Genomic DNA, 144,179 nt, shown 5'->3' on the forward strand with positions numbered 1-144,179 from the left:
TCTGAGAAAAATGCATTTGCAGAGCACTTAGTGTCAAGAAAGCCCATCTCTTGCTGCCAAAGGGTTAAGAGTCTCTCCAAATCAGAGGATAAACTCATTAAAATGGGCCATTACTGGAGAAAGAAGAAGCCCCAAGACTCCTTCCCCATTTCTGTGCCAGGTTAGCAGGAGGAACCAAAGGGCATAATACAGGTTTGAGTGCACATAAAACAATAGTAAGCTCCATAAGGAATGAGGATTTCAAAGTAAATAGAATAGTGAAAGTCAGCAGAGGCAAAAGTTAACTTAATATAAAATACTTGACTCTCAGGTAAGGCATTAAGATGCTGTTTTGGCAGCCAGAACTAATAGCAGGCTTGCTGAAAGGGTATTGGCTTCAGAAAGAAGACAAATACAATCCTAATCCCTTTTTCCTGCCACACACTGGAGATGAGTGAAACCCAAGGGGGAAATTCTTATTACAGCAAATAGGTGCAAGTCCACAGGAAAAGTTAAGTCAACTTGACAATTTACAAATTTCCTTTCAAGCATGAAAGGTGGATGAAAACAGAAGGTTATTTTTAAAACCAAACAACAGTATTTTGTATCTGTTAATATCATTGCCGAAGAAAAAGGGACATAGGAAAAGAGTCCATAATAAACTCAAGCTTCATTTCACTGGCTCAAAGCCAGGACAAAATAACTTTTGTTAGACAAGCAGTATTAGAAAATCTAATACCAGGAAGAAATATTTTTCTTTCTTCCCGTCAGGGGCAGTGAGACCTGGCAGTTTATCCACAGCTTTCTGGGTGAAGATGCAAACCAAGGTAAAATCTGCTTATCCCTGACTTTGCTGGCTAAGGAATATACAGCACAATGTTCCTCACTTAAAAAAAAAAAAAAAAAAAAAATTCCTTTACTGTGTGCTTCATGTTCCTTCTGATTTATTCCCCTGCAGACAAAAGAGGATTAGGGATAATCAAAGTTTGCCATCAGCATACCTGTACCATTCCACAAATGAAAGACCTTGAGCTTTGTGGAAAATACCCATACTGTTAGGAGGGGATCTGCTTAACTCTTGCGGACCTTTAACATGTGTTTTGAAGTGCTCACGCATGCCAGGACCTAGCAGTATTAAATCTTGCTTTTGTAGGTGGAAAAAATTGCAATCCATGCTCTGTTACAGTGAATTGACCGTACAGATCAAATTACGTCCTACCCACTACATGGAGACAGATACACTCCTGAATCTTGGGCTCAAATGCCCCCAGCTCCCTTCTGGCATCCAGCAAGCTGCACTTCCACTGTTCATTTTGGGGATAGAAAATAAATACCTCCCTCTCCCTCCACAAATGCCTTGTGGTTTGGGTGTACAGCAACACAAGCATGAGAGAGTCAGTGAGAATTGTACCTGGGGCAAAAATAGTTAGTTTGGGGGTGAAATGTTAAATATTAAAATCACAGCTTTCTTCAATGTTCCAAAAAGTGGTGGCTTGGCTTTTTTTCCTTCACTGTAGATCCAGATGTCTCTTCCTGTTGAGTGAGGAAATCAAAGCAGACCACTCTGTCCAAGTTGCTGTATAAGCTCTAAGACCATGTGGCTGCTAAGAAACTATGCTGGACAAGGAGAAAGGATTTGATACTGAGGAGTAGACAGATGCTGGGGAAAAGAAACTGCATCTCAGACACTGGAAGAAAGAATTTTACCCTTATAGACCATAGAGGAATCAAAAGAATGTGGTAGATGAGATGAGAGAATTGGTTTGGAAATTTGCTCTGCTGCTTCTCACAGAGGTCACATGGGTGGAGAAACATGTCCAGTCCTAGGGGCAGTCTGTGAACTTAAGGCCGAAGCTGTGCAGAGATAATTCCTTGGAGGGAAGAACATAATTAAAACTCTGAAATGGAAAACATCACAGAAGTTCATAAACAGACAATATTTAAATGTCTCTCTGTCAGCAGATACTCTGTATTATCATGAGCTGCCTCAGATAGCAAAAAAATTTCCAGCCAATAAATACAACTAAAATGCTCAATCACAACAAAATGCTACAGGAAATTTCCACAACAAGAGAGGAATCTAGCAGCATTTTTTTAAGTGATTTTACTCTTAGGACTTATAACTTAATATAACAGATATGTACCTTAGCTAGCCTTAGACCACATTGGATCTAGTGTGATATAGAATAAGTTAATTGCATAATTGCTACCATGAATAGCCCTGTAATGCTCTTAATATACCAAAAGTGCAGGTTTGGGACCTAAACTGCTATCCCAAGAAACTCACCCCAAATCCCTAGATAATTCTTTTTGTAAAACTGCTCTTCTTTGACAGCACCTAATTAGAGGATTGTTTGGTGAGAGATCTATATGATTATCTGTATGCACATATAAATATTCAGATAAATAAGCAGATAATCAAGTATATAAATATAATATAATAAATATAAATATAATCTGTACATAAATATACAGATAATCAAGTATCTACAGATGAACATATAAATATCTTTACATGGAGGCATTTCAGCCAACATAAAAATTTACCTTCTTTCCAGCAGTGTCAACAAACAAGATGGGGACTTCTGAAAATTTCAGGTTAGGATTTTAAGATTCTTAAGATTCTTCAGATTCACCCTCACTAATTTTATCTAATTTTATCTATTTAGATATTTGCTGTAATTTAGGTCTTGGTCACCCTTGTATTTCTCTATAGTTGAAAGAGAGAAGGAGATGAAGATGTTCTCTGAGAAGGTGACTCTGCTCTTTTTTGGGCTGAATCACCCTCTGGAGGTGCCTATTTCATCTCTGCCTAAGCAGCCAATATAGTATTACTTCTTACTTAGCATGCTGAGTTAAAAAATTGAAGTAGAATTCAGTATCTAGTTCCAAATTCCTTGACCAGCCAAATAAAACAATGTATCCCTTTATTAGGGGCAGATCATTAGAAAGGTGTTTGACAGCAGTGAATTAATCCTGGTTGGTTCAGCGGCTGACCTCATCTTGGAAAAGGCATCTGGAACCAGTGGCATCAATTCTAGAGATGTCAGCCCAACATGACTGACCTCACATGGTTATGTTACAACTTTTTGACAGCAAGAGATTCTCCTCTTGCTCTTCTTTTTATAAATATAAGCATGTTTCCTCTCATCAGGGTGAATCTCAGATCTCTTAAAATTCAAGCACAGCAAGGACGAAATATTGTGGTTTGGGGTTTTTTTTCAATCTCTTACAAGAATGTACCTATCATTTAGGACAGAAAATTATTTAAGTCTGAGCTACACACCTGGGCTCCATCACAGATAATAGAAAGAGGCAAACATGTTCAGAGGACAATTAATGCTCAGGGCCAGTCTTGATTTTGTTAGAGTGAAAGTCATTTTGGGGTGGGTATGAAATGAAGGAATGTCCTTCAACAGTGATAAATAGAAGGAGGGGTGTTATAAGACAAGAAGAATGAAGGCAACAGAACAGCTGCTAAATGTCTGAGCTAGGGGTATACATGCTGGAATTCACCTCATCCAACTTCATCCACTTAAAAGATCATTGTCAGATTCAAGTTAATCGAGGCTCTTTTCTAGTTGATGTAGAGAGCATGACCAGAGGGCCACCTGGTATCTCCACTGTTGGTAGCCAAAACACTCATGGCATGTGCCAGCACTTGTCATCAACTTTAGCAAAACCTTGATAACTAGTTTCTGGGTGGCTTACTTTTAGTCAATTTAAATAACATGAGATAGATTATGTACCAGATATTTCCTGTGGAGGCAAATTCTATTTATTTAAATGTTGAGTTGAGAACAGGACACAGTCCTCCAAAAATTCTTCTGTGTTAATGGGTCAGGAAGTGTAAAGCCTGGAAAAAGAATATTAGCTCACCTAGTATAATCACTTGGATATCATCAGCTGTTTACTGACACACAACTATAACTGCACTAAACCCAGTCAATGCTTTTGCTTAAACTTAATCTGTACTTGGCTGCATTTACTTTTCAGTGTTGGACTGAAGACATCAAAAGCAAGAGAATTTCCCTCATGTCTGTAGTTTGTTCTGAGAGTTAATTCCCTTCTCCACTATAAATGTGCACCTTTTTTCCCCATTTGAATTTGCCTGGCTTCCAGCCACTGACTCTTGTTAAGACTTTATCTTGAAGATTCAAGATCCTTTTACAACCCAGCATATTTCCCTTAGGAGGCAACTTACACATGGTCACAGAGGAAATATATAACAGAGCAAGGAACCAAACCTTACACTCTGAAATCTCAGGATAATGCCGAGATCATCATCTCATCCATGCTGCTGACAGCACTTTGGAGAATGGGGATGGATAATGGTTATTAATGCAGCATGCAGAAAGGGTTTTTACAGGTAAGACTGTGAGAAAGGACAGTGTTACCTCTGTCTTGTCCAGTGATACACACTGCATGTGGCAGCTGGGACACCACAGAAGAGACACGGTTACACAGGACACAAAGGTCTCAGGAAGTCAGCAATGTATGGCTCTGGCCTCTCATGAGACAGACTGTTTCCCACATTTCTGCTTCAACCTGTTTCTAACCTAATAACAAACCTCTGCCTTGACTGTACTCTGACTTTCATGAACCAGACAATGCTCTCTGCAACACTGCAAGTAGCAGCTGCCCCTGAGCCTGACATCCTTCATCCTCTTCCTCCAGCTTCCTCTCCTGGCAACCTGAGGTTATTGTGGCCAAGACACATGAAAGGGCACACAAGTTTTATGAGAATTGGCAAAATTCATATATGAGAAAGCATCTTCTCCCTCCCTGGAGCTTCACCTTGATGTTGTGAGCTGAAGCTCTGCTCTCTGTCTGCTGCAGCCCCATATAAAAAGAAAATTGTTTCTCATAAATTACTTCAGAAATGCACATTGCATGTTAATTGTAAAATAAACAGTTTAAATTCATTTCATTGAGCACAACATCAGAAAGAAAATGAGCCAACTGCAGTAGATTATTTTTGTTGGATAGGTTTCAATCATCTTTACTGATGCCCTTCATTCTTCTCCTGATTACCATCACTAAAAACCCCCAGAGCAAATTTCATCTGAGTATCTAAAAATAGAGATATTTATAACTTTGCTGTTTTTGTGTCACAGTTCTCCTCCCCCTTTCCTCCTTGCATTTCTGATCAGACTTATTTCAGAAATATGTAAAACATCCATGCAACAACTATGTACGGAGAGGAATCTGGAAACATCAGCACCTTCTTTTTTATCTGTACCATAGCTGCCAAAGGGGTAGGTTCAGCTTATTCCCATTTGCTCTGCTCAGGGCTGTCCCTTGAGAATTTTTTCTTTTAGCTGCTTATATGAACAGTGCCTATTGACATTTAGATACAGCCAGGTTAGCAAAGAGTTCCTAATCAGACTGGTCAAACAAACCTAGTTTGCTTTTCACAAAAAAAAAAAAAAAAAAAAAAAAAAAAAAAAAAAAAAAAAAAAAAAAAAAAAAAAAAAAAAAAGAGAGAGTGAAGCAGACAACACAAATAAACACAAACAGTCCATTCCTCAGGCCAGCAGGAGCAAAGAGAATAGATATCTTCCTCATCAAATTGCACTATATCCAGTAGATGAGTGATCAAGGCAATAGTGCAAATTCCCATTCAGAATGAAAGAGCCATAGCTCTACTTAGTTCACACCACGGAGAAGTCAGCTGATAAGCTGGATGCAAAACCAGCAAGTTCCACAAGTCTCAGAGATGGGTGTATGCCACCCCTCTGTGTTTGATCCTTTGTTTGACATCTCAAAAATTAAGCAATTCATATTGAAGTCAGAAGTCTACATGCTGAGCCTACATGATCACTCTGTAGGTTGCAAGTCATACCTTAAGGCACAAGCTAACTTGAAACTTAGCCCAGGCTTGTTTAAAATTCAGCTCAGGTTCACAGAACTACAAACCTCAGTTAACCCTGTGAACTTGGCTCAGTTTTAGGTTTGAACAGTCTAGGTCTAAATACATTTAAAATACTTTTTCTTTTTTTCAAAAGCAGCCTGGGCAACAACTGAAAGCCTTGGGAAAAGTTCCTGTGCATAGGAAAATAGCTAATGCATCAAGTTATGGTTTCTTAATGGCATTCAATTAACACATCACCGTTGTTAGTTGATTAAAAATTAACTGTGAATACACATTTAACATTTAGTACTTACAAATGTTCCTTGATTTATTAAAATTGTCAGGAGTTAAGGAGTCTTGGGATAAGCAGAGAATATTTTCTTTGCCTATTTTGGTAACTCTGTAATGAAGCAAGCAGCTTTTAATAGAGAATTCAGACTTGTTGAAAACTTTTCTGTAAAACACCTTATAAATCATTCTTCAGGTATTAAACACTCACTTTGCTCAATTCATGCTGTTTGTGTGTGTATTGACTAGCTGCTGTTGCACTGGAAAAAACCCTCTACTTTAGAATTGCAAAAGAAGGAGCAGTTTTTGGGAAAAGTGAGGATGAGTTTCCTCTCATCTTGCGTGTGCCAATGAGAAATCTCCATGATGGCTTTTTGGGTTGTAGTATGGGAACAAATGCCACCATGGGCCTTTTGGGGCATGCTATCCCAGTGCCACTGCTACATTAACAAGGCAAGAGGTGACATTCCCAGCCAGGAATGGTGGTTAGGAGCAAGCAGATAGAAAGCCATGCTCAGAAGAAGCACAGGCAATGCTGGACATGATGTGCATCCTCCACACAGAGGGTTTCCAGTGACTGCCAATCCCACCTCACCTCTGATGTGACTTACAGGACCACTTCTGGCAGACCAACAATGCAGCCAGCCTATGTTCCCTGTCATCTCACAGCAGTGTAGCTCCTCTGTGGGATCTCCCTAAATTTGGACCTGTCAGTACTGATAATGTATACTGGGCTGGCTCTGACTGCACGTGCAGTTACTGCAATCACATGTTCAAATAGACATTTAAGCCTCTGAAGAAATATTTGTACTCTCAGATGTGGCTAATGTGTTTATTGAACCAGGTCCAGGCAATGACAGGCATGAGGACACTGCGGAAATAGAAACAGTCCAACCAAGAAGCAGCAACAGTAGTGCAAAGAGTTCAACATTTCAGCTAAAACAATTAGGGAAAGGAGGGCTTTCCTCCTACCTGAGCACTGACATTTCAAGTCTGCCTGCTTTAGTCCATGACCACACCACTGTGATAAAGTGACATATGAATGCAGATCAGGAAAACAAGACCCCTACAACGTCAGCATTTGGTTACCCTCCTAGTGAGATGCTGGCAAAAATCTCTTAAACACAGAAGCTTACTTCAAACACTAATTTTCTGTCTTTGCTCTTCCACATTGATCTACTCTCAGTATAAAACAAATGAGGAAAGAAAAAAAAGAAAATAAGGAAATGAAAAAAATAAAAAAAGCAAGCTTGGGAGCACTTTTTATCACATTCCCCTCTGACTTGCTCCTGGGGAACACAGCAGTGTTTTTCCCTAGTTCTGAACCTAATGAAACTCTTGTCATGATGCAGGGATTAATCTGATTATTTATTATTTGCATTAGGATGATACCATCTGCCCTTCCTTCCCCTCTCTTCTCTTCCTCCCAGAATGATTAGGGATCTGTGGTGTTGAGCAAGATGGGCATTGTGTGAAGAAAAGGCAGTTAAGCGTGTTTCAAGGAAGGGAAGTGCAGTGGGGAGAATTCAGTGATTTAACTGGGGTTTGCTGAAGCACAGTCAAAAGCATCCTATCCATTTCTGTGGGCTGTGTATCAGGCCCTAAGCACAAGCCTGCTCTGCTCAGAACATCACTGTGAGACAGAGATTTAAATTGGCTCCAAAATAGTGGAATGTCTGCACTGCAGCATCACCACCTGAGGAGAGGCCAGTTCTGGCTGCTCATGCAGACTGGTCATCCATCCCAGCTTGGTGCTGGTAAACTGAGGTCCTGCAGCCTCCTCACTCAGAGCTGGCTCCATGTACAGCACTCCAGGCTGTATCAAACACAACACTCGCACAGGAAGCAGTAAAATGAGAAAATAATGTTTTCAATCATATTAAATACTTTACCACCATCCTGTATCAAAGTGCATCTGCCATGCTGACAAAGCAGGGTTCAGGATGAATGGTAAATAAGAAAACTGTTTCCAGATTTTTCTGCTCTCAAGTATTCTGCTCTATTTATTGAGTCTCTTACCAGGTCTAAAATTGTAGTTTATGAGAAACACCTGAGAGGGGACCTCATCAATGTCTTTGAGTGTCTGGAGGGAGGCGTCAGAGGATGGACCAGGCTTTGCTCAGTGGAGTTCAGCAACAGGACAAGGAACAATGGGGACAAACTGATGTTATGTTCAACTGATGTTATGTTGAAGATCTTCCTTATGTTCAACTGAAACTTGAACATAAGGAAGATCTTTAATATAAGCATACTTGAAAATGTGTGCCTTGTGTGGACTTAAAAATGAGGTGTCTGTGCATGTCTGCCACACTTAACTGGTGAAGTTACTTCTTAGGGTATTACTTATAGACAGTGATGCTCCAGAAAAAATTTAGCACTAGTAACAACTCTTTTTGCCCAGTGGGATTACTGACTTTTACATGGTTAGAAATCCAGAAGACTAGACTCCACAGACACACCCTACTCTACTTAGTAGACTAGTCTTGTTTTGCCACTTGCTTACATGAACCGCATTCTGCTGTTACCAGCATTTCCTGCTTAAGTTTGAGCCTGACATTCTTCAAGGAAATGAAGGGAAAGGGCTTACTCACCCCAATGCTCTTTATGTAACAAGTATGACAGAGCTTATATGCCTCAAAGACAAAGAAGGATCTACCCAGGCAACAAGAAAATTCTGTCAGAAAGCAGGTATTTGTCAGTCTGTGAAATAAAAGGCTAATCTCCACACACAGAGAGAAGCCCAAAGCATAATAATGGCAAAGGAGGGGCACCCAGATAACTTCAGGGAAGAAATTAGCCCCTGTCATGTCCATAAGGAGCATCACCCCACCCTGGTGAATCACAGGAGCTGCTCTTTGGAGCACCTCAGGGACAGAGTAAGGTCAGCACCCAAAGCACATCATGAGATGCACCAAAAGAGGGTTTTGGAATAGGATGGAACTCATTGAAAATTTGGGAGAGGTAAAAAAACTAAAACCACGGGGGATCAAAGTGGTTTGGGACAGCCAAATATGGGGAAACTGAAGGAAAAGGGAATAAACCAGTCAGCTGTGTGTAAATAGTTATGTAGCATAACTACAGCTAGTGCTCTTGTCTGGATCCTCTGGGGGGTGGGGGGGTGTTTGTGATGGTTTGTGCAAGGTTTGTACCACCCTGGGCTGCAGCCTCCTATGTCCAGGTGCCAGCAACATCAGGGAGATTGGGATTCACAGGCAGCTACTGGTCAGACTGAGTGTCTGAGCCCAGCTCCTGGTGGATCCACATTTTATCTATGTGTGTATATTTTACACAGACTTTTCACCCTGACTACCAGAGAGGGGACATGGCAGGGTTTGGCTGCTGACTGTTCGTGTGCAGAGGGTCTTTGAGGAGTGTGGATCTGGATGCATTTCTATATAAATACATACATGTTTGCATGCCTGCGTGCCTGCAGGGAATACACACTCTGTCTCTGTACTCATGGGACCTCTGGGGTGGATCTGTAGCAGTCTCAGCTCTCCCAGGCTGCTCCATTTGGTGTTTCCCTAGCAATATTTTCAAGCCACTAGAAATGTAGATGTGCCCTATGTAACAAATTCAGCTATCTCAGTATTCAGAGTCAGACTTTGGAGGTTTGGAGAGGCTACTATATCGTAATGCTCTGTTTGATAAGCTTTGCCAGCCAGATCTGAGGAAAGAAAGGAGAAAAGGAGGTACCTTTGGACAGTCCTGCCAGGCAGATGGACAGGGGAGCTTTTCTTTTCAGCTGAATGATCCCAAGCACAATTGCAGGGAACAGTTTATGGTGCAAAAGGAAAGATAATAAGAATATAATGTGGAGGAAATTTTCAGATTAACAACTGTCTTCTCACTCTCTCCACAGGCTGATATTGCTTGGTGCTTTCATTTTCTGTTACGCTTTACATCCAAGCAGACTGTGATCTCTCTTGATGAAGGCACTGAGACAAAGAGCAGTTGGGTGCCTAAATATCTCTGAATATCTCTGTGGACATAGCTCTGAAGACCCCGAGCATTCAAAATTCAAAATGGGGTTAGATTCCTCCAGCTGCAGAACAATAACTTTTATAGCCCTTTTCCCCAGACAGTCTCAAAGCCTAGAGTTTGAGACTATAATGAGAAGTTTAGAGCAATTGAAGTCTCTTATTTCATATTCATCTGAATGAGGACAGCCTGGAACCTGGGATATCTCACTTTTTCGTTTAAATAGCTAGACCTTTTTTATCTATGAAAGGGGCCTTGAGTAAAGTAAGGCCTTGTGCTGAACTTGAAGACATCAGGGATGGCTCAAGTTATACCTATCAGATTCAGAACCTTAATTTTGTCTAATTCCTGGATCTCACTGGGATTTTGGCAGGAGTTAGCCAACCCACTGTTCAAATTTAGGGGTGCCCAGGGTGTGTTTCCAGGGTAAAAGCATAGAGACCAAGAGATTTCATATTCCCATGCATTAAACAGCTGAAAGGTGGAATGGTTTAGATGACAATTTGAGAGCATCTTTGGCACCAAATTCCTTGTTTAAGAGTATTCCTGAAATGAATTTATGAGCAATGGAGCAATGAGCTCTGCAGGCAATTTTTGCAATTGGAAAACGTTTCATCCCGCCTAGTTTTTCCCATTCCATCAGGTAGTACTGAACCTGGGGTCCTTCCAGTGACATAGGTAAGTAGAAGGGACTTCTTCTGCAAGCTACGCAGCATGAATTACCTTCTTCATGGATCTGTCTCTCCCTTTCTCCTATAATAAGGAAATTGGATATTCATCTTAAAATAAGAACAGGAAAGAAAAGATGGACCTTTCCTGGCATCACACGTTTTCTTCTCAAAGCTCTGTCCTAACTGTCACTGAGTTTAAACCAAAGAAAATTCTGGGAAATGACCACTCATTCCAAAATCTTATCCAATAATTGGAAGTTGTTCACTAGCATGATGCAGCTTGTTAATTATGAAGCATTAAACATACCAGGCCAGATTTTGACATCTTGACAATGACGGCAATCTTGTATACAAATAGTCCTGCTGTAATAAATTGGACCATTTGTGTAATGGGATCTACCCAAGGCTACAAGTGACTCTTTGAATCCAAACCTGACACCTAATATTTATAACAGGGGGTTAGATGACTCAGGGCTTCGTAACAAAACACAGAGTTTTTCAGCCTCCGGCTACCTGCTCTAATCTCACCGCTGTCAACCGTGACAAAAAGTCAGCACCACATGACAGCTGTTCAGAGACATCCTAATGAGCGGGTGATGTTGGAGGTCCCGGCGGACACCACCCCGGGAAGCAGAGCTGCACCCTGGCCCCTGTGCTGGCAGCTGCAGAGGAGGAGCGCCGGCCTCTGGGTCAGGGTCGGAGCATGTTGGGTGGCACAAAGAAACTGGCGCTGCCGCCATCCTGCGGCATCTGCTCCAGGAGAAAGGCATGTCTCGGAACTCCAGGCACCGAGAGGACGCAGCACCCCATCAGTATGCATGACCAAAAATAATCCCCCCCCCCCGACAACTCTGGCTCACCAGTGAGGCCTAAACCATGTATTCTTCAGGGAGTGCAGCAAACCCGGAGACCATAATTAAAATATGTTAATCTACACTGGGCACTTACCCATGGATAAACACTTCCATTTGGCACAGTTTCCTGCAATCTTCTGAGATTTGTGACTGATCTCAGAACCCTACTCCTTTTCTTTTTGGCATTTTTGGTCTTACTTTTTAGCCAAAATTAAAGAAATAAATAAAAATAAATAAAATTTGAAGTGAAAGAGAGAGAGGGGAGAAAATGACACTTTCTTCACCTCATAAGTTTTGTAATTCCAGTTCATTTTTACTGGGGGGGGGGGGGAATGCTGTCGCTAAGCTATGTGTTCATTACAGCCAGGGGGAAAAAATGAGGTTGGCTCCCAGTTTTGCTTATGTTGTTAAAAAGAGCCTCTGAAGCTGCAGTTCTGGAACAGGTCTCCTCTTTCTTTGAAAGCATGCTGTTTGATAGACTGTCATTTGTCCCCTCCTTTCAGAAGAGCCAGCTGGCAGCTAAGTGCTAAAGCCAGTGACTTGCATGTGTTTTTCTGACATTTAACAAATGGGAACAGCTTGCAAATCTGCATTAACTCACTCTGTCTCACAAATAATCATCGGCTACGCGGTGTAGACATTCGAACATTAGCGCAAACACAAAAGGGAGCAGGAGTCTGTGGGAAAAACAAGTTGGCAAATAAAAGATGTTGCACTAAGGGACAGATAAAGCTTTTTGGTTCGGGTATAGCTCCTGGAGATGGGGGGTGGGTGGAGGTATGAGAAGAGCGTGGTGAAAGGAACTAATCCTCTCCCTAGATCCACAGGGTAAGTTATCCGATTTGCACCTGGAATTATAGTGTCTTTCCCCACCATTCATAAGAGTTCATCACTGAAGCATTTTCATTCTGCAGCCTCCACCTAATACAATCTGGGGAAAATACAGAAAGTGTACCCAGCGCCAAGCTGTTTCCTCATCAGTGTTTCTGTGTGGGAGCTCATGGATACCCCCAGTTGTTTCTCTTTGTAAATTAACATAAAAGTCTGCTACTAGCATAAGAAATGCTGTCGGATTGTTCATGTAACACAGGAACAGGATTGTTCATGTAACAGAGGATAAACCCAAAACATGATCAGTTCTGAGGCTAAAATATAACATGCAAAACATTTACTTTCTAGGCTTATGTCAGAGATTTGGACTTTTCGCTTGATAAAGAAATACATACAGGTAATTCCTTTAGCCTCTCTGAAAACTATAGCCTCCACTTTCAGAGAATGAAAGACAAATCCAACTGTTACTTCATCTTAACCTCTCTTTCTTTCCTCCTCCTGGAGGCTGAATAGGCTTCATACCCAAGTAACAAAGTGGGCATTTTCCTCTGGTGTAAGAATACCCTTTTTCTTTGTTGGTAAACACTCTTACAGAGCAACGGGGACAAGTAAAGCTCATGTACAATTATGGGAGAACCTCACATGCGCTCCACATGCGTTTGTGGTGATCATCTTCCTTTGAAATAACACTCAAGCCAGGACTCCAGCATTAAGACCAAATGCCTCTTTTACTTAAGTCCTGTTCCTGGGAGTCATCACAGAACTGTGGCACCTGCAGGTACATCTCTCAAGGCTGTGAGTAGTGAGTTGCACTGCAGAGTTGATTCCCTTCTTGGGAAAAAGAAAACCCCCATAGCAATGGCTCAGTTATGATTCCCAGAAACTACCGAATATTTTTTAATACAATTATAAATTGTTTTCTCAGTGGAGTCAAAATAATTTGCACTACTGGTAGCTGGGAAGGAAACATGCATTGGCTGCCTCATCTAGCACACCAACATTTCAGAAAATGTTGGTGTTCTTTAAAAGGGTGACTGCACCTGTATTTCTGACATAATTTAACCAAGATGATATAAGCTATATACTGTACAACTTTGTCCCTGAATTCTCCTACCTCACCCTAGTTGCAATTTAAAATATGATTTAATCTTTTTATGATCTCACTAATGCCAAGAAAAAGAAGCCCAGGATCAAATCTTGTGCCAGCTTTTCCACTAGGCAAAAGTCAGGCCTGTAAGGCCCTGTGAGGACACAGCCCTTCTGGAATCTGCCTCGTCTGTAGGTAAAGCCTTAGTGCACTCAGGACATTGTAGACAACTGAAACCCTCTTCCACTGGGAGCAACAGCAGTTCCATACTTTCCTAGATGTACAAAGCCTCTACCAGAAAGAGCAGCAGAGTCAAAGGTTCTGGATGGCTATATCTCCCCTCACCTGAACATCTGCAGGCAAGTTTTCTTGCGATTCAGGTTTCGTTAAATCAGCAACCAGATCTAGTGGGCAGCATCCTTGCTTATGGCAGGGAATTGAGACAAGACACTCTCTGAGGTCCTTTCCAACCCAAACCATTTTATGAATCTAGGAAAATAAAGAGTCATTATTTGTGCTTAGCTATGTTCCTCCTTTTCCCCCATCCCCAAAAATATATGGTCTACTAGTAAGATATCATCTGGTCATTCCAATCAGCTACAGGAAATCAAGACTGTGACTGATAAATTATATGCACCATCTCTAATTATTCTGTCATCTGTTTTCTCTCAAGTACTGGGCAATTTCACTGAAGCCTTAAGTAGGGAAATCAAGTCACACACACTTCCTTATCACAGATGCACTGTATTTTGTTTGCCTCTCTGAAATATAACCACCACTATTTTTCCTGTAGCATCCATATTTCTTTTCAGTACTTCCCTCTACATCCTTCTTTCTCTCATTCCTTCTTTCTCTCACAACACTTGGCAAGTTTATTCCTGAAAAAATGTCCATCTGTAAAAAAATAAGCAGAACAATAACACCTTGTAGGCATGATGTAAGTGTTGCTTGGGTTTTATTTTTGTACTGATACTTATATATTTAATTAAAGACAGCCCTGGCAGCTTTGTAATTGCTTAAGAGTATTCTAACAAAAGCTTAACTGCTGAAGTGAGCAGAATTGCATTTTCCTTCATTTTTCTTGCTCTCCTTTAGTGCCTTCTGTGCAGTGCAGCAGTGAGTATATGATTTACTATTGTCCTAGAACAATCTCTGCAAAACCTTACTTCTGATTCCCCTCCCAGCTTCTGCCTGTTCATAGACACATCTACACATTTTCTCTCTAGAGTGGTCCCAAGGGAAGATCTGATTCACCTTGTACAACTACATGAAATCAGTGAAGTTTCACCATCACGGATGAGTTTGGACCCTTCAAGCAAAGCTCTGTAGTGGTTGCAAAATATATATGAAACAACCCAAAAGGTATTCTCTTCCAGATTATGAAGCAGCAGATCAGGCAGACAGATGGAGCAGCAGGCAGACAGGAACAGATAGTATTTTCTCTCAGAAAAAGAAACAGCAAATACTTCCATGGCTGAGCTCAGAGCAGTGTAGCTTTGGAACAAAAATTTGAAAGGCATTTCAGGGGCTTGGAGGCAAGTTTGAACTACAAAAACAGATGTTGCCTACTGCAAGAAATAGGAAAGTGTTCTTAGGCATTCTTGTGCCAGGTTCAGCCCCTTGAACCTTCTGATGCTATAGGGCACAACTAGCCAAAAGATACAACCGCTGTGTGACTTCTAAAGATGCTGGGGTATATCTTTATAAACCACCACAGAACAAAATAAAAACTATCCAGAAGTTTACCTCTGAGCAACCTTCATCCTAGGAAATAATACGATGGACAAAATCAGGAATTGTAGAGTAAAGCTCACGTTCAGAATTTTTACATGTGGGCTCATTACCAAAGTCAAACCTTTTGGTACAAAGCTATTATGAAAGAGCAAATCTCAGTGACGAGATCAATTCTAGAGTTGTTCCCGAAACTTTGTTTTTGTAAAAAATTCTCCTGCTTACAGAAGCTGCCAGGAAACTAATGAATGGACTTTCTCCCCCAGGAGAACTTGTCCTGTGCTCAAGAAGTTTAAGATCAGGCTCAAAGGTGTTGGTTTTCTATGATGAAGCTTGCCATGGAAAAGCAAAGAAATATGAAGCAGCAGAGACTGACCTTTCCTAAGGAAAAGTCAGGCCTAGGTAACAAAGTAATTTCCTACTAAATCTCTGGATCATTTAACACTTTATAACATTTTTAGATGCACATTTCCAACCTTACTGTCATTCACAGCTGTTTGTATAAAGATATCACAGGAGTGTTTGGGCTTGTTTTTGTTGTTGTTGGGATGGGGGTTTTTTGTTTGTTTGGTATGGTTTTTGTTTTTATATAATCAGAGACACCAAACAAATATTTGGAGGGTTTAGAGCTCAATGACACCGAATACTTAGAAACAAATCATTTTAGTTACTTTTAGAAGAAACCTAGTGGAGTTTTTTTTTGGTGGTTTTTTTTTTTTTGTTTCTTTTTTTTGTTTTTGTTTTTGTTTTTTTTTGGTTTGGTTTGGTTTGTTTGTTTGTTTGTTTTTGGTTTTTTTGCTTTTGTGGTTTTTTTTTTTTTAGAGAATAAGAATCAGCCTAACCTTTTCATGTACATTGAGCAACAGTATCGATCCACAAACCTCCAGAGACAGCTTATAGGCAGAAGAGGTCAGGAAGAAATGCTCCCCGTTGCACAGCAGGGTGTTCATCGGGAGGAACCACCGAGAGACATTTGTTATTCACGATTTCCTGGAAAATCTCACTGACCTCTCCTGTGCTACTCTTTGCTGTAAAAAATTTATGTGGGGAATGAAGCCAAACCAAAGCAGGAGATTAAATTACTGAGCCTGGGTCTGAATGGAAGACATTACCCAGAACAAACAGAACAACGGGTTTGAGTTCATGCTAAGAAGTCAGACTGAAAGTCCAAAATCTGCAGCCAAGCACACCCTTAAATTTCCAAGTAGCCCCTGCAATATCATTCTTATAATTGGAAATTCCTCTGCTAGTTACTTTTGGAAATAGACTGTTGTTTCTGGAAACTAGAATGGGGAAAAGAGAGCTGCTGCAATTGAGCTGTTGCTTCTTTAGACCTGCTCCCTATGTCTTCCAGCCTTTCCTCCAGAAAACCTAGAAATTGAAAGAAAAAAAAAAATCAAGAAGTAACATGCAGACACATTTATGGCTGTGCAGGCATGTGTTTGCATGTATGTGAAAGAGACAGATGGGGAGAGGATTCCTGACCCAGAAGTGTGATTAAATCCAAAGCAGGTTGATAAAGGATCTACTGTAGTAGGGTGTATTAAAAAAGAGAGTTATTGTATCTTCTGAACTGATCAAGGTGATAAAGTAACTGATCACAGAGAAGAACTGCTGGAACTGCACCCAATTCTACTCTATGAGTAAACAGAGTCCTGTGGCTCATTCAAGAGGCTATAAATTTAGGCTTAGTATTTCAGGTCTATATCTAAAGAGTGACAGAACCTCATATGTCCTGATTCATCCAGAAAGAATGCATCACCTTTTTGTACCAATCTAATCAGAAACACTTTTGCCATGTCCATTTTTCTTTTTTAAGTCAAAAAAAGGCAGAGAAAAGATTTAGTTCTGGGTTTTTTCCCACCCTCCCCCCCTTCCTCCTGGATATGGAAAAAATAAAACCAACCTCGACTTTGCTAAGCCTCTGACACACATACCCTCACTACACATCTCTCAACAGAGCAACTCATTCCAATCCTGTGCTTTAAGTACCATCTAGTGGTTACAAACATATTTGCATTTCTGTTGTTGGAAGGTCTTTGGATTCAGATTTCCGCATCTTTTAAGGGATTAACCAGCCTTATCATTTTCTGAAATAAAATAAAAAGAAACACTCTTCTATTTATTATTTCCCTTTTTTGCAAGAAAATCTTCATGTCTTTTTACTTACATCATCTCAGTTCTACTGTAATATTTAGCAATTTAGAGAAAAGAGGGCTCAAGAAAAATGTCAATGTGGGATTTTTTCTTTTACAGAGAAAATAAATGTCAACACATGATCCTGCATTATCTTTTTTTTTTTTTTAACGATTTTTCTATTAAGAGTTCAACACATATGTCTCTGAATATGCATTTGAGAACTGGCCTTCAATTTGAGTCATTTATTATTTTTGAAAGTACTGCTCCATCTATCTGCCTATCTTATATTAATATCTCTTTTTGTGTTCTCTCCTTTCCATATTGCCTGCCATCTGTTACATGATCACTAAGAGATAAGCCTGGTTCGCTTGTTTGATTAGTTATCTTGCTTTCTATGTCAGTGGACATTCGTTAAATGTGCCCATTGTGTTGCTCTCCTGATATCAGCAAAGTTACACCATAAACAGGGAGAGGTGACCTCTTCTTTTTCACCAAACCTATGTGATTCTTTTCCAGCACAAGGCTCCAAATGTCAGTTAAGTAATCACATTCAGTCCCCTTTATACAACGGTTTGGAGTAAATTAGATTTTGTCTCATTCCAAAATAGACATTTATGACAGATTAAATGAAAATGTTTAAGACACCTGTCTTCCTCCTGATTACAAAGGCTGCTTATCGATACAGGTCAGGTTCTTTGCTGTTGACCTCTAGTGATAGACAAGCTCCTCAAAACAGAGCCTTCAGGAGACTCCTCTGCCCGACTGGCGGTCCAGGGCAGGAAGGCGCCACAGCAGCTCAAAAGGCCTGAAATCAGGAAGGATGAGCTGAGTCCACATGTGCTTCATCTCTGCTGATGTGCTGTGAGAGCCATCAGTCAGTGCAGCTCGTGGAGTGAGGGGATGATGCTGTTCCAGGCTCCAGCACTGCTCCGATAGCTTCCCAGGAGCCACAGGCAGTGATGCAAGGACAGCCTAAACACCAGCCTGGGCATAAACATCTATAGGTGTCTAAATTCAAGTGTTTTATTTACAGACAATATCTCATTCAATACTTCAGTCAGCTAAAATTTGGCAAGACAAACTCCACCACAGAAGGTTACTAATTTCACCTTGTAAGTCTAACTGGCAAGTGATGTGAGAAAAATAAAGATGATAAAACATTTATCATCCTCACACTGCCTCAGCACGGGTTATTACCCTTTCTGAGTTTGTCCCCTCAAACATTCAATTTGGTGTTTGTCACAAGTGATGGAGCAGGATCCCATAAAGAAGGTCCTGCTGCTGATGGAAAATGTTTCTGCCCCTGGTTCTCAGTCCCAGCTGCTTATGCCCTCTCCCCCACAATGTAGATTTCCAGCCATATTTGCATATAGCCATAGTCTAGCTGGATCTACCATATATGGGCACATATATACCATAAGTGCACAGGGAGAATTCCTATATGACAGTTTAAAAAGTCAGTTAAGTTCCTAACTGAGAAAAGCACCATTTAACTACTTTCCATTTGACAAAATTTAGAGGTCCCCCCTTTTCCTGATAGAATACTGCTCATGCTGCTTGTATCATACATCATAAATTGCTGCCTAATGTTGAGCTGTGAATTTTCATCCTAGAAGTTCTGCTGGAGACATTTTGACATGAACACAAGATTTATTCCTGGGCAGCCAGTAGATCTGACATCTGTGATGACAGATATTCTTTTTTCAAATGAGTATAATGACACCGGAAAGAACAGGATCAAACTTAATGTCCCTGTAGTATTTTTCTGTGAGTTGCAGATGTACCTGCATGCAGATTTCTGAGGAATCACCATCAGAAGCAGGGGCATCACGTAGGGTTATGGGAGCAAGAAGAATGTGCACGTTTGTTCCATCAGACAAATGCATTTTGCTTGCAGGGGTGGGGAGGGCAGGAGGGTGGAATGTGAAGACCTGGACTGCAGCTAGTGGAGAAATCCTGCTTTTACAGGGGAAGATATGGCACATCTGTGGGCTACAGCACATTTCTGTTACATTATCCAGAGCGAATAGTTTATTACGTATCATTACCTCTGAACAACAGATAATCAATTTGGATGTGTCCTTATTTACCTGGACAAACACTGAAAGGCTTTGCAATTTAATGGCCTAACTGTTTGTTAGAACAAATAGACCTATTCAATTCTGAGATCACAGTCAATCTGACGGTTTATAGCTGGTTGGTTTCTGCTTTCGAACTGTGAAACCCTGATTTGTTTTCAAGGTGTAAAATTAGCAGTAACATTTTCACATGCTAACGGATAAGTCCCTTATTGAAACATATGACTGCACTTGCTCGCTGCAGAGTGAAAATAACCTTGCTCAAACACCCAGCAAAAAGCCTGTGGCCTGCCTGAATTTCACACAAGCCCTGAAGTGATACCAGGTGTGAACTAGCCCAGACATCAGCTGTCTACTCAAGAGTAAATTTCAACTATTAATTTACAGGTTGGAACAGGAGGTTTCCCACTCATTATTAAATTATATTATTTGTATATGGTGTTGCAGAGTAGCAGTGGAGTGCTTGAAGCAAGCATGGGCATTTAAAACAGTGGCTCTCTGAGATTATTAGCCTTGGTAAACACCCTGAAAACGGGTGGTAAATCATCTTCCATTGCTTTAGTAATACATTCCACCTTGTAATCACACTAGTGATTACAAAGTAATCAAAGTAAATAAGGACAAAAAAATTTAAAAATACCTGAACTCTAACATCTGCCTGGAGATCTTTGAAGCCAAAGAAGTGAGAACAGCTTACAAGAAAAGGAAAAGCAGCAAGAGGCGAAAATGCATTTTACCATCTTAAAGCATCAGTTATTTTTTTCTGTTTAGTTGGGTAGGGCAAACTAAATTCTCCAAATCAGAGAGCCAATATAAATTTTGATAATACCAAACCAGACTTCAGTGAGAGAGTTGAAGAAAAACTCTGGCAAGTTAAACATCCTGTAAATCTGGCAAATGTGGAATGAGTTGCTGTTTCCAGTACAAACACCATGTTATCCAGCAATATCTCAGCATTAATCTACTTGAGAGGCCTGCTGGAGTTCAGAATTATAAAACAGACATCTATTAGGATGAACTGAAAAATATACATGTATGTGCATGTGATAAAGGAGACACTGTAAATACACAGCGATGCTCAAAAAGGTTGCTTCAAAGTGGCAAGTGGGTGCTCCCAGCACTCTTTGTTCAATGGACAGCTGCACACAGATATACAACTTGTCTGTACCTATCTGCAGTTTTCATTGTTTTTCTTTAACTGGAGTAACATTTGTTCCCATTAGGAAAGGTAATTATACAGTATTAAAAAATATTACTCCCCCACCTTGTTCTTGCCCCTTTTATTTTTAAATCCAATCTCTTTCTAAAGTCTCCATAGAAAATAGGTTCTACATTCCCCATTTTAATACTCCTTCTCTGTAGCCATTCCATCTTGGATTTGTCTTTTTGTAATTATTAGTGCCTGTAAGTTCCTGTTGTATTTTTTTGTACTTGCCTTTCCTCTAGTTGCATCACTGAAATGACTCACAGACATCACACAACCTCTATGAATAATAACTGATTACCTCTGTTTTAAAATCAGAAATGGCTAAGTTACAATTCCTCTTAAGCTCACAAATTATAGCACTGGTATCAACTGGTTCAAAAGGAATCCTATCAGCAACCTGAAGGAAAGTCCACATCTGACATGTTTTTATTTGAAGCCCATTTACATTTTGGCTCTCTCACCCTTGGCCATGCTGAGATGGATTATTTTTTATTTAACAAATATTCCCTTAAATCCCACTTAAATCCTAGAAATTGCATATAAAAATCTTCTGAATTGTGAGTTACTTTATCACCAACCCACAAAGAGGAGGTGCCTTATTGGATATATCACAAGCACCTCAAGGAGGTGAGGTCTGTGAAAAGTGAAACCACGGACAACACACAGAACACAGCTGCCCCAGTAGCTCTAGCTCGTAGGGGGTATCATGGACACAGGGTGCTTCACTGCCATATTAAATTCTCAGTGACACCATTAACATCTCTGTTTAAAGACTAGATCACCTAACAGTAAAGCTAACACAACCATCACTTAGGTTTTCCCATCAAAGAGCTTCTAAAGACTTACTTTTTGGTTTTGTTTCCAACTCTTCATGTAAGTGGCATTTTTTCATATTTTACTGCATTTACAATTGAAGGTTCTCAAATAATGGAAGGAAAAAAGACAGACTGTGAATCCTTTTCCTTATTACCATTAACTCTAATATTATCATTGTCATTATCTTACAAAAAAGTGAGTTCTCTAGCTTTTTACTAAGGCTTCTTGCCTCTGTATGTCTGCAAATGACATAGGACAGGCTTTTACTGGAGGTCCTGAATAAACTTAGAGAAACATTTTTGGACCAAGGTACTAGGAGCATATATTCAGTGATTTCTAGAAATCCATCTTTAAATTAACTGAGCCTTTATGGTACTAAAATTTTGCTTTTTCATTACTGACATTGCTTAATTGCTTTACAATCAGGGGAAAAAATTAGAAATAAGAAGAAAGAAAAAAGAAAAGCAGAAAATACCTGCCTGACTTAACCACATTAAGCAGCATGGTGCAGAATATAACTTAACAGTCCAGTGAACTGTCAGTGGCAGAAGTAATTGGAAATTGGTGGGATAGTTCTCTATGTGATGGGGATAGGAGTTTTTCATGCCTGTTTTTAATGGGCAAATAGCTCTCAGGGCAGATTCATATTCTGTCATTAATTTGTAAAGATCCTTTATAACGTAGAAAAGTTAAGATAGAAAAAAAAATCCAATTACATGTTTAATGACTTGGCATTTGTGGTAATGCTATCTAGCATTAATTCACCTGTTAGAAAACAGTCTATCTTTTAGTCCCTGGGGTTAATAGAGTGCAAAAGCCTAGTCTTATCTGAGGGTGGGAGAAAAGTGAGTAATTTTTTCCTACCAATAAGAAAGAAAGGCAATGACAAAATTGATTATGAATTTTCAACTTGCTTTCTTGAGCTTAGCACTTCTATTTATTATTAAATACTTTTTAAAAGAATATAACAGGTTTCTAATTGCTGGTGTCAGTCTGACCATTCCCCAGGATTTTTCAGAAGCATGTGGGACTTTTTTTCCCTTTGTAGCCAACATGAGCACCCACTGGAGTGAGGCTTATACCCATATCATATCACGGGGCTGCAGAGGCAATGCTGCAGAGCCTGCCCTTGAGATCAAGGCCTGTTTCACTTCCACATAGAAATGGGATCCGTAATAAATATGGTTTGGTCATTCAATAGATGGACGGAAGGATTTATCCTGGCCTCGGCTGCATGCTCATAACTACACTGAAATCAGCAGCGGATGCTTAAATGGGACTAAGAGCAGAATTTGTTCCACAGAAGCAAAGAAATACAGCTTATGCAAACATACATATTCATTTTCATGTCTCCCTTTATCAGTCACTGCTTTATTTGCATCTCACCCTGAATAAAAGGTTAGAGAACGCATTTGTAATGAATGTTCCCATTTTAAAACATTTAAATAGTCTGCAGTGTAAATTGAATATTCTAACTGACTGCTCTGGTGTGAATTTCTGAGTCCACTGAAAGGAAGAGAGGCAGCATTTTCTGTGTTTATGCAACAACTTCTTTGCTTAATACCAGATTTGTCTGTGTCACAGCTAAACCAGGATTAGCAGCAGAAATGCTAAATTATGTTAGAATTCATACACTTTGTCTAGCCCATGTAAAACATGAAAATACTGTAATGTCAAATAAACAAACAAACAAACCAACAAACTAAAACCCCAACTGTCATCAGTCTAGTATCTAAAACTACTTTAAAGATAATTTCTGTCTAATATTGGAACATAAGCCCTGAAATCAAAACTTATCACCCCTGTTCCTAGCTCAGCTTGTGGTTCATCTGGCTGGAGATCGTTAATGAAGGCTGAATACTGAGCACCCAGACTAATGAAAGCCAGTGAATTCTGAAACCTGGGGTTTTCTGAGCAGGGATCCCCACAACCTGTACCTGAACACTTTAGGGTCAATTATGGTTTTGTCGTTAATGTTGGTTGGAGAAGAAAACCTTGAGCTTCATATTCCCAGTTCCTGAGCACCTTTCCTCTGCGGCACAGAAGATACAGAATGCAACACACCCTGAAAAATGTGCACAACTTCCCGTGCTTGTAGAATTAACACTTCCAGTGTGTCCTTTAGTGATGTGGAAGTTACAGAGAAAATACACAAACCTCAGCTGAAGGAGGGGATTCACCCCATTTAATATTAGCTTATATACACTGGGTTTAATACAAGTAGGTCATCTAGGCTCTCTTTACAAACTCTCTGAGAAAAACAGGACTGCAAATAGTGGAACATCCTGACCTCACACAATTACTGAAGGTGAGCGTGACTGTACTGCTCTTGAATATTATTGTCTCCTTCCTTGACTCTAATCCAAGGGGAGACTAGCTCAGACTAGGGAAAGGTATGTATCCCAACATAACAATTTAATTTTAAATAAATAATAATCTTTTGTTTATAGTCTGAATCCTTATTTGGATTTGGATGCTATGAAAATGGGAGTCTTCTGCAACTGGATGGATGGATGGATGGATGGATGGATGGATGGATGGATGGATGGATGGATGGATGGATGGATGGATGGATGGACTCAATTTTTCTTTACTATGTGGTCAAAGCCCGTATTTGTGGGATTCTGTGTTTGGGGTTTTTTTTAAGTTGTTATTATTGTTGCTTCTTATTTGGAACAACCTAAAAGAGATGTTCAGCTACTTTGGGGAAGCATGGGGTGCAGAGTCAAACTTGTTTTCCCTAAGTTAGTTGAAAGTGATGTGCTCTCATTCCCATGGCAAAGAACATTTCCTTTAGCAGCTGACAAGTTTTTCAAGGTGTTTCTGCACATCCTGTAGGGAAAGCAAATTGTCATCAAAATTGAAAATTCAGAAAATGTTTTTTTTTTTTTTTCCCTGAAGGTCCTTAGGGCTCTTGAAATGCTAAGTAGAAAGCTGAGCTCAATGCATATGGAGGGGATTTTCATATTTTAAAAGTCAGACAGAGTGTCAGCCTGCAGATGCAGCAACTCGAAGAATCTTCAAAAAGGCAGAAGCAGAAAAGTTTACTGATTATTTGACGGACCCATTATTTCAGCCTGTGTTCTGCAGATTGAGAGGCAGATTGCCTAGGGTCAGAGGGTGACCCTGCCCTGAAGCATGAGTGCTATTCCTTCTTTTTTTTTAAAAAAAAAGTGCAAATATTTGTCTGCAACCTGCCTCCTTAATGATGGATCAGCCTTTTGTGCAGGTATAAGTTCTGATTGATGGGGCACGGGGATAGGAGAGGAGAATGGAGAAAACAAGTTTATAAATTTGACATAGGATTTGAATCTCAGCAGGAACTCTGCCAGTCTTCTTAGGCATAAAATTGGACTGGCTGGAGATATGTACTGCATGTGAGATGTTTCAGCACTTATTGCTTTCATTATATCTTTACTTACTCAGTTAACAGAACTTGCAAAGTCTAGCAGACTGGGGATTTTTTTAAAATAAATTTTATGATGGGGGCAGGGGAGAAAGAACTGAAAACCCTAAAATTATGTAACTATGTTATAGGACTTGATCTGAGGTAACTGAATACAATTTACTTGATTTCGCTGAACTTAACTTACACTGATTTTCTCTAGCTGATGACCTGAGACAGTATTTTGGTTTGCATTTAGCTTTTTTTTTTTCCCTTTTGAATTGGTGGTGTTGACATTTCATGTTTCCTATTATTATTATTATTATTATTATTATTATTATTATTATTATTATTATTATTATTATTATTATTATTATTATTATTATTATTATTATTATTCCCCCTTCCTTCTTTTGGGAATTAAATGGCTTATTGACTAAACAGCATTATAAAACTAAAGTTAATGGGCCAAACTCTTCCCTAATGCCACTTAATATACTGAGTTCAAGTTTTATAGATATGAACGAGTTCAGGGACTCCTCCAAAGAGAGTTATTTCAGAGACATATTCTATAACAAAAGGGAAGTCTAGAGGTTTGTTATCATTTCAATGGAAATTAAATACTTAAAGAAGTCCAGCGCTTCATATTCAGCTGATGTAATGAAACCTGAGGGTACTGAGAACAAAAAGGTAAAATCATACCTTATTTTAATCTATTAGAACAAATACTTCACTATTATCAAAAATTCATTTAATAATACTCTAGTTTATGTCTACCTATTCCCTGGAGAACTCAAATTGTAAGTGTAACTCACATGTCCATCTTCTCCATCATTTCATCATTTCATCATTTGTGGAGAGATTTTAAACATGGAAATGCGGTACATGGGGACATAGATTAGGAGAAAGTTTGGCAGTGCTGGGTTCATGGTTGGATTTGATGATATCAGAGATCTTTTCCAACCTGAATGATTCTATGAGTATTAAATTCCATCAATGGCAACTGAGGACAGGGCTGACTTAGCAGTATGTCAAATATCTCAGGAAGACTGTGAGGATTGGGCTCCTAAAATAACCTAGAATGCACTAATCTGGATTGGGCTCAGAGAAAACAGACCCCTATGGCTGTATCAAAATTAAAAAGACTGTTTTTTACCAGGACTTAGCACACCCATCTCATGGTCTTAGTGGAGCTTGTAAAGTGGAGCTTGCTGAGACAGACTGAACAGCTGGTGCTGGTAACAGGAAAGGGTGGGACTCAGTGGGTGAAGAGCTAAGAGATGCTGGCCAGTTCTGGGTTCATTTAAGCACACTAAATGATTTTGGACAGAAGGCTGGGGAAACAAGAGAGTTTGTTTACTCATAGGGTCACTTAATGAAAATAGGCTGGGCATATAACTAGATAGTACTACTTAGCCATGGAATAATAAAAAAATATAAAATCAGGTGGAAAGGGAAACTTACTAGGTAAAATTTCAAAAATCAAGGGAAGGCAAGAGGTGCTCTTTTCTAAAACTCCATTCTTATCCATTTTTTAAAGGAAATACAATGTGCTAACCATCCCTCTACTGTGGTTCTGAAAACCTGTTCACCGCTGTGGAATTTGAATAGCAGAAACTCTCTCTGCTGTACATCCAGCATGTAAAGTCTTTCTCAGGATATTACTAGAGGGAAAAAGGCAGTTGCCAAGTCAGTTTTGTTCCAGTTCATTAGTGAGGGAAAGTGATTATCGTCTGACAGATGCACTAAGGGTTATGTATAGTTCCTAGATGCCTCAGTCCAGTTTTTAGCGGACAGATGTCCACATTCAGGAAAGATAAAACAAGTCTGACAACACAGCTATTTTCAACAACTTTGCTGAAAATCTTTACAAGCAATGTGGGGCATGGCTGGACATCTGATCAGTCCTCTTCTGTATTGTGGTAGTCCCACCAGCAGAAAATAGATGGTGTATGAGGAATCAGTGCTGTCCTCTGGAAGATGGCATATATTTCTTGGTGGGATTGAAAGGTTACGTATTTCTCTGTGGCTATCAGTCGAATGTGAACTGCAAGTGACACTTCTGCTTCAAAACAAGAAAAATAGCTCCATTCCCTCCAAAGAGAATTGTGTCAGCAGCAGACCTCTCTATTGCTCTCACTGTTTTCTCAATGTTTCACCTCATCAGACTTCTGGGAACTGACAAACTATCAGACTGAAAAAGAGAACGGGGTAGGGGAGATTCTAATGCATGAGCAGAGCAATGAAGAGTGTCAATCGCATGCTTGCTATATTTTTTCCAATGACAAGAATGGGATAATATCAGCAAGAAACTAAATCTAGGCATAGCTAGCCAGTTACTTACAGTTTTCATGAGAAAAAAATAGATTTCTCTTGGTGTACTTTTTTCTAAAGAAATTTTAAACACTTATATAGGCTGAGTTAAACTGGTGTTTCAAGACCAAACACTCAGGTATACGTTAGAGCACTACAGGAATATGTTTCTGGGGTGTCCCAGAAAGCCAGGGGCTTTCCCACTGCATCCACCAGAAAGAAGGAAAGCCTTGCAGTGCTGCAGAGCAGGTTCAGACTGGGGCCATCTCTGTGGGGATGGGATATTAGTCTAAGAGTGGGAATTGGCTCAGTGAAGTCCATGGCTGGGACAAGCAGGGCAGTGGAAGAGCAAGAGAATGATTTCTATGGCATTGCTTGGACACAGAACACCCTGAAATGGGGTTGTGGGCCGTAAGAAGGACGGACTGGCTAGCAGTAACTCCCAACAGTCCCTCATGTCATTCTCAGCTTCACCCCGGGCTAGAACCCAGTCTAGAAGGGACAGATGCTCCTTTTTCTGTTGGTACAATGAAGGTCAGACTTTGCTTCACAATGCATTTGGAGCATCAGGAATCTTGACACTGGTTTGCTTCCAGAACGTGTTCCTGCTATCAACAGATATTTAGTTGCATACTAGTTCACTCCTGGACTCCGTTGTGGCATATATTTATTAGTCTCCTTAAGGAAGAAACCCAAGCAGAGTTGCCAGGAGGGTTTGCTCATAGGTGTGCTGCAGATCAGCAACAGGAGAAAAGATGTGCTTCATCTGAAATGCAACACTTGGAATAATCCTGCCCTACTTCAAGAGGTCAAAACCAGAAACATGCAACCAGAAACAGGCAACCACAAAGTGCTCTCATTATGTGCTCTAGGTGTCACACCACAAAACTTTCCCACAGGCAGTAAAACAATCCTTATATTGTATGATCAAAGAACCACAGAATGGTTTGGATTGGAGGGGATCTTGACGATCCTCTAGTTCCAACCTCCTCCTCTGTCATGGGCAGGGACACCTTCCACTACACCACGTTGCTTCAAGCTCCATCCAACCTCGCCTTGAACATTTCCAGGATAGGGCAAACAAGACTTCTCTGGGAAACCTGAGCCAGCACAGTCTGCTACTAAATCCAGCACCTAGAGCTGGAAAACACACACAAAAATAATCATACCTTTTGGCCACAGGAGTGGTCACTGAAGCTTAAAAGACAGAAGAGATTGAAAAGTTGGGATATGGATAGACCACTCTGCAGGGGCCAGATCAAGAAAGGGTAGCTGTGAGTCATATGAACTACTTGACTCAGGGCAACAGCCCATGGTGGATGCTTTCATCATTTAGTAGAGATGTTGCCACAAATGGCAAGTGAAGGACCTGCAGAAGTGGCAGCAGAGAGTAAAACAGGAAAATGTCCTTATCCAGCTCTGCATCTGCTCCATAGTGAAAGACCCCACTCAGCTTTACTGGCTGCAGGTGTGTGGCAGTACAGATGCCCATCACCTCCAGCCAGAACTGTGTCAGAGCACAAGCAATGGCCCAGGATATTCATCACTGCCTCTTCCGAGCGCTTTGGGACCCTTCAAGGTGAAAAATACTCTTCCTATCTGCTCTGTGGTGGTATATGAGAACCTGGAAATGGAAGGTTATTAATATAAGAAAGTGGTATAAAGTGACATTTCTGATTGAAATAGCATCTTTCTTCAATTTTATTGTCAAAAATGTCTCTCCTAAACATTTTTCTCTTCTTTTGACTTACCTAATTTAGTTATCTAGTTAGACATACTGGAATCTGAAAAAAAACTTTACTAATGCATTTTTCAGAGGCTTTCTGTAATTTTTTCCCTTAGCTTTTTCTTTTTCTTTTTTCTCTTTAAACAAATCTTCAATAATTATCTGAAAATGCCTATAGTGGTGCAATAGAGTGTGGGATTATTAAACTGATACCACTAATTTCATTAATTGAAAAAAATCTAATTTTTTCCTGACAAAAAATTGTATCAAAACAGGTACACACATATGAATGCACTTATTGCTTGTGCACAGAGACATACATTGCTTTGTTTTAAAACAGTGAGATTTATTTGTCTTTTAATTTTTTGCAGGTTTATGTTTTACTTTTTCTTCATACCCAAGGAGAAAAATATGTTTGTTTATTCCTGTTATGGAAAGCAGAGATTTTACATAAAAAACCAGGGAAAAAACCAAAGTAACAAACAAACAGAAGTCATCAAAAATTATGAGGCAGGCAACAAATGAACAGCAGCTGCCAGGACTGCTGAAACCGTAAATGCAACCAGAAAGTGAAGAATTAAGATAGAAAAGATAGATTAAAAAAATAATCTTTTCTGTGCAGAGAAATTTGTTAATTTAATTTTATTATATTATGCACTCATGATACATGTCATGGAGGTGTTGGAAAGCTAAGACAATTTTAGCGGTACAGGTTCTGGGTTATGGACTTCTCTAGTTTCCTATTTGGTGTAGAGAAACAGGAATGAAAGACCTTCTGGTCACAGTATCTGAGGGAGGAAAAAAGTGTTGAGGTGAAAAAGTCCTTCACTTAAAAGAAGCATTGTTCCTCTGCTTTGGCCTTTTCCCTCATAGCTGCTGACTTGCAGAAGCGGACTAGCTGAGACGTCCTTCTACATCCACCTGTAAACACTGTCCTGCTGTGAAAATGGAAAACACTGTTTCCAGGTGACAATTATATATATATATATTTATTTTTTTTTTAACTCTGAGCTGTGCTGTGAGAGAGCACCTGTCAGGATTCTTCCTCAGGATCAAAAGTGTTTTAACTACAGTGAGCTAGAGCAAAATAGCACTTTTTGTACTTTTGTTCAGCGGTCCTGAAAAGTTCAGCAGTTGTGGTGTATCCTAAAACACAAAACCTTGGTTTTTCAGTGCTGGCTGCTTTACCTACATAGAGAGAAGTGAAGCATAATAATGACTATATGCATAGTATCTGTATTTGTCACTTAAAGGCACACACAATCTGTATTGATTCTCAAAACACAAAACATTTTCTTTTAACTCATATATTAATTTATAATATTTTAGTTGTAGTCTCTGTAGTTTTTTTGTAGGTAGTTTCTGACTGCCTGTGCCAGATGTAGAACCATTGTGTGACCCCAGCCCTGGTGAAGACCCTTTCCTTGAGCTGAAATTAAACTTGTATGAAAACTACTTAATTAATCATAATAGAGGGGCTTTGCTGGGAAAGTTATTAGCTCTGAACTTCTATGTATAATAACGGCATAGTTGGATGGAGCTCTCTGCTCTGGGGGGAGCCCTGGCCTAGGGGATGGAGCCCTGGTCTGGAGGAAGTGTCCCTGCCCATGGCAGGAGGTTGGAAATAAAGGAGCTTTAAGCTCCCTTCCAAGCAAAACATAAGGGTCAAAAGGAGGCCAGGAGGATGGTGAAAGGTCTAGAAGTGAAGCCTTAAGAGCTCACTTGGTTGTTAGACCTGGAGGAGACTGAGGGGACACCTCATTGTGTTTTTCGAGATCCTCCTGAGGTTCGGAAGAGGAGGGGCGGGTGCCGATCTCTTCATTCTTGCCACAGCAATGGGATCTGAAGAAGCGGTCTGAGGCTGACTCAGGGAAGTTTAGGTTAGATTTCAGGAAAAGGTTTTTCTCCCAGAGGGTGGCTGGGCACTGGAACAGGCTGCCCAGGGATGTGGTCACAACACCAAGCCTGTCTGAGTTTAAGAAGCATTTGGGCAATGCTCTCAGACACATCTCCTACCACGTAGTTGGGGCATTCTGTGCAGGGCCGGGAACTAGACTCGATAATCCTTCCGGGTCCCTTCAAACTCAGGACACTCTGTGATGCTCTTGCGAGGCTCCATCCCTCTCCGCCCTCAGGCGGCACAGAAGCCACCCCGCAGCCAGCCGGGCCCGGAGCCATCTCGCCGCGGCGCTGCTACCGCCATGTCGCGCGCCGCGCACCAGGCGCTGAAGGGAGGTGGGGGGAGAGCTGGGGGGGGAGCAGTGGGCGGCCGCGAGCCGGCGGCCATTTTGGTCGAGGGCCGCCACCGCTCCTTCCTCCCTTACTCAAGATGGCGGCGGCGGCGCATGCTCGGAGCGTGGCCGGCGAGGCCGGCGCTGCTGCCCGCGGGCGCTGAGTGGGCGGGCAGGGAGCAGCAGCGGCGGCGGCCATGGGCGAGACCGAGAGGCTTTATTATGTGTACAGCTGCGACCTGGACATCAACGTGCAGCTGAAGATGTGAGTGAGCGGCGTCGGGGCTCAGAGGGGAGCGGTCGCTGCCGCCCTGGGAGGGGGTACCGGGCCGCCCGCCCCTCGGCGGGGCGCGCTGGTGCCGCAGCCCGGCGGTGCCCGGAGACCGGCGGTGCTGGCTCAGTTCCGGAGCCGCGTCCCTGCCAGCGTCCCGGCCCGCGGGAGGCAGCGGGGGCCGGGCTGGAGCTGTGCTGCGAACGCATGTCAGGTGTGCTGTGTCCTCAGGTGCTCCAAGGCAGCGATTGTCAGTTCAGGCTCCCATAGCCTCTCACCTGTCATAGAATCACAGATTGGTTTGCGTTACAAAGACCTTTAAAGCCCATCCTGTTGCACCCTCTGCCATAATCAGGGTCACGTTCCACTATTGCTGGCTAGTCCCAGCCTCGTCCAGCCTGGCCTTTAACGCTCTCAGGGATGGGGCAGCCACAGCTTCTCTGAGCAGCCTGTGCCAGGGCATCACCACCCTCACCTTAAAGAATTCTTTCCTAATTAATCTAAGCCTACTCTGTCTGAAGCCATCCTCCCCCTGCCCTGTCACTACCTGTTTATGTAAATAGTCTTGCCTGTTCTTTCCTGTAAGTTCCCTTCGGGAATTGGAGGGCCACCACTGTGTCACAGCTCACTCCTGAGTGTTAAGGGAAGGAGATAAACTGGTGACACTCTTGCTGCTTGTTTCCATGCTCCTGTGAAAGCATGGTTGTCTTAGTGGGGTGTTTTACTGTAGCAAGATCCAGGAGCTGCAGCATGTAAATATATTCCTACCTGAGCCTGTGGAAGCATTTTGTTGAAGCTGATTACAATGATGTAATTTTTGTTTTGTTCTTCAAGTTACTTTACTTCATCACAGTAATGAGAAGTTTGAGAAGTAGGAGGGATGTAGTTGACTCTCTAATGTCGTGTACACACCCAAATGCTGCTACATTAAGTATCTTGCACTCTTCTGGGAAACTAACTTGGAGAAACTTGTTAAGGGTTGTTTAATTTCTTAACAGGTGATAGTGTTGGAAGGTGGTCCTGCTTATGACAAGGGTTAGAACTGGATGTTCTTTAAGGTCCCTGCCAGCCCATACTGTTCTGTGCCATCAGAAGTCAGATTCATGTGACCTCTTTGATCGTTCATTCCACCAAACAAAATTAAAACTATCCTTTTTTGTTTGTTTGTTTTAGCACATAGAAGCGTGTGTCATCCTTAGAGTGTACAGTGTCAGTTCCATGCAAGTAACTTGTTAATTTACTCTGAAATGGTTTTATGGAAACAAATAGATTTTTGTTAGGTGGAGGATTATCCTACATGTTTTTCCATCACCATCACCTCAAGTTTTGTTTTGTTTTGATTTGATTTGTTTTGTTTTGTTTTAACTTGGGCATCCACAGACAGGTATCTAATGTGCATGTCTGTTTTCATTATAGTATAGCTGAAGCCTGAGAAATTCGTTTAGCTCCTCTTAACAGTAACATTGTGCAAAGTGCTGCAAGGCTTTAACCAAATTTTATTCGAACAATCGGCTTAAGTGAACTTTATTTTGTTGTGGATTTGAGAGATGATTGACTTCCAAAACCTGTCATACATTTCATGGATCTTAAAAATTAACTTACTATAGTTGTTTTGGTTTTTATTTTTCCAAATAGTATTTGGAGCACATGTAGTCTGATGTTTGTTTTGTCTATTTTAATAATAGCAGCCTATGTCTTCTAATTAATTGTTGCCCTACTTAAGGTCTGTCTGAGAATCCACAGGTTGTACTAGAAAAAGTTACCTCCATTTAAAAGACAAGTAATTCTTGCCCCCCCTGCTCTTCCCCTCACCCCTGCCTAAATCAGTTCAGCAATACATTCCACGTTTGCTCGGCATTTCACATCCTGAGTTCCTCTCTGGTGTTTGGATTTCACTACAAGCAGTAGTGCAAAGTGAGAATAGCCTGATTTCTGGCTACTCTTAAGTATAAACTATGGAAATGCAGAAGGATTTCTACTGTGGATAGAATAAATTCTGGCTTACTTAGAATAAATTCTGGCTTACTTATGTTTTCTTCTTTTCCCCCTGCCCTCTCCCCCATAGAGGAAGTCTGGAAGGAAAAAGAGAACAGAAAAGCTACAAAGCTCTCTTAGAAGATCCGATGCTGAAGTTCTCGGGACTGTACCAAGAGACTTGCTCTGACCTGTATGTAACTTGTCAGGTGTTTGCAGAGGGGAAGCCGCTTGCTCTTCCAGTTAGAACTTCCTACAAGGCTTTTAGCACTAGATGGAAGTAAGTGGCTTGCCTTTTATTTCATATTCCTCATAGTTAGTGGGGCACCAAGTATTTGTTTCGGCCAGAAAGATTTGTTTTCTGTTGTCTTCTGTAAAATGGCTTATGCTTCTTCAAGTGTCCGTATGGTTAGTGTTATCCAGCCAGCACAAAAACAATCTTATTGTGTGAAGGGTAAGTGACAAGATCGCTACTCGTGTGCTTGGGCAAGTGGTGCTTCTTTAAGTAACTTCTGGGGCCAGGGGTGATACATTTTCATGCTGTCGATGACAGCCTGATCCTTGCTACTGAGTCATCAAGCCAGAATATTTTTCTTTTTGTGTGTTGCCTTTAGTCATGGTGTTTGAATGGTTAAAACCCACAGGAAAATAGTCCATTTGCCCTGAGAAATTTTTATTCTGAGGAGAATCTGTGTTGTATAAACTAATAGAGAGTAACTTGAATTGTAAAGCTTTATGACTAATAAATAGTGTTTCTCTGCAGCTGGAACGAATGGCTGAAGCTACCTGTGAAGTATCCAGACTTGCCTCGAAATGCTCAGGTGGCTCTGACCATCTGGGATGTGTATGGACCTGGTAAAGCTGTTCCTGTGGGAGGAACAACGGTCTCGCTCTTTGGAAAATATGGGTATAGTGCTTTTTCTTCTCTGGTGCACGTGTAAAGGTCATCTGCGAATAGTAATGTAGCATGGGTTATGAGAGATAAGTTTTTAAATATTTTCTAAACTAGGTTAATAGTTCCATGTTTGAAAAAAATCAGATGCCTAGGTGATTTGCTCCTTATTATTCCTGAGTGTAATTTCACACTTGCTGCAGTGTTGTATAAAAGAACACTGTGTTTTTTCTTTTCTTTTTGATGATCTACAAGCTTGGATTTTAAGATGGCGAGTCCTGAAATCGCTTCACATCTACACCCTTGTACTGCATAGATGCCAGTACTGATAACTTTTTAAAAATTGTTTAATTGGCTTGCAATTAGGCTGTGAATGCACTGTTATTTATAGGGGGTAAAATGTCTCTCAGTAAATCAGTACTTTTCAAAGTTAATGTGCTATGATCCAATAGAGGGTGTGTTTAGTAAATTTGTGGATGGTAATACTAGGGAGGGAAGGATTGCAGTAATAATCTTGAGGTGAACAATACCTTGAAAGAACCTTACCTAAGTTGCAAAGGAGACTGAAAAAACAGGTTGTGGTCTAAGGAAGATTAAAAGACCCAGGTATTTTTTTGCAATTGATTGTTATCATATACAGAGTGAGGAGCAGCTGCCCAGGAAAAGAGAGGAATAGATTTGTAGTTTAGAGTGAATCTTAAATTTTGTGTGGTTCAGCATCATGGTGCTCTTGTAAAATGTGTGAGCAAGATTGACTTTATAACCTGTTGATAAGTATGTGCATCAGAGACACTTCTGTACCCTTTTCTTTTCCTATCTTTTCCTTCTCCATGCAGCTGGGGGGTATTCTGTTCTTTCTAACCTACTTCAGTCAAATTTCAGACTACTGGGAGTCTGTATCATTGAATGTCTAGCAAGTAGGTGTGATGGAGGAAGTATTATGCCTTGTCAGGGTGAAAAAAAATAATGTAGGAACATTTTTCTAGTATTTGTATACTGCTGGAAAATGGGGAGAAATAGCCTGTTTTGCCTTGTCAGTGGATGAGAAGTAATAAGGTTAGACTGAAGTGCAGGAAAAGTTTAGATTACCATTAGGAAAGCTACTCTAATGATACTTGAATGCAAAAAGTGACTGTAAAGAAAGGTTATATCTCTCTCATTGAGGATACTGCTTGAACAAAAAAGGATGACATTACCTAAAGGCAAAAGATTGAACCTGATCAATTGGACTGTGCCCCAAACACTGCTGGTAGCTGTTAAAGCATTAAAACACACTACCTGGAAAAAGCTAAAAATAAATTTCATTTACAGGTCTTACTTCCAGCATGTGGAACTTGGATGAAGTAGATGGAGAGAAACCAACAAAAAATTTTTGTATTTTGTAGTTTTTAAAAGAAAACCCTTGTAGTAATACTGTATGAAGTGATGAGTAAATTAAAGATCAGATGGTATTTCTTATTTCTCATTTTTAATGGTTCACTTTTTAAAATGTTTCTGTCAGTTGTATTTACCTGAAGTTTTTAGAGTTACGTGATCAGCTCTTATTGGCAAAAGTAATGAATGCACTTGATTTCTTGGGGCATCTTTTATGGGTGGATCAGCACAAATGTGCAAGGTAAGCAGGGTTTTGCAGCGAAAATATGTGGTCAGTTACCCTACAATGTTCTGTTCACTGCACACTTTCAATTATCAATTCAATTTCAAGCATTGGTGGAGAAAGCAGTGTGTGGAGAGTTTGGGCATTTTTTTCTTGGGTTTTTTTTTTTTTTTTAATTATTATTATTTGACAGCTCAGAAGGCTGCTTTATAGCCGTTGATCTTCAAATGCAACTTAGGTAGCTTTGTAGTTGATTTTTTTCATACCGGCAGACCTAGGGTTACTGTTACAATTTGCAAGTCAAGAGGAATACTTTCTTCTTCATTACAAATAATAAAACTATGAAGGTCGAGCTGTCTCCTCAGTTTGTGTTTGTACCACCCTACTGGCTTTGGGAATGACCCATTTTTCTTCCAGTTGCCAAATAAGTTATCTCTGACTTGACAATTTTCTTCTAAACTCCATGTGCCAGTAAAATAAAGGCTGTAGAGAACACAAGGTACAAGGCACTTATGCAGTAGAGTTCAGTTATGCAATTTTGTAGTTTTGACAAGGGAAGCAACTTCATTTTCTTGCAGTTGCTGCTCAACTTTGATTCCTGACAGCTGTATTATTTTGAGTTTACTGAAGTGATTCTGCATTTTTCCCTGCAGTATGTTTCGACAAGGAATGCATGACTTGAAAGTCTGGCCCAATGTAGAAGCTGATGGCTCTGAGCCCACCAAAACTCCTGGGAGAACCAGCAGTACAGTCTCTGAAGATCAAATGAGCCGCTTGGCAAAGGTAATGGAATAGCAAGTAACCTTTAAAATGTATGTGACAAGCATGCACTTCACTGGAGAGAAATGAAGACAGCTTCCAGTGCTGTTTTGTCATGTGATAGCTCTCTTCCTTTGGTTAAGTGTTTCACAGGATTTATACAGAGGTGTAAAGCAGATCATATTTAATTGTTTCTGAAGTGTTTTTTTAAAAAACTTTCTATTACACATAGCTGTTTGTTGGAACAACTTAAGATCTAAATTATTTAAAGAATTAAAACATGAATATGCCTTGAAGATGCTTAAAGCCAAAAATCCTTTAGGTTTAATAAGAACTTCTCCTAACAGTGACTTGTGAGAACAGTTGAATTTCTTTCAGACACCATCCTTTATCTTTGAGGCTGTGTGGCATAGTGTTCAGAAGTGGTGTCATACCTATATATTATAAAGAACTTGAGTAGAACTGCAAAAATTAACCCTAGTTTCATTCATTTAAGCTCATTAATATATATATTAGTATTTTTGCCTCCAAGCTTTTGTGGACAGAGTATATTCTTGCCATCAAAACTACTGAAATTGGTCTGAGTGTGTTAGTTACTGGGCTGTTTTACTAGATGATCTCTGATTATTCAGGTAAGCTTACCCTAAGCTTTCCAAACTGCTCAGTCTGCCTATTCAGTGAGCTTTCTTCTTAATCTTGGTCTCCCAGATTTTATGCTGACCTTTTTGGGACTCCCAAAGAAAGACAAAACCATTTTCGCATCTAGAGATTTATGACAGAGATAAACTAACTTTCATTTAAGGGTCTCTGTTTTATTAGTGTAGTTTGCACTGAATTTATAATGGAAAGCTCATTAGAGCCACTGCTGCCCAATTCCTTGATCATAGTACAACAAATGCCCTCTGACCTAAGGAGTCCTTGTAAAAAGATGCTAAGTATCAAGTCTTATTTCCAGGTCATCGCATGGTTATATGATGGATGCTGTGGGTTTCTGAGAGAGGCTTTGAAAGTGTAGGCCCTGCCTTTCATGTTAGTTCTGTTACGCAGACATTACCACTCACTTTCTCCAGCTCAAAAAGCACAAATAAAATAGAGTACTTCAGTCTTAAAACAGCTCATTCTGTTTTAGCCTGGTTTGGCATTTGGAAGATGATGGCCCAAGGCCTCTAAGGAGTAGGAGGGAATTCTTTCACCTCCTATTTGAGAGTTGTAGTTAATGGCTAATAGAAAGCTAATAACATCACTGCCCCCATTCTTTTCTTCTGAAGGCTGTTTTGGGAGATGTTAATTTCTGAAAGAGGAGTGTTTTCACTGATATTTTGTTGTGGTCCTTTTTATAAAACCATTTTACTGTCAGATGCTAGGGAAATTAGGGTTTCTGGTAGTTTCTGGGTAGTCTGTCTATGGGAGCTTTCATTTGCACAGCTGTTGACATAGCAGAGGAGGTTCTTGTGATGTGTCACTCCTAAATAGCCATTGTTCAAACACAGTCAAACACAATCAGTTCTTCTGTGACTTATTTACCAGTTTCTGAATGCTTCTCATGCTGCTCTGGGTGAAGGTATATTTAAATATAGGTAAAAGGACTAGGACTTAAAAAAAGGACTAGGACTTAGGTACACACATGGGAATTTTGTATGGGCTTTGTTGTTCTTGGTTTGTTTTTTTGTTTTTTTTTTTTTTTCTGTTTAGCGGACAGCCCTGTCCAGTTGTTCTATTGACTGATTGTTCTATTGATATTCTAGTTGTGCTATTGATTGATATGGGTACCAGAGCCCAAACTAGAGTCTTCCAGATAATGGCTAACTTTGGAGAAGAGCTTGGGAAGGATCTTTTCTCCATCTGAAAGATAGCTCCTTTCTTGACATGCTTCTGAGTTTATGTCTGTATGTTTGTTTTACTGTTACATGGAATTTGTATAAAACTAGTGAGTAGGTGATCAAAGAGTTTTACCTTACCTTAAATAATTGATACTGGGCCAAGGCTCCCCTTTCATGTTGAGGTGCCATATATTTGTGCTTTCACAAAACACATGAATTTTGCTAGTAAAACTGCTACTGATAAAAAAACCATGGCTTTGCATTCTGGAGGCATTGTGAATGCAGATTTTTTGTGTACTAAGGAGTATTAATGGGAGGAGTATTTTAGCATTCTCAAACATGAATGACATTAAAAGGTTTCTCCCATGAGTAGTGTGTTAATTTATTCTACTTAAACTCAAAGTGTTCTTAAGTTCTTTTTGATCCATTCATTTCCATCATACCTTCTGCTGGCTGAATGAAATTAGGTAATAATAATTTTAAGATACTATCTAAAGGGATGCGTCTTAATAGCAAATGATTAATGCTTCTTTCCCTGAAAGGCATACTAGCTTCTCTCTTGTTTTAAACTGTAAATATTTGAGACAATAGTTCTTCATGTGTATCTGTATGCTCACAGATCTTCCAGTTTTTGTATGCAGACCTAATTAATTGCTGTATTACAACTTTTTTCCTCTATAAGGGAAGTTTAAAGGTTTAATATATTAAAAATTTTCTTCTGAAACACACAAAAGAACTTTAATTTTCTTTATTCTCTAGTGCAGTAAAAAAGAAAATGAGCTAAGAATTTGTGACCAAGTTTTTTCACCAAGACTTTGATTACACAAACTTTAGCCCAACATACTTGTCCTGTACTGTTAAGACATCAGTTTAGTGAGGATTTGAGAGCGAAAAATGAAACAGTAAAACTGGTGCAAGCTCTTCAACTTTCTATCTTCATAAAGACTTTTATTTTTTAGTGTACCTCTAGTGTTGAGCTGTGGAAAGTCTAGTGCACATATGTGACAGATTGCACAACCTGGACATCTCCCAGTGTAACCCAAGTCTTAAATCTTCTGTGTTGTTTTTTTGTACTAATACCATATCCAGTTCTGTGTGGAAGCAGCAGGCTGCTGTTGTGTTCTCCTGCATCCAGAACCTTCATTCCTGCTGTCCTAGGTCTCTGTATTGCCTGTCCCTTAGCTGGGCAAGAAGTGGCAGTCCGTGTCACTGTATGGTCTGTTCACATTCAGATGCTCATGGGTGGGCAGGCTGACCACAGAACAAAGTTAATTAAATGGTTGTAACCTTTCCCCTAATAAGAATAATTTTGAGGGGTCTTTTGCTAGCCATTTTCTAGACAAATGCTAATTTCTTTGAAAGATGAAGGAACTTCATGTCTTCTAGTCCCTGTGCATCTCTTGCATTCTGCAATAATTACTGATTTTTTTTTGAAGAATACCTGTCATTTCTTAGCAGCCAAAAAGGCAAGCTTCATATTTGTGTGGTCTTCTGCTGGATAAAAAAATTATCATTAAAAATTTCATTAAAAATTCTGTTAGTGTATCTGAAACTACAAGTAGTATGCTCTGGTCTTGTCTTCCATTCTTAATGAGTCCTTTAAACAACTTTCTTGCTATTGCTACAGCAATTTGTAAGCATAGGAATAAAACTTTAGCTATGAATCAGATGACTGAAGGAGAAAGCAGGCTGTCTATGACTTGGTCTAAGATCTTCAGTTGACCCAGTTATAGTCCCAGTCTGGAAACAGCCTTTCATGTTTAGGAGAAGCTGACACAGGCAGAAATATTCAGTATAGTTTATGAAATACTTTATTTGTGTTTGGCTTGGTGGGTTTTACTATATGGAACAGTAATACAAAAATGGGATGTCTTTTTTTACGTGACTTTAGTTAAGCAAAAGTTCCTGTTTTTGCTAGGTTAAAAATGCAAAGGTGATGTGCATGGATAATTATTATGGTCTTTGCTGAATATTGGTATTTTAGATGGTAGACTTATTTTTATGGCATGGTTTGGCTGTTTATGAGGTGTGTACTATGTCACTGTGTCTGCTGTACAAGGTGAGTACAGTTTTTTCAGTTCCTTTTTTTTGTCTGATTTCATATTAGTATCTCTGTTATAACTTTGGTGGTTTTTTTCTTGCTCTGAGCAATTTAAATGTTATCATTGTGGTTTTTTTCATGCAGCTCACCAAGTCTCATCGACAAGGTCACATGGTGAAAGTGGATTGGCTGGACAGACTCACCTTTAGAGAAATAGAAATGATCAATGAGGTAAGTCATTGTAGGGTCAGGTCTGGAATTTTGGGGGGTTTTATCATGCTAATATGAACCTGCACCTCTGTAGGAGATTTAACTCTTGGTTAACTCTTAACTGCTTGGTTTTATTTCCTTCAACTGCAAGTGCAAATGGTGAAGGAAAAAGTAATTCTTTGGAAGCTTAAAGTTGATTTTACTTTAGCAGTAATGACAATCACAGAATAGACTGGTTTGGAAGGGACCTTTAAAGGCCATCTAATCCAACCCCTCTGCAATGAGCAGGGACATCTTCCATTGGATCAGGATAGTCCGGGCCCTGTCCAGGCTGACCCTGAGGTTTCTACCGTCTCTCTGGACAACCTGTGCCAGGGCCTCAGCACTCTCACAATAAAGTTCTCTCACTTCCTGCCCTTGTGTAAAGTCCCTCTACAGCTCTTCTGCAGGTCTCCTTCAGGCCCTGGAGCCTCCTCTTCTCCAGGCTGAACAACCCCAATTCTCCCAGCTTGCCTCAAAAGCAAAGGTACTCCAGCCCTTGGGGTATGTTAGTGGCCTCCTGGACTCCCTCCATCAGGTCCACATCTATTTGTGTGGAGGTCCTAGAGGTGGATGCAGCTCTGCAGGTGGGCTCTCACAGTGCAGAGGGGCAGAGACCCCTCCTGTGACCTGCTGCCCACCCTGCTGAGGAGCAGCTCAGCACAGCTGGTTTTGGGGCAGCCAGTGCACATGGCCAGCTTATGTCCAGCATTTCATCCACCATGTACACAGCTGTCTTAGCTGTTTTCAGTTTCAAGTGAACATGATCATGGAACATAGAGTTCATTCAAAATTTGGAACAGCTTGGGGCAAACACTGTTAGGTATGACTAACTTATCTCTAGTATTTTAGGTTATGGTGTGGAGCTTTTTAGACATTTGACCTGTTCCTTGGCTTCAGAGCTGTTCAACTTTATTTTTTTAACTTTGGGTGTGGAGAAAAGACATTTGTAGTTTTGAGCGAAAATTTTTTTAAAAATAAAATAATCTGGTAGTTTAATTCCTAAATGAGGTTTTAACCCTCATTGATCAAAATCAGCTCAAACTGTTTAATTTCTTATACTCATCTTGCACCAAAAAACTCTGTTTTTTCCTGTGCACTGAGATCTTTGTTGTCTTATTGGTAACTGTAGGTTTGGAAGTCAGATTCTTTTTTTTAACTAAAATCTGTGGTTTTATAAGCCTCTAAAAATATTTTGATGTTTTTTAGAAATTAGCCTGTCATCTTTTTTGTCCCATTTTTTTCCTTTAGCTTTCTCTTCTCCGCTGACAGTAAAAATACAGTGAAATAAATTTTTTAGACCTGTGCTTTAAACAGAGAGCCACTTTGTCTATGGTAGAAAGTCAAGCCATTTTGAGTGCAGTAAATGAACTGAAATTACATTACTGATTGTTAAACTTCTTGCTTGTTTCTCACCCAGATTTTAAAGTCCTAGGCAGTTTTTCTAGGTAGAGCATTTAAAAAATGCATACATTAACATATCTTCCCCTGAAGATGAACAAGCTGCAAATATAATCTTGTAGTCCAAGTTGATTCTGTCTCTTTTATGATGTTGGTTTAAAAAAAGTTTTACTTTTTCTATATCTTCTGTTTTTTAACTTTGATGTGCATAACTATAGGTAATAATTTATACAAAAAACCAAACACCAATTACCCACTGGTCATCTGATTATTCTGCATTGCATTTTTTAATACCTTTTAGCCCACAGCTGGAAGCTGCTGATGAAAGCAGGTTTTCATCTGTTAAGTGTGAATATGTATCATGAAGTGGGAATGTGAGGTAGTAAGAATGTCAGGAAGGAGGTGATGTGGTCTCAAGTAGTTCTATGAAATTATTAACTAAATAATTGCTGCAGTAGCTGATAACCTAATTAATCAGTTGCAGCACAAAGGAAGTAGGGTAATTGCTGTTCTGAGAATGCTGAAGATTGATGCCCTGCAAAAAATGATACACATCTGTGGTGGCTCTTTCCTCAGAGGGAAAAACGAAGCTCCAATTTTATGTACCTGATGATTGAATTCCGTTGTGTCAAGTGCGATGATAAAGAATATGGAATAGTTTACTACGAAAAGGTATGTGCCCTGCAGGCTTTATGGTTGTCTTTAAAAAGCAGCATATGCACCTAAAATGAATGGGTTTTTCTGCTGAGATGAAATATTCTGCTGCAGTAGAGCAGCAGACAGCTGTCAGTGGCAACTGTTTATGTACATACAAATCAGACAGTATAGATGCAACATGATTGCAGATGTCAGTCATTTGTGTAATAGAGTTCAAGATTACAGAATTTAACAAGTGTGAGTGATTAAAAACTTTCTGATTTATAGTTCCTTCAGCCACCCAGCAATACTTTACAAGTAGCTGTATGTAAAATTATGACTTAGACCTGGAGGATATGTACCTGTATTGAGTGGCAACTTTATAGAAGATGAGTTATTAAAACTTTTCACAGGAACTCTGCTGGTGAACATTTTCTGTAAAATTAACAAATATAGAAGTTTAGTCTTTTGTACTGAAAACGCTGTGGAGTAATTAAGTAAAAGACTTCTAGGTTGGAATGTCTCACATCTTTCCTTGCTGCTGTTTATGAAACAGATCTGCACAGCACCACCTTCAGTATTTTTCTAAAGTTAAAATTTAATGGGATGAAGGATTGAGAGTGAGCTTAACAGACATCAGTGTGGTATTGGAAGGCATTATCACTCTATATATTGTGGAAAGGTCCACTGAGATGGAAAAAGCAGTGTATCTATAATCTGGTTTCAAATAAAATTGTTTCTTAGATATTTCAGCATGTTTAGATTCATAAGAAGGCAGAAAGTTACGAATAATGCAGCTTTATTGGAAAGACATAGAAGGTAGGAAAAGAAGCTGGAGTGCTTTTGAGCCCAGAGGCACTAACTTTAGGCAGCATTTATTTTGAGAATTTTAAAAAGCTTAATTCATTACGCAAAATGTTAACATAAGGCAAAATGGATTACAAGTATTTCTGTGTATGTGGCTATTACTGGTTGGCCTGGCCTGAAAGAGCTGTGATCTAACTCAAAATTTTTGAAGAAGGCAGTGAAAAATACGGTAATAAATAGCAAAAAACAGGATTAAAATAATTAAAAAACAGGTCAGAATCTGCTTCAGCTATTTGGTAGATTGCAATACTTAGAGTTTTTTTTTGGCTTTCAGGAGTGTTTTCTGAGGTCCGTGTTTGGTTGGAGCTTTTTGGTCAGTTTTGGGGGGGGACAGTTGATTTGATTTTCTTTTTATGACTTTATTTTTCTTTCAGTTTAGTTTCTTGGTGAATTTTGGTAATATGGATGAAAGTGGATCTTAGGCAGCTGTGTAGGTTAGCTGTTTAGCATTTCTTTTTGGGGACTGTAGTTGACAGTGAGACTTTTCCACACATTTCAAATCTTTTTGCCTTTAGAATGCCTTTTTTTGCAATGCATCTGTACACTTATCCTAGAACTAGCAATTATAGAGGACTGTGCTGTTGCAAAACTATCTTGTGTTAGAAATCACAACAAAACCTACAATGTGACAGATTTCCCCGTGAACAAAATAATATTATTTACTTCTGTGGAAATAAAGGAAATACTTGTCTGGAGAGCATAACAGAATATGATGAAAATATTGAAACTTTCTACTAACAGCTAGCTCTTTCCATGAGAACATGCTATACCTTGCACAAGTGCAAACATAAGTGGCTTTGTGTCCTCTTGGCTCTTTTCTTTTTATAAATGAACATGGCATTCCTAAAAATGACTTCTCTCCGTTACCTCCAGCAACCTGCCATTATAGATGAATTATTCCTGATGTGCACATATGACTTCTTTTTTTTCCATCATTGTGGTTGTATAGATGTGTACGATACAGGGAAAAAGATTCAGACTCCAAGCATGCACCTTTCTTTTAACAGATGTTTCTGAAGCATATTAAAAGTGCATGGAGCAGAATAACTATGAATTGGCTGTTCTTACAGAAATAAAGTAATTGAATGTGTAATAGTACGTGTTAGAGCTGTAACTAACTGCAGTTTGAAGGATTTGTTGTTACAAAGTCACTTTGCAACAAGTTCTTGACCCTTTTCTGGCAGCAGTAGGAAATGGTACATAAATTAGTGCCTGTTTTCTCAGTTTTGTCATGCTTCCAATTACAGTCTGCAGTCTATGTATCGGCCATCACCAATCCAGTGCACCGAGCATAATGAAAGAAGGTTCTGTTGTCACCTGCTTGTGACCGATAGTCAAAGTGGAGATTACTTGTCACAGTTTTGTTGATATATTTGTTTTCAAGTGTTTAGGAAGTACTAGCCTGTTAAACAGCGACTGATAGGATTTGGGGTTCTTTGACTCGACATTCAATTACAATGAAGTGAGGTGGCAGAGTCTCTTTCCATGTTCTGTGTTAACTTCATTTAAATACAGTGTCGAGGCTGAGGGATAGGGTCTGCTAGTAATGACAGCATCACTTTTGATTCTCCCTTTAGGCAGAATTTCTATGCGACTTATCAAGTACAAATAACACCAGCATTTATCACCAATGTATTTTTGTGCAGGTTTCAAGTTAAATATGTCTTTGGGTAAATAATTGCACTGCTGCATCCAGATCATTAAAAAAGATAAATAAATTAGATTAAATCCACGAAAGATCTCTGATAAAGGTAGAAGTACTGTCTACACCAGTGGTTGTCTGCCCCTTTTTTTTTTTTTTTTTTTTTTTTTTTTTTTTTTTTTTTTTTGTTGGGGAGATGTTTTTGGCATTGATGTTAGTTTAAATGGTGTTTTGGTTTAAAAATAAGGTAAATAGAACCTCCTTATTTATTTGTGCTCTGAAGCTGATTTTCAGGCAAGTACAGAGGAATGTTGCTGGTTTGGAAAATTCTGCAGATTTTGTGGACTGTCTTAAATGAACACTAATATTTGTGTAAAGTCACCCACACTGACCTTATTGTAGAGAAATATCTGCGGAGCTCTGGTAGCACAGCAGTTTAAAGCAAGTTTAAAGGAAGTGTTGCAGCCAAGAGGAGCAGATTCACTGAGGCATGAGGCTGCTGAAGGCCCAGTGTCTGCCCTGTGTTCTTGTGCTCTGGTCTGTCTTTAATCACATTCCACGTGGTTGTTGGCAGTTAGAGGATGTCAGGGATTTCTGAGATTTCCATGACGTGAACTAAGTCTGTCTATATGATCATGATCAGGAAAGACACTTCAAAAGGATGCACTTGGCCAAATTCAAGTGCTAATTTAGGCACTGTTTTGGTTTAGTAAGTTTGTATGGTCAGGGTTGTGGTGCTGCACATGTTGCTCTCAAGGTGTAATGGAGAATTACAGAAGGGTAGTTAAACAGCTGACATCCTTCACAGGACAGCTAATGTCATTCTTGAGTATTTCATTAAGCAGTCTGTTTCAAAATGTTTGCTCCTGACACTGTAACTTGTCCCATGAATGCTTGGAAAAACTTGATTTCATGGCAAGTTTTGATTGAGCTTAAGGCTTTGTTCTGTCATGCAGCAAAACACTGGGAATGGTTTTCCTGGTGCTTGACCTGAATAGCTAGAACTTGTTAGTTTCACTCTACATCATGATCTGACTACATTCAGAAAGTTTAAAATAAACAGTCATTATTGAGATTCTTTTGAAAGGTTCCAAAAGGTGTTGCCAGCAATGAGTGTACAAATCATTCTTTTAACATTAGTCTTGGGGAAAAAAACTCATTAACCTTCATTAATAAAGATTTTGACATGACATACTGGAGGGCTTTTTGTTGTTGTTTTGTAAGTAAGCAAAATTTAGACAATAGTGCTATTGTCATTCTCATCCTGGGGAGTTTTGAATTTTTAATGTCTGCCATTTAATTGTGGGGTAAATGTCCCCATCTAATTGTGGGGTAAATGTCCACTTTATCAGTCTGAAACCTTTCCTTTTTCAATTAATTTATCTGATTTTATCATTTTTTCACTGAGGGAAAAATACAGCAGTGGGTATTTCTACTGCTTATTCCTAGAGAATCCTCATGGTACCTGGATACTCTGAAGAGTTTAAATGCTTGTTAGTAGCAAGTTAGTAGCTTGTTGCTACTGAATCCCTTCCAGTGTCAAGTTTTTCATACAGAGTTTTTGTGTGAAGGTTCTAAACAGAGTGGAGACTTGTCACTGGAAGATTGGAATCTTGTGTTTCTATAAAGGTAAAGTCAGATTGCAGCCTTAGAGTTTGGAATTGGAAGATAAGGTATTGGTATATAGAAATCAGTCTGTCATCAGATGTGTTTATGAGAAGGATTCCTCCCACCTGCAACAATTTCATCGTTTTTTATATAATTTGACTTTATAAGACTACTGTGACATGATCTGAGCATTCTGCCTGGTGAGATGGCAGAGGCTTAGTTCAGTGTGAATGCTGATCTTTCACTGTGACTCCAGCCCAGTTCAGTCTACTGTCAGTGGTGCAGCATATTTTGTTATTATGGAAATACTTTGATGCTGTTATTTCTGTGCAGCGAGGTCAGAGCTAAGTTCATTATTTAGGCAATATGCTTTTTGAGTAGAGATACTGTAAGCAAATGTCATCTTTGCCTCTTCAATGTTTGTATGCATTCTTTTTTTAAAAAAGACTAATGAGAAAAGTAACCTGCTCATATTCTGGGACCATCATCAGCCACTGGCAGACTGTGTGTTTATTTCCCTTAACTAGGAAGGATATGTGTGTTCTTATTTTGACTTTTGTCAAATTGTTACTTCAGAAGGGCATAGGACACTAGTAAATGTAATTAAAAGTGTATTTCTAATGAAGCATTTTATTAATAAGAGATATTTTACTGTAGCCAGCAACACAAAATTTATGTAGTAGGGAAAAAAAAAGTTTCTCCTGGGTGGTTAATGGCAATTTTAAACTCATGTATCTTGTTAGTGATAAATGATTCTCCCCTTGAAACAACCTCTTCTTTGAAAGTTATCTCTGAAAAGTATAAAAGTAAAGCTATCCCAAAGGGCATATGTGATTGGAAAAGTAGGGAAAAAAAGAGGATGGGGGCAGAAAGACACCTGAGCAAGTTACCTCAAAACTTAGTTACTGTGGGAAATGTTGGTATGTCAAAAAAATTTTATTCTGATCTCAAATTTGCAGCAAAATAAATGAAAACAGACTCAGTATAAATATGGCAGAGTACATGTTATGCTGAGTTTCTTTTGTTCTGAGTTTGACTGTTTTGTTCTGTATTTTAAATGAAATGTCTTTTCATAGCTTTTATTAATGTCAGTTATCCTCCAGAAACTGTTGTATTATGAAGTACAAAACCACATTTGCTGTGTGTCTAGAAGACAGAGTTCCTACTTTTGTAATGCAGTGTCAAGCTTTTAATTTTTTTCATTGTGTCTGGTTCAAACAGGAATCTTGTAGCTTCTCCCTTTCTTATTTAGACGCCATAGATTAGACTCTAAGCATGTGGAAGCTCTGATAGATAAGGTTACATACATCCTTCTGTTGAACTTTTAAAGTGTTGAACTTTTAGGATAAATTTTCTGCAACGTAGTGGTTTTTCTAAAAAAACTGTGTGGGTTTGGTGGAGATACAGAGCCTGGTTTTGTTTCTCTTCATGCTTCCAGAGGACACGTGACAATGGTGGCAAATTTCTCCACTCACCTGTGTGGCATCATAGTAGTGAGCTGTCAAGCTCTGTCTCCTCTAATGAACTTCCATCTGTTTTGCCAAATCACTTGTCATCTGGGAAAGAGACAGACAAGAAAAATAATCTGGTTATTAGTTTATTTTTCCCTTAAAACTGTCAGCAGTTGAATCATTCTTCTTCATGTAGTAGAGTTCACAATGCATTAATATGATACATTTTCTCCCTAAAACTTGAAGTGTTTAATATGCTTACAACTTTTTGTCATTCAGGATGGTGATGAGTCATCTCCAATTTTAACAAGTCCTGAAATTGTTAAGATTCCAGATCCCAGATGTCTATGGTAAGCATGCTACATGTGGTACCATCTGTATTACAGAGTTTCTGTTGAACTTTTCATAAATGTAGATGAAAGCTTGCCATCTTAAATGTTTTAAAATTCCAGTGGCAAGATCTGTTTAACCAGTTGAGAAATATCAGTGGGTTTGAATTTTGTATTTTTTTTCTATTTCTGCTGCTGCTAGATTAAAATACAAGGATTGATTTAATGCTAATATTCACCTCCTTCTTTCCATGCATAATGTGCTTGCTTCTGAGGTGTAAGAAAGCAGAGAAGGGGGATTGTTGGCAAAAGAGGTGAGAGGGTGGGTAGATCAGAGGAAGCTGAAGATGTAGAATTTAGAGACTGGTGCAATAACTCTTGGTCATTTCCTCTGTTAAAATATTTTCTCCCTACACTCTCTTGTATGTTGTCTTTCATGTAGACAGTGCCTAAGTACAGTTCTAGAAAAGATTTCCATTATTGTGGATGCCAATTCAGTGGGACTGGTATTGGCAGCATTGGGAACCCTAATGTAAGTGGGCTTGTACTGGCAACACTGTTTGAGCACTGTGAAATCTAACACTGCAATAGCAAGTCTGACAATGCTGGAAACTGCCTTGGCTGCTGAAAACTCGTTGGCACTGTGGCTCCTATTGTGGCTCCTACTGTTGCTAACATGATATTAACAGTGGGACAAGTTTTTGAGATGTTTTTTTCTTGCATACAAAGCTTTATGCTGCAAACATCATCCTAAAGAAAGTGTTTATGAAGTGTTGAGCACGTTTGAGTGCTGTCAATCATGGATGTGTTGACTGAAATGCTTACATTTTGCAGCAATTCACTAAAAGGAAAGGTAGGGTTTGTTAATGCTAAGTCAGAAATTGAAACAGACTCTAAAAACTCCCAACACCCCTCCAGGTATTATTAAAGGTGGTTTTTTGTAAAATAAACAAACAAAAAAAAACAAAAAAAAGCAAGAAGATGCTGTACTTTCAGATTTGAATTTTCATGCATTTTTCAAGAGACTGGTGAGTCTTCTCTAGATGGTTTTGCTTCAAGAGTAATTTTCTCTGAAATTTAGTATTTATAAATATTGACTTGCCCTCTGCGTTTAGGAGAACTTAGTAGAAAGCAAACATCACAAACTTGCTCGAAGTTTAAGAAGTGGACCTTCTGATCATGACCTGAAGCCTAATGCAACTACACGAGACCAGCTTAATGTAAGTCAGTCATATGATGGCTAAGTTCAGTTTTATTAGGTAGGTTGGTAATAATATATGGTGACAGTTTTAAGGAAAATACAGTTAATTTCAGTTTATAGAAAATCATGAAGGAAATGTTTCAGAGTGCTTAGATAGAAGAGTCCAACTCAGAAAGGAACACAAGGTGCTTGTTAATTTTTTTTAAACCATTTTTAGGGGGTTAAGAATGTGTATTTTGTGCATGTCATGTAGGTGTGAGTGGTACACTTAAAGTGACTGTGTTTGCCTGCACTGTCAATTCAATTTTTGGTGTTGTCAGTGTTGTACTGTATACTTTGTTAACTTGTTGATTTTGCCTGTTCACGTTTTTAAACTCGCTTTCTGACTGTGTATCTGACTGTAGATCATAGTGAGCTATCCACCAACAAAGCAACTAACGTATGAGGAACAGGATTTGGTGTGGAAATTCAGATATTACCTTACTCATCAGGAGAAGGTAAGTTGAGTTGTTAAATGTTTTGGGCTGGAAGGGACCTTGTCCCTTATCAGTAAGCTTTTCCATGTCTGTCCTTATGTAAATATAATCTAAATCTAGTTCCACCTTTGTGTGAGACATTAGTTTTTGAAATAATTTCCTTTGGCTAGCTTTCTACTGATCAATTGTCTGCTCTCCTGTTTAGGCCTTGACAAAGTTCCTGAAGTGTGTCAACTGGGATCTACCACAAGAGGCCAAGCAAGCACTGGAGCTGCTGGGCAAGTGGAAGCCCATGGATGTGGAAGACTCTCTGGAGCTTCTGTCATCTCACTTCACCAACCCCACGGTGCGGCGCTATGCTGTCGCCAGGCTTCAGCAGGCTGATGATGAGGTATTCACTGTCTGTTGGTACATGGAAAAGTCAGCTGGTCCCAGGATTTTTGATCTCATTGAGTTCTTGAAATGTTTGCTACTTTTCACGACATTTTAATGATTATTGGTAAAGAAAAACAAAATATTTCCTTTTATTTAGGAAATTTGTTGTAACGTTTTTGGGGAGCAGTCTTTACACAATTAAGTGTCACACATTGTTGTCTTAGCATGAGCTGCAGCTAGTACCTGGTTTTGTTAAACAAGGTAAAAAATTCTCACCAAAAACCAGTGATAAATTTTGAGTGTTAACCTGTGAGAATGCTCTGAACTTAAACAGTAAATGGAAGGATTTTCAGCAGATCCATCTGGTGAATCAGTATATCATACTGTTTTGCTAAAGAAAATGAGTAGAAGTTTATCTGTGGAAATGAGGTCTTTCTACTTGTATACTGATTAGAATGTGAGGAGCTGTGATTATGAATAGAGCCCACTTAATAGAATCTAATATGTTAAATATCAATTATTTATATATTTTATTTTGACAAGTAAAAAAAAAGCGAACCCAGTTTTTAGTGTTTTACCATAACTCTTGAATCTTTGGCAATCAATGGAGTTTAGGGAGCATAAGTATATAATATTTTTCAAGCCTACTTCAATAGCCTAGGTCATACTGCTGTGACATTAAAAATGTACCTTTTACAAAGTATTGGGAAGTAAGTAAACAGAAGAAGTTGAACAGTAAAGGCAATAAGCTGATTTTAGACAGCAAGTGGTTAAAAATCTGTTCTTTAATCTAAAACAGATTAGATATTTGTTTTTTTTCTCTTAGATCCCCAGCTACACAAAGGATAAAAAAAATAGTCCATAAAAGAAGAGAGAATTTCCATTCTTGATATCATAGTCCAATTTATGCTTGAATTTTCAGTTTTCTTCTTTTGAGACACAAATTGAAAATTTTATTCTGTGGATGCCAGAACCAATTAGGGTAGCTTAACTAAAGAGGATTTTAACATAGTAATTGCACCTGAATATTCACTAAATTAGAACTTACTGTCTTTGAGTAACAAAGAATAGTAGAATGATAATGCAGTATCTTTTGGAAGTCAAACTGCATCCAGCACCAGTGTTGCTATGGTACATTGATTGTTTAGGGAGACTTCCATTTCTGTATTATTAGAGGTCACTAAATCCTGACTTAAGTTTATCTGTAAATTATAATTTTGTAAACAGAAGGAGTTTGAATTTTCTTTGACTGACACCCTTATTTCACTTGGATTTTTTTTCTTCCCTAAGGATTTGCTGATGTACCTGCTACAGTTAGTCCAGGCATTGAAATACGAAAATTTTGATGACATAAAGAATGGCCTGGAGCCTAGCAAGAGGGACAGTCAAGGTTCCATGTCAGAAACCATGACAACATCTGCATCTAATGCTTCAGAAGTAGACAGGTAAGAAGCTTAAACTTCCAGCAAAAAGGCAGAAACATGTAATATTCTAAGACATCAAATTATTCCTTCTTTTTAGGGGAGCTTTGCATATTTATCATATTATTTTATAATCTGAACATAAAAAAAAAAAACAAGAATAAAATCAAACCTAACAAATCCTGAGCATTCATGAAACATGTTTCCTGATTATACTTAGTTTACAGAGCAAACAGTGTTAAAGTTGTGGCCTTTGCTCTTACTGCACAAAAGGAAGAAAACTACTGTAGAGCAGTAAGATCACTGCTCTTGCTTCCTTCTGTATTTGCAAAAGTTAAGATGTCTTCACTGAAATTATATGAGGTTCCACTCCCCGCTCTTATCACAAAATGTGGATCTAAAAGTCCAATCAATTTGAAGTGAAAAGAAATTTCATTCTGCTTCTGCAAAAGAAGGTGTAGGGGAAGACTTGTGGAAGCATACTTCTTATACTTGCAGAAATCCAAAAGGAAGACTGAGGTAGCTAATAAAGTATCAAGCAAAGTGCAAATGAACTTGGTAACCAAAGTCTTCTGTGAATATTTGGTACAGATTTTTAGAATTTTCAGTCTTAAGCTTCTAATGCCTTGTAACATGAGGGTGTATTTTTTGTATTACGGTTCTACATCTTTTCATTGACCATACTGCAAAGCTGTAAAAGTGGGTGTTGTGGGAAGGGTGGTGTATTTTGAGGCTCAAATGATACTTAGATCTTAGGAGAGCTATTTAATTACTTCTTTTCAGGTAAATTTACCATCTGAAAACTTTGCCTTGCAAATCAGCATTTATCTGCTCTGTGTAGTTTCATTCCAAAGACTAGTGCAGGTGTTGTGTATTAGCAGTTTCATCTTTGAACATTTGAGAAAGCTCCTGAAAATGCAGATTTGTTGAATTCCTATCTATGTCTGCTTATTTTGAATGGAAGATGTAATAAAATGCAAAGTTTGTTTAAGTGAATGTCCTTCACAGGCACAAACTGTATAGCTCTCCAGGCACAGATTTTTGCTGTTTTCAGGAACTGCAGCTGTCAAAGTTGCTGTTCATGCAGTTTGTTCTGAAACAGGGTTGGGATGCTACCTTCAAAGAAAGGTAGCAAAGAAACTCTTCCAGTTTTCTGAATTATGCTGTGGAAGTGAAATTCATTGTGATTTCAATGCATGCTCCCTGGCCCCTAAGCAAGAACCTTGAAACATACCAATTATGTGCTTTGCTTTGTGTAGTTCCCAGATTATGAGTCCTATTCCACCTGTTTCCTCTCCACCTCTTACTTCTAAAACAAAAGAGCTTGCAGAAAATGAAAACCTTGATGTAAGTCACATGATTTACTTTGTATTTATTGTACTTTTCTAGTGACCTGGTACTGTTTCTTGCTTTTGTGTGTGAATATTTTAATCCCTTGGGTAAATCTCACTGAATATTTAAAGTGCCCAAAGAATATAGATTTAAGGTAAATGCTAGGAAAATAGCAATATCTTAACTGATTTTTTTTGCAGGGTGTCTCTTTATGTCCATGATCACAGTATCCAAAATTGGGTGACTGGAATTTGAAGTATTGTTCTGTAAAGGGGAAAATTATTATGTGATAGCAAAGGTTCTAAACCAGTCTTTTAGTAGAAAACAGTTATCCAGATATTTCAGTCTCTACAGTCTGTTCTTTCTTATTCTTTGGCATGTCATCTTTTTTGAAACTAAATGAGATAGTGTCTTGATTTACTTCTGCCAAGGACTATATTCGGTTTATGCCAGGCAAGTAATAGGAATGGGTAGATAGAAGGTAAAGACATTTTGAAGGAATCTGATTTTAATCTGATATGCAGATTAATTGGTCTTTGAACTAATGATCCATTCCCTGTTGCAAATTGTCCTGTTTGAGTCTTAATACTGCATAGAAAATAAACCTCAAATTGAGCATAACAGTAAAGATACACAGATTTCTTGCTGCCTGGACTATTAAACCTGAAAGAAGCAACTAAGTGCTGTGTATGCTATACAAATTTGTTTTCTTGAAATGTAGAACATCTTCAAGATTGTTAGATGCTCTGGATACAAAACCAAGTGGGAAATGTCTTTGGGAGTTGGATGCTATGGTATTTACATCAAGATGCAATTGCATAGGAGTAAAGAGTAACATAATTAGAAATTACATTAAAGGTTTCTTGTTGGAGAACATGATGTGCTTTTTATATGTTGGTAAATACATCACTGGAGTAGCAGACCTTCTAATTTTAGTAGTGTTGCTGGATTTAAAGGAATATTTAAATTATTGTGATTTAAATGTTAGGTAGGATTGGATTCAGATTTTAGAAGGAAATATATCTCTCACAACTCTTGTATTTACTTGGTGTTTTTCCTTAACTTTGTCTCTCTCTCAGATACTTAGATTTCTTTGTAAGTTAATTTTTTTTTGCCCTTCTTAAATCTCTTCCAGCAAGACCTTTGCACTTTCTTGATATCACGGGCATGCAAAAATTCCACGTTGGCAAACTACTTGTACTGGTATGTTAGAAATGGTTTATTTATACTTTATCAAGATGTAATTGAAATCAAAGCTATAATGCCCAGAAGGATGCTCATCAAAATATGACCTGTCTTGAGAGCTTCAGAATCTCAGTTTTTCTCAGGGTAAAGTAGTAGATTTAAAACAATATGCATTTAAACATAGTAATTTATAAATGGAGGCTAATAAAATGTAGAAATATGCATTACTGTTAGACTAAAGAAGTTGATGTCTAGACCATTGCATACAATGTCACAAAAAGCAGCCTAACTATTTTAAAAGTTGTCATTCAAGTTATTTATGGTGTTGGAGAGGAGATTAAGTTCACCTTTTCTCTGCTTTGCTGTCTGTGTGGTTGTACTTTTTGTGCTTATAATGTTTGACAGTGTTGGCTAGAATACTGAAGTTATGCACTTAATTATTAATCAGAGGTGTATGTTAGGAAGATTCATAAAGCAGTTCGGCTTTTTTTTGTTGTAATCTAATTTTAGTTTTATTCCATTTATGGTTATGAGCACAAAATGTCATTGCAGATACATGCAATCTTAAGAGGGAAATTTAGTTGTAAATATTAGTTCATCTATACTCTAGAGAGGTAGGATTGCTTAGTTTAGGATCTTGTCCTAGTTCAGTGTATTAAGAGTAAAATTAGATGTCTAAGTAATCTGCAAGCCTTCTGAACAAGTATTTGCATGTAGGAGTTTTCTCATTTGAAGCAAGCTGAGAGTAGTAGAGATGTACTGTGTGAAAGTGTGAGTCTGTGTGTGTATTAGCGTAAACATCTGCATATGCACAACACTCACAGCTATTTACTTGCATATACTTGTGTTTTAAAAGGAAGACTTAGGCGCATTTTCATTTGTAACCTTTGTAGCTGCATCAAATAATTAAAAATACCGATGCATTTGATCATATTTTAGAGTGGTAACAGCATTAACCACAGATAAGTTGTGAATTGGGAACTAAGTGTGATATGTGATGTAAAACATAACCAACAGTTTTTATACAATTCTTTCAAGAAACCTGTAAACCATGCTGAGAGATTCCATTTATAACTAAGTTTTATTCTGTAATTATTTTTAGTAGGTTGACTTTTAAGTTACTTACCCAAATGACTTATGTACATTTGCAAGCAATAGTTACTTCTGTTGCAGTGGCCCAAGATAATGTTCAGCTTCATTAAAAAATACTATTAAATATAAATTATTAAAATAATTGCAGTCTGAATTGGTGTGAGTAGAAACCAAGTGCTTGACCTAATCAAATATTCTTCATTAAGATGTTGGAAGCTTAATTTACTTCTATCAGCTTGACAGACAGTGTTCTCTTATATTTCAGCAACATCTCAGACACTCCGTTTACAGAAAGTTCAAATGTCCATAACTCTGTGGAGTTTTTTTTGACTTACGACTTAAAAAAAATAAATTCAACAAAACAAATAAGAAAAGTCCACCAACCAAGAACCCTAGTCAATTTATTCTTTGTTTTCTTTCCAGACATCTCAATTTCTCAGTGACAAAATACAAATGTTGCAACCGCTGTATGAGCTGATGTAGCCATAAATCCTCATGGCTGCTGATCAATTGTATGTTTCAACTATCCAGACACAGCATGCTACTAAAATAATCAATGGAAAAAGTACAATAACCCTTGAAAATGAAACCTTCTGCTCAGTCACTTGTCATTGTAGAGCTAACCTGTCCTTTAACCATGGCCTCAGAAGTCAGTGTTACTGCTTTTTCTGTCTTCTCTTTGGATATATGAGACACCTACCCAAGTATGAAGCATTACTCTTACTCCTTGCTTCAGGATATCTTGGAGAAACTGTCTAGTGCTTTTTAACAAATGAAGATGAAAATGGCACGTTTCAATTCATTACTTCTCCTTTTCCTTCAAGCTTATGTGCAGACTTTGGACTTACTTTTATACAAACATTTGTGAGATAACACTCTATAACGCTGCATTATCAAGGCCCTAGGAGGAATCTTTAGTTACAGGTTTTATTGGGTTGTACACATGGAGTAAGTTACATATGCCTTATTCTAGTGTATGTAGTATGTTGTGTATTTATAAATAAGACTACTCAAATCTGATGAGCTGTAAATGACAGACCTCTAGTCTTGTCTCACAGTTATTCTGTCATGAAGAGATTCTTCACAAGTACATAAGGAAGGTGTAATTCTTGCTAACATGTAATGTCCAAGAGACTGTTTGAATTAGTCACTTTTGAATCCAAATGCAGTGTGTGAAAATTTACTGAGATGCTAATTTCTTTCTTTTTTTAATAGTATTTATTATATGTTTTTACTTTACTATATTCATTGATCAACAGAAAAAAGATACATACGTAGCTTTCAATTAATAGCTACTTTTTGCTTGTCAGTGCTGCAAGTAGAAATTTAGACAAAAGCATTCCAGATGACTTCATAACATCAAAATAAATTTTCAGTGTAGGTGTTCTGGATTGTACTATTAAGTCTTGTATCCAATACATAATTTAGAAATGGAAACTCTGGCATGTAGACTCTGCAGAGCTGCCTTAGGACCAATACTTTTCCCTGCACCATTTCTAATGGTAAAGCAGGGAGCAGGTAGGGTGAGATTCTCCTTGAATTGTAGGTGCTCTTGAATAACAAGTTTGCAGCCACTAAATTATGTAGCAGGTCATATCACAGTGCTCAGTTGTCCTTCTTTGCTGGAGTGTTCATATGATTTGGACTTCAGGTGTGTCCTCTTTGAGTCATGACACTTCACTGGAAGTGAAAAACTACAGATACTTTGATAGACTCTCCTGATCCAGATGGAATTGGGCACTATGCAATTTTAAGAGTTCAGCCATTGGTTGAGCTAAAGATCTCAAAGATCGTCTTCATTTTTAGTTCCAGGTCTGTAATATAGGGTTACTGTGTTTCACTCAAATTGTGTAGCTCCAAGCGGCAGGTATAACTCCGGTTGTTTTTATGCTGCAGGTATGTAATAGTGGAGTGTGAAGACCAAGATACTCAGCAGAGGGACCCAAAGACTCACGAAATGTACCTAAATGTGATGAGAAGATTCAGTCAGGCTTTGCTGAAGGTAACTCCCTTGTGTGAGGAAGTCTGTAACGTTTTGGGATAGTTCTTCCTTAAAAAGGTTCAGGCCTGAACCTTTTTAAGGTTCAGGCATGAACCTTTTTAACCTAAGAGGAACCTAAGAGGATGGCTTGGGTTTTTTCGTGTATGTATGTCAGATGCATTCTACTCCTGCTCAAATTTTGAATTTGTAAGCTGAAGAAACTGCCAAAAAGGAAAAGAACAAATACTGAGAACTCTTTCTTCTCTTTTGTTGCTTGTTCCTGTTAGTAACATATTGGTTCTAAAATACTCTGCCTTACACTGGGTCTAAAACATTCTAAAAGCCTTGTGTAATCAATGCTATTTATTTACTATTTATTTATTGTAAACTCTTTCCTTGAGGCACAAGTGGAGAGACTCATCTGGAACTCAGAAACAGCACTTGCTGTTCTGTGTGTTGGCAGCAGAGGGTGCTGGAGCAGCAGGAAAAAAAAAAAAAAAAAACAGACAAAAAAATTCCTGTGAATTGGAAGTTTTACTGTAAAGCAGATATACAGTCTTTACATATTTCCATGTATCTCACACCTATTATTTCCAATTCTAGGGGGGTTACTTGAATCTGATCTTGTGCTTCCTAAGAATATTTCAGAGTTATCCATAGTAACTTACTTTGGCTGTGTGAATTGGTTTGTCATGCATGACTGTTCACCACTGAAATTGCTGAAGCAAATTGAAGTGCACTGTTAGGTCAGATAATTGATTGCCAGCTACAGTGACTGTGATTGTGTTTTACAGAAAATACCTTTTGAATTGACAGGAAATTGATCATTATTCACTTAACCTCTTAAAAGCCCAAAGGTCTAAGAACAAAGGAATGATTTGTAGGTAAAATAATTAAAGAATGAGGAATTAATTCTGTTGCTTTTCATTCTTTTAGGGTGATAAGTCTGTCAGAGTTATGCGCTCACTTTTGGCAGCCCAGCAGACATTTGTAGATCGGCTGGTTCATGTAATGAAGGCAGTGCAGCGTGAAAGTGGGAATCGTAAGAAAAAGGTAACTAAAAGATTGGAAAGCCCTTCTATGGCCTAAATTTGACAATGGGTAGGAATGTTAGCCTTTCATTAAAGTTCCTTAGCACTGAGATCTGTAACAGATGTCCATCCTTCTGTAATAATTTTTGTTATTTGTAATATTTTTGGTTAATTTTGTGAACAAACTTTAGAAAGGTTCTGATAGTTCAAAGTTCCAAAGGTTGTTCAAAGTTTGTAGATAGGAAACAGAAGAGGCCCTTATGAACACTCATGGAGTGTTTTGGCCAAAGAAGGATAAGAGAATAAGTAAATAGTTGATGATGTAACTGAACATTTTGTGGGGATGTGGGAGAATATCAGGTTAATGTCATGTGGGTGATATGCCAGGACAGAAAGTGAAAATCACTTGCCAGCAAGCTTTCCTTTGTTCTGAGAGCAACAAAACTGTTCTTCTATGAGGTATGTGTTTAACAGAATTCTGCTTTCTGTTGGGTCTTGATGAAAAGACTTTCTACTATATGTTTCAAGAAGCTTTGTCCTTCTTAGCTAAAGTTTTAAGTGCACCTTAAAGGCGGGTGTGGGAAAGAAAGTGGAAATGGCAGAGGGAGTTCTATTTTTATATAACTTTTTCCTTTGACACACATTGGTATTTTTAAACATGAGTTTTTCAGTGTGATGGTTTCTTTAAATGTACAGGATATATTTATGCAGAAAAATAAAGCACTTATTAACAAAAAGTGAGGTAATTTGCTCTGTGTATCAGTAACAAAGGCTAAAAGAATTTTCAGTTTGTAAGATTTCTGCTTGTGCATTGGTAGTGTTCAGCTGTATATTCTTTAAGGAAATTTCTGTAAAACTAAGAAATACATGGCTTTTACTTTTAGATTGCAATCTAGCTAGCAGCAGTTGAGCACTAGTACTGTTCCTAACAGTTGTGGGCCTCCTTGACCTCTGTGTCTTTTATATTCAGCAAGGGAGAAGGCTAGAGAGTATGTAGGACACCAAGTGTAAAACACTCAAAAATTGATGAGTTTTGTGTTTCTGATAACTACAGATGTAGGAATGTTGAGCACGTCTGGAAATCAGATCAGTGCAAGCTATTGGCCATTTGGTTCCTACTTGGTGGTAGGAAGTTCCTTGGTGGAATTGAGAGATATAAAGTTTCTGAGTTGGATTTTAATCAATTTCTGAAATATAACTAACGTTTAATTTTGGTATGAAAAACAAATCATCCTGTGCTTTGTGCAGGCAGTTTAGCAGTATGTTTTTTTGAGACTATCATATCTGGAACTTAGAAAAGTTCTTGAGCATACTAAAACTAGATGGAATATCTCCTTTGTGATTCAAATAACTGCAAATAGAAAGTTTTTATTTTCCTGGATTATATTAGTGAATCCTTGATTCTTTGTACAGATAAAGAATTGAATAAATTGAATATTCATAAGTAATGCATCCTTTGTTTATGGACTTCATATATACCTAGTATGTGTTTTATGTTTTGTGGGGTTTTTTCTTAAACAAATTTTCATTCTTTTAGAATGAGAGGCTTCAGGCATTGTTAGCTGATAATGAAAAGATGAATTTAGCAGATATGGAACTTATTCCACTTCCTCTGGAACCTCAGGTGAAAATTAAAGGAATAATCCCTGAAAAAGCCACACTCTTCAAGGTAAGTGAGATCTTCTGAATAGCTGAAATACAAACAAGTTTTGTGAATCATAAGCTTAGAAACATCAGTTGAAAGATTTAAAGGGATAGATATAGTCAAGGCAAAATGCAATTGTGGCATGCTCTTTAAGTGGTTAAATAACTCTGTATTTTCTTCTGTTTTCAATTTAAATTTTTAAATTTTAAATCAGCTTTTATAAGAGTGATACTGATGATGAAATTCAGAATTTCCCAGAATTTTGTTTGTGTGTTCAACAGGAGTAACACTTAAAGATCAAAATCAAGTAAATGAAAGCAGACGTGCTGTGTCTCCTTTAGATCTCTGGGTCTGTTCCATTGCTTAATAAAGCTTAAGTTCATAAAGAGTGGAAAGCACTCTGGTGGTCCTTTCATGTAGTTGCAGTCAGCTGACAGCTAAATCTAGTATCCATGTTTGGTAATCCTTAAACCAAACTGTAGCTGCTGCTTGTGACCGTAAAACAGCCAATGTACTGTTGAAAGGGCTGGGGTTATTTTGTTCATTTTACTGCTTGAAATGTAAGTTAATTTTGGCAGTGTAAGTTGTTACCTGTGCTCAGTGGTGTTGGGCCATTTTGTAAACTTGCATTCAACTCCTATAGGTGACTGCAATCTAATTTTAGGATGACTATTTTCTGTACAAGTTGGACCTATGTCCCAGAGGATTTTGTTTGCCACTTAAAGAATTAATGTAGGGTACTATGACAGCCAGTGTTAAATCTGTCATCTCTGGTAGGTCCTAGATTTATTATTCACACTAGTTTCATCAGAGTCTTTGTTGACTGTGTTGTAATTTGAGTTTGCTTAAAATCAGAAATATTGTGCATAGTTTTCTATCAGTTCTAGCTTGCTACTTTCTATATCAAGTTAGTTCCTTTGAAGCCTAGGCTTCTGCAGTTGCATGCTCTTGCATGCAACCTTTGGTTGGAGGCAGCCAAAGATTTTGTTAGGAAAGCAAACTTTTGCAAATCATCATTTTGTGTGAGTATGATTTAAGAGTTAGGGAAAGAATGTGGAGAAACAGATTGCTGGAACAGCAGCTATACATTTCCGATCAGTAATAACAGCTGAAGTTATTCAGGGCAAACTGAAGGCATTCTTTTACATGTTGGTCTTCTGTAGCTGTGCAAACAATGTAGGACCAAAAATGTGAGCTGTAACTTGTTTCAAAATTAAAGATTTTTTTTCTTCTCCTAATTCTGATGGTTGATATTTTTCCATTTAATATCTCATTCTGGGCTATGGGATAAAAAACCAAATAGAATTAAAAAGGAAGGAATTACTGATTTTTGGTGCCCTTGGACATTACATTAGCTTTTGTAGGACTACTTAAAGAATAATTTTGCCTTTACTTGTGGAATTTAATAATTTTGTGGTATTAATTTAAAAATGTAATCTTACTGCTCAAGATTAAACTCTGTACTTTGATTATTTTTGGTTTGCCGTGGAGGGAAGTGACTTGGTCAGTTGCAGTAGATTGTAACAGTCATGTAGATAATTGATCCCCTTTGACCCATTTTACGTGGAAAAATTGCAAACAATTAAATGGGCTTTCTCAAATGATAATATAAAAAGGCACTTTTGCTAAATAGATTAAGGAAGCAATTAATTGCCCCTAGGAGTTCTTTCTTGCTTATCCTATAATTGTGTCACTTTTTGATCTGATCACTTTAAATTTGTTTTGATGTGACCTTTTGCATAGTGCTTCCTTGTTGATTGGAATTACATGCACACAGAAAAAAATTGAATACTTCTGTCCTTTCCTCTTCTTCTTCTGTGGGGTGCAGGGAGGGAGAATATATCCTTGATAAAAAAGGAAGGAAAACATTAAGCTATTTTTCTTACTAAAATACAGTTACACTTTTGGTAATTGGAAGTGGTACACTATAAACTATTGACGCAATGTAAATACAGTGCAAAAGATTTTATTTCTGAGCTCCATTGTAGCAATGTGTTAATATGAGCACTGCTGTGAACCAACTTAGTAGTATATTTCTTTTTGCAGAGTGCCTTAATGCCTGCTCAATTATTCTTCAAGACAGAAGATGGAGGCAAATATCCTGTAATTTTTAAGCATGGTGATGATTTACGTCAAGACCAACTTATTCTTCAGATTATTTCACTCATGGATAAGGTGAAAATTATCAATCTATATCCTTGTCTTTCTGTTTCCTTGATTTTCCTTGTCAAAAGCAAGACTGTTAAACACTGTTAATACAGCTTATATTGCTGGTAATTCCAGAGTTCTCAGATCTCTAGGTGGCCTTTTTTTCTTTGCTGTATAGATGTGCAATTACCCTGTGTAGATTAAGGAAAAAAAATACAGAATTGCCAAACAGGCTTTCACTCATTTATCAGTTTCAGTGAAGAACAGTGGAGATCAATGTCCAATACACATCCTTTTATTAATAGAATTTGCCTTTCTGTTGCATCAATCTTTGCTTTTGTATATTGTTTTTTTCCAGCTGCTAAGAAAAGAGAACCTGGATTTGAAGCTGACACCCTATAAAGTGCTGGCAACTAGTACGAAACATGGTATGAGTACACTTCATTCTCTAAAAGTACAGTATGGAGAAGAATCTGCTCTCTGTGTTCTTAGTGTGTAAGAAAGTCTTGTTAGAGTTTAAGCCATGGAAGTAAACAATCTGAGTCACCAGAGTGTTTTATAGGTGACTCAAATATCTCCATAAAAGGAGCCTGGTCTGGATTTAGTAGTAAATGACAATCAGGAGTTACCAGTCTTTGCTGGTGGCTTGCAGTGTGATCATGAATAAATAACCTAACACTTCTATTTAGAGATCTTTGCATGAAATGGAGGAGAAAAACAAAAAATCAAACTTGTCTACTTTTAAATACTTTCTGAATAAATATTTAGAAAGCCATCAACATACTTTCTCTCATCTTGAAAACTTGTGAAGACACACCTTTTGCAAGTTAATTTGGTGTTAATGACAAGTTGTTTTAAAAGTATTGAAAGCAGGAGATTAGAAAATGGGATCAAAAAAAAAGGTTTTTTTTTTCCTATGAGAAGCAGTTGAATGACTGTGTATTAGTTCTGTCCATTCATAAACATGTATTACAGAGTAGTTTGAAAGTTCTATGCATTGGCAATTTTCTCTTTTGGCTGTTTTCTGTCACAGGCTTCATGCAGTTTATTCCATCAGTACCAGTTGCAGAAGTTCTTGCTACTGAGGAAACTATACAGGTACGTGATGGGGGAGCTGTAAATTGTCTTATGATCAAACAGTGTAAGCTGAAGGCGTAGCTCTTATGCAAAATTCTTAGTCTCTCAGCTGATTTTTTTGATCTGTTAGAAGACAAATTATATTTGGGGTTTGTTTAAAAAGGTATACATAAATGACCACTTGAGTATCTCATGTTCTAAAAAATAACACTATTTAAATAAATTACCGTGGAGTTTAGTTATGATGTTGAAATCACAGCTTTGCTGTAATGACGATTGGCGGATACCTGACACTTTTTGCTGCATGCTTTGTTTCAGAGTGTTTGTCTTTCATTCATTTGACCTTGTCAATCAATGCTTTGATTATTTATTTTCTTTCTTCAATGAAACAACTAAATATTTCATTCATATAATTTATGAAGCCTGTTTGTCCTCAATAGTGGATGTATAGGTACTGTAACTTGGTTTTCTTAGCAGATTTTCTTAATTCTCATGGATCTGAGTGGAGACACACAACTGAGTAGTGGCCACAAAACTCACATTGGTTTCAATCCCAGCACACAAGTTAGATAGCAGAACTCAGCTGGTTGAGATAAATATAGCTGGATAAAAACATACTAAATTGCTATGTGAGGTGAGCAGCTAATAGATTTATTAATGAAAATAGAGAACATTTATTTGGATATGATTTTTCATGGTGCTTTTTTCCTTTTGTGTAGATGATACTGAAGTTTGCATTTTTTTTGTAGCTCAGTAACTGTGAGCCATAGCCAAGCTAGCTCTCAGCTCCTATAAACTACCTGTGTTAAAAATTTGAAGATCTACATTGTTTATTATTTTTCATTATCATTTACTTAACAAATAAGCTTACCAAATACTAATCAGTGACCAGCATCAAGTTACATAAGTTTGGCGTTTTTTTCTTTCCATCCTATATAGGTTGTGAAAAGGTATATCAGCACAGTCAATAATTTTACAGATTATGCAGTGCTTTCTTGACAGTCCTTTGTAATCTTGCAAATGTACTATTCATGACTGATTCCATTACGTGTTTTTATAAAATAATCTGTATAGAAATGCCTGTGAAACTGTTATTTTTCAATTCCTTACAATGTCATGTGACTGGAAATAGGTGCCCTGTTGTTTCAGTTGCTATGCAGACATAAGGAGCAATTATTCTTGTGAAGAATTTTTAATCTAAATAGACAGTGCACCAAAAGAGTCATTTTTCCTGTGCTGAAACATGATAAAATAGCTAGGCATCAGAGGTCAAGGAAATAAAAAGCAATTGAACACTTTCAAGTGTTGTGGAAGTTTAGTTTACTCTTTTTTGGAAGTGATCATTTTGGATTTCACAGCAGTTTTAGTTAAGATGTGCACTCTATATAACTACTGTATTAATTATTGAAAAGATTTAAAGCAAATAAACCAGTGCTGCCTGGTGAAACACAGATCTCCAGGAGAGAAAAGGTGATTTGGTGTTTCAGTGTTACTTACCTTCTATCAACAACCTTGAAATTGCAGTTCATGTTTTCGAAGTTCATTTACATAAGTGTCTTATTTTTTCATTATGATTTCAGTAACTTACATGCTGTCCAGGGGACTACTACACTCTTCTTACAGTGCTTCCTTAGATTGTGCTTACTGGAAAAAACTTTTTTAGGCTTGGATATAACTGAGTTTTCTCTTACTCAAGAAGGTTAAGAGGATTGTTTGGCTCTGTCCACACTTCATAGGAAATTGAGATTTTTCCATTTACTGACTTAGGCTCATTTTCTTTTTGAACTCAATAGCAGCAGTTGGTTTTATTGAGGAGTAGGGAAATATATAAGAATGCTAAACTGTGTAAGAATGTGCTCTCCAAATGTAGTTATAAAGCAGGACTGTTAACGTTGTTTTAGTTTTTGTTAATATGACTTAAACAGTTTGCCTTGGAAATACTGTCACTCATTGTTACTGATTAGTAACTTTTAAGTGCATAGTCAATTTTCTGAAACATTTAATAAAGGAAACTGCTTTTCAGTTTCTGTGTTGAGTATAAGAATATGATGATTGAGACAGGATATAAATACAGTGATATTAAACTAGGGTTTTGTGGTGGTTGTTAGTTTAACAGGTTGTAATAATGGCCATGTGTGGTCTTGATTTAATTTTTTTTTTTTATTTCCTAAAGACCCAGTTTCATATTATGTGGAATAACTAAGTATCCTTATGGCATTCTCTCCAGAACTTCTTCAGAAAACATGCCCCTAGTGAGACTGGCCCTTATGGAATCAGCGCAGAGGTGATGGACACGTATGTTAAGAGCTGTGGTGAGTTACAGTCTAACAGCTTACCAGCTACTTCAGATTTCACCTACTTCTTAGGTGAAATCTGAAGGGGATGGTGGATGAGGTATTAGGTTATTTCAGTTTGGCTGCAAACAGGGCACTGTGCATGTACTTGCTGTCAGAAATGCAGTGAAAAGAATAATTTTAAGCCTGGCTTGTCACAAACAAGACCGCTCTTGGTAGTTCTTAAAGGAGAGTATGACTTACTCTTTGCTTCCAGCAGTAATCTTACCTCTGCCCTCTGTGTATTGTGAATTAGGGTCTTTTTAGTGCAGGGACATGTAAAGCATTTATGTAATGATAAATCATCTGTATCAAAATTCTAATTGGTTTTGAAAACATTAGGTATTTTGGGGTCTGTGGTTATATTTATATGAAAAGAAAAAGTGGTAGTGTAGTTCATGCTCAGTAGGCTAATGACCATGTTAAAATATCATATTTGCTGTGCATAAAATTTAAAAAAAAACCTAACCAAAGGAAAAGAAAAGAGCATTCAGGTATGACTCCACAGTATCTTCTCCTTTGCCCTTCTCTTTCTGATGGTGCAACTTTTAGAACTGCTTCAGACTGTTCTGGTTAGTGGGTGAAAGCAACAATTGAAACAGTTTGCTTTTTATCACTGCTGATCTTGTGAGTGCTGCTGACATGGATATCCAGGCTCATATCCATGCCTAATACTTGTTTACAGTAGCCTTAAAATAGCTCCAGTTCAAAACATGTACATTTACATTGTTCAAAATATTTCAGCTTCTTTTGAAGTACCTTTATCCCAGTATTGAATTAATTTAGTCTTTAAGGGTCAGGCATGTAATTGTATCATAAGAAATTAAAATCCTGACAGTAATGAATAATTTCTAGAGTTTTAGTACTTGAAACATTCTTCATAATGCTGACATTGATTATTCTTCACCAGCACCACTCCTGCCCCAAGTTTCTGTGGTATATTTATTGTTAGTGAACTAGAGCTAAAATAATGTAATATGCTGTTGTTAATTGTGTGGAACTTGTTTCTCTCCAAGAAGGGTACTCATACTGATGTTTACAATTTACTTTTTACAGCTGGTTATTGTGTGATTACTTACATCCTTGGAGTTGGAGATAGACATCTGGATAATCTGTTGCTAACAAAAACAGGTAATTCTTTTTAGCAGTATAATTTTATAGCAACAGTTGTTTAATTTCTAATGTGGTGGTACTTTTTCATTGCATTTTCCTCGTGAATATAACCCACTGAGTATTGCAGACTAGATTATATTTTAAAATGTAAGTTGTATTGTCTCATTTAGGTAATATTTGCTCCAGTGTGTATAAGATGATTTCTTAACTAGAGGAAATGAAGGACTTGAAAATACTACTTCAACTATTATAATCACTGCTGTGGGATAGAGGGAATTTCAGTTGTTTTCATTGAAAATGAGTTCATGTGTAGCTGCATGTGCTTCACAAAGTTTTGACAAATAACATTTCTTATAGGGGAACATCTTTTTGAATTGTTGTTTGGCTTATTTTTACTTGCTTGCTTGCTTTTGAACTACAGCTTCCCTAGGAGTTCTGATTGCTTGAATACCTTCATTACATAGTGGTGGAGAATTAAGAGTTGTGGTTAAGTGTTTATTATGAAGTGATACGTTTATTGAATGAGAAACATTTAAATAAAAAATGTTATTTGGAAAAAGAGACCCATCCACGTGGAAGGCTTGTTAGTTACAGGTAAGGCTGAAGCATATGCTGCTTTTAACCATGATAGTCTGAAAGAGTAGAAAATTAACAATTGGTCTTGATTAGGGTAAAAGGTCTTGCTCTAAGCTCATGGGGGAACAACTAAAGCCAAGTGCATTTTACCTTATCTGTTTGAAAATATACAAACAATCACGTAAAGATCTGTTTTGGGAGGTCTCTTGTTTATCTGTGATAGCGGGTATAAATGTTTCCATAGCAGGCTCTGCTTGCATGCTGAGAGTAGTAATAGTTCAGTGTTTTGATTTGGGATAAAGTGTATCTTACCTGTCTGTGTTAAGTACAGCACGGTGGCCTTACTGGAAGAATTTGGGGAGTACAGCAGAGGGCAGTGCACATCCATCGTACATTCCAAGTCTGAAAACCCACAGTCTGCCACAAACTGAGGGCTTTTGTGAGCTATGAAGAAAAATCCTTATGTTCTACATGTTCCAAGTACAACAAAGACTTGCTACCAAAGTTTGTTTCTTGCTACTGAGAATCCCTTAGCCTTAAGTTAGAAGAAGCTACATTCATTCTTCTCCTGAAATCATATGACTCTGTATGAATCCTTTCTTGATGATATTCATGTAGTTCATTAGAAATGTGGGATTTTGCGTGAGATGTCAGTTACCAAATGAAATAATTTATATTTTCTTTAATGATTCTTTTATGCCTATAGTTTTAGAAATGGAGCAGCTTTTTTGTAGGTCTTGAAAAAGACATCTGGATTTTTAGTACTGTATCATTATACTTCAAGGACAATTCTAGAAGTGTGTTTGGAAGGAGGTGTGGGGAACCTTCAGTCAGAACATCCTTATCTGTCATTAATATTAAAAATTACAAAAAGACTTGCATCAGTTTCATAAATGTGTTTTGACGGGTAACCCAAAGGCCATTAAATACTCAGTATTCCATGACAGGGATATTTATTTTCTCTGAAAACTTTGAAATTCTTACTTCTTAGGGAGACAAAATGCATTTTCAATTGTTCTGTGTTTTAAAATCTTATTTCTAAAGCCATAGAAGATATTACTGTGGTTTGTGGATAACAAGACACTTTTTCAGCTTTATGCCCAGGATTAGGCAACATCAGTGCTGCCTCTGTTCAGGATTACAGACTGATTTATATATTGAAGTTGGCATCTGATTTAACAGCTAACATTCCTTTTGTTGCCTTGGAAGGAAGATCTGGGTGGTTGTGAAGCTGGATTGTGATATACAAGGTGTATCATGTTAACTTCCATGGAAATTGCACTAGGCTATTACGTTGTAATTACGCCATGCCTCCCCCTGAGAACATTTTGTTCTGCAGCTCTTACACTCACTGATTTGATTGTAGAGTCAGGATCTCGGTACTAATAAAATATCTGGATATGGATGTCTTCATATTTGCATGGCAGTCAGTACATTCATAAGGAGACTTAGAAAGTATTTCAGCTTTCATAGCGCAAGCGAAGTCTTCTGTTCCCCTTAGAGGGATCTTAGTAATTTCAACTTGCTTTATAGACATGCAGAGATTTCACAAAGGTCCAGGCTATGTGTAGATAGTGTAGGATATCCTAGACATTCAGATAGCTTTCTTGATAGCATTGCTTATGTGTGCTTCTGACCAACTTGCTCTCACCCTAGTGATGACCAGCTTATCTTTCAGTAACCTCTGAGAGATCACCTGCATGAAAATGCAAGTTCCCAGTATGAGTTCCCAAAGTACAGGGTCTTTGACCTGAGCCATACACTTGACATTGCTCTGTAGCAGGAGGGAAAATTGCTATGTGGATAAAATTATGATGCTAATATCAGAGAGCAGGTCAAAGACTTGGTGCTCAGAACTTGAAAACCACATTTACTTTTGTCAATAGAAGAAAGCACTAGGACGTCTTCTCATTTAATGCTTAGAGGTAGAACTGTGGTCACCAACTGACACCACATTTCTTCTTCAGTCTTGGTTAGAAAGGGTGGCCAGGAAGGAGAGCAAGGACCTGAATAGATTCATATATGAAATTTCACCAAGTATTTCTACTTCCTGTGTTTTTTAGTCAAAAAATCTATCCCAGAGCAGGTCTGAGATGGTAGAAATAGAAAACCTGAAAGATTCAAACATTCACTCTCTATCAGTACTTAGACAACTACATTGTTAAATACATTTATTAATGTTGTAAAATACTGTAGTGTGTAAAATACAAATTTTAAATATGTTTTTAAATTTTACTAGTCTTGATAGAGGACATCCTTAGTTTTTAAAAAAATAAAAACTAATGCATACTCTTGTCCTTTAGATTTCTCTCTGGAATTCCATTTTCTGTGGGGCTTATTATTTTAGCTTTTGATCTGTTAAAACACTTTTTCTTCTAGGTACCTTGAACAGCATTTGTCATCTAGTTATAAATGTTAGACCTGTTTTTTTTCTTATAATTTGCCTGAATAGAATGTATTTTGAGAATGGACAGCTTGGGGGAGGGAGGTGAGTTATAATGCTTAAGACAAGCTACATGGGTGACAGTATTAAACTTTACCTCCATCTGTTGCTGCATACTGACTTCAAAACCCGTGTCCTGAATAAGTTCTTAAAAATTCACATTACTTTCGTTGTTGTGTAGTCTTAGAAAAGTTGTAAGATGCTGCTTATGAATGTAAATTAGGCATTCCGATTTTTTCATCATGCCACTGGTCTGTTAGCAAAAGGGAAAAATTGACAGTAACATTAGAATTTACTGGGAAAGCCAGAAAAACACCCCATCTGCCGCGCTGCTGTGTCGAGTGCACTTCACTCCCCCGAGAGCGGGGCGGAGGAGGCGGCCGCAGCTAGCTCGGAGCACAGCAGCAGCGGGGGGCACTACCCGGATGCGTCAGGGACGTCTGGGCTGCGCCTTCGACAGGGCAGCAGTAATGAGAGGAGCGGCAAGGCGGAGAAGCCAGAGAGAAAAGAGGGTCTTAACTCGCCTGGTGCAGTCCAGAGTTTTAATGTCTCATTGTCTCCAGGGAATCCAGGCGGGAAAAGGCAAGGACAAAGGGGAGCAGCAGTATATAAAGGCGGTGTAACACAGGTACAAGAACCAATGGGGGAAACTGAGGAGGGGAATTGAATATAACTGACATGGACAAGAACTAATGATATAAAGGTCACGGAGGGGCTCAGAGCACCGGCCCAATCATCCCCTGAGGAAGGGAGAAGTTTCTGGAAGGATGGGGGGGGTTTCAGGAGATGAACAGGGCTCTGGAGGAGGGGAAAATGTAACGAAAAGGGGCAGTTGCCAGGGGAACAGGGGTGGAGAAAAGGACTTGGCAGCGAGCCCAGACAGGGAGGACACCATTCGAGGGAAAGGGGGAACCAGGACTGAACCATTGAACTGGGTATAGGGTTGTAATAGGGGGAAGCATCACAAAACAGGGGTGACGGTACAAAACAGGGGAGATAACATAACTAGAAACCGACCGCGCACCACAACACCCATCCATCTAGTAATTTTCATCAAGGAATTTTCATCCTATTGCTTCAAATTTAAAATAGGAATTTAGTGAAAATAATAACTAAATTGTATATTTTTTTATATGGGCCAAGTTAAAATAATAGTGGTGCTTGAGGGTTACAAAGAAGTAATGAAATTTTTGTTTTGGTTTACAAATTGTGTTTTTGTTTAGTGGTTTTTTTGTTCTTCCCCAGCAACGTGAACAGAGTAGTTTGAAGTCATTTGCCTTTTTTACTGTTAAGAAACAATTGCCATCAGACTTACTTTATTTCAGTAATTGCATCTAATTTGCTCTGTCCTCTGCATTTTAAGGTTTTCAGAGTTCTTTCTGGTTTTCAGTGTTTTTTCCTAGCAAAATGAAACAATCTTTTGTGCTGCTCTATAGGCACTTTCTCCTGTATTAAAGTCTAGGTATTAGGAGTGAAAGTAATGGACAGATCATCCTCTCCTGCTGCAGTCAGGTGCTACTGGCTATTGCAAGGACCAGGTATGAATTTTTATTCTCTACAGGTCCATGCTTCACTTATTCAAAGATCACTGAAAGAAAGTCAAATGGACTTCGAAATCCCTGACACCCTGACTGGTAGTCAGGGTACCTTCCATGTTTTGTGTCATATCCTTGAAGTCTCCAGTGGCCTTTCCTCTTTATTCCATATGTTGGAAAATGAGGTGTGGAGTGGAAAATGGTAGTCAAACTCATAGAATAAAATAACTTATCAAAAGCTCAAAAGTAGCCAATAGTATTAACTCTTAGATTCTGAATTAAATAATTCTTATATGCATACTGCTTACTCCTGGAAGCTTCTCATCTTCTTCCAGTCAGTAAATGCCTTGTGTCTTTCTTTTTCCACAGTAAAATAAATGAGAAGGACAGGGTGATTTCTAGTGCACTAGTTTTAAAGATGATATCTGTTTCACATGTTGTCTTAAGTAACTCCTGGTTATAGTTTAAGTCATGACTGAAACAAACAAAAAAATCCCTCGCCTTTATGATTTAGCACTCATTTGGGAACAATAGTAAACCAAAAAAGAGGTCCACTTTTGTCTGTAATTTATAAGCATATCTAAAGAGTAGGAGCCCTTTAAATTAAGGCACAATAAATGAAAAGAAGTTGGATCATGGTAAAACATGATGGTCTAAGAGATGGAAAGGTATGTGTTATGACACTCACACTGTATATTGAATGAAGGATGTGTAATTGTTTGTAAAACCATGTTTCACGAACAATTACATACTTCAGAAAAAGTAGTGTTGCACAAAGAATAACATATTATAGAATACACTAGCAAAGCATAATGTACTTTAGAAAAAGTAGTGTTGCACAAAGTTCACATGAAGGCTGGATTACTGGGAGGATAGGTAACTACTGTATATAAATACCATGATATGAGTATGAACTGTTACAGGGAGGACTGATACAAGTTGTAGAGAGACCATCCCTGGGGGTACTCAGAAACTGGAAATGGCCCTGGCTAAGGCATCTGGCTCTGGGTGTCTCTGCTCAGCCAGGGGGTTGGACCAGATGACCTCCAGAGGTCCCCTTATTCTTGCAATTCGAGTTATGCTGAGTGAAAATTGTCACATTCATTATATGAAAGTGGAATCATCAGTGTAACACCCTGATACAAATGGCACCTGGGATGATCACATGAGAGACTTGCAACCTTTTTATCATGGTCTTAAAGATTTAAAATCATTGATTTATTAACTTGATAAATTTATTGTATATTAACATAAATAAGAATATAAATATCACCTATTTCAGTATTAAACACATAGCAAATTTAATTTGTCCAAAGCAGGTTTGTTTTTCACCTATTCAGTTGTTAAGTTCTGGAGGGTAACACGAGTCAGCTTCCACTGTAGAAATCTCTAGACCTTCAGTGTTCCCTCAGGCTGCTCCTAATGTAGCAGCTTTGTGCCAGCAGCAGGGAGAGCCTTTTGTCCGTGTTCTGTAGCATGGTGTGCTGGTTTAATTGATGTTGCAGGAGCTAAATTAAAATTAATCAAGTCTGTATTTAGTAGACAGGTTTGAAAGGTTTTAAATATACTTATTTAAATATGAGCTTGTACATACATTTTAAGTCAGCTTAAAAAAACCACTGAATTTTGAATTACAGCTAGGAAACCTATAATGTTAATGCAGGATAGCCTCATCTCACTTTTTAAGTGTCTATCACTCAATTATTGAAATATTTTTGAATGTTTTATATGTCTTTGTTACCAGTGTAAATTATTAATTGTCATCTTTATTCCTTATCTCCAGAGCAAACTGAAAAAAATATTTTCTGCTACAAGGGTTACTGTTTTATTCAAAATGTTGTCTCTTGACTCAAGGTGACAGGTTTGAATAAGTGAATAGAAAGCAAGTCCCCAAAACTTTTCAGTTAAACATTTTTTCTAGCTTAATGATGAAAGCTTCTGTATGTGGTTGCTTCAAAAATTTGGTGTACAAAAATGAGCTCTAAAAGAATCTCCTTTACCAACCCAGAAAGAATATAATGAAGAAATGGGTTTTTTAATAGCACAATTAGTTATGCAGAATGTAATGGTTGTGGCATTTATCAGTCAGCAAATACTTTGCATCTTGTTGAGTATACTTGTGATCTCTCTTTGAAATTGGACTGTCATGGAATTTGTTTCTTGAATTGAAGAAGAATGCTTATGACAGATCTCAAAAAGCCTTTTCTATTGATACCACATTATTCAATGAAACAGTCAAAGACAGGTGATTAACTAAAAATATGACTACTCCATTTTTTTTCCAAGAGCACTGAGAACCTAATCTTATGAAATCTTAAAATGAATACACAAGCTGCAGGTTAAAATACCCCAAAGCAAATAAACCCCTGTCTGTAGTGCTGCTCAGTTCCATAATTCTGAAGCAAGTCTCTATCTTCTGTGGTGTGTTTGTCTAGATAAAAATCATGCTAATAATTTTCTACCTTCTTGTTTAAAAGATCTTCTATCTTGTATCTGCATGCATATCTGCAGTCTCTCCATCTTTTTGTAATATAGCTGTGGTATGGCTCAAGTCGTTGCTTAAATTACGCATTCCAAACTGAAAATACATTTGCAGAATACATTGAGACATTTTTTTGCTTAACATGGACAGTATTTAACTGAGTCAAAATTATTCCTAAAGCAATGGTTGCCTAAGAATTATGAATTGTTTTGCTTTTATTTATATTAACACAATTTTTTTATTTATAATATATTTATTCTTCAGTTAATCTATATATTTCAGGTTTTTTGAAGTTGCTGGTAAACTGAAGTTTACCAAGGGAAGTTCAGTTGTTCATTTTGGCACCAATAACATCTCACATGTAGCTCAGTAATATTGGAAGGGAGCATTCTGCATTGTCCCCAGTTAATTTGTGAGCATTATGGTGAGCAGCGTGGCAGGCTGTTGATAGGAAGGGTAGCTCCCTTGTGCATTTGAAGAGAGGAGGCATATACAAGTTTTTGTTACTGCTACAGAAGTGCTCTAAATGCAATCATTTGAACTGAGAATGGAAACACAGTGATCAAGTGAGGCAATTCATTTTAGTACTGAAAAAGGGTATGACAGACTTTTTGGTGGATTTGAAATCCAGTTTCAAATTTGAAGTTGTAATGATGTTTCTTAAGTATATTTCAAAACCATTGATAATTTTTGAACCTACTAGAACAACTCAAAAGACTTTTGAAACAGCATTGAACTCTTCTTTGGTGTTCAGTGTCTTTGAAAGGTTGTTTATAGGATTATGAGTCTTACTTTCTCTTTGTTATATTAGTTGTATGTTAAATTTACCATATTTCATGCCACAGAAACCAAATGCAAAACACACATTGCACTGCTTTAAGTATTAATGTTTGAATTTGCTACAAATTATAAGGTAGGTATTAAGAATTAGTAGAATCTATTATATAAACTGTGCATTTAATATCTATTTACCAGTTTCAGTATTGGTAAAGTCTTTGTGAGTATACTTTGCATGTTTAAAAATGAAGAAAGCTTGAATTTTAAATCAGCTTTGCGTCTTTAAAACCATAATTTCCAGTTAACAGCTGAAGATAAAAATTATACTGTTATAATCCATACAGAAAACTTTCTGGGAGCTGCTTGCTATCTTCTTAATAATTCTGGTTTTTTAAGATTTGCACCAAGAACTTTTATCATGCACAGTGTTTGCCTTCTTCTACAGGTAAACTGTTTCACATTGACTTTGGTTATATTTTGGGCCGGGACCCCAAGCCCCTTCCTCCCCCAATGAAGCTGAACAAAGAGATGGTGGAAGGCATGGGAGGCACCCAGAGTGAGCAGTACCAGGAGTTCCGTAAGCAGTGCTACACAGCCTTTCTCCACCTCCGCAGGTAACAGCACTGGGTTTAAGCCAGAACTCATGAGAGCCGCTCTAAAGCAAGAGAGCACACCAGTAAATGAATTGCTGAAATGTTTCTGTTGAAAATTCAAAGGTTGCTTAAACGAGATCACAAGAATTTGTATGAAACAAAGGAATGAAAACATCACAGTGTTGGTGTAATGTGGAGGTTGAATGAAATTGTACAAGTTAAAGCCCTCAGTTTTGCTTATTTAATAACTTAAATAGCTTCATTTCATAGCTCAATTGGGATATTAAATTTTATTTCTTTTTGGGTATGTTTTTGCCCTTAAGCTTCTTTTCCTCTGATTATTGATGATCAAGGAACTGTGATTTCAATTTAAGTCATTACTCATTTGCTGCTTGATTCTCCTCCAGTTTAAATTAGTGATGAGCAAATTCTTTGGCTTGAAGATGACACACACATATGCTTAGTTCAGTTCAGCTCCTGTGGGACAAAAATTAGCAACTTGTAGTGACAATCAAGCACATTAGAAATTTCTTTAAATACACAGAATTGTGGCAGCTAAAAACTCTTTAGACTCTGGTGTCTATGAACCAACAGATCTTTCTTTTCCATTTAGAAGCAGCTTCATTCTTTTGCAGTGGCTATATTACTTACCCATTAACTTTCTGAGCCAAGTAGTTCATTTTTGTTCTGTTTGAACAGAGGACAGGAAAGCTCTCTTGGTCTGTCCAGGGATTTGATTTAGTGCAACTTCAATGAAGAGGGAAGATTTTCATTTTAATATCAAAGATTACCTAATGGAAAGTAGTATTTTTAAGAAATTGGTAATATGGTAAGCATATGTGAAAAGTACCTGGAATATGGAAAGCAGCCAGTGTTACACAATAAAATGCTTCCTGTAGTTCTTCAGTTCATAAAAGAGGGAAGACTAAGGAGTTGGTCTAGGAACTGAAGTTATTAATGGGTTAAAAAGCCATTCAACATTTCGAAAAAATAGCGGCACGTTGTCAGCAAGTAATATTTGTGGCTTCAGAGAACAGTCCAACTTCTGAACTTTGCTTAAAGTTTGTTTTGTAATGCTGTATTTATTTGTGTTATACTTGAGTTGTTTTTGTTTAAACCTAGCTGTTTCAGTGGAAAGGCCTGTTGCATCAATGAAGGGTTATTCATTGAATTAATTTATGTAATGATTTGCTTCAAGGATCATCATTAAATGTTTAGTATAATGGTAATTTGGGTATATTACTAAACTGTAAATCAAGATGGAATTGTAGTTGTAATTATAGTATCACCAGTATTTGCTCACTTTATTGGAAAATATTTTTACATTGTTCTAGATAAAACCTTTCAGGCTTTCAAAAACAATACAGTATGATAATATTAAAATTACTGTAACTATTGCTTTAAGCAGCTAGAACTAAAAATAATTAAGATTACTTGTTTAAAAAGAATAATTGGTTGTGGAACACTTTAGTTCTAACAAAACTGCATATTGACAGAAACCCACTCACAGACAGATTTTCTGGCCAAGTGTGAAATCACAACCTCTGATAGCTAAGACAAAATGCAAACTCTGTCATCTCCATCAGATTGTGCTTTATTTTAGTTCTTTATTTCCCTGAGGAATAATCAATTCTCTACATATTTCAAGTGCTGTGTCTTGGTGTATCAGGATTCCTGGTGGATGTTGCATAGTGAGAAAGAAAAAAAAAAAGGAATTTTAAAGTTACAAGTGAAAGAATAGTTTTGTCCCTTGTTTCTGGTTCTAAGCAGTTTGGCATATGATCCTTATTCTGTATTCTTTAGTTAGTTTGGGGGATTTTCTTAGGGAGTAGGAATATAAGGAGATGCTTTTTACTTTCTTAGTAATAGTGTAATCAGTCAAGTGTCTTTGTCAGCAGTGCTGTAGTGAAGGAGCAGCTGCTGTGTTGTGAATGTGTTGCAGGGCAAATTGTGGCTGTCAGCAGGACTTGGGCTGTAGCAGCCTCTTATGCTTTTGTTATACATGTTGAGCCTGTTTAAAGATGTTTAAATCCTTCTACTTGTCAGCATTTTCTTTCCATCAAGAATTTCCTGCTTACACATCTTCAGCAGGTTCCCTAGTATCACAAAATGGTTCATTAGTCCCACCTCCCTTCTCATGGAGGGTCAACCCAGAGCACATGGCACAAGGTTATGTTCTGAACGTTCTGGAATATCTCCACTGGGGGAGACTCTGCACCCTCTCTGGGCAATTTGTGGCAGCAAAGTATCAGTCAGAGCATTTCAGATTTTTTTTCCAGAGTGAAAATTGCTTTAAATTGTTTTTTTTTTCTTCCAAATAAGGATTTCCCCTGCATAAATCCTGTGAGAAGCTTACTGTTCAGTTTGAGTTACTGGGTATAGGTAAGGGCAGAGGAGTAGGAGGTAAGTTGGAATAGGGACAGAAGCTGTAGTTTGGGGTGAGATTTCCTTCTCTGTGTAGGTGGGATTGTCTAGTTGGCTGGAGTAGTTTTTCCCCAGTCTGTTCTCAGTTTAGTGACTGAGGCTGCAGTCCAGATCTGAATGGAAACACTGTGCAATAAGTGGAAAGCTGTGATAGCCCATGGAAAATGCTGCTCCTTTGGAAAGATTGTAGTGCAGTCTCTGGATATTGTTCTAAAAGCTGGGATTAGGTGGTGAAGAGAGAAGAACAGAAGTGAACCTGGGTAGGATCAGGTCACTGAGTTTGGACTGCAAGGAAATACTTTGGGAAGAATAAATGCAATAATTTATTATAACTAACTGTGACATGACAATGATTAGGGAGTATTCATGCTCTTGAGAAGAGAATTTTATCATGGGGAGTCCCATGTTCCACTGAAAGAAAAGTAGTATTCTTAGTGTATTTTAAACTTAGGAATTTTGACTTAAATCAGGTCAGCAGGTCCTTAGTTTGGTACGGCAGATAACTGTATACCTTCCTGTCCTTGTCTTTATAGTGGATGTCTGTAGCTTCACATTTGGTAGAGTATTGCAAAGCCAACACCCTAAATATTTGATTGGTTTAGTACATCTATATGCAAAGGATCTGGTAAATAATTAAAAAAAAAATAAAGCAATGCTTAGGATTAAGCAGATGTTTGAGATATTAACTACTTTAAACCAAAATTTGCCATTCTGAGAAAACATAGTAATGAGAATTTGACATTTTGCCTGAGGTGGGTTCATTTCTTGATACATGAGACCTGTGTAGAAGTAGAATTTTCATGTTGAATTTCTTTAACAGTGCTTTATGTTCAAAACTGAAGTTAATCATCCTTCAATACAGCTGAATCCTCATTAATTTTGTAAGTTAATTTGTACTGAGTTTGAAGAAAGCAAAGAGTAATGTGAGAAGGATTTAGGTTTTAGTTTAGGTACTTTTTTAAACCTCCTTAAAACTAGGAAAACCTGGCTCAGATTTTGTTCTGGAAGTGGATGGATGTCAGCCATTCCAGACGCCTTTGTAATGTAGATGTCAAAGATGAGTGATATACCTTGCTTGATAATGGTGTTTGCTTTTTAACAAGTCAGGCTCCTAACTCAGGTGATTCAGCAAAATCTCTCCTCTCAGATGATTTTGGGCTGTTAATTCCCCAGCTGTAAACCTCATGGCATGTTTGCTAAAGATGTTGCTTGTAAGAAGGATTGCCATTAATTGCTGAGTTATAGAAATGTTGGGGTGAGGAGAAGAGGACAGATCTGCAGATAGTTAGTGAAAAGTTCTTCCTTAATTTTTAGGGTTTTTTTCCACTCCATGCTCCCTCCCCAGATTACCTTTTCTTGATTTCCCTCTCCCCAAATGAGTAACTTCAGGTGATCTTATTCCTCAAGAATCAGAATTTCTCTGTAGTTCATTGTATGGAACAGAACCGTCTGTTAACTGGCATCTAACAATGATCCCTGGACCTTTAAAATCTTTTTTTACGAGCCTCCATCACATAAATAGCTCCAATAACCTGTAGTGCTTATAAACTCTTATCCTCTATGCGGTTTAAGGGCAAAAAGGACTCTGAGACTTTGGATTCTGTGTCAGTTTGAAGGGAAAACTACTGACAGAAGATACCAGTAATCTAGGAGGAGACTTCAGAGCATGTACCTGTAACATTTAAGCATGTTTAAAAGGAAATCCGCTAGTTTCAGGCAAGTAGAAGAAAAATTGATTGAAGTCTGTGGTGTCTGTTCCTAGCAGCAGAGCAACCTGACTGCTATATTTTTTAGTCAGACCTGAAACAAAATGGTGGAGTTAACTTTCCTTCTTTTCTTTTAATTTGTCATAAAAGTAATTTTCCTGACTCCAGCTCCCTGCCCTTGGGGAAGTGAAGTAAAACTTCTGAAAGAAATAAGGCACTTAGGATTTCTAGCCAAACAATTGATTTTAATGCTTTTCTTATAATGGCTTAAAACTTACATTGGAATGTGTTAGGTAGTGTTAGTTCCAGATAATAATAAAGTGTCAAGAGGTTTTGTTGGAGCTAAGTTTTTCTAGAGAGATGTCTTTCTTGAGCAGTATTTACTTTGTAAAATACAGCTATGAAGCAGACGTTTTGTTTAGCTGAAATACTTTGCACTCCTTGCAATTGTCAGCTGATATATATTCAGCAGCTTCCTAATAAACAAGTTTTGCTGCTAAGAATTTGTTTTCTCTCAACTCTGAAGCTTCTGGTTCTCTTAGCAAAGCAGTATTTCAAATGGTGAAGTCAGTAACATATTTTGTATCTTAAAGGGAACTAAATCTTTTTGCAGAGGAAGGGGAATTCCAGTCTGTGTTGAAGAGCTTGAAAGTTATCTTCTGAAAAAGAAATTGACAGCTAATTTTCTTCAATGGCAAAATAGTGGTTTTTAAAAAAAATAGTCATGAGTGTTTCCAACACCATTTTAAAACTGAAAACTGGTTTTTGATTTGTCTTTTAATGGTTATAGATGACATTTGTACTTCCTAAGTGTACTGTGCTACCACTATTGCTGAATCTTAACTGAGGAACTGAAGACTTGGATCTGGTTAAATACTTAACTCATTATGTCAAAAGCCCTTGCAGTGATTGGAAAAATAATTTTTTGCACTTATGAAGACTTCATCTGTTTGAATATATGTCATGCTGCTGTATCACTTTTTAATAAAAAATAACCTTTATATCAGTATTCTACCATGTGTTTATCCTAACAGAGGTAGAAAATGGCATTATAACTTAAAATATATGAAATCCTAGTTTATATTTCATGTGTCTCTGAGTAAATGTTCTGACGATTTTAGAAAACTGTAACAAAATCAGAGCATTTTATACAATTTTGGCAGTTTAAGAGATTTTGAAGATTAAACTTTGATAGTGTATGTTTTCAGTATCTTGTGTTCTTTAACATAAATATTTCAATTAGTATTAAAAATGGATCTCTGAAGCATTAACAGTTCTTTGGTAGATGATGATGAGTTCTTAAATTGTTTACAAAATGTCTTTTGTGCAGTTTACAATGTGTTTTACCTAATTTGCTCTTCTGATTAGGTATTCCAACTTGATCTTGAATTTATTTTCCCTCATGGTGGATGCCAACATTCCAGATATTGCTCTTGAACCTGACAAGACTGTGAAAAAGGTAATTGTGAAGCTTTCATTGTGTTTCAGTGACCCAGGGCATCTCATTACAAAATTTTCAGTCATTTGTGATGATGACTTATTTGTATCTCACCTGAAAATACTTGTTCCTGTTTTATAAGCCTTGAACAATTTCTTTCTTCATTGAAGTTAAAGATAGGAGAGTGTACTTGGAGAGGACTTGGCACATGTGCCTATGAATACAGAATGCCTTTGCATCATCCATGTAATGCTGCACACTCTGCTCTAGCACTCTGTTCCAGTGGGTACTTTAGCTAAGTACAGTGTTTCCACCTTATCAAACTTAGAAGTCAAGCAGTCAACACCGGCTGTATCATGAAAGATTGTTCCATCTAGTGTAAAGATATGGATGGTTTTATAAAAGCAGTCTTCTTCTAGTCATAAAACCAGTATACTGAAGATCTAAAACCAGCAGGCTGGTATATCTTCATGAACAAGAAGTTTTTTGTTTATTGGGAAGGCAGAGTTGTGTCCTGTAATTCTAACTTTGTCCTTTATACCAGCTCAAGTCATTTTTCTCCATTTGGTGCTGGAGCAATAGTTGACATGAAAAATACAGGATACATCTCCATCTAGATTTCATTACACTTACATTTTAGAGAAATGTTGGGGTTTTTATAATCTGATTTATAGTGAAGGGCTATCTGTTTTAATTCTCCAAAAGACTTTGTGGAGCCTGTGTGTCCAATGGAAATTAGTTCACTGTAATTTTTATTCAAGCTGTGGATTGTCTCTCAGGCTGTTCTTCACTGTTTTCAAGAAGCTATGATAGCAGAGATTCAGGATCTTCAAATAAATGTTTCATGTACTAATATAATTTCCTTAAAGGAAACTAAATTTTGACTTGCACAGATTTTTCCTTTTCTTTTCAAGGATCCAGGCATTTCTATTTAGAGTTTCTTGGTTTCAAATCAATACAAAGAGTTCTTGAAGCTGTTCAGTTTCATACCAAGGAAGCTAAGCTAGTCACAAGTGCTGTGTTTTGTGGTAAAGATGACAGTCTTCCCTCCACTCAACTGTTTTCCTGAGAAAATGACAGCAAATTATTTCTTCTTATCAATACTTGAACATCACCTCTGTCCCTAAATGCCCTACAGATTGAGTAGATTACTTACAACAGGAGAGATAAAAGTAGGCAACTGCAATGGTTCAATACCTTCCAAGTCCTGGAAGTAACTACTCTTTTGTAGAGAAATCTTTTCAAGGAAGAGACCTTCCCAAAAGTATGCAAGTCCTGTCTTAAGAATTTAATCTTTATAAAGAAGGCACATTTGGCTCTGCCTACCCGTTGGAAACATAAGTGATACAGTAAGGAGGGGGAACATCTTTTAGATTGCAAAATTTACTAATAAATGCACCATAAATCTGGTAAAATTTGAAGTACGCATCAGAAGGTAGAATGGGGCTAATTTGGGGCTCAAATGGGCTAATTTGGGGCTCAAACCAGTGGTTTTATTGAACTTCAGCAGTGCTGGTTCTTTAATGTTTGCACCAATAAGTTTGAGACTTATGACACATTTTAATCTTACTCATTACTAGGGTCTAGGGTTCCCTGACATTTGATCACAGAATCCCAGAATGGCTTGGACTGGAAGAGATTTTAAAGATGATCTCATTCCATCCCCCTGCCACAGGCGACTTCCACTAGGACACTGCTTGTGTGACAGTTTTGTTCATCCTTGCCTTGAATCAGTTCTTGTGAGCTCTGATATTTTTTACTAAGAGTCTTCTTATACTTGGTCCTAATCAACATGCAATATCCTTGTTTCTTAATAGCATCTTGGTGTTGCATTTTTGGTGGAAAACTCTAGAAATGCTGTACAAGTATATATGCTTTCAGTAATTAATGATAATATAATGTTGGTTTCTGTGAAATAGTTGTAAAGAATGATTTTAATATAGCAATAGTTGAGTATTTCAGACTCTTCTAAAACTCTTCTACTCTCTGTAAGTTTCCAATTTAATTTTATTGACTTAACAAATCAAGGTGCAGAATTGAAAGCCAGAAAGTCTTTTCTACAGCTGAGAAGTATGTTACAGCTCACTTATGTACAATAATTAAAAATCAAGATTATGTAAAGCGTAACAGTATTGCATACATCTGGAGATCATACAAGGCAGCAAAATCTCAAAGGAAATTCAGTATCACAGAGTGTTCTGGGTTAGAAAGGACCCACAGGGATTACCAAGTCCAGCTGTTGAGTGGTCCGTGTGGGATCAAACTGACAACTGTGGCATTACCAGCGCATGCTCTGACAACCTAAGCTCTGAATTAGATCCATGTGGTTACTTCTAAATTCCATTACAAAGTAGAAATAACAGTGCTTTCATTGCATGAAAAGAACACGAGCTTAGTTGTTACGTGACAGATCACTGTTAGATTAAATGCAGCAATTAGTTATTAGGATCCTGAGCTCTGACAGTGGTGCAGCTCGGTGAACTGTGATTTTTACCCTTGTGGGAGATTGCAGGCTGTACATTCACAGAGGCTTTAAAATGTGAAAACAGATAGAACTGAAGCAGTAAGGCAAATGTTTCTGATAAGGAATGCAAATCACTTTGAGAAGGAAAGATTCTACTTCCCTGGGACCTTTAAGTTATTTTAGAGTGTGCTTGTTCCTTTAAAAAACAAAACAAAATCTGCACAGTAAGGTATCGTAAGGAAGATAGCCAAATTCTTCAGCTCTCTCAAGTTTTGTTGTCTTATATAAACTTTTGGGTTTTTCTGACAGCTCAGCTGTTTCTGAATCCTGTTGACAGTTTGGTCTTTTTGGTTCAAAGTTATCCTTTAAATACACTCCTTAAATTTGTGCAAAAATAATACAACATCCCAGGATTCGTAAAAAGTGGATAAGCAGAGGAGCCTTCCATGAAACAGTTGTTTGTTATTATGATCTGCTGGATGCTCATGACAATGTTCAAAGCTCCTGTGAAAGTAATTTTTTATTCAGCTCTCAATTTTTCATTTTTCTATTTTACTTTAAAAAGATAAACCAGAAAATAGCTTTAAATGGGCTAGGATCAGAATCATCTTAACCTGTTGTATAGCAGTGAATAGGTCATTGTTGTTTGGGGTTTTTTTTAAATAAAGTGCTAGAAAACTTGTTTGGGGTATTAAATACCCATTAGCCCATCTGAAATCAGTTATAAGCTTTGTTAGAACTAATAAAAAAAGGAACAATATGCCTTGCCTCTCTTGGGGTGAGTGACAAGTTGATTCAGTCATTTAACAAGGTAATACTGTACCTTGTTGTAGAAAAATTGAATAAATGCTTTCAGCATCTCAATTGATTTTTATTTTTTTTCCTTAAAGCTTTAACAAAAAATCTATATATATTTCAACAGACTCAAATTAGGTAAAGATCCATTTTGGACTGACCTGCAAAATTAAATTACCTTTGATGTGTGAGACAAGTCAATAGCCATTTCAACCAGGGTATCACTTTCACAGAAGACAAAGTCAGAGATGTACAAATGTTTCTGTTTTTAAGAAGGTGTCCTGGTGAAGAGTAGAGGTGAAGTTCATAGCCAGCATTTTCCTCATTGGTGCTGTAGTGGCAGCACTTGTATTCACTTTTCTGTAGAGCCCTTTTGCTTCAGGGGCCTGGCGCCAGTCAGGCTCTGGGCTTAGAGGCAACAAGGTAGGTTACCTGTATTTCAGTTTGGATTAATCTGAATACTAGTTTGATGATTAAACTGCAAGGAGAGTACCTTCCGTTTTTGTAAGACAAAGGAATGCTTACTGCAGTAGTATATATATTATATATCTTATTGAAATATTACACTGGAATTATTTTGTCAAACAATTTGTTTGGCATAAAGATCTTTGATACTGGAACTTTTCAGTAGGTGTAGCTATACTGCTGTTATGAAGTAGGCATGAATCATTCTAAAGGTTATTGCTAAAGAATGACTTTTCTTTAATGGCCACAATTTTACTTCCTCAAAGTGAAAGCATTGCAATGTTAGATGGTAGCTGAACTCCCAGTCTAATCTTTGTCTTTGCCTGTCACAAAGGGACATCCTGTGCCACCATTAGGCTAGAAGGTGCTTTGCAGGAAGTGTCTGCCTGCTGGTTACAGAAGGGTGTAAAAACTGCATTCAGAAATAATTTTTGTGTTCCCCTTTTCTAAATTTTCAGCAGGCAATCTGTATGGTCTTAGAGCCAGAATGAAGGTTTGATTTTAGTAATCATACACATATTCTAAAATTTGCACCTGCCATATGGTAGTGATGGCTAGAATAAAATAAGTTGAAATAAAATGAAGAATGCTACTTTTATTTTCCATGTTTTGATTTGTTGTATTGCCTCTTGTCATTTCATGTAGTGTATAGATGTTTGATAATCGGATGCTCATTAGTGAGAGTAGTTAAGAGAAGATGTTGGAAGGACTTTCTTACTTTTAGTCATAGAAGGAAACCAAGTAAGATCATAAGGAAACTTCAGGATTATTTGAGTTGTGATGGCTTTTTTTAAGAATTTCATACTGATATGTTGAATGAGACTTTCTAGAAAAATCTGAGTGTGGAAAATATTCTTAAAGACTGTAACTACTAACCTGTGGAACAGAGGCCGACTGTTTTGGTTTTTTTTTTTTTTTCCAAATTATCCTCCAGCATCTAATAACATTGGGACATCCCAGGGAGCTCACTGACAGAATGCACTTGTATAATCAAGCTTAAAATCTAACAGAAGTTATATTGTCCAAGTGTTGTTTCTGTCCAAAAGTTATGAAATGTCTTGGGAGAAACACAGATTGAGTGAAGGCAAAATTGGAACAGTAACTTATGTCATATACAACATTCTGTAAAATAAGTATAGACTCCACCTCATTTCCACAATGTATTGGCACAGGATGGTGTAAGCACATCTGGGTACTCTGTTCCTGTCCTCCCTGAAGGAACTTTAACAATCTTCTTGTACAAAAGAGAGCAATCTACATAAACTCATTTACTTACCAGAGAAAGATGGCAATGAGGATAATTTTTTCCTGCTAGCATGAAAAGAAACAGAAACTCCTTACGGCTTCACCTGAATATACAGATTTAGAGCACATCAGAATTTGGCAGTACATTCTTGCTTGCTTTGCATAGCATTTGTTTTCAGAAATTAAATCAGTGCTGACCTTAATCATGCATTCTCACCGTTAAAATTGGACTGAAAATAAGTGAGTCAGCATTGACCTGAAAACAAACAAAGCTCTGTTTGAAGTTTCACAACTATTCTTGAAGAGTGTATGGGAAACTGGTTTATGAACCAGCTGCTTGCTTGCAGTGGGTATGCACAGTATCACTCAGTGAGTTTACCGGGTATTTATAGAAAAATAGGTTAGGACTTCCCAGTTGGTAGGAAAGCTTATTGTACTGACTCACTTCCCTCATTCCGGTATTGATCACTACTTTCCCCATAGGAAAGCCTGGGAAACAGGGATTTCCAACAGCACAAAATTTGTCTCCACCCTCAAACCTGGAAAAGCCTTTTTCAGATTCTTGGGGTTTAGTTTTATAGTAAAAAGCTTGTCAGTTTTGACCAAAAAAAAAAGTAACTGCAAAGCTTAAAATTAGTTGTCTGTTTGAGCCGTTCATCTCCTTTTGTCCTGTTCATACTATTTATAATGAAAGCTGTCAGTATAGTGTGCTTCATCTCATGGTTCATGACACCATCTCCTACCACCACTCTCTGATTTAGGCTTTTCTGAAAACCTGGCTCAAAAATGTCACAAAATGGAACTAAATTGAAAAGTAGCAGAGGAGTCTCCTCAGTTTGTGTCTCCCTTTCTTTGGCCTCTGAGATAATTGCCTTTAAATTTTCCACTCTTCTCAGATGCTTTTCCATTTCTCAGATTTCAGGAAAAAGACTGGGCTGAAATCATTATATTGACTTGTCAATGCATAACTAATAATACAATGAAGATATCGCTACACTCACTTTTTTTTCCTGCCATTGCTCCTTGCTTTTCCATTTCCAGCACAGCTGCAGTGCTAATTGCTAATTGTTGGGCATTGTAAAATTAGCCAGTGCTATAAATTCTAAGTAGTAATGACTAAAATCTGGAGTCAATTATGTAGCCAGTTTTGCGTAAGGAAGAGGTGCACCATCACTCTTCAGATGTAGCTAATGGATTCAGCATTGTCACCTCCTAACTAAAAAAGCTTTTTATTTTTCTACTGGAAAGCCAGATGGTTTCTATCTGTCTTTCATAGCAGATTTGACCTTTAAATGAGAAATCATCAGGGACCAATGATTCATTGGCAGACAAAGGACTCAGCAGGCATTAAAGGACAGTGTCTAATAGACTGAGCTCTGTTTCAGATGTCCATTGATTAAAGAAGGTTCTGCAAAGATGCTGCGTTATAGGCGAGGTTATTGTGAGCACAGAAAGCACAAATACCTGGCTCCCATAAGCAGGAACTTAACTGCTGTTTGTGAAAGTAGCCCTATTCATTTCGGTACCACCTTTGGAGAGACACAAAAAAGGATAAAATCATAAGAGAGGAAAGTTGTCTGTCTGTGGGCTGTAATACTGAGAGCACCCTACACTAATGGGGGCTCACCCCCCTTGATAAGAAAATGATCAGTCTGATTTTTTTTTTTGGAAACTAGCAAAAAGAGAGCAGACATGTTTTTTCCTTTAACATTAAATATGTCAAAGTCAATGATCTTAATCTACAGGTATAAAAGCTGAAGCAGAGATGTGACTGGAGGTACAGAAACTTTCTGAGGTATCTTGTTTCTAAACCTGAGCTAATTGTTCAGTTTTTTTTCCATCTGGCTTGTAGTGAAACTCACACTGCTTTCCCCCTCCCCTGTGCTCCCCAGTCAGCCAAAGGATAATTGAGAGTTAGTTCCCAAGTCAGTGAAATGGAAGGGACTTTTTAAGTTGGAGCTTAATAACCCTTTTTAGGGAGTGTATATCAAAACCAGCAGTATTGGTTAAAAGGTGGAGTAGGAAATCTTCCTGAGGTTTTTAATGCCAGTAGGAAATTTACAGGAGAAGTAAAGTCACTTTTGCTTGATTAGAGTCTGTTTGTTTCAATAGTTTTTTTCTTGCTGCTCCAGGGAGGTTTATGCTTTGTAAAAGTGTCACATTGCCACTGAACTTATTTTGCTTCAGCAGATGTTCTTCTCTCTGTCCGTTTGGGTAATGACACTGCAGCTGCACACCCAGATTTTTTGTTTCTTGGCTGTTGATTTTTCATGCATATTAATTAATTTCAAAGTATTTAAAAAATACAGAAGTTGGAGTAAACACCAAAACATGAACCAAGTGTGAGAATACTCTTGTGCTCTTGTTGCTTTACATCAGTCTCTAGTTGATTATAAGTTTTTGGCCGGTATGATGAAATTCTGAGCTGGAACAGTATCATCTTTGAGTACCATTGTGGCTGAAACCCCATTTTTCACAGAAGAGCAATTAAGAGATGTTCACTAACATCTTTGTTATCTTCTGTTAAAAAAAAAAAAAATTAGAGAAGCCTACATGGGCTTATTTAAAAACCACATTTTGCTCAAATTGAACCTATGGAGACAAAGACTCTGTTGTCAGAATAGTCTCTCAAATTAAGTTTTTTGTGCAAATAAAGCATCTGAATAGTTTGTGGTATGAGTTGTTTGGACTGGAAGCAACAGGAATAGCAGGAAAGTGTTTACTGAAAAAGATGAAATGTGATAAGGATTAAGCCAAGCACTTAGTGCCAGTTTCTGCCACATGAATATTGGATGCAGACTGCTGTAATAATTATATGGCAAAACAGTAAAAATATTTTTTTAAATATATTTTTGGGGGGTTTTTTCCTTTTTTTTTTTTTGTTTTTTTTGCTATTAATTGTTCTTTGTCTCGTTTTAATAGTGCTTATGTGCAGTGTATATTGTGCGGCACTGGAAAAGGATACTGAAGTTTCTCTTTAAAGCAGCTGAAGTTGCAATGAGCGATCCCTTACTAGTGTAATAAAATTGTATAAAACATAAGCAGTGTTGCTTAATGTTGCTGGAAGAATAAATACTGAAGCACCCACCAGTCTTCAGAATGTCTGTTTTATAATTTGTCTGAAAACTAAACAGGATTAACAAAGGGTTCTCATACGTACATCATATATGTCACCTTAAAATACATTACTACCACCAGTAATACTGAAAAACAGAGCTATTAGTATCTGTGAAATATGGATTTGGCAGCTGCCCTAAAGATTCTAAAAGTTTCCACAGAATTTCCAAAGTTTGTCTTAACCTTGAGCATTAAGTACCTAATCGATTTCTGGTAATGTTTTATGAGTGAGAAGATGCTTGCTATTGAAAATTTCCTGAGTTTACTATGGTAACTGTGGTCCATATAGTACAGTAAGTCTGATTTGAAGACAAAAAAAGTCCATACAAAAATCTGGTCTTTGGTGGAAGGGAGAGGGCAGTCTTGTGCTTTGAGAACCAAAGGTGAAAGTGCAAGTGAAAGTCTTGGAACTCTGCAAGGAAGTTCACTTACCCACAGTAGTACTGCTGCCAACTGTGTTTTCATATGATTACTCAATCCTAAGCCCATCACACTTCCAAACACAAAACAGCCAAAGACAGAAGGTTAAACTTGGAGATTTCATTCAACTGAATAAAGACCCTGGTCTGCCTCTTTTCTCAGATCTTTAATTACCATTCTTAATAAGATGATTTGTGTTTTCTTGAATATTTAATCTCTTCTTTTTGTCATCCTTTTTTTCTGTTTTACACAATTTTGTGCAGCTTACTGTGAGTTTTCTAAGTTTTTCTGTGAAATGCTTCATAGGACAGCTTTGATGCCATTTTCTAAACAATACTCATTTTAGTTCTCTTTGAAGACACTTCAAGGAAAAGAATGGAGTCTTAGTTTACAATCATTTAACATTGCCTGTTGTTCTGGTACATGTTGTACTCTTCCTCTGTGAGTTAGATTTTTGGGATAATCATGGTGTGAAGTAGTATTTCTTTCTTTTTGTTCCTGTAAAATATTTTTTCCCCATCTTTTACTTGTTACCTTGCTAAGTTCCCATCTTCTGTGTGATTCTGCAAGTGATGATCCCCTTCTTTTTTCATTATCAACAGTTAAGCCACAAGTAAATTACACTTAAATGCTTGTCCCCTCACTCCCCCATATTTTCTTCTGAACTGTCCTTGATATTCTTCTCCCCTTTTAATTTTCGTTTTTTGAAAAACAGAAGCAGTATCAAGGTAACTGACAGATTTTCTTTACAAACTTCAGTCCTCTTGTTGTGGACTTTGATACTAAACTATCCTCTGTTCAGGGGAATAGGAAGTGGACAACTTTAATTTAGTTTCATGTTGAAAGTCAGTATCTTGATAGGCTATTCTTACTTATTCAGCCTCTTCATCCTTGGAACATTCAAGTTCTCCTCTTGAGATTTAATGTTTCAAAAGAGTATTTGTATATCAAATGGAGTTTAATGTTTCCTTTTCTGGAAACAAAGCAAAAGTTCAACTAGATTAATCAAGCTTCTTTTTTCTCTGAACTATAACAATGCACTTGATTTAAGTACCAAAGCTTAGGAGCAAAAGCAGGAGCTCTAATTCTTCAGGTGGGACATCTTTGATGCCTTCATGGTAGTCATAATTCATAAGTGTGTAGAATGAGATAATTGTATATCTCATCAGAATTTCACCCCCCAGATTCATCTCTGTTATTAAGAGCATGCAAAACTCTCTTCCCGTTGACCTGGTCTGTGAGAATCTGTCAGCTTTTAGAACTCATCCCACATTAGAACTCGAGAGATTTCGAATAAGAATTACTGTTGCTTTCCTACAGGAGCTATAAGTCAGTGTGTATTAATCTTGTTGCTGCTGTTGCAGCTCAAGAGGTAAATTGTAACTTTGCCTTGTTTCTTCTCATCTAGGTTTCAGCAATCATTTTTAATGCAGGGCTGAAAAACTTTCAAGCAATGACTCAATAGTGGGCATCATTTGATCCTTCTGTTAATTGCAAGCTGATTGCAAGATCTAACCATGCGTGAATTTTTTTGCACGTGTATCAGTGTGCCCAGTGTGTTTTGTAGGAGGTAGCTTTAATTAGTCATTCATTCTATAGAATGAAATTGCATCTTAATATAAGTAGCTGCAAAAATTCTGAGAAGGTCTTCTGTGAACAAATTAGAAGATTGCCAAAGTATTTGATTACTAAAGTTGGGTAAAAGTGTTACAGTGATGGTTTTTTTCTTTTTTTTTTTTTTTTTTAAATGGAGCTAGTGATTTGGATGAATCTCATTAACATCACCTTTTTTGTGAGCACTAAACTAGATCTGAAAGAAATCTCTGCTGTAATTTGGGGATGTATTTAAGCTTTTGCATAATTGCAAGCATATGAGTAGTCCATTAAATTCTGTTGGATTCTACTGTGTGCGTCATTAACTGTCTAAAACTAATGATGTGGGAGTTAATAAACTTTCTTTTCCTCTTGTTTGTTATGAAGATGAAAGTTCTTCGTAACAAGAACTTCTTAGAATAATCTGCTGAATCTCTCACTGGCAACATGCTTAATTGAAAGTTTGAACTTTTTTGGCTTAATCCATTCTTTCATATTGATCAAACATTTTTTTGAGAGCAAGTTGAGGAAAAACTACTTTATACTTCAAACATATTAGGAACAGAGTTATAACGGTTATTCTGAATGAAGAAACTTTATGTTTATAGAACTCCAACCTAAAGGATTCTAAAATTCTATAATTTTTCCATACTGTGCTGGCTAGCTTAGGCTTTTTGTTACAGTGCTGAAGGGCACTATTTTGGAATATATTGACTTTCAAAGGAACACAGAGTTATGCTAAACTGAAATCACTTAACACTCAACTGAAATCTTGGAGCATTTTTGCTGTCATAAAGAGGGTTGTTAAGTATGTGGCGTCCTTGTTGCATAAAAGCATGCAAATTAGGGCATGAAGGTAGTATCACCTCACAAATTCAACCTTATTGTGAAAATTGTTGAAATAATTTGGCTCACATTTTTGTCAATAGCTAAAAAATAGTGAATTCAGGGAAAATGTTTTGGAAAGACTTGACTCTGTCTTACAGTCACAGCCATGAGAAGGTTAGGAAACAACTTAAATCATTTGATATTTGCCTACATGAGAGATTTCTGATCAGCAGCTCTTTAATATAAAAAGTTTTAATGAGCTCAACTGTTTGAGATGGAAATTGGACAAATTCAGATAGCAAATAAGTCACAGTTGTTAAACAGGACAATTAATCATTGAAACAATTTACCTACTATGTGAAACATTCTGACTTGGCATAAAGATAGGGTAAAAGAGATTGTTTGATACCATTTTACCAAGTTCATTATGCAGGAGGCTGAAATACTTGAATATGATGGCCTCCACAAGAGCTTTAATTGTTTGAGATTTATCTTTATGAGAATAAAGCATATGACTACATGGCAGTAATAAATCTTCCACAACTAATTTGAATTTGTTGGACAATTTACATTCTGTTACCAGCACTACTTTGCAAGGTAACTAGTACTTTAAATGATGGCCATAGTGTTGCTTAGGCATTGCTAGAATCTAGGCTCAGAAGAAGAGATTTCAAGGAGGAAGAGGATAAAACCAGGCTCATGGAGTTAGGGCTGGGCTCCAGTATGTTAGGGGAATTTGGATCAGTTCTGAACTATTTTCTTGTAATTAGTTGGAAGCCACAGAAAGGCATCTACTGCCCCTTCATACATGTTCTTGGCATTGCCAAGGTGGAAATTTGAAAATATAGGTATTTCTCTATTCTTAATTATTGTGCATTCAGAGCATTCAGATTTTAACTCATGTACAAGTTGCAAGTACTAAGCAGAATGTGTTACTGGTACAATGTTATTGTCAAAAGAAAAAAAAAATACCACTAAGGGTGGCAGTGTCTCCAACCAAGTGTTCATGGCTGGTGGATACAGTTAATGAAATTCTCACTTACCATACAAAGGTCAGTTTTGACAGAGTTGTTTTGCTCACACTTTCCTCTCATTCTGTATTCTTTACTTAACTGCCTATTCTTTACTCTACTTAGAGTTTTGTAAAGACAAACGTTACCTGAAAGTAGGTTTAGAGTAACAAAATCTTACATCCTTTCTAAAATTATTAGGATCATCCAGACTCTTCCAAATTTGTATTTCATATGTGAAGTTCTGTGTTTTTTCTCAAGTGGCATTTCATTCTCTACTGAATGTTGAATGTTACCTCTTTTTCTCATAGCATTTCATCCTGCTTAAAATTGTATTTCCAAATGCTTCTCTTGACTTTTTGACCTTGAGCTTTGAAATTACTAGTTTGAATAGGGGATTGTTTCTAGTTTATTTAAACACTATTTTTTATTAAAGGACTTTAAATAGCTATTTTAAATAACACTGTACATTTCCAGAAATCTGCTGTAGCTTAGAAGAGAGAGATTCTCCACTGAACAGCCAAAATCACTGTGTCTGCTTCTGTATATATTGATAGAATAATGCATGTTTTTAACCATTGAACTAATTTTAGCCATTTCTGGTCCCATTCCAGGTGCAGGACAAGTTTCGTTTGGACCTGTCTGATGAAGAAGCTGTCCATTATATGCAGAGTCTAATTGATGAGAGTGTCCATGCCCTCTTTGCAGCTGTCGTGGAGCAGATACACAAGTTTGCACAGGTGAGGGATTTTCTTTTCAGCTGCTGGTCTCTGTGGTAGCTGAGTAAGGCAAGAGGTTGTGAGTGGTAGGTTCATCACTGTGAGATCTTTAGTTTATTTTAGTACAAGATGAAACTGTTTTAGTTGTAAGGACTGGAGAACAAGCTTGTAGAGGTCCTATAAAATATTTTGAAGCACCTTAGCAATCATGCAAGGTCTGGTGTCTGGGACAAGGCAACTTCTGATGCCCATCCAGGCTGGGGAGTGAACAGCCCCAGAGCAGCCCTGCCCAGAAGGGCTTGGGGTGCTGTGGGTGAGAGGCTGCACATGCCCTGCCATGGCACTCACAGCCCAAAGAGCCAAACGTGTCCTGGGCTGCATCCAGAGCCCCGTGGGCAGCAGGGCAGGGAGGGGATTCTGCCCCTCTGCTCTGCTCTGCTCTGCTCTGCTGAGACCCACCTGGAGCACTGCATCCAGCTCTGGGCTCCCAGCACGGGAACCACAGGGACCTGCTGGAGAAGGTCCAGAGCACTTCAAAAGTTATCAGAGAGGGCTGGAGCACCTCTGTTAGGGAGACAGTCTGAGAGAGCTGGGATTGTTCAGACTGGAGAAGAGAAGGCTCCAAGGAAAACCTTACAGCTGCCTTCTTTCTGATGATCAGGGTTGACAATAGATTATTGCCTCTGTTATTTTTGTTATTACAAGATACCCTCTATGAAGAATGAAGTGTTTAACCTAGCATCTTATACTCTGTGCTGTATTACTACAATACACGCTAAGACAATAAAATACTTGATTCCCATGTTAAATAAAACTGTATTTACAAAAGCATTTCTGCTTTGAATTTCCAATTCTTTTTTTTTCCTTAAAAACAATCTGACATTTAGTTTGTGTTTATCGGGGATTTAAGATATTACACTGTTTTCCTTAAGTATTTGACCATGACAAGAAATAGAATTAAGAGAAAAAATTAATCTGCTCTGAAAAGCCAGATTAATTAATTGATTCTTTCTTCAAAAAGCTGGTCAAATTCTGATATGAAATGTGGAGAACTATTCTTGTGGCTATCCATTTTGCTAAAAAGCATCTGTTCTTTTCTTCAAACTTAGTTTTTATTTTGAAGAATTGCATTGTAGTGCAGGATGAGAAGAGATAATGTAATTTCCATTTACGTATATATTTAATTAAGATTTTTTTCATGAGATGTGAAAGAAGGAAGTGTAATTATATGGAAATGATGCAAAATTTGTTGTCATTCACTATGGATTACTTTGAACTTTGGATGGAGGATGGTAATTTCATCAGACAAAGTGAAAAATGCCTGGCATCTGCCTTAGGGTTCAAATTAAAAAAAAAAAAAAAGCTATTGGAAATATTCAAGATTGAAGTTTTAAGTTTGTCCAGTATATGTGTAGACTTTTCATTACACACTGACAGCCACTTTTTTTTAAGACATGCCTTTTTACTTCATTGGCCTTAGGTGACTGCCACACTCTCCCAGATAATTGTTACTGCATTTGTGAAAGTGTATTACAGGTTTGATTTGGGTGACCTTTTCTTTTTCCATTCAGGCTTGTTTTTGCATGATCTTTCTTCAGTTCTTAACCCTGGTTTTAAAATCGCAGGACAGATTTGTTCAGAATATTTAAAAGTACCTAAGAATGTTATTCCAGGTTTCTGTGGGATGGGGCTCTGAGCAGCCTGGTCTAGTGGAGGGTGTCCCTGTCTATGGAAGAGGGGCTGGGATTAGCTGATCTTTAAAGTCCCTTCTGACCAAGCCATTCTGTGATTCTGGCTCCCAGAAATGATGTTCTAAAGCAAAAAGCTGGTACACATTCCTGCAGGCACTGATTGCATCTTCCATTCATATTTTTGGGTGTTAATATGCAAGTTGACTGGTGTATTATGCTTTGGATACCAAATAAGCAGATGTGACAGCCACTAATGTAGTCCTGATACAGTTATCTTATTTTGTGGTTTCTACCTCTCCAGCTGGGCCATGCTGAATTTCATCACAGACATATTTTCCTGAGGCTCTGTGCAATCTTTATGCACTGCTGCAGAGTGTGCAACCTATGTGCTTTTAGCTTTCCTTTCTGCTTTGGGCATCTGGTGCTAGAATGGAAAACAAGTGTCTTGATTTGTAAGTGCCGAAATCTCAAAGACTCTATGTGATGCTAGTTTTGGAGTTCCAGTTACTGCCTTTATTTGCACTCTTAACAAATTTAGGCTTGCAGGCTTTCTCCTGCAAAGATACTGGATTGCAAGTGTGAGGAGGATGCAAAAAGAATAGACAAAGATTAAGCAGCAGTTGACAAGTCTTAAGAATTTGTGGTTTATTAATGTATTTTTTTAAAATTCTTCAGAAAAATCCGATGAAAGCTAAGTGTAATTAATGTCTATTCTCTATATTATGGGTGAAATGGGATGCTTCTTAGCAATATTTATTACTTCATCAATCAAAATCATTATCTTTCCTTTTTGTCTGAGGCAGTCTTAAGAATTTGCTTCTGTAGTCTTCATGGAGTCTGCAAAATCATTAAACAAATGAACAATTAATGGGTCGTGAATTTGCCGTAAAGGGGTCGTCTTACTCAGTGGCCAGTTGAAGCTTTCAGTTCCTTCATCTGTAATTCTGCATTGAATTGCCAGTGGCCTTGTTCTTCATAGTATTCTAAGCTCTCTGGAAAAAAAACCCAGCACTACACAGGTGTTATGACACAAGTGTAAACAGCAGATCTGGCCTAATGCCACACAATATTTCATTTCAAATGCTGTTCAACACATTTTGTTTATCAGTAGATATTTATTCTTTTACTGCCTTCAGAATAGGCCTGTGAGGAATCTGTGCAGTCTCCTGCAGCACTCAAGAGCTTTTTAACAAGGCTGGTTATTATAGTAACCATGGTGTTTCAGTGTTCTGTATGTCACTGCATTAAGTAAAGCTCTTGGATACAGTCTGGATGTTTTGGAATCAGCTCAGTATTGTTCTTCTATAACAATATTCTAAATTGCGTTCAGTTTACTGCTGTGTTATGAAGCCTTTAGTTTAATTTCTAATGTGTCTCTAATCTGTTATTTTATCAGATATTTTACAGACCTTTTCATGCACTGCCTGCCTCCTTAATGGTTATAAAAAAAAAATTGTCTCAAAAGTAAATAAATTCAGCAGTTAAAATAAGCTAATGGTGTTGTACAGTAGTTCTCAAGAGGAGAAAAAGGTGCATACTAATTTTAGTTGATACTAATGAAGACTGAGGAGCCATTTCTCCCTGGAAAGTCACTTTCATTTTGGCAGCATTATTTATTTCTGCAGAGGAAGGAAACAATCTATAGTTGAAGTGTCTAGTTTCACATTTTATTTCCCTTGTAAATTTACAAATCAAGTCAGTTGTATTCAGGGCTGAAATGGTAAGCAGTGATAAGAAAAGTGAAAGCTTTTGGGATACAGGGTGTCTCACCTAAACTGTAACTGTACAGCTTTGGGGTTTATTAATGCTTGGCTGATACCTGTTTAGAAGCAAACTCCGTTTCAGCTGTAGAAGTTGCATGGATTTAGAATATCCCCAGGATGTAACCCCAGTGCTTCTGCGTCAGAGAATGCAGGCATCTCAGTGCCAGGCTTCTGTTTTTCTTCCTACTGGATGTCAAAATAAGATAGGGAATGTCTACCAGCAGGACTGTTTATATTGGATAAAATAATTTGTCAAGGGGTATATAGAGTTGGCTTCTGCTTTTTCCCTTAAAAGGTTGTGAAAATCATCTACCCTTTCAAATTTCACCATGTTTTTAAACACAGAGTTCAGTTTGTTCATAGCATTTGCTCTTTGAGAGTAAAGCAGATTGAGTAATCTCTGTCCTGTTGTGTTTTTTCTTTTCTTTCAGTATTGGAGAAAATAAGCTTTTTGCCTGCTCGTGGTGGAACCAAGCAAATGCTCAAAACAGAGACTTTCTCAAGCCCTTGTGGACTTAAGCAAACAGTTTTGGAAAGTAAAAGCTGCAGATTTAATGGTGTGAAGAACTGAGAACTCAGAAGGTAGAGAAGCTTTTTGAATCTCTGTTCATTAAAGGTTTTAAACCAACCATTTTTTAAAGGAAGATGATTGTTTGTACCATCCTTGGGAGCCTCAAAGGTTGAAGTAAGCAACTTCCTCTCAAGCCAAAGATAACTGGAAGAGGTTGGATTTAATGATGAATTCTTGTATGTGTTAATATATTTTCTTATTTAAAAATAGAAGTAGAGACAAAGCTAAAGCAGGGAGGCTACAATTTCTTGGTGCAGAAAAACCCCTCACAAAGCTATGGTAATCCTCTCTCGTCCCATCCCCCCCCCCCATCCACTTGGTTCCTTGAATAAGTTTTAAATGTAATTCATATGATCCTTTATTTCCTCCTTTAGGCAATGTTACATTTAGAATGGACAGTCATTTTTTGCCTGCTTACAAAAGTGTTTTTAAGTGCTGATAAGTTACTCCAGCTGTAGGCAGCCAATTAAATGATTGCTAACAGGCTTGGCAATGGGAATGCACAGTGAGCATTTCAGTATTTCATGCTTTAACTTTAAATGTTTTCTATACAGTGATTATATATTCTTCACTCTAATAAAAGCCTTTGTTGTTGCAGTCTTGAGGTGTTCTGTTTTGTCTTTTTAATCTTTCTTGCTGAGACACGGCACACTAGAGGATTATGTTTGTAACTTGTGTCTTTTTGCAAGGATTTTCACTTCTCAGTTTACTTGATGCTGGAATAACACCACTCATGAAATTACTTTTGTGCCACATGTTGAGTTCATAATGAATCTGGTTTGTATGATCAATAATGTAATTAGCTCTTCATAAATGTGTGGCTCTCTTCAAAAGGTGCTCTAATAGTCCTGTATTTTTTTTAAATAACGTTTTAAGTCAGGAAGAAATCCTTTCCGATTATAAAGATAAGAGGGACCGATTTTAATGTGAATCTGACTGGTATTTGTAAATCAATTTTGCTTTGTACTTTTATCCCTTTCTTCCTCTGTATGTCTTAAGAACTGCATTACCCTAGTTGCTTGGTGCTCATGTTGTCTAGGAACACACAGTGCCACAGAGGAGCCACAGTATCTTTAGCCTCTCTTATCTTTAGCTCAGTCTTCTTTGGAGAAGTAGTAATGATTGTTTTCTTGCGGTTTGTTTGGGTTTTTTTTTCTGTCAGACTTGTATATTCCTCAACTGCCTCTGTTTCACATGAACTTGTTCTATGTACGGTGCTTTGTGGCGCTTTCCAAGTATAATTCTGAGACCCTGTACCTCTCAGATGTTCAGAGAGAATTCTGCAAAAAACCAAGGTCTTTTTCATTCTTTTAATATGTTCCGAATGTGCATCCTACGTGCTCAGACAATTTCTGATCTTTATGAAGCAGCCACACTTCATTTGACTTGAATTCTTGTCTCCTACCCCCAGCCCTTTCAACTGTACATATTGTAGGATTTTTCATCTATTTCTTTTGAAGAAAACTTCCTGTTCTTCCTGCTCAGGTCTAATTATGAAGGATATGGGCATGACCCAGTGTGTACCAGTTGACCTGACAGGCCACTGTTGTCTCCTTATTAAAACCCAAAAGACATCAACTTGATCCTAGAAAGCATTTTATACTTTGCAGAGATGTATATAAACTGTTAAATATTGACCTTTATAAATGCATGGTTGTTCACTATGTCTTATGTTTTAGAATTAGTCTGTTCATACACTGGACTGTGCAACAGCCTATTAAAACTGTACTCTTAAGTTATAAATGTCAGCAATGTGACCCCAAGTGGAATGTGATTACAGTAGGTAAGGCTTAGGAAGAGCCAGACTTCACTGTCTGCTTTATAAATGGAGAGCATCAGGCACAGAAGCAGAAAAGCTTTGCCTGAATCAGTGCAAAATAGTCCAACCAGTGTGTTCATCTGTGTTTCTGCATGTGGAGTGACTCTGCATATATTTTCAGTGTATTTTCCAAAGAATTTTGTAAAACAGTGAGCACTGACAAACCAACTGGATATGTCTCTTATCCAGCTAGTGGCTTTTTTTAAGCTGATATGCCTTTTCTGTTCCTAGCTCTTAGGAACCCTTATAGAATGAAGAACAGGACAGCACTGAGGCTGCTACAACTTACTAGATGCAAGTAGATTTATACTTTAGGTCTCATCTTTTAAATAACAAGTATTGTTGCAAATTGAAAAACATCAATAGGTTTATTTTTTTAACAGTCTTATACAAAGTTCTGACTTTGTTTTGTAAAATCTGATGACTCTTAGCACCTCGTGTGGCATAATTTTTTTTTTAAATAAAACAGGCAGTTGAAAAGAAGAAGACCAAACAAGCTGGGTTGCTGAGGGGAAATAAGTTACTTTGTTTTAAATGGAAGATTTTTTTTTGTATTTTACCAAAATCTTTGACTTACTGGAGTATAATAGGTTATCTATCATGGCTTGATGTCGCTGTGTAATACCATAAGTGTATGATGCATCTGTTGTCTCTAATAAATTCTGAATCTCTTGAATAACTACATAAAATTCTGTCTTGAGGAGTACAATTCTCAAAGGTAAAATCCTTGTATATTTCACAAAGATAGAACCCCATTCAGGTGAAGGTACCCATGTGAATATCAGACAAGAGTTTTACCCTGCACTCTTATTTGTGTGGGTGCATAAACAGGGTAAACACACACACAACACACAGCTCTGCATGGAGTGAGGCAGTGAGCTCCATCATGTGTACTGGAGCATGGAAAGCAGGCTGTATCAGGTGTGTCACAGAGTAACTTGTCAGAAGTCACCCTCTTAAGTCTCTCCAGGAAGCATTACAGAGCAAAAGAAATAGAACAATCAGTAATTTTGCCGTGGACTTATTTTGACCAGCAGTTGTAGTTTATATAACTTGAGATAAAAAATACAATAAAATTACCCTTGTGGGTTCTTTATTTGCCTTTCAGCATACATCTTGGTGTCATACTGATCTTTTTTCTCACAGAATCTGTAGTGGTTCTTTGGGATTGAGGGTGGGACAAGCAAATGAAGTAACTTCATTTTTCCCTCTCTACTGTAGATTGTCCTTGGTTATTTTCAACTGTCAGTGAATCGGGAGAAGAAAGTGCCACAGTAGGCTTTTCTTTTGGGGGTAAAGAAGCAATAATTGCCAAAGTAGGCTTTTGGGGAAGGCAGGGTAGGGGAATGAGAAAGTTGTGAATGTGCTCTGTGCTTTTAATACAAAAGACCTCTACTTTTGGCAAGAAACATCCTTGTTCTTACAGACAGTTACCTGGTTTTGTTGTTCTTGTGTGCAATTTAAAATAAAAAGTGTTTTTGCAAGGCTTTATAGGAATAATGTCTTTGGAAAAGGGAAGAAAGAAATTATAACACCCCCTTGCAGAGTGAGGATAACAGAAAGAGAGGCAGTCTAAATGGCCTGCCTTTTGTAGTCAGGAGAGGTTTTACTCACAAGACCTGGTATCATTAGCAGATGGTAAAATACTGTGGTTATTATGAAGTATCTGAAGCGCCTACATTTAAGGAGTCTTAAGGGAGTCATTGAAAACAGATTGCAGGTGGATTGTGTTAAAATAGATTTTTGTAACCTCTTCAGCTGATGTGATGATTCTTTGTAATAGTGAGGCTACTCAAAGTGTGATATTGGTGCCATCCTGTCCTTCTGTCATTTAGATTGGACCCTTCAAGGGTGAAAGAAATTTCATTTTGGAGGATAAAATGCCCAACCCCTGTTGTTTCCTGAGTATTAACAGCGAAGTGGTTCACCTGCCTGGGTTCAAACCTGAAACAGGGAGAGTACTGCTTGGGGAAGAATCCATAGCTCATCTACCCACAGGCATTAATCACTTGGCTGTGTGTGGGACAGTCCTTTCCAAAGGGAATTAACCTATACCCTGGGGAGGTACATAAATTCCAGACAAAACACCTCTGCAATTAGAAGCTGGGCAAAACTTAAATGTTTGGAATTCCTCCCCTTGATAGAGGAGTGTCCTCTTCAGTGGTGGGGGCTCAGAGGGTGGCAGTTTACAAGGGTCAGTGTTCATAACCTGCAGTGTAGAAAAAGGGATGTGAAGGTGTGGCTGAACCACTGTGGGTAGCTCTGGAATCCTTCCATGGTCAGGCAATTCACTTTAGTCCAGCTTGTTGTCCTCACAGTGACAGTCAGATAATTCCACTTTCTTTTTCTTGCTCTGTGTTTAGATATTGATTGGATTATGTAACAGGTAAATCATAAAGATACACATCCCAAAGTGACAAACAAACTGCTTTGTCTCTGCTTCATCTTTTAAGTGGGAAGATAAATTTGCCTTTTTTTGGTGTGTCTTCTTTCACAGGGCATCAGAATATAAAGGTAATTGTAACCAAAGGGTTTTCTCTCTCATATCTAATTTAACATCTCTCACTGATTACAGACTGAAAAACTCACGTTACCAAAAAAAAAAAAAAGGGTTTTTTTTTTTGTTTGTTTGTTTTTTGGGGTTTTTTTGTTTTTTTAAGTAAGTTTATTTTCTTGTACAGGCCTGTATGAACAGTTTTCTAGCTGAGAAGATAGGAAGTAATTAGGTGGAATCTCTGCTTTTAACAAAGCATCTGCAAACTACTTCTCTTTAAACTTCAGATGTAGTAACCTAAGTTCCATATCTGCGTGAATGTATAGAGAGATGGCTGTGCATCTTGCCTGCCTGATGGTGTAGCATCTTCTCCTGTGTCCTCAGGGCAGGGACAGAACTTTTTTTCTTTTCCAGTAAATGCTGGATTGCTTATTGGTTTTTTCCCTTAACTGATGATGTCAGTTGGACTTGGTGCATTCAGCTGTCCTGTCATATTTCTCATGCTGTATTTTCATTAACTGACATACAAGTGAGAGATTTCTGATGGAAGCACAGCTGGTTTAGTAGCAGTGTCTATTCCCTGAAGTGGGCAGCTTCCATTTCAGCTTAAATTTGGAAATTTTCTATCTTTGTCTGTCTCTGTTGGGAGCCATTCTTATGTAGATAAAGTCCCTGATCCTGCAGTGACAGACTCAGATGCTAAATTTTCTGACCCCAGGGCAGTGAAGGGGAGACAGTGGTGCAGTAATGGTTGTCTGAGTCATTCACCAACCTCAGGGATGAGGACATCCCTGGCATGGCAAGAAGCTCTTTCTTTAAAGGAATAATTCTCTGGTCAGGTTCTCTTTTTCCAAGAGAAAGCACAGCTGCAAACCTTGGGACAGTGAATGAGGTTGTCTTAAAAAGCAAATTACATGGCAGAGACTTGGCTGTGGAGACCTGTACGACCTGTACTTATTGAAATCCTGAATATGGGAAGAAAATGTGTTTATATAGTTTAGTAAAGTTTGCATAGTTAATCCACAAAATTTACTAAAACCTGTAGGTGGTGCATTTTCAAGGATATTGGGCCATATTGCATTTATCTTTTCCAAGGTGCAGTGTTCCAGTAACAAGGTGCTGTGTGGCATCTTACTCCAAACGAGGAGATGACAGGTGTCAGCTCCTGTTCTGCTTCTAACTTGACAAATGCTACTTTTGAAACGAGAACTGAGAGGCTCTGTGCCACAATCATGGCATGTTGTCCATTGGCCTTGAAGATTTTTCTCTTCTTGAGCTTGCATTTCCCTCCCAGCTCTGTAAACTCAGTGGTGCAGAACCCATTTTTAACTTGTCTCACACAAAAAGTACCACAGCTTGGGGCTTTAATTTGATATGGATCTGGGAAGTGCCATTACAACTTGCCAAATAGCAGTGTGTTTTGATTGCACTTTGTGTTCAGACTTGGTTCATTGGCTTTTGTTTTCTCCATACCTTAAAGGTCAAAGGTGCCTGAAGAAATGTGTTTGATGGGACCCCTGTTCCTGTCAAACAGTGTTCTGGCAGTTCCCTCCATCCTTCTGTCTTAGAAAGCTCTAGTAAAAATAGGGAAAATTAATATGTTTCTGTGCTTTCATTAATTTATTAATCCTTCAGTTCTGTACATACACAAGTAAAACTGAACTGAAATACAGCAGTTTTTCAGCTTAAGCAAGAAATAGCCTCAAGACTCATTGTCAGGCCTTTTTATCAGTGTCCGTGTTTCCTGCATTGGTGTTGTCCAGCTTAGTGTGTACCTGATCCTGATTTAATATGTTGTAACAGATAAATTATTTCATTCAGTGAAGAGATACAGCCAGAAGGATAGCTAAAAGCTGTATGATTTTTTTTCTCATTTATCACCACATGGAATGCAAATGGGGCTGTACAAGAACAACTGAGAATTACGAGTCCCAAGGATTATTTTCTTGTTTACAGTTTCAGACATATAAATGAGGAAGAACAACTCGTTTAAAACCTGGAAATCAGCATAAATCAGGATGCCTACAGTTCAGTCTTACATCTCTATTATGTGTGTATACAAAAGGCTTGCTTAGCATATGCTTTTCCACTATTTCATTATTTGGTTGTCCATGTTTATGTCGCTGGTCATGTACCTACTAATGTTCCTCAATAGTTTTAGTGTTGAGCCTTCTGCTCAGATATAAAGGTTGTTGGTTTTGTTGCTCACACTGAGTTCTCTTGTAGCCATTGCCATTTTTTAGTCCTGGGTTTGGTACTGGGGCAAAGGCAGGCACAGCTCTGGGGGTCAGGTTACCAGCTGTCCTGAGTTTTGTAACTGCAGTGTCAGGTCTTGAATTAGACTCTGTCTGAAGATGCAGTCACTGAATGCTTGAATTCAGTTGCACAAAATACTGTAATGCATTAAGGAATTGGGGGCCATTGCAGTTACTACCATATTGACACAGATTTGGGGCAATTACCCCTATTTTAATTATGCTGGGTTGAAGCTGCCAGCTGCATGCATGTTGTGATCCTGTATGTTTCAGTATCTACAGGATCCTGTTCAATTCTTCATTACTGTTTGTTAGCTGCTCAAGATTCTCTTCTTCCCATTTGCCTTGCCAGACTAGCAGGTAAGGATCACCATCCTTAGCTTTTTATTTGGATCATGGATTAGGATTTCTAAAGGAGATTTGTCCATGATAGGTCCTGCATTTAAGCACTATCCTTCCTGGACTCTACATACTGCTCTCTGGGAGCATGGATATACCCATGTTTTCCATGTTGTCTTTGTCACCCTGCCATGGCAGTCTTGGCTACCTCAGGCCATTTCAAATGGCACTGTGTGCTTCATTTTAGCCAAATTGGTTCAAGGCCCATATGCCTGCTTTAGTACGGGCTGATTCTGAAATTACTAAATTCCACTGACAATGCTGAATAGCTTTCCATGGACCATGCTGGGAACTTGATGCAGGTATTTGTATGAAGCTGAAATACATGTGATAGTTCTGCTTTCCTGCCAGTACTGGCATGTTCCTTGCAAGAACCAAACAGGGTATTCCTAACTGGATGTCCAAACCATGGGAGGTTTCAACAATTTTAAGAGTCAGGCCCTCCTAGTTGTCATCAGAGAGGCTCAAGGCATTGGGCCATCTCCATCTCTAAAAAGAGGTCATAGCCATGGGCACACAGACTCTGAGCAGTGGAATTCACTGTGAGGTGTGGATTAGGTGTGCAACCAGGCTTTAATTTGTTTGACTCTATAGTCACACACGTGCTTTTCAAGAGGAGTCATAGGTACAGGAATGTTCAGGGAAAGGGTTAATCCTATCACATTTTCATCCAGCTTGTTCCTTTTGTGTCCATGGGCCCATCTTCACCAGAAATTGAGACCTTCACATACAATAAAGTGTAAGGAGTACAAGCCCCATCACTGAGCACTGTGATACTTTTCCCATACTCAAATGCCCATGGATGGGGCTTCGAGCAACCTGGGCTAGTGAAAGACGTCCCTGCCCATAGCAAGGGGTTAAAAAGAGATGGTCTTTAAGGTTCCTTCCAACCCAAGCCATTCTGTGAGAATGGCTATAATGAGCAGTCCCTCGCCAGAACCACAGGAGATAGTGGTGTCCCAAGAAGACAGACTGCTTTTCCCTAAATTTATTAATAGATGATATTGCAGCAGAGAGCACCAAGTTCTAGAAATGCCAACTTCTCAGAAGCTGGAGTAGAGTCAAATGTACTTCACACAACTGGGCACATAAACCAAGCTTAAATCACAGTGGAGAATAATTACATGGCCCCAGAAAATCAAGTAGCTGTGCTGTTCTCTGACGCCCAGCTTGGGCTCTGATTCTTCCCATAGCATCCAGTTGCCACGATAGGTAGGCTTTAGATGTTCTTTCTCTGAACTCTCTTATTTACCTGCTTTCAGGTGTTTTGTGAAGCTTAAAATAGCAAATGTGTTCAGTTCCTGGTAGTGGAAAGATGCCAGAGGAGGCCTAAATTACTAACTTTTCTGAGGCAGAGATTTGCATGAATTACGTCAAATTAAACTCATACAGCAGTTTTCAAATGTCTCTGGAGGATTTTATTGGTTATTCCCTTCACATTTCTTTAATTCTATAAAATCCAGCATGACTGAGGATGAGAAGGAAGATTTTTTTCTTATTAATATTTATTTGAATAATTGAAGAAATGAGGTTTACTTGAATTTGAAATAATTACGGTGAATTCCTGCTGGTACAAGAAAGGACAGACTTCATCCCAGAGCTCCATAGCTATCACACCAGCTGTTTTCCATTTCACATATATGAAGATTTTGCCAGTCTCCTTTAAATTCTATATATCTGGCATCAGGTATAAAGTATCCAAGTGGTTCTTATTTCATCTGTTGCATCCATCTGTGTTGTCTTCTCTTGACCTTTTAAATCTGCAGCTCTTCTGAGCAAGAATCATATCATTACATTTGCATAGTGTCTATTGCCAAAGGTCTGGAATCAGTGAGGGTTCCTATAATATAAAGAGTTATAGAAGAAACTAGCAATCCAAGCCCAAAGGACAAGGCATTTGTAAATAACATAGATAGATCTTGATAGTTAAATTAACTGTAAAATCAGAAGGAACACTGGATAGCTGCATGCAAGCCTGTTAAGAAAATGTGTACTTGCACATTTTCATTATGATCATCCTGAAAATAACAGAAAACAGAAATTAAAAACTTAAAGAAATTAAAAGAAATAAAACCAAATGAATTTGTTTTCTAATTCACAGTGAGAAAAGTTGTCAACAATTGGTTTTAAACCAAACTGTGTAAGCACACAGTAAAATCTTTTAAGCTAGATTTCTACACTGTTCCAAATGACTTCTGGTGGAGAACAAAACAGGTAATATATTCAGAGACCTTAGCATTATATAATATAGAGCTGGAAAGAGACATCCAAAAGTTAAGCCTGAAAAATGTTACTGTTAAGGGGGCAGTAATGTCTTCCTGTGACTGACTCCTCACCATGAAGGCACATGCTGGATTGCAAAAACAGTTATCCAAGGTTTTTTTGTAACAAAATGATGGAATGGTAGAATAATTTGGATTTAAATGGATATTTAAACCCAAACAGACCATCCAGTTCCACACCTCCTACCACGGGCAGGGACACCTTCCACCAGATCAGGTTGTTCAGAGCCCCATCCAACCTGGCCTGGGACACTCCCAGGGATGGAGCAGCCACAGCTGTTCTGGCTCACCTGTGCCAGTGCCTCACCACTCTCATTGTAAAAAATTTCTTCCTAATAGCTAGTCTAAATTTACCTTCTTTTAGCTTAAAAGCACTACCCTTTTCCTATTGCTAGAGGTCTAATAAAAAGCCTGTCCCCATCTTTTTTATAAGCACTCTGTAAGTTTTGAAACTCTGCTCAGTGGGGCACCGCCACCACCATAAGGAAAACCTGGCTTTTTGCAGGTCCAGCTGTTGAAATGCTTATTCAGGTAAGAGATTTCAGAGTTCTAATACCCAGAATATTTTAAGGAAAAGTCTTTTCATGCTCAGTAGCAGTCACAGAGCAGTTGAACATTAGGATTTGTCAGAATTAGAGAATGTACAGAGAACATCCTCATTCTGCTGCACGTATGCATGTACATCCACACACAATGCAAGGAAAGACAAATGGGTGTCCCATTCCAAAATGGATTCCAAAATGGATTCCAAAATGGATTCCAAAATGGAATAGGAAGATGAGTAAAAAGCATAAGTAAGGGAAGAAAATGCCTCCTAACACAGGACAACAGCTCGACCAGGAAGCTTCAGTCTAGGAAGGAGATGAATGAAGAAGGATATGAAAGAAATTCTTTAAAATCTGCAGTGCCAGTGTCCAGTTCTGGGCCACCCAGTACAAGAAATAAAAACTTGCTGAGGAAGAGACTTTACTGTAAGGAGAGGCTGAGAGAGCTGGGGCTGCACAGCTTAGAGAAGAGAAGCACAGGGGTATCTTATCCACATGTAGAAACAGCCAGTGGGAAGGAATGAAGGTCAGACTGTCCTCCATAGCGACCAGTGCCATGACAGGAGGTATGGAAATGGTCAAATTTGGGGATAGGCTGCCCAGAGAAGCGTTGAAATCTCCATGAGTGGATGTGCACAAAACCCAGCTGGACATCTGCTCCAAGTGGCTCTGTTTGAGCAAAAGAGTTGGACCAGGTGGTCTCAACAGGGTCTCTCTATCATAAGCTTTTCTGAAAATCCTGAGTTACAAGGGAAAAAAAGCAGTAAAGAAGAAATTACTGTACTTTTCTTAGTGAACAGATGGTATCAAAAAGAAATTAACAAGACAAAGGTTGGAAACAAATAAAGGAGCTTTTTACAGTGCATAATTGAACTATGGAGCTCTTTATCATAGTGTTTGTAGATGCTAAATAGCAATTAGATAAATGCATGGAAGAAACATTCATCAAGGTCAGTTAAATACAGTATTACCCACAATTCATGGATTTCCCTAATCTACAAGTCATTGGAAACTGAGAGAACAGACAGAGAAATATTAATATTTCCTAATATTAATATTTCTTAATATTTTTATTAATAATTCTTACCAATGTGGTCTCACTCTTCTTTTGACTTTTGTTACTTGTCACAGTTGAGGACATGACATGACAGCTGACCTTGCACAGATGATCCTATGTTTAGAAGCACAATGCATGTATATTTTGTAATCCATTTCACTGCAAATGCTCTGGGGAAAAAAATTAAAATTGAAAAAAAAAAATAGATAAACCAGAGTTTGTCTTAGAAGAAGAAAATGTGCCTTAAGAAGAGAAAGAAATTATTTGCATAGAGATCAAGTTTGTTCAGCAAGACAGTTACATTCTCATATCTGCTTTTGATGACTGCCAAGGCTATTTAAAAATTTGATGTTTCATATATAATACAGGAAATTCCATACTGAAAACTATTCAAGCATAAGTGAATACTTAATATGCTTTTCAGAGGCTTGGTCTACTTCTAAAGTATAGAAGTTTACATAAAATTACTTAAACAACCTAATGTCAGATGGGAATTAGAAAGTGTGATTTTTGCAAAACACAAGAGTATATTAGGAGACTGAATATTTTCCTATTTAAAAAGCAAATCTTACAGTTCTAGGAAAATCTGAAACATATGCTGAAGAAATGTTTAATCATAATTAATTTTTAGGCAAAATAGGAAAGAATTTTATTTGCATAAGTCAGAAGACTGGCTATCTCTGTAATGGACTACAATTGAGGAGACTGAACCCTAGGGTTTACCTTTAGCTTTGATTATGTCAAAAAAACAATAACTAGCTACACCACTGACAGTGCAGGGAAGAAAAAGTTTGGGCAAAAGTTTTCATATTTCCTTTCTGGCTGAAGACCTGTGTGCTCAAACAGAGAAGAATAAGTGGATGTGACAGGATTTTGTGCAAAGATTCTGAACAAGGTTGAAAATGTTGAGAAATTGGACAGTGTGGAGATTAATTGAAGTCTGGGCAAGCCAGTTTTCTCTTGAAGATGAGAGCAGCTGAAGCTGCCTTTGAACTGATGTCAGTGGGACACTGTGATTAAATACATCTTGTTTTTAAAGCACTGCTGGTCCCTGTGGAGCAGTGATTATGAACCAGATCAATTATACTTCAGAATTCGTTAAGGCTGCATTTTTTCCTGCCGTTGCCTTCACTCCAACTTTTTGGAATGAGATGATAGGAAAGGTGGAACTCCAGATTACTAACTCAGGAAGGCTGGTAGTTTTGTTTGGGTAGGAAGAATCCCATGGAATACCCTATCTCTTTCTTCCTCTAAATCCGTTTTGAATATTCCACCTTTAGGTTCTGGGGTTTCGGTTTTGTTTTCTTTCTTTGCTTCCCCCCCCCCCCCCCCCCATATCTGCCCTGGGTGAGTAGTGACTTCTGTGGCCAGCACCTGAGCTTGATACATGCTGTGTCATGAAGCTGCTGTGAGCTTCATCTGAAGAGCTGAACACAGCTGTAACTGTTCCAAGTCCCTTTGTCTGTACTTTGATTGCTTTGATAATACTCTTCAATTATGTGTGATGATAATTAAAGAACATTTAAAGCATTGTGCACAAAAGAAACATGTAACTGTGCTGGAAGTGGGATAAAAATTGTCTTTATTTAAATGCTGAGATTGTAGGGAAAGAAAAAGGAAGAACCCAAGTGCTTCAAACAGCTTTTAGGCAGAATTTGAGTGTCTGTGGTGCTGACTCCATCCACTGAGCCAGATCACTTTGACAAATCTCTCAGTCACTCTCTTTGACCTTAAAGTTTGTGCCTCAGGTTGAACATGATATTATGCCTGTTTTGCTGGATTTAAACACCACCAGCACTCAAATCAAGGCTCTGAGAGCAGGTGAGCCTCTCAGTTTGTGGCAGCCTCAATCTGATGGGTTTGATCTGAAGAAACATGAAACAAAGTCGAGATTCAGACATCACACAGACTTTCACCAGCCACGTTACAACAGTTGTCAGCTACTGATGAAAGTTTACCAGAAGAAGGAGAGCCAAAGCCTGTGTCCTTCCTGGGCTCCAGGCTGACATCATTTCCCTGAGTACTGCTTCTTCCCATGGGCTGTGCTTTCCCTGAGAAATCTCTGTACTGAGTGAAAGTTCCACCATACTCCAGGGACTAGAGCAAGGACAGGGCCAGAACTTCTCTGTGCAGCATAATCCCCCAAGCTGTTGGACTCCTCATTTATTAGAGCTCATAAAAGCAGCTACTTTTGATGACTGATTGATACTAATTACCTCTAGGATATAATCCCTCCTGTCTCTGACTATTTAAATACTCTTCTGAAAAGTCAGGTGAAAAAAAGAGGAAAAAAAATCCCTCTTGGAAACTGCTTCCATAACCACTATTCTTAACCCATTGGCTGTTAATTATTCACTGTGTGTGAGCTCACATTGTACCTTACTGAAAAGGCACCATGAAAGATGTTATAGATAGCATTTATGTCCACAAAGAGCTTTGTGAAACCACTTTTAGTCCACAGTAGTCAAGACAAGCCTACACTACCGTGAGTCAACTGCCTCTCAGATGATTTGGACAGACTTTTATAAAACTCAGCACATAGTGATTTTGTTCTCTTTAATCAGTTTTCCACAGAGGGACCCACTATGAATGCAAACTCTGGCACTGCTGACAAACAGAACTGAGGGTATTGAGATTTTCTCCCTTTCCCAAAAGAAGTCAAAACTACAGATATATATTTTTCATGCACATTATGTTAAGGTTTGTTTTCAGCACAATGTCTTCGACTGGTGGAGCTGTTTGATTAGCTGAAATTTACTATAGTATATGGAAATTATATCTGCCACAGGAAAAGACCCAGAGTGACACAGCAGGACATGAGAGGCTGCTCTGGAAGAAACAGTTTTCCCCTGAAGGCAGTAGAGCTCATTTTGGGATTCCACTTTAATCATGTGCTGTGGTCTCAGTATGTAAAAAAAGACCCCAATCAAAAGGGAATTACTGCCTGCAGATCACAGGGTCCAAGAGACATGAAAAATGACAGGCTGCTTCCGTGGGGAATGATTTACTGGCTCAGCACTGGTCCCTTAGAAAAAGGGCTTCTATAATTTTGTTTCTTCCTAAAGGATGAGGAGAGGACACCTGTGCTGTGGCTCAGAATACCTATTTCAGATCTTTTTCATAGTGAGTTTCCACGGGAGTTTGTCTCTAGTATCAAACCCACTTCAGGATATCCTTTTCTCTCTATTGTCCCATGGTTCATTCTTGCCTCTCTGTGACACTGTGAGATTATGTGCAATGAAATCTTACAAATTAACATGAAACACAGTGAAAAATACAGGGTTCTCCTGAATGAAAAAATTGGATGAAAGAAGTTTAATTGAGAGAAGTGATCAATGTAGTTAAAGTACTTACAGTTCAAAGGAAGATATGCCTTGTTAACACTTAAATGAAGATAAATCAGTACCTGTGCACTGCTTAGAGCCCCCAAAAACTGTGCTGTGAGTGAAAAAAGTTCCCTAGATGTTGAGGAATGCATGGACCTGCTAAGCAGTACTACGGAATGGAAACAGACCACAGAGCTCCATCTTTCCCAGCCCTTGGGGAATATCTCAATATTTTGGAAAGGCAGCTAAGCTTCCAGAATAAGTCCAGTTCTGTCTCCATGATATCACTGCCTTCTAAGGGCCTCCTGTGAAGGGTTGAAATGCTTTGGAAAAATTTCATTGTGGTCTGAGGTTAGTTTAGAAGTTTGGTGCCCATTTATCCTGATGTCTAGTCTTTTAATAGTCAAATAATCCAGTGGGATAAATGAATGGCAGAGAAACATTTAACGAGATGGATTAAAATTCTTGGAAACAAGGGGTTTAATAGCCTTTAAAAGTTGTCAAGCTTTTTTATTTTCCTCAGGCAGACCAGCAAAGTTATTGGAGATTGCTGTGGAGTTTGAATTAGGTGAACTGAAGCTGTCTTCTAGGAGACATGCACATGTGAGGGGAAATAAGCAAAATCAGAATCAGTGACAAAAGGAGAAAAAAAAGACAGTGTTGGCTTTGCTTCCTTTTAGGTATAGATCAAATCCAAGGGGGCAAATTACTGCATTGGAACAACTGCTTCTTTGAACATTGGATGTTTGAAGAATGGAAGAGACTGGTCTGTTATAGGGTGGTCACTCACCTCAATTTTCAAATGGTGACAGCATTTCTTGTTTTAGTTTTGGGGTTTTGTCTCCTGAAGCTAGGAGGATTATAAAAATTTGTGGTATTCACTCTCTTTTTAATGATTCTTGCTGCACATCTCAGCTGTTCTAATCAGCAAAGAAATTAATACAGTCTCCTTTCTTGATTAAAGATTCATTTCCATGAAACATACATTCATTAAATCTCTTTGTGACCTCCCCAGTCCAGCAGATACAGCTGAAACCAGCCAGCAGCTTCAGCAGTTATACTGTGAGGAAGCTCAGATGGATGAAAAGTGGTAACATACACCTTCCAGCACTGAAAATGTTCTCCTTAGCTTTGATGTCTGTCAAATAAAATTATACTAGCCAATTTCTCGTCTACCAATCCCCAGAATACAGGATATTACGAGCTTGAATTTTATAGGAAAAAAGAAAAAATTCTGAACCCAACAGTATGTCTTACTGAAAAATGCTGTTTTATCACCATAGATCCAGGGGCACAACCATCACCTTTGCTAGAAAGCATTAGCTCTCAGTTCTCATCACCTCTACTGAATAAACTACTTTTTTGGACACTTTATTGCTACTTTTGTATTTAAAACAATCCAAATTGTTGGCACTTCTATCTCCTGAGTATGCCTTTCCCATTGTCCTTCAGTCTCCAGTTGAACACCAGGGGGCAAATTTGGGCAGCACTTTCATGGGTACAAATGGAAAATATCCATGATAAAGTCTGGACCTATCCCCTGCAAGATAATCCTTGTCCACATTTTAGTGCAAGCAGCTTGAGCAGTCTGAGCCTGATGAGGGTTTTACAGTCCTGCTCTGCAGCCTGAAGAGCTCCTCAGCTTTACAGACAGCTCAAACAGGACAAAGAGCTGCACTTGGCTGGGATTACACAAAGTTCAATCAAGGCACAGCAGTTGTAACAGCCTTGTGCAGCTCTGTGATTCAGGCTTCAACTTTTCCAACAAATTACTCTTTCTACAGCCTTGATGGTCTGCGATTTCACCTCCCTTGCAGAGAAACCATTTTTCCCAAGTTTCAACATCTGCAGAGAAGCTTGAGTGGCTGTAGGCAAGGCAAGTAGGCAGAGGATGATCCCTCCAGCTAAAGCAGTGATACAGTTAAGGGCACATTAATCTTCCTCTCCTGGAAGTGATGGCAAAGCTCCATAATGGAGCAGACATTCCCTGAGCTGCACAGATACCACATTAGTGCTACACCCAGGTGTGCAGCGGGAGCTAATTGAGGCGGCTGAGCGGGATCTGGGAGCGCCGCAGGAATCGCCAGCCCGGCACGCGGGACCCAGGTGTGCTTTGGGAACAAAGTGCACCAGGGACCCAAGGCAAGACGAGGCTTTGACAGGGGAGGCAGCAGGCCTGGGAGGGGGGGGGAAGACAGAAGAATAATTAAATCAAGGAGTTTGGTACAGCTTAGTGGGGGTAGTGCTGAAAATAAATGCACAGCATGTGGCTCAGCACAGGGCTTCAAGGGCACTCAGTAGGATTTGATGGGAACCCCCTGATGATGTATAGGGAGGGCTGCTCCTAGCCCAGGCTCCCTGATGCTGCTGCTGCTGCTGCTGCTGATGATGATGATGATGATGGTGCTGCTTCAGCAGGTGCTCAGCTGCAGCATTTTGATTCCTTCCATGAGAGCCCAGCATGCAGTCTGGGAGGGGAGGAACAGACTGGGGAGCTTCAGGGATGTTTACACTCCACAATCCCCATTGCTGAATCAGTGAAGTTGGAAAAGACCTCTAAAATCATCGAGTCCAACCACTGACCCAGCACTGAGCTGAAACCTTCCTTGAGCAGACAGGATATGGGTCTTGCCTTTCCAATAGAGGCAGCTGTCTATAGCACTCTTTTCATGACAATTTTGAGGCCTTTTAATATTTCCTGCATTTTAGAGGCAGTCTGAAGGCTGCTCTGAGCTTCTGCAGGAGAATAGACCTGTCCTTCATCCAGGAGGATGTGGAGACCTGGGCACAACAAGGGCTGGGCCCTTCCCACCTCCAATGCCAGCTTAAAATGAGCTACAACCCACCCAGGGAAAGTCTCTCTTTCTAATTAAATCCATTTAGCCACCCAAAAGCTTTGCTGGATCAGGCTCCTGTTGCTGCAGAATGTTGCAACATCTGCCTGGAGACTTTTTTTGGTCTGTGGAGTTACCAGCTATAATCTTTGAGGTGTTTTTATACTGAGCAAATGCTCTGTGCATATTAAGCTGTTTTACTTCTTCTGTTTTCTGATGTAACTTAACAATGATGCGAAAACAGTGTCAGTTCTGAGTTTCCCATGAAATTAGGATTGTTTTGCCACCATCTGTCTGCATTACTGACTTTCAAAACTGTAGGAGATAAAGACTGATAGTTTATCAAGCCATCTTTCTGATGTTTAGCTTTCTGGCAGACTGATGAAAACATGTGTTGAATCCTAGCCTTGTCTCAGAAGCAGAGTCAGCCCTAAAAAGTGAAGCTGAAACAGGAAAGGTTTAAATTGTATATTAGGGGGAAAAAATATCTCCAAAAAGGTGTGGTCAGGCACTGGAACAGGCTGCCCTGGGGCAGTGGTACAATCACTGTCGAGGGAAATATTCAACAATTGTTTAGATGTGGCCCCTGAGGAGATGTTTTCACAGTGAACCTGCCAGTGGTGGGTTAATGGTTGGACTTGATGGTCTTAGAGGTCTTTCCAGCCTTAATGATTCTGTGTTTCTTAGTAATAACTATTCTGTAATGCCCTAGAAAAAGCTAATGAAGTGGTTCAGACCTCAGTGCAGTGGGTTTTGTATGGTTCTTTATGTTCTTTAAAGGAGAACGTTCAAAACAAAATATACCCAAAAAGGCAGGGAGAGGAGGTTCTCAAGAAACAGTGGTTGATTGAAAAAAAAAAAAAAAAGTTCTGTAGAAGATATGATGGCACTGTCTTTTTAAATTGGACCTCTTAGATGATTTCTAAAGCTTAAATATCAATATATTCATTCAGATTCTCATTCATCATAGGCACCTTTGGTTCTGGCTTGATTGCAGATGTGATATGCTCTGGGCTTCATATTTTAAGTTTACAGAAGACCCTGTAAAGGTGATTTTTGTGCTGTTTTATACAGGAGTGGACTTCAGAGGGTAGGATTTCTAGCCTGCCTTCTACTTTGTTGTTTGGGGAGGCACAAAAGTGCTTCCAAGTAATAAATTTAGCATTTATCTAATTCACTGTAATTTTTATAGCACCTTGTCGTGGGTCTTTAAGTGACTCTTCAGATTTCCACATCACCTGTATAATTTCTTCTTATCTTCATTCAGATTCTGCAAAGTCAAAATTAGGTTAGAGACTCTAGTTTTAAAGGACCATTTAAGTACATTAACTCAGGGAAATAAAACCCCACACACAACACTTTGTCACTAGCAAGGTCCTAACTGCCATGCAATCTCATTGAGCTGAATCTGCCCTAGAATTTGCTCTCCCCAGGCAGAATGGGCACAGCAAACCATTTTGTCTGAATGGTTCCCCTGGGAGTAGTTAGATCCTACATTTTTTTTTCTGCAGCATACGAGGTTCCCTGCCATCCCTTCAGCCCGGTGGATACAGCTGCAGTTTAAACCAGGTCTGTGAAATTATTTGGGTTAAAACAAACAGCAAAACCTTATTTACTGCATCATTTTTATGTTTTTGCCTTGTTCAACATCACTGTGGACTCTGTTGTGCTGGTACAGGAGATGGGAGGGGAAAAGTGAAGGGGAAGGTGGGAAAGAAAAGGGGAAAGGGAAGGGGAAAGGGAAGGGGAAAGGCAAGTTTTCTTTAGAGAAGGAAACTGAAGAAGTGTCTTTACCTCCATCCTTTTTTGCTGTGTTCTTTTCTTCCTTGATAGGCAAGGGTTTGAGCTCAGCAGATCACTAACAGCCACTTCCCCTTCAAAGGGAAAAAAGGTGGATAGTGACTCCCAAGTTAGGAAGAAGCAGAGGAATGCTGTGTAGTGCATGCATTTTCCTGGTTCATATGATAAATTTCTTTTTAATACCCCCAGCACTTTGTAATTTGAACCGCTGCCTGCTATTTGTTTTACTTTAATCTGTGTCATTTCTCTGTGTTTATTATCTTCCTTCCCACTGTCCCTCAAGTTCTGCATTTCTATCCAGCCTCCCATAATATTAGCAAGTCTTTTCATGAAGGGAGGACTGTGTTTGGAGGCGAGAGAAAACTTCAATAAATTACCCATGCAATTTGTAACTGTCAGAGTACAAAACACGAAGTACTTAAAAAAAATAAATAAAACAAATGTTTGCATTTACATTCCATACTGGAAACTTTTATTTTCCACTAAAACTAAACCCTTTATCTGAACTGTCAATGTTATAGATGGTGCCTTTATATATTTAGAGATTTGCATAGTTTTTATCAAATTGATGCACTTAACTGATTTAACATTCCAGTCACTTATTTAGAAAGAGGGAAAAGATAATATTTTAAAAGAATATGAAAAATGGATTGCCTTTATTCAGGTCAGTTCATTAATCTGTCTTGCATTTGTTCACTTCAGACACAGCAGCTCTTTTTTGGTGTTTATTCAGGATATAGTGTCTGAGACATGCATTCTGGGATTGATCATCCATCTTGGTGTTCAAACTCTATTTATAATTTGTCACTCCTCCCATGTTCTTTTGTTACCAGAAGTCCACACATGGTGCTGAAGGCCCTGACCAACACTGAAGATTAATTCAGGAATCTCTAGCTGAAGCAAGGAGGTTTGGGTTGGGTTGGTTTAGTTTGATTTGCTTTGCTGGAAGCCATATGTTTAAGTTCAAGACTGCATTTTCAGATCCTGAGACCAGCTTTAACCTTACTGTGTGTTTTGTGACCACTCTGCACAGATGGTGCAAATCTACCACGGTTCCCCAAAACTGCAAATTCCTCACAGCCTAACTCAGTCTGTCAGAACTGCCTTTCCCTGTCCCAGCATGGGTAAGACTTGTGCCTACAGAGCTCAGGCAGCAAGCCAACAAAATCCTGATCCATCACTTTTATAGTACTGGATTTCTTACAGCTGAACTCACTGAGCTGATTTACTCAGCGAGCTCGGGAACACCAGGGGTGGTACAAGAGGGACAGGGTATTTCTCTGTGGCTGTCCCAGTTCAATTTATCCTGCCATGGAGCAGAACCTTTGAACTACCTCAGTCTGTTGATACAGCAGATTTTTACACTGAAAGTGCCCATTTTGGTCCCTGGTGTCTGGAGTGTGATAGTTTGTTTAACAGTCTTAACCAGGGAAATTATATTAAGGAGTATTCAGTCTTGTGCACTAAAGCATAATAAAATTGGGTAGCAGGAAGTTTAGGTCAAATAAATTCAAATGAAAAAGAATGAATTCAGTCAAGGTGTGTAAGCACTTTGTAAGCTTGGCAGAGAAGGTGCTAAATTCACAATGGAACGTTTACACCAAGACTGGATGTCTTATTTTAATGATAAGCTATAGTTCAGCCACCAGCAAGTTATTGGGCTTGATAGTGTTCAGTTAGGGAGAAAGAAAGAATAATTCCCTCCACCACAGTAGGTGAAATCTTGTGGCCTGTGTTAAACAGAAGGTCATGCTTGCAGGGGTCTATGATCAATCCTCCTTTGAGATCCATGAATCTCTGCTGGTAGGTGTTTCAGGTGCTCTGTGTTTTACAGAATATGTGAAAGGAAGTCCCAGACCTCTGTAGGTGAAATTGGTTGTAGCTGTATTAATCTCTCAAAAGCTCTCTGGCCTTTGAAAACATACATCTCAATACAAACACTGTCAACTGCAGCATCATCCAGGCACTCCCAGGTTGCTGAAGCCCTAGAATTTGTGTTACAACATTGAAAGTTTTAAATCCTGTTTCTGAGAAGGAAGTCACAATTGGACAGAGGCTCTTTCATGTTTAGAGTTTTGTGCCCCGTCATCCACATGAGTTTTGGACCCTCAGTATTAGGCAGCCTGGATGCACATCTAAGAGAATCCAATGACTGAGGAAATGCAGCAGTGAGCTCATAGGAGGTGAGATGTGTCTGAAAGCAGTGGGCATGCATGTCTGTGGAAAGTCTAACTCTGGGATTAATTTTTTGTTTTCTTTTTTTTTTTTTCAACTTCAAAAAGTGAGTTTCTGCTCTTCTACCTTGTACTCTCCATTATGCCACTCCAGAATAGGAGTTCCAACACCACCTGGCTGAGCTGGTGGAATTTATCCAGAGCACTAGGCATCAAGGAGTCACTCAATATGCTGAGTTAGAAGAGACCCACAAGGACCATTGAGTCCAAATCCTGGCCCTGCACAGGGCAGCCCAAGGATTCCACCATGGAATCATTCCATGCCTGAGCACATTGTCTTGAAGTCCATCAGCCTTGGTGCTGTGACCATTCCCCGGGGAGCCTGTTCCAGTGTGAGAGGGACCAATCTTTCACTTATGCCTCAGCATATGTTATTTTCCTAGAGGGGCTGTACATGTGCTTGCAGCCCTGTCCCCAGGAAGAGTTCTCCTGGCAGTCACTCAGGGCAGACAAAGCCTCCATGGTCGTACTGCGAGTGAACCCCGCCATTGGCTGGCAAAGCAAAATGCCCGGATGCCCGCCAAAAATGCCCGCCAAAACTGCCCGCCAAAATGCCCGCGAGGCGGGGCTGTGGGAGGAGCCTTAGCACATAAAACCAGCTGAGTGCGACACAACGCGGTACATTTTGTCTGTGTCTGGCGGGGAGCAGGATCCGCTTGGCACTCCTTTCAGCCCCCTGCCACGCCCCCGGTCCTGCTTCCCTGCTTCATCATTCCCGAAAACCGTCTCGTCATCGCCACGATCGCTCCGCCTTGTACCCGACGAGGCGGCCGGCGCTGCAGCCAGCCATGCAGCCAGCCACTGCAGCCAGCCTTGCAGCCATTCACTGCAACAATTTACTGCAACTGGCCACTGCCGCCATCCGTGCAGCCAGCCACGCAGCCGAGCCCGCTCGCACCCACACCAGCCTGCCGAAGGGACCTGCCTGTCGCCGCCGGCTGCAGTCGGTCCCCGGCCCAGGGAACTACAGCTGCTCCAGGGCTCGCCCGTGGCCGCGGCAGCCTGTTCCCTGCCCATGGAAGGGACACGCAGCCTGTTCCCCCCGATGGAAGGGACAAGCAGCCTGTTCCCTGCCCATGGAAGGGACACGCAGCCTGTCCCCTGCCCATGGAAAGGACACGCAGCCTGTTCCCCGCAGATGGAAGGGACACGCAGCCTGTTCCCTGCCCATGGAAGGGACACGCAGCCTGTTCCCCCCGATGGAAGGATCTCGCAGCCTGTTCCCCGCCGATGGAAGGGTCTCGCTGCCTGTTCCCTGCCCATGGAAGGGACACGCAGCCTGTTCCCCGCAGATGGAAGGGACACGCAGCCTGCCGCTGTTCAGGAATCGCTCAGCCTGCCGCGGCAGCCGGGCAGACGCGCCGTGGTTTGCAGCACACACGCTCTGCCCCCTAAGTTGATGAAGGACCTTTTCCTGATACCCAACTTAAACCTCCCTTGGCACAACTTCAGGCCGTTCCCTGTGGTCGTTTCCCTGTCCCCACAGAGCAGAGATCAGTGCCTGCCCCCCCTTCCCTCACAGAAAGTTTTAACTGCACCGAAGCCCCCCCTCAAACTTCTCCAGCTGAACAGACCCAGCGTCCTCAGCCACTCCTCACATGGCTTCCCTTCACGGACCTTCACCACCCGGTGTCCCTACTTTACACTGTATAGTGGTGTAATATTCTTCTCAGAACTGCCCCCAGGACTTGAGGTGACACTGCTCCAGTACAGAGCAGAACAGGACAATCCCCTCCTTGCCTGGCTGGCAATGCTATACCGTATCCCTGCTTCCTCCCTCTCCCAAAAATACCTCAGATGAAAGAAAGGCAAAAAACGCCACAACATCCCCTGCCACAAAGCTAACCAATCAACCAAACCAAAAAAAACATACATACAAAATCAAACCAAAAAATACGTACATACAAAATCCACAAAGCCAACATACCCACGATCTCCATATCAAAATTACCATTCCCTCTATTATCAGTCATCAGTGAAGTCTATGATCTTCCTGAAGTTCCATATGAAGTCCAAGTTCAATATGATCTTTTCCTGTTACTCCAAGGTTTCACTGGTCTGTGACAATACTAACCCAAGGACTGCATTCCTCTTTCTCTCTTTCTGCCATTTTCCTATGAATATTAATAACACTGGAGTGGTGAGAAAAGTGTTATGACCTCCCATACCCTTTGTCTATAAATACTTAACATGGGCATTTAGCTAAATCATGTAATGATCTCTGATTTATTTTTTTAAAGATTAAAACTGCTCTCTCTCAAGTGCTAAGAATTCAGTTTCCAGCTGAGAGGAAACTAGAGGCTCCAAATTCCAACACATGGATTTTCTTTTTTAAATGTTACGATTATTAAACTTGATCTCGCCATTTTTGGGGTGGGAAAGGGCAGACCACTACTGTTACCCAGTCTCTCTTAAATGTCTTTACCTACTGCTATTAACTGTTTCAAAGAAAAGTGAGTTTTACTACTTGTCAAGATTATGTGGAGCCAATACAATGGCAATTACAATGTCTTATCATGGCAGCTCTGAGTACAGGGCTACAGTTCTAATGTGGGCAAAATCCCCCACTGCTTTCTCTGCCACAGGAGCAAGCATCTCATCTGTTTTCCTTGTTTCCTCTTTTCAATGTTCTTACTGAAATTAATCACTTGACAGCAGCAAAGGCTTGCAACTGGCCTCCTGTGACTTAGCTATCTATAATGGATTTCATTTAATGTAATAGTACAAAACCTTCTTGCATTCAGAAGTGTTTTGATGTTTGTTTAGGAACTTCATAGCTGTTATCTCCCTCCTGGTGCCCGATGAAGCCATGCAGAGTTCAGGAACTGTGGGTTGGAATTGCCTGGTCACAGCTGTGTGGTGGCCATCCAAAGTGCTTGTTACCTTTGGAATTAAACTAAACTTGTCCTGCCCCTTTAGCCCAGTTTGCTCCCTGTTTATCTTCTGGTAGAGATAAAAGGGAATCTCCTTGACAGGTGTGCACAGAACTGTGAGACACACCGGGCTGTAGCAATTCTGTCATATGATGGATATTTGGGTCTGGGAATGGTTCTCTCCTCCGTGTGTTTGCTAGGCTGTGGTTTAACTTCCCTGGAGAAAAGTTCCTCTGGAGTTCTGAAACCAAAGGCTGGTTCATGGAGCTGAGCTGGCCTGCTTCTTACAACTTGATCAATGCTAATGCCACAGTCCATTATCCCTTCATATTTTCTTCTTCCATTTTTTAACATCGTTCTTTGACACTCACTCCCAGCGCTTTGGCCAATCTGGTGTATCCTAGGGGAGAGTATCTATGGAAACCAGTATGTTATCCTCAAAGGGATGATTATACTGCTCCAGGATGCAGCTCATGGAGGCCACAAAGTGGGCATTGCTGTGCTGCAGCCCCTCCTGCACTGCATGGCACTTGAGCTGCTCCTGCCGCCAGGCGCTCCCTCCCCTGGTTGCACCTCTCTCTGCACACAAATCAGAGTCTTCAGTCTGTATTGTGAATTTGTCATGGGTTCATGCTGGTGCAGTGCCAGTGCACCCATGAAAAAATATTTTCCTCAAGTGGCTGCTCTGAGATGTGTCCAGAAACAGAGCAGAGCCAGCTAATGCTTAGAAATAAAAAGAAAACTTTATTAACCTATACTATAATATGAGGAACACACAAAATTCAGAATTAAAACAGTCCAAAACATTCCTCCTCCCCCCAGCCAATTTCCACCAAAGCACAATGAGACAAGACTTTGGATTCTCAGTCAAGTTCCCACCATCTCAGATAATCAATTCTTAGTTCATTAAGGGAGAGAGGAGTCTTTCTTGTAACATATTCTTCCACAGGAAACACAGCTGAAACCTCTTAAGTTTCCATGTCACACATGGCACCACCATGAGCAAATCTGCCATTGGTTGGTACCTCCTCCTTCCATGTGCAGTGCTCTCACTACTGTCCATGGACCAAAACTGCTTCTGGGGTTCCTTCTAAGGATGCTTTGCTTAGTACCAAGAAACAACAGTTTCTCATTTTGGAACAAACAGTCCCCCTCCCATTTTCACCTCCCCTGAGGCCAATGGTCTTGAGAACAGAGATCTTCTTCATCCCTGAAGACAGAGGACACCACCACAGCCTCCTCATCTTTCTCAGTTCACTTCACTCCTGCACTGGCAATCACTGCAGCAGGTCGCTCTCACTCCTAAATGGGGAATCACTGCAGCAGGTCACTCTTGGCTCAGACCACTGCATCCCCCTAAATGCAGTCTCTGTGCTACAGGAAAATTGGTTCCGTCTATGGCTATACAAGAAAATGTCCAGACAAAGGCCACTACATTATCTCTTCCCACTTAGGATTCTTTCCCATTCTTCTGATATCTCAGGTCCCAGGTTGTCTCACTTCTCTTTCAGATCAAGAAAAATTATTGTTTTGCAAAGTTTTCTTTGTCTAAGAAAGGGTTAAAATCTCGGGCTTTGCTGCCCTCAGGACTGCTGAAATCTCACAGCAGCCTGCCCAGGACTCCCATGGCTGGGCACATTCCCCCCTTTCACTTTCTCCTCTACCTTCATGCTGTCAGCACATGATATCAAGTTTCAAGGTGCCACAGGCTCGCTTCTCTCTCTTTGGGTGGGGGCTGCCCAGGACATCCCAGTGTTTCTCCCCCCTCCATCCTGCAGGGACAGCCCCAGTTCCATTCCCTTCACCCCCTTCTCTGTCTGGGGCTCCTGGCCTACCTCACCCCAGGCAGTGTGGCTTCCCCTGCTCCTCCCAGCCTGTGGCCGAGCAGGGGAGGTCAGAACTCTTCACTGACCCGAGGGAAAGTCCTCTGGGAATTCTCTGCCTCTAATCTCCTGTGTTTGTTTTCAGAGGCGTCTCCATGTCTTCAGTGGTTACACCAGGTGTCAATACTCAAATCTGACCACTGATTGGTTTGGCTATAACTTCTTGAGAAAACTCACTTCCTAGTCAACCTATGGCAATGTGTGAATTTCATGTTAAGATGTTTACCAATGTTCAATTGCTCAAACACAGGCGAGTTGTGGGAATCCACAAAATCAGAGGGTTTTGGGAAAGCTACAAAAGGCAGGCCTCAGAGACAGCAGAACTGTGATTAGAGCTGAGCAGTAGCCATGAGATAGGTCAGCAGAAAAATATTTAAAAAGTAGAAAAGCAAGGACGAGGAGAACAATGGTCCATGTATTAACACTTGTCTCGGATAACTTCCTAAGCTGCAGAAAAGTTTATCTAGGAAGATATTAGGAATTTTGAGCTTAATAATGGAGCTCTGTGCATTGTGTTTTAAGGCTTACAAGCAGGCATGGTATTGGAAATAAGCAAGCATTGTTTTAACCAAAGATACGTGTGCTTATAGCGGTTGGATGGAACTACTGTCAATGTGCTTCTGTTTTGTGGGATTGGTCAAAAAGTTATAAAGTGAGTTGCAACATAAAGTTCTTTGCTCTTTGGGATGTGAGCAGCTGGCATCTTCCCATTGTCATAGCCATGTAATGAGACTGATGCTGAAAAATAAAACAGCTCGAGGGGCACGTTCCACAGCAGTCCTGTCCTGTTTGTGGTTTGTCAGCGCTTTGGCCCGTCTGGCGCATCATAAGTCAGTGTCGACATTGAGATCAGTATGTCATTTTCAAAGGGATGATTATACTGCTCCAGAATGCAGCTCATGGAGGCCATGATGCGGGCACTGCTGCACAGCAGACCCACCTGCACTGCTGCACTGCACTGCATGGTGTGAGCCGCTTCCGCTGCTGGCCACTCTGCACACAAGTCAAACTCTTTGATCTGTGTAAAGGCTGATCTCTCCGGGGCATTCCGATAGCTCTGGACCCTTGTCTCCTTGCAGCCTTTACAAGGACACAAGTAAAAGACTGGAGGTGCTCTTCTTGGCACCAAAGTCCTATTTTATTCCTTGATAGGAGTCACCTAGGGATCCAAGCAACGTCCTGTGGGAAAAGAGCGGCTTGGGGACTCCTCCTGGGAGATTTTCATCTCCGGGGAAGGAGGGCGGAGGAAGGGGGCCACAGCCAATGGGATATAAGTGAGGAAGGGGTGAGGGGGTGAGTAAACATGGCACAAACCATTCCCACTGGGGCTTACAGGGTGAGAAGAATGGGACGAACCATGTGCTCACTACAAATTACCAAACACCCAGAGCAGAAACAACAACTAGATCAACTATTTTGTTCAAGTATCCATGGAAACAAGTATGTTATCTTGACAGGGGTGATTATACTGTTCCAGGATGTGGCTCATGGAGACCATAAAATGGGTATTGCTGCGCCACAGCCCCTCCTGCACTGCTGCACTGCACTGCATGGTATGGAGCCGCTCCTGCTGCCAGCCACTCCACCTCCAGCTGCCCCGCTCTGCACACAAATAGGACTCTTTGTTCTATATGTGTGAATTTCATGTAAAGATATATACCAATGATCAGGTATGTTCAGTAGCTCAAACACATGCAAGTCATCTGATTAAGGAAAACAAAAAATACTGCTCTGTTGCTTTGGTATTTCTGTATTCCTTTGACTTCATCTGTTGTCAGGTGGAGTTCCAGCGCTTGAGACATAAGACTCACGAGTGCTTCCTCAGACAAACAGCCTCGGTTATTGTGTCCGGCACCTTTTTTATCCCATTCAAACCTCCCAGGTCCAGACAGCTCATTGGTTTATCCATGTGCCCCCAGACTCTGAACGAATATGATGTCTGCATCCTAGGAGAGCTCCCATTGGCTGTGAGCTTCTGTCAGTCAGCCCAGAGGCTGGTTCATGGAGCTGAGCTGGGCTGCTATGATAACTTGATTAACACTAATGCCACAGTGTATCACGCTTAAATGTTTTCTTCTTCCATTTTTCAATGGCCTTCCTTGACACTCGTTCCCATTGCTTTGGCCCGTCTGGCGCATCATATGTCAGTGTCGACATTGAGATCAGTATGTCATTTTCAAAGGGATGATTATACTGCTCCAGAATGCAGCTCATGGAGGCCATGATGCGGACACTGCTGCACAGCAGACCCACCTGCACTGCTGCACTGCACTGCATGGTGTGAGCCGCTTCCGCTGCTGGCCACTCTGCACACAAGTCAAACTCTTTGATCTGTGTAAAGGCTGATCTCTCCGGGGCATTCCGATAGCTCTGGACCCTTGTCTCCTTGCAGCCTTTACAAGGACACAAGTAAAAGACTGGAGGTGCTCTTCTTGGCACCAAAGTCCTATTTTATTCCTTGATAGGAGTCACCTAGGGATCCAAGCAACGTCCTGTGGGAAAAGAGCGGCTTGGGGACTCCTCCTGGGAGATTTTCATCTCCGGGGAAGGAGGGCGGAGGAAGGGGGCCACAGCCAATGGGATATAAGTGAGGAAGGGTGTGGGAATAGGAAGTCCTCCTGGGCAAATGTGAGTGGTCCAACTCCCAGGGGAGCTGCCTCCTGGATCCACGTCCCACACACCGCAATTCCGGTCCAACCAGTAGAAGGAGGGCTCTGCACGCACTGTGAAGGCTCCAACCAGGTTTATTCTAGGAGCGACAAGGGGTCCAAGGCAGGGTGGGTTGGAAAGGAGCAGGGATACAACCAGGCTGAAGGGGAACAGTCTGCAGGAAGCCCAGAACAGGGCGGGGACAGGGTTTATAGCATAGTGGCAATCAGGAGGGGCCAGGGTACAGAGAACCAATGGGACAAGGGATCAGGGGAGGAGCAGGAGTGGGGTGATTGGGGACACACAAATGAGAGGAGGAGAGGAGGGTGGTGACAACATACAAGCCAATGGGGAGGGGAGAACCGCAGAATTTTCTAGGTCTTTTGGAGGGAACCATAGTTGACGGACATCTACAAGGGAGTGCCTTCCCAAGGCATCTCCACCCCACAGTCCCTGGGGTCTCCTCCCACATGGCAGCACTTCCTGCAGTGCTGCAGTACACTGCACTGCATGGTGTGGAGCCGCTCCTGCTGCCAGCCACTCCCACCTCCAGCTGCCCTGCTCTGCACACAAACAAGACTCTTTGTTCTATATGTGTGAATTTCATGTAAAGATATATACCAATGTTCAGTTTTGTTCAGTTGCTGGAACACATGCAAGTCATCGGATTAAAAGAAATGAATGTTTCACTGCTCTGTTGCTTTGGTATTTCTGTATTCCTTTGACTTCATCTGATTGCTGCTCGATTTTGCAAAGTCGCCTGCCTTGTTTTTTCCTCATCTGCGAGGAGGTCTGCAAGGGCAGTTGAGGTTAAGTTCGCTTGCTTAGCCACCCAGCATTCTCGGTTTCCCAATTCTCCAAGTGCTTTTGCTGTGGCCACCCAGGGTAAAAATACTGATACTGCAATGTTTTTTGGTTTTGACCAATGCACAATTTCTGTGTCACAATCACTGTCAATTTGGTGGGTGTTTCTCTTAACATGAGTGAAATTTTGTGTGATATTATTTTTTCTCCAGTTCAGAATTTGGGTATGGTTGGGGGAAAGCAGCGTCAACTGCCTGAAAGTACAAGGCCCTCCGGACAGACAAGAGGGAATGCCAGTCCAAGCTCGGTCTCCGCAAATTAAAAACACTCCTCTGGGCAACAGTCTTGGGTTACCGTAAAAGGTTGATGGGGATCTGATGGTAACAACATACTTGCACCAGTTTGAGGTGACAAATTGTTGGTTAGCTTGTTTCACTTCAATGGAGGGCTTGGGCCCAGGGTAGGGAGAAAACTGAAGACATAAAAAAGATTGGGCGGAGCCGATCAACTCAAATTCTTGGGGTTCGTCTGTGGTTTGGTTGAGAGCTGCTAGCAGGTCTCTCCAAACCACTCGGGGTTCAGGGCGGTTAATAAAAACAAATTCAGGAACTAGGGGTTCTAGGGCAGGGAAAAGAGGGGAGGGGAGATTATCAAACCTGAAAGGGATTCCCACGAGGTAGGTCAACAGAGGGTCTGCTGCAGAGGCGATGGAGAGGCAAAGGTGGTCTTGTCCCATCGCTTGAGCTAGGGTCTGCCACACGTTGGCTTTGGGCTGGGGAATTATCCAGGTGTTGGCCGGCCAGGTGAGAAAAAGTAAGGAGCTTAAAATGAAGAGTCGGGGTCCAACTGAAATAAACGGAGAAAGTAAGTTAAAACTGAAGGCTCTGGGGTGGATGGTTCAGCCTGGGGGGCACCAGACACGACATGAACTTTCCGCTTTCGCCTCAGAGCAGATTGGGTCACTTGAGGCGCAGCGGTAGGCTTGTGTGCCTTCCCTGGGAGGTAGGGCTTGACCCACTTTGAAGGGACCCATTTGAGCCCGGTGGGGGTGGACACGCAAGCGTATCCACGACCCCAAGTCACGACATCAAAGGGCCCTTCAGTCTTCCAAGTTTCAGGGTCTTTTATTAGAACGGGAGGTCTCTGTTTAAATTGAGTGTCTTGGTTGGTGTCAAAATGCCTCGCGATGGGCGGGTTCAGGCACTAAAAGCTGCAATTCAGGAAATTGATGGTAAACAGGGCCCTGGCAAGTTGGATTTGAGGGGGCTCTTCACTGTCTCTTTTTGGTGTTCTAAAGTGCGTTTGAGGCTCTGGTGAGTCCGCTCAACCACGGCTTGCCCTGTTGGGGAGTAAGGGATGCCGGTTTTGTGACTTACTCCTCACTCCTGCAGGAAACCGGAATTCTCTGGAAGTGTACCCTGGCCCGTTTTCTGTTTTGATTTCTTTAGGGATTCCCAACACGGAGAAGGCTTGTAACAGATGTTTTTTGACATCTGCGGTCTTCTCACCTGTGTGGGCAGAAGCGTAGACGGCCCAAGAAAAGGTATCGACAGAGACATGCACGTATTTAAATTTGCCGAAAGACGGGATGTGGGTCACATCTATTTGCCAGAATTCACAGCTTTTGAGACCTCTAGGGTTGGCACCGGAGTTTACAGCAGGCAGTTGGAAAGCCTTCTTTTGGACCTGTGATGGCTGAGGAACACCCACTCTATAATCAAGAGAGGGTCTTTCAAGCCAGGGTCCTGAGATGTCTTTGCTGACTCATCCCATTGAAAAACCAAACCATGGAGGTGTGGCAAATTTCCTAGAACGATGAATTTGAAAGGCAAATCTGTGTTGTACCTGTGTGCTTGTCTCTGTGAGATGGTGTTTTGTACCTTTTCTAAGGCTGCGGCAGCTTCTGGGGTAAGGGTCCTTAGAGAACTAAGTTCTTCTCCCCCTTTCAAAAGATTGAAAAGGGGGGCTATGTCTTCTGTAGGGATGCCTAGCCAAGGTCTTACCCAATTCAAAGCCCCACAGAGTTGTTGGGCTTCAACTAAAGAAGACACTTTAGTGTTAATTGCCAATTTTTGCGGAACAATGGTCTGCTTAGTGATTTCGAGACCAAGGTATTTATTTCCAGGGTGGCATCTTCTGAATTTTACCTTCTTGAAGCTCGAACCCTGCAGAAGTCAACGCATCGGTTGTCAGGGCAAGAGCGTGGGTAAGTGTGTCATCGTCAGGAGTACAAATTAGAATGTCATTGATGTAATGAAGTATGATGGTGTTCTTTGCTGCTGTGTGAACGGGGGACAGCAAGGAAGAGACGTACCGCTGGCAAATCACAGGTGAATTTTTCATGCCTTGCGGCAAGACTCTCCAGTGGTACCTCTTCCCTGGGGCTTCACGGTTGATGGTAGGAACCGTGAAGGCGAAGCGCTGAGCATCATCTGGGTGAAGGGGAATTTGGAAAAAGCAATCCTTAATATCTAAAACGGCCAAATTCCAGTTTTGGGGGAGCATGGTTGGGGACGGCATCCCTGGTTGGAGAGTGCCCATATCTTCAATAATGTTGTTAATTTGGCGGAGGAGTCGCCATTTGTCTTTGTTTGGTTTTTTGATTGCAAAGACGGGGGAATTCCACGGTGACATGAACTCTATGACGTTACCCTTTTTCAATTGCTCTTCCACGAGCTCCGTGAGCGCCTTTAGTTTTTGTTTATTGAGCGGCCACTGTTCTACCCAAATAGGTTTGACTGATTTCCAAGTCAATTTGTGGGTAGGGCGCTCTTCAGTGGCCGCTACTGAAAAACCTGAGGAGCCTTTGGCAGGTCAATCATGGCTCCCCACTGGGATAAAACATCTCTCCCCCACAGGGGTTTCGTGTAATCTAAAACAAATGGGTGGACAGAAGCTAATTGCCCATCTGGCCCCATAATTTGCACCACACTCTTTGATTGTTTAGCTAATTGAAAACCCCCCACGCCCTGGATTCGCCCAGCAGCGCTTTGCAATTCCCATTGTGACGGCCATTCCCTTGCGGGAATGATCGTCACATCTGCTCCCTTGTCAAGCATCCCATTCAGTTTTGTCGATTGCCCATTTTTTGCAAGTTTTCAGGTGTGCCGCGCTGCTGCGTTGAAGACCCTCGACTCCCCACATGGTGGGGAGGAGGGAGCGCCGGCTAGCCGTGAGCACTTGCAGCAGCTAGCAGCGGGGGGCACTACCCTGACGAGCCAGGGGCGTCTAGGCAGCACCTTTGGCAGGCTGGAGCAGTGTTGTGAGGAGCGGCAAAGGTTGGAGGAAGTTGAAGAAAAGAGGTCCTTCACCCCGTTGGTGCAGTCAAGAGAGTTTATTTGTCTTCAGGGAAATCCAAGGGGGCAAAGGCAGGGAGTAACGAAAGACAACAGCATATAAAGGGGGTGGAACATAGGCAAGGATACATTGCATTAACCAATGAGGGAAAACTGAGGAGGGGCATTGGATATAACTGACACGGGAGGCAACAAATGATACACAAGCCAGGGAGGGGCCCGGAGCACTTGCCCAATCACTTCCTGAGGAAGGGAGAAGTCTCTGGAAGGATGGGCAAGGCCCCGGGAGATAGACAGGCCCTGAGAAGAGGGGAAAATGTAACAAATGGGGTAGTTACTAGGGGAATGGGGGCAGAGACAAGGCTTGGCAGCGTGCCCAGACAGGGAGGACGCCATTTGAGGGAAAGGGGGAACCAGGACTGAACCATCAAATTAAGTATAGGGTTGTAACTGGGAAAACATTACAAAATGGGGAGAACAATACAAAACAGGGGAGATAACATAACTAGAAACTGACCGCGCACCGCAACACAGGTGAGCCGGGGTTTCTCAAGACTTAAGGTCTGAGCCCAATTGACGTTGAATGTAGGTGGTGATATGTTTGATGTGTGCTCACACTGTTCAATTAAAGGTGTAAAAATCGGTATCACTTGTGCAATGATTTGACCCTTGGTCAAAACGACAGGTGGTTGTATACACATGATGCTTATGGTGAATTTGTCAGTGAGTGTCGGCAGCACTCCCGGAATGACGGAAATTTCCGGGGTAGTGAATTTTGTGTCTCCTACGATAACACACTTACACCTGAGCTGGTGCCAGGTACCTGGTGCCTGGAACTCGACCATCGCTGGCTTGTGCAGGGAGTCTACGATGACAAGAGACTCTATGAGGCGCAACCTGAAAGGGAAGGCACAAAGAGAGGTTGTCATAACTGGTAAAGTTTGGTTAAATGTGAAAGTCATGTCTGGTAAAGTGGTCGGGTTTGAGGTGCGGGATTGAGGTCCCCTCCCCGAATTCCCCTCTTTATTGATGTTACTTCCCGCCATATTTGTGTCAGCGTGCATGGAGGGGATGCACTCAGGATTTAGTTTTTTGTTTGTTCTTCTCCTTGTTCCATGGAAGCTGCCTGCCTCCTACGGAGCTCATGGAATTGTTTCCGTAAAGGGCAGTCAGGCATCCAATGGTTTGGGTCCCCACATAGATGGCATTGTCCCTGAGATGGCTTCCGTCTCTGTGCTGGAGCTTGCTGTGCGGCCATCACTTCGTTGTCAGTAGCCTTGGCGAAGGACACTCGGCGGGTTGGTGGTCTTGCTCCGGTGTCTTCCTTGATGATCGACGGCACTTTCCGCTGGCAAACTTCGATCATGCTCTGAATAGTAGGTGGAGGATCCAGCGGAAGGCTCAGGATGGCTGCTCTGCAGGCTGCATTCGCGTTGGTGTTGGCAAGCTCAATGAGAATCTCGAGCCGAGTGCTTTCTGCTTGGACCTGCTGGTCAATGGCCCTGCGGAGATGCTCGACAAACACAATAAACGGTTCCCCTGGCCCCTGAAAGATTTTAGAGAAGGTCGGCTCCTGTGTGACTGGGCGAAGTGCGAGGAAGGCTCGTTTGGCCACCTTAGCACTCTCCCGGAGTGCATGACGGGGGATGACATGGGCTTGAATTGCTCCGTCGACCCAATTCCCAAGCCTGACCAATAGGTTGGTACAAACCGTTTCACCATTTAGGGTTGTGGCAGTCTGGGGATTCTCCCACAATTGTGTGAGAATGTCCCTTATTCCCTTTTTCCATGCCTCTTCCCACACCAAAAACTCGGTGGGGTTGAGGAGGCATGAAACAACGGGAACAACGTTAGTTTCTAGCAAAGAGGCTTGAAGGAGCCCCCGGAAGTATTCGCTTTCTTGGGAGAACTCCCTCTGGGCCTTGCACAACTCTTCTATGGTGGAATGGGGGAATGGGGTCCATTGCGCTCGGGGGGCCCTTCACTTTCTCGTAAGTAAGAAACAGGAGCTGCGGTTACTGTGGGTGGCAAGGTTGAATTCAAATTGTCTCGATTCTCACTCCCGGAAGTTGGAGCATGGGAACCGGAAAGTGGGGCGTGGGAACCCGGAAGTGAAGGGGCGGGGCCGAGGGTGGGATCCGGGGCGGAGCTGAGAGGTGGAACTGGTGGAGTTGGCTCCGCCTGTTGGGCGGGTACAGAAGGCGGGGTTTGGGGAGAGGGAGGGGGAAGGGGCATGTAAAAAGGCAGGGGGGTTGGGAGGAGGATTAACATAATTAGGGGCGGGGTTGTGGAAGAGGGAAGGGGTGGGGAAAGGGTTGGCGGGAGAAAGGAAAGGATTATGGGGAGAAGAAAAACTGATGGCGGGAAAAGCCATGCGGTCGCCGCCATTTTGTGCTCCATGGGAGTCATTTTGTAGAAGGTTCTGGGGGCTGCCACTCTCTGAAACTGCAAACTTAACTCTGGGCTTTGCAACTGGGGACTTAGTGGGAAAGGAAACGGGGGATTGCAAAGAATCCTCCGAAGCCTGGACAGGACATCGGAGGCGGGGGGGTCTGAGAGCCTTGAGGAGAGCCCGGTGGGTGATAGCAAGCCGGCGCAGTGCTCTCGCGAGCTGCTCTCCTAAGGGTTCTTCTATTCTTAGGGAGAGAAGGGGTGGAACAAGGGTGTGGGACACGGGGGTTGGGAGAACACGAATTGGGGGGGTGGTTGTTCTTTGGGTTTCTGATGCTGTTCTCTCAATGCTGTAATAATTTGGAAACTCCAATAAACTAATTTTTTATTTTTTGATCTCCCCACAGAATCTAATTGAGCTAATTTTTCTCCGACTGAATTCCAGAATTTAATGTCATTCACTAAATCGGGGGAGACTTCAGGAAACTGAGTGAACAACCATAGAACTAACTCTTTTAATTCTCTTTTTGCAACTTAACTTCCCTCCCCCCAAGGGTACCCACAACTTGATAGTAAACTCTTTTCTGGGGAACAGAGAGTTTGACACCCATCTCTGCTTCACAAACGAACCTACAGAGTAAAACAGAACAAAGCGAAAACTAAAAACCCCAATCACCAGCCCCAATCTCACTGAGCCCAGGGCGAAACCTCTGACTCAACCGGGCGAAACCGGCAGATTAGGCGAACCGGCTCACGAAGATGGGGAGCTGGAGCTACTCACCCCTAACCGGTGGGGAGACGGGGAAAAACTCCGCAGGTCGCGGCTTTTCGTGGAACAGCTCCTGGGTGTGGGAGGTGTTGTTCCAATCCCTGCCCGGAGCGCCACCCCTAAAACGGGGTCTGCTCACGGAGCAGGGTAGTTTGACAGCCACGGAGCAATTGGCGAGCGACGAGAGAGAGGCGAAACTCCTCCCGAAGTCACAAACTCCTGCCGCGGGGCAAGGTGGTCTTCTCTGGCCCCACATTGGGCACCAAACTGCCGCGCTGCTGCGTTGCGGGTTCTCAACTCCCCACGCGGTGGGGAGGAGGAAGCGCCGGCTAGCAGGGAGCACAGCAGCAGCTAGCAGCGGGGGGACACTGCCTTGATGCGCCAGGGCATCAGGCAGCGCCTTCTACAGGGCAGCAGTATCGAGAGGAGCGGCAAAAGTGGAGAAGCTTAAGAGAAAAGAGGACCTAGACTCAGCTGGTGCAGTCCAGAGGATTTATTGTCTCCAGGGGATCCAAGCGAAAAAAGGCCAAGAGCAAGGAATAACAGCAGTATATAAGGGGGGTGGAACATAGGTATTACAGTACAAGAACCAATGGGGGAAACTGAGGAGGGGAATCGGACACAACGAACATGGGCCAGAACTAATGATATAAGAGCTAGGGAGGGGCCCGGAGCACCTGCCCAATCACCCTCCGAGGAAGGGAGAAGTTTCTGGAGAAATGGGCAGGGCCTCGGGAGATGGAGAGGGCCCGGGAGAAGGGGGAAAGCAACAAGAGGGGTGATAACCATGGAAACGGGGGTGGAAACAAGGGCTTGGCAATATGCCCATACTGGGAGGGAACCATTTCAGGAAGAGGGGAAACCAGGGCTGAACCATCAAAATATGCTAAGGATTACAAACTGAAGAAAACATTACGAAATGGGGAGAACAATACAAACAGGGGAAAACATCATAAATGGAAGTCAAATCCACACCACAACATCATCTGTTGTCAGGTGGAGTTCCTACGCTTGAGACACAAGGCTCACAAGTGTTTCCTCAGACAAAAAGCCTCGGTTATTGTGTCCGGCACCTTTTTTGGACCACTCAAAACTCCCAGGTTGAGACAGGTCATTGGTCTATCCATGTGCCCAAGGCTTTGAACCAATACTATGTCCGCGTCGTCGGAGAGCTCCCATTGGCTGTGAGCATCTGACAGTCAGCCCAGAGATTGGTTCATGGAGCTGAGCTGGGCTACTATGATAACTTGATTAACACTACTGCCACGGTGTATCACGCTTAAATGTTTTCTTCTCCTATCTTTTCATGTCTTTCCTTGACACTCGTTCCCATCGCTTTGGCCCGTCTGGCTCATTGTATGTTAGAGAAGCCATAGAAATCAGTATGTCATCTTGAAAGGGATGAATATACTGCTCCAGGATGTGGTTCATGGATGCCATGATGCGGGCATTGCTGCATGGCAGCCCCTCCTGCACTGCTGCACTGCACTGCATGGTGTGAGCCGTTTCCGCTGCTGGCCACTCTGCACACAAGTCAAACTCTTTGTTCTGCATAAAGGCTGATCTCTCCGGGGCATTCTGATAGCTCTGGACCCTTGTCCCCTTGCAGCCTTTACAAGGACACAAGTAAAAGACTGGAGGTGCTCTTCTTGGGACCAAAGTCCTATTTTATTCCTTGATAGGAGTCACCTAGAGATCCAAGCAATGTCCCACGGGAAAAGAGTGGCTTGGGGTCTCCTCCTGGGAGATTTTCAGCTCCGGGGAAGGAGGGCGGGGAAGGGGGCCACAGCCAATGGGATATAAGTGAGGAAGTGTGGGAGGAGACCCCAGGGACTGCGGGGAGGAGATGCCATGGGAAGGCACTCCCCTGTAGGTGCCCATCAACCGGGGTTCCCTCCCTAAGATCTAGAACGTTCTGTTACTCTCCCTTCCCCACTGGCCTGCGTGCCGACCCCGCCTTTCTTCCCTCTCCTTATTCGTCCTCCCTCGATCACCCCACTTCTGCTCCTCCCCTGGTCCTTTACCCCATTGGACTACTATACCCTGACCCCTCCTACCTCTTATAAGTTCTGTCCCCTCCCTGCTCGGGGCTTCTACAATCAGTCGCCCTTCGAGCTAGGTTGTCTCCCTGCACCTCTCCTGTCCACCTCACCTTCTACCCTCCACCTACCCTTCAATAAACCTTCTTGGACCTTCGACTGCGTTTGTGGAACCCTCCTGGTGTGGATTTCGATCAAGTTAGCCAGGACCGGGATGCGACCGAGAGCAGCCTGAGGAGACCTCTCCCCTGGGAGCTGGAACACCCTCACCTGCCCAGCGACGACGACACCCGAGCGGGAACACCACCACCCATTCCGTTCCTGCAAGGAAGGGGCGAGGGGGCGAGTAAACATGGCACAAACCATTACCATTGGGGCTTACAGGGTGAGAAGAATGGGACGAACCATGTGCTCATTACAAATTACCAAACACCCAGAGCAGAAACAACAACTAGATCAACTATTGGGAGTAATACAAGTATCCTTGGAAACAAGTATGTTATATTGAAGGGGGTGATTATACTGTTCCAGGATGTGGCTCATGGAGACCATAAAATGGGTATTGCTGCGCCACAGCCCCTCCAGCAGTGCTGCACTGCACTGCATGGTGTGAAGCCACTCCTGCTGCCAGCCACTCCCACCTCCAGCTGCCCCGCTCTGCGCACAAATAAGACTCTTTGTTCTCTATGTGTGAATTTCATGTAAATATATATATATACACCAATGAGCAGTTGCTTGAACACATGCAAGTCATCTGGTTAATGAAAAAAAAATCACTGCTCTGTTGCTTTGGTATTTTTGTATTCGTTTGACTTCATCTGTTCTAAGGTGGAGTTGCTACGCTTGAGACATAAGACTCAGGAGTGTTTCCTCAGACAAACAGCCTTGTTTATTGTGTCTGGCACCTTTTTTAGCCCATTCAAAACTGGATGGCTGTTCTCGCGTCCTTGAGTTTTGATGATAAGTTAAGACAGCAGAGACCCTTTAACTCCTCACTTTGATGGTTGTGTAGCAGGAGGAGGAAGTTGAGGGCGGCCTGATTTTGGAGTGTCGCCTTCCTTTTTATTTCCTCATTCGTTAGGAGGTCTGATAGAGCGCTGATGTAAGGTTGGCTTGTTAAGGCCCCCAACACTCTAGGTGGGCCAATTCACCTAGACCTTTGGCTGCATATACCCAAGGCAAAAACATGGTAATCAAAACCCCTTTAGACTTGGACCAATGAATAATTTTGGAGTCACACTCTGGGTCGAGATTTTGAAGGTCCATTTAGGGATGGGCCGAATTGAGCGTGACATTCTTCACAATCCAGTTATTAGTTTGAGTTTTGCTGGGGGCAAACCGCGTCAGCCGTCCAAATGTCCAAGGGCCTCCGATCAGGTGAGAGGGGATGCTTGCCTATGCTCAGTCTCTGCAGATTAAAAACACACCATGGGGCAACACGACAAGTGAATAAATATGATATGGTATTCTCCACCCCTTACACAGTGACACCATTGTGTTTTGCCAAGGGATACTTCTTACCTTTTAACTAAAAGTTGCTATGTGAGATCCCTATCATTGTGGAGGGCAGCTCACAGTTCATTTCAAGCACAGGTTCTGACAGAACCCATCTCCCTGATTAGTGAAAAGGAGAGCAAAAGAAAAGAGAGAAAAAAAGATAGAAGCTTTGCCTTCTTCTTGAAAAATAAAAGCAAATCATTAGCTTTTATTATCGGAACATCAGTGGAAGAAGAAGCTAAGCCGCTCATGTGGTGCTCTCATGTGTGGCACTGTGTGTTTTTAGAATTGGTTATTCCGTTTGTAACTCAATATTGGTTCGGTCCTCAGTTCCCCCCATGTACTTCCCTCACAATGGTTTTCCCTATTGGAGCTGCCCCCCCTCCCCTGCCTGTCATGGTAACCACCCCCCTTATCTCGAGAATTCTCTGGGTCAGTCATTCCTTAATTTGATGTATGATTTGCCCCTGGGGTTTTTCCCCTCCCCTGTATGATCCTCAGTGGCTTAGCTGTAACCCACGCTCCTCCCTGGGTCCTTGCTATTGGTAAGCTTTGTGTCTACTCCTATCACACCCACTCCCTTTATCAGTGTCCCCCCGGGACCCCGCCTTTGGCACCCATCCTTAGCACCACCAGGAAAGAAGATTAAAAGATCCTTGGTACCTATATGGGTGTCCCTCTTCCTTCCTTTGCTTCGGTACCTCGTAGCTGAGATCCCACCTGTGCCACCTGCGCCGCAGACGGTAACCACTGCCCAGGGTTCCGGAGGGAATCTGGAAGTGGCACTTCGTGTGGCCATTTTCGGCTGGGCTGGGGGCATCCAGCCAGGCTCCCATACAGCCCCAGTGGCCACGGGAGAGAGGCTACACTCATGTTTGCGTGGCTCCACACTGATGAATATTGCAGGACAGTCTTCACAGCTTGGTGCCCTGGCCAGCCCCGCCGGGCGCTGCTGCTCCCCCAGCACTCCTGACTCACTGTGGGCTGCAGCCTCTATCACAAGAGGCTGCAGCCTCTATCACAAGGACTTGGGTCCCACCAGAGCAATGCTGGGAAGGGGGGCTTCTGTATACCACATCTTCCTGCTCTCTCAGCCCCGGGATTTGGCAAGACCTGCTGCCCAGAGGCTGTCACACCCACGGCTGCTCACGCAACGCCGGCCACCTGTCTGCTAGAGGTCTTCCCAGCCAACCCAGAGCCAGTCGCAGCACACTGTCGTGGAGGAAATGCGCCCAGCCAGAGCTGGCCACCAGCTGGGCTGTGGTCACTGCCTACCCCCACTCCATGTCTGCTCAGCCCCATGCGGGTTTCACAGTGTTGTTCCTGGGCAGGTGTGGTCAAGAGCAGACTCCTCCTGGTCCGATTGACCAGCTCTCCCAGCCCACCTTGCTCTCAGGCCTGGATAACTAAATGTGCGCACAACCAGACGAAGAAGGAGGGCTCCGAACATGGCTGAAGGTCCAACAGGATTTATTGTAGGAAGGTCGGAGGGTCCAGGTAGGGTGAGGGTGAGGAGAGGAGCAGGGACACAACCACTGCTAAAGGGAAGCCAGTGGCAGAGCCCGGAACCAGGGTGGGGCCAGAGTTTATAACTGAGGGAAGGCAGTAGGGGCCAGGGTACATGTGTCCAATGGGAAAGGGAATCAGGGGAGGAGTCGAGGTGAGGTGACAAGGGGTACACCAATGAGAGAGTGGAACGAGGGTGGTCCTACTACGAGAACCAATAGGGAAAGGAAGAGCAGTGAACCTTCTAGAACCGGGGAGTGGACCACAGCTGACTGACTGAAGTATCCTCCCAGGGCATCTCTGCCCCATCCTCCCTGTGGTCCCCTCACACATCTCCCCCTTTTTTGTTTATTAAAAACGCCTCACTTGCCATCTTTTGGACGGCCCTTTTGAAGCAGGCGATGGCGAATAACGATTACTATGATTATAAAAATCTACACAAGGCCTCTTAAAATGGAGGCAGCCCACTCGGGAATTCCCCAGCGTCCAATGAGTCTGTCAAGCCTGTTATAAAAATGAATGAGGCCAAATTTCAGAAAATGGGTGAAAAAGGCTCTCGTTTATTTAAAAACAAGTCAAAGGGAATAGAGAATCCGGGATAAGCCCAGATCCTCACACAACAGCTCAAAAGAAGAACAGAAGAACCCCCAAGAACAGAAAACTCCCCTTTTTATAACAATCCTTGGTCCAGGATTGGTGGGTTTTGGATCCGCGCACCGATTGGTGGAATTCGGGCGCTTTGATTGGTCCTTACCGAGGTTCATTCTGGACCAATCATTTCTCCAGGGCGTCGAGTGATTGGCTGGCGCTTCGGCCCAATCACTTTCCGAGTTGTCCACCCTCCACCCCCACCAAGTCCTGAACACCTTCCCTTCCCCCACAACAAACAACTCCCCATTCTTTCCCCAACATTATAACAACAAACTTATAACAAAGCCCATCAGCCGCTTTTTTCTCTGATTGAATGCCCTTCACCTGGTCCTGAAGTCCTTTGATGTTGGCTTGGACGGAGGTGCTATGAGAGGACAGGTGAAAACATCAAAGTCCTTCAAAGTCTTCGCATCCATGGCCATGGGCAAGCAGCAGGAAGTCAATGGCTGCTCGATTCTGCAGCGTGGCATGTCTGGTGGTCTCTTTGTCCGCCAGTAGGTCAGACAGTGCAGAGGACATAGCGTTGGCCTGCTTACTAAGCCAGCACCCCAGGCTGAAGCAGCCAGTTGCCTAGGAAGGCTCATTCCTTCCTTTCGCCCAGCAAGCAACCAGCACTGCTTGCAGCAGGGGCATTCTCCTGGGTCTGGTTATCCGGAACAATGCCTAGGGAAACTGCTCCATGTTATAGTGAAGGCAGCTCCCTGTCATGGACGGGGCTCACAGCAAGACCAACAGATGAAAAGAGAGTGACTCCAGCCAAGGGTGAAATCAGACTTTAATGAGGCTGAGGGGATCCCAGGGCTGAAGCCCCGAACACACAACTGCAACAGCTTTTAAGGGACTAGGGAAACAGGGGAGGAGACAACCTCTGGACAAATGGGGAACCAGAGGGGAGCGGCATACAAGGGATTGACATTAAGGATAGACCAATGGGAGTACATTGAGGGCGGGACCCTGACCCCTGAGCCAATCACTTGATGCTCCAGCTAGAAGTTTCTAGAGGGAAGGGAGGGAGCGCCAACTGACAGACAGGGCACCAGGGAGGGGTCAAAGGAAGGATACATGGGGTTGGGGAGGAGCAGGGATAGCGCGCAGTGAGGAGGAGGGTGGAGTGAGCCAAGCTCGAACCATGGCAAGCTGAGGAGGAAACTAAACAGTCCAACATACAAACTGAGGGGGAAACAGAACAACCCGACACAATAAAACACCAGGTGAGAAAGCTCACCGAGGGCCTTCGCAGCAGCAAGTCAAGGTAAGAAAACGGATACCACGACCAAATAAAAAACCAAATAATTGATTTTTCCCCAATTATTAATTTGGCTGCCACAATTTGGGCCAAATTCTTCATAAGATCTCTTTTGACAGGCCGATTTGGTGTTCTGTCTCCAATAATGTAGTAGAGTGACATTTCGGGTGAGAGTAGTCAGCTGGCCAAGGCTGGAGGGACCCCCTTTTATACTGAAGGGGATTCCTGCCTATACCCTATCTCCACAGATAAGAAACACCCCCTGTGGGAGCACTCTGGGTTATGGTATTGACTCCGATGGTGTAGTGCTGGTGTAATTGCACCATTCAGCCACATTGTAGCATCGGTCATTCACGATGTCCTTAGGGACGCTACTTTGTAATTTTGTTGTAAATTACCTATCTGATCTTGCCTTGTACTCAACAGTGATACAATAGTTTGCTTTGTTGGAGCCCACCAGGTGTAATTCCTGAGGCTTCTGTGGGGCATGTGGGAGAATCTTCGTTCATTCATCCCAGGTGTCCACAGGGTTGGGTTTCTTACCTATGAATGGATAGTCATTTTGTGATAGGGGTATTCCCACCAGACGTGTTGAAAGTGGATCGTCCACGCTTCCCATGGCCTTGCAAGGGTTGTCTTGCTGCAAGGACTTCAAGAGTGCGGGATGCGGGTGTCATCCCTGGGCAGACGAGGGTGGTCCAGCTCCCAGGGGAGAGGTCTCCTCAGGCTGCTCTCGGTCGTGTCTCGATCCCGACTAGCTCGAACAAAAATCCACACCAGGAGGAAGGAGGGCTCCACAGACGCAGTCAAGATCCAAGAAGGTTTATTGAAGGTAGATGAAGGGTAGAAGGCGGGGCGGGCAGGTGCAGGGAGACAACCAAGCTCGAAAGGAGGCTGACTGTGGAAGCCCCGAGCAGGGCGGGGACAAGACTTATATATGGGGCTGGTGAGTAGGAGGGGTTTAGATACAGTAATCCAATCGGGTAGGGGATCAGGGGAGGAGCTGAAGTGGGGTGCTTGGGGGAGAAGAAATGGGGAGAGGGAAGGAAGGAGGAGTCGGCACACAGGCCAATGGGGAAGGGGGGATAACAGAACTTTCTAGATCTTAGGGAGGGAGCCCCGGATGACGGGCACTTACAGGGGAGTGCCTTCCCAGGGCATCTCCTCCCCGCAGCCCCTGGGGTCTCCTCCCACACAAGAGGGTGACCCAGACGTTTTGTTTCGGTTGGGGGACTGTGGTTATTCCCTGTGGCCACGGGAGCAAATCAGTCCTGGCTAGCTGCTCCCTAAGCTTGGCCAGAGGTAGCCACAAGGTTTGTGACCCCCAGGTTCCCTTAGAGGACCCCAGCTGGTGGTGCCGTCTGTGGCGTGGGTGGCACAGGTGAGGAGGTGACCACGAGGAGTCCGAGGCAAAGGAAGAAAAGAGAGGACACTTGCGTGGCTGTCAAGGAGGCTTTATTCCTTAATGGGTCCATTGGCAAGTGACAAGGGAGAAAGGCTCAGTGAGGAACTGATAAAGGGAGTGGGCGTGGAAGGAGGACACTCAGGGTAACCAATAAGAAAAGGGCAGGGGAGGAGCGAACAACTTATCTGAACCAATAAAGATCATACATAGGAGGGGAAAAGCCCTGGAGGCAAATCACAGAGCACAGTAAGGATGACTGACATGGAAAAATCTCGAACAAACAGGGAGTGGTTACAGTAACTGACCAGGGGAGTAGGTGGCACCACTGGGAGGGAAGAGGACTTATAAGGGCAGGGAGGGAGGAGGGAAGGATCCCTGGGTTTGATGGGCAGGCAAGTGGCGGGAAAGGAAAGTAACAAACAACCTGGGACATACCATCGTGAGGGGAGAACATGGGGGGAACCAAGGACCAAAGCATTTTTCCTAACACAAACAACTAATACAACCAATAATAACAAATCTTTTAAAAGCACAATGCCACATCTTTCAATGTCTAATTTCATTTGTAAGCAAACCTAACGTTTATTTGCAAAAGCAAGTATCTTTTTCACTCATCCATCAGTGGAATCCTTCCCATTGTTTCTTCTATCTCCCAGGGCTAGTTTTATCTACCAGCAGACCCACAGCTTGTTTGTAAAGACAAACTCGCTATTACTCCTAAATATGACGAACCAATCATTAATCACAACTCAAAAAACAACTTATTCCTATGTGGAATAACTATAAGCATAAGAACTCCCAGCAGCCAATTTCTCCTCATCCTAACTATAAATGTTATTCCCATGGCCTTAAGTCTTGGGTTACCTCAGGATGGCTAAATTCTGCGGTGAAAGGGTGTCCTCCTGGGCAGGTGAGGGTGGTCCAAATCCCAGGGGAGCTGTCTCCTCGATCCATGTCCCACACATCACAATCCTGGATAGCTCTAAGAAAGTCCAACCAGTGGAAGGAGAGCTCCGCACGCACTGAGAAGGGTCCAACCAGGTTTATTGAAGGAATAAAAGAGGGTCCAAGGCAGGGTGGGTCAGAAAGGAGCAGGGATACAACCAGGCCGAAGGCGAACAGGCGGCAGGAAGCCCAGAACAGGGCGGGAACAGGTTTATAACATAGTGGCAAGCAGGAGGGGCCAGGGTACAGAGACCCAATGGGACAGGGGACCAGGGGAGGAGCAGGAGTGGGTTGACTGGAGACACACGAATGAGAGGAGGAGAGGAGGGTGGGGCTGACATACAGGCCAGTGGGGAGGGGAGAACTGCAGAACTTTCTGGGTCTTTGGGAGGGAACCATAATTGACGGGCATCTACAGGGGAGTGCCTTCCCAAGGCATCTCCACCCCGCAGTCCCTGGGGTCTCCTCCCACAAGCTTCCACAAGGAGGTACTATTAAAATCAAACAAAAGCTGTATTTTTTTTAATTTCAGCTGCCATTTTGCATATTAGATTTCTCCCAGGAAAATCTACTAAGAAACTACCAGAGCCACATATGAAGATATTTGCTTTACTTGTTGGGCCAACACTCTTCATATAACACCAGTGGAAGGAAAACACCTCTGTTAAATTCAGCAGAAGACATAGACTAGTAATTTAATCTGCTATCACGCCCATAATTTGATTTCATTATGTATTGTATTAATACAGTCTACTGATTTACTGATTTAATTTTAATTATTACCTCAATTTGACCATTGCATTGTTCAGTCTTTATTCTTTTCAGTATAAATTTAGAATATTAACTTACTAATAGATGCTCTTAAGTGAACCAGGACTAGCAGCTCTGGGACTGGCAGCATGTGGCACCACGACAGGGCTCAGTGTGATCATGCCAGGGACCAGCATGCCAGCTGCCATCATTAGCACGTCCCCTAAAATGTGCCATAGGTTATCACTGTGCATCCTTTTGTCCTCCAGCTTTCCCTGCAAGTCTGCTATATGTACGTGCAGTATCTGCACTAGCACTTTCAGGGACTTGATTGCCACTGTATCCTGGCAACACCAAGCAGCTCTTTCTTGTACGGTGGGCAAACAGAGCAACACCCACCACCACATAAATGGAAGATTTCTCTTTTCCTGGCTTGGCCTTGGCTTTTGCCCATAAGGCTGAGACCCAGCCTGTGACACTTTGGACACGACCTTGTGGTGGTACGCTGTGACCACAGGGTAGGAAGTCACCAGCTACCACACTTCCTGCAGCCAGAGGGCACACAAGAGAGAGGCTACCCCCAGATCTCAGCTGAGACCTATACAGGTGGCAGTGCTTAGAGGGAGACTGTGGCTCCCTGCAGTAGGCTGTGGCATG

The 144,179-nt window shown here is 40.4% G+C and overlaps 1 protein-coding gene across 1 annotated transcript; it reads left to right on the plus strand.

Annotated features, from left to right (window-relative positions):
• The first annotated feature begins 31,295 nt into the window (after window positions 1-31,295).
• PIK3C3 (phosphatidylinositol 3-kinase catalytic subunit type 3) lies at window positions 31,296-98,370 on the plus strand. Its single transcript, XM_050987060.1, has 26 exons — window positions 31,296-31,436; window positions 33,508-33,696; window positions 34,180-34,323; window positions 36,559-36,688; window positions 40,670-40,756; window positions 42,752-42,847; window positions 48,659-48,722; window positions 49,207-49,214; window positions 49,824-49,928; window positions 50,314-50,406; window positions 50,591-50,776; window positions 52,051-52,205; window positions 53,441-53,528; window positions 54,649-54,716; window positions 57,687-57,792; window positions 58,708-58,824; window positions 60,340-60,471; window positions 62,494-62,622; window positions 62,954-63,023; window positions 63,629-63,693; window positions 65,900-65,984; window positions 67,062-67,136; window positions 75,377-75,545; window positions 81,023-81,113; window positions 93,644-93,769; window positions 97,634-98,370. The coding sequence occupies exons 1-26, from the start codon at window positions 31,369-31,371 to the stop codon at window positions 97,646-97,648; spliced, it is 2,661 nt and encodes an 886-aa protein (XP_050843017.1). The 5' UTR covers window positions 31,296-31,368; the 3' UTR covers window positions 97,649-98,370.
• Window positions 98,371-144,179: the final 45,809 nt, after the last annotated feature.

Source organism: Serinus canaria, chromosome Z, assembly GCF_022539315.1.
Source record: "Serinus canaria isolate serCan28SL12 chromosome Z, serCan2020, whole genome shotgun sequence".
Lineage (NCBI taxonomy): Eukaryota > Metazoa > Chordata > Aves > Passeriformes > Fringillidae > Serinus > Serinus canaria.

What these genes read in the sequence shown, in the direction of transcription:
- PIK3C3 (XM_050987060.1), top strand. Translation starts at nt 31,369, where the DNA reads ATGGGCGAGACCGAGAGGCTTTATTATGTGTACAGCTGCGACCTGGAC. An exon ending in GCTTTTAGCACTAGATGGAA is followed by an intron (nt 33,697 to 34,179) that starts GTAAGTGGCTTG and finishes GTTTCTCTGCAG; the next exon opens with CTGGAACGAATGGCTGAAGC. An exon ending in GCCTTTCTCCACCTCCGCAG is followed by an intron (nt 75,546 to 81,022) that starts GTAACAGCACTG and finishes TCTTCTGATTAG; the next exon opens with GTATTCCAACTTGATCTTGA.